This window comes from Lepus europaeus, chromosome 18 (genome assembly GCF_033115175.1).
Source record: "Lepus europaeus isolate LE1 chromosome 18, mLepTim1.pri, whole genome shotgun sequence".
Classification (NCBI taxonomy): domain Eukaryota; kingdom Metazoa; phylum Chordata; class Mammalia; order Lagomorpha; family Leporidae; genus Lepus; species Lepus europaeus.
This window is the reverse complement of record NC_084844.1, coordinates 64,640,291-64,784,469: the sequence shown is the minus strand read 5'-3', so window position 1 is coordinate 64,784,469 and position 144,179 is coordinate 64,640,291. Positions and strand designations below refer to the sequence as shown.

Here is a 144,179-nt window from a genome sequence, read left to right as displayed (position 1 = left end):
TTTTAAGATTTATTTATTTATTTATTTATTTATTTCAAAGTCAGAGCTACACAGAGAGATAAGGAGAGGGAGAGAGAGAGAGAGAGAGAGAGAGAGAGAGAGAGGATTTCCATCTGCATCTGCTGGTCCATTCCCCAACTAGCCTGAAGCTGCACTGATCTGAAACCAGGAGCCAGGAACCTCCTCCAGGTCTCTCACGTGGGTGCAGGGACCCAAGCACCTGGGCCATGCTTCACTACTCTCCCAGGCCACAGCACAGAGCTGGATCAGAAGTGGAGCAGCCAGGACTGGAACCAGCACCCACATGGAATGCTAGCACTAGAGGCAAAGGCCTTACTCACTAAACCACAGTGCCAGCCCCTCCCATAAATTCTTGATTCAGTCTTTGGTTGCTGGGCATTTAGGTTGATTCCAGGTCTTAGTTATTGTGAAGTGAGATGCAATAAACATGGGGGTGCAGATAGCTCTTTTGTTTACTGATTTCATTTCTCTTGGGTAAATTTCCAGGAGTGGGATGGCTGGGTCAATATGGTATGTTTATAGTCAGATTTTTGAGGTATCTCCACATTGTCTTCCATAGTGACTTTACCAGTTTACATTCCCATCAAAGGTGAATTAAGGTACCTTTTTCCTCACATCCCCAACAACATCTGTTTTTAGTTGATTTCTGTATGTAAGTAAGCCATTCTAACCAGGGTGAAGTGAAACCTCATTGTGGTTTTAGTTGCATTTCCCTGATGGCTAGTGATCCTGAACATTTTTTTCCTGTGTCTGTTGGCCATTTGGATTTCTTCTTTTGAAAAATGTCTGTTTAAGTCCTTGGCCCATCTCTTAACTGGCTTGTTTGTTTTGTTGTTGTAGAGTTTCTTGATCTCTTTGGTTAAATTTATTCCAAAGTATTTGATTATTTTAGCTGTTATGAATGGAATTGATCTTAGAAGTTCTTTCTCAGCCAAGATATTGTCTGTGTATATAAAAGCTATTGATTTTTGTGTGCTGATTTTATATCCTGCTACTTTACCAACCTCTTCTATGAGTTCCAATACTCTCTTAGGGAAGTCTTTTGGATCCCCTATATATAGAAACATGCCATCTGCTAACAAGGATAGTTTGACTTCCTCCTTCCCAATTTGTAACACTTTGATTTCTTGCCTAATGCCTCTAGCTAAAACTTCCAGGACTATATTGAACAGCAATGGTGAGAGTGGGCATCCCTGTCTGGTACCAGAACTCAGAGGAAATGCTTCCCACTTTAGAAAACACTTTTCAAAAGTGAACACACCCTGGATTGCAGAAACAAATCACTTAACCTGGTAGAGAGTGCATCCCAGGGTGGTATGTTGGGGAATTTCTTTCCTTTACTGTACCTGTTGCTCTCTGAAAACTGACAATGTGAGGCTTTCTTATAAATATGGAGAAAACTGTCATTGAGTGCAGATAAAAAGATGAAAATCCAACAAGTGCTATTAACCTGGGAAGACTGAACATGAGACAATCATAGGTTCAAATCATGTTCTAAAATTGTGGTCCTCCTAGTAGACAGGCATATGTCCCTCTCTACCTGCAAGTAATGATCCAATAAAATCTTACCATCTTCAATGCTTGAAAACTAGTCCAGAAATATGAAACAGTTTTTAAAAAATAGAGAAAAGCAATAGGGGCAAACAGATACTGGAAAGGACTCACCATTTTAGTACAGCAAGACAGTGGATGAATATTTTACTACAGATTTGACCGTTATTTAAAATCTTACAATTTTCTCCCTTTTTGATTCTATCAGTTAGTATTAGCAGACACTAGTCTTCTTTGTGTGATCCCTTTGACTCTTAGACCTATCAGTGTGATCAATTGTGAACTGAAATTGATCACTTGGACTAGTGAGATGGCATTGGTACATGCCACCTTGATGGGATTGTATTGGAATCCCCTGGCACATTTCTAACTCCACCATTTGCGGCAAGTCTGATTGAGCATGTCCCAAATTGTACATCTCCTCTGTCTCTTATTCCCACTCTTATATTTAACAGGGATCACTTTTCAGTTAAAATTTAAACACCTAAAAATAATTGTGTGTTAATTACAGAGTTCAACCAATAGAACTAGAACAAAACAAAAAAATACTAAAATGGGTAAAGTATTACATTGTACATCTAGAGTCAGGACAAGAGCTGATCAAGTCACTGTTTCTCATAGTGTCCATTTCATATCAACAGGTTTCACCTGAGAAGACTGGTTAATAGTGGGAGAGGGACATAGAGAGACATCTATTCATTATGTCACTCACTAAATGCTAGCAACAGTTTGGGCTGGACTAGGCTAAAGCCAGAAGTCTCAATTCCATCTGGTTTTTCCAGTATGTGACAGGGGCCTAGGCTTGAACCATCATTTGTTGCCTTACATGGTCCATTTGCAGAAAGCTCTCTTGGAAGAAGAATAGTTAGGACTCAAAACTGGAAGTGTTATGGGATGCAGGCATCCCAAGCATTGGCTTAGTACATGTTACCTTACAACCCAGTCTGTCACATTTCAGAGGACATTTAAGGTAGTAAAAAAAAAAACATTGAACATTGGGAAGCCTATTGATTTAGTTTTATTACCTTAATGTATGGAAGATAAAATCAGAAATGAATATCTTTTACTGATATGTTAAAATTTCATGTCACTGGATTAACATATATATTCATTGCCTTTACATGAACATTTCAGAAGAAATATTTAGATGTGATTCATGGATATGGCTTTTTTTTCTCATTTCAGTTGCCCTGAAAAGAAATGACTTTATTGAGACCAAAAAGAAGACTCAAGACATAAATTTGAAGGAAGATGCAATCACAAACAATAACACATCAACTCACAAGAGAGTTGAATTAAGAAAAGCACTTAATTTAAGCTCAAGCTGTATTCCAAAACTGAATATCAAAAAAAGAAATTGTTCAGAAATGAAACCTAATGCATGCAAACTATTCCACAATGTGCATATCAGTAGTGAACCTGATGAAATGCACTTTGCATAAATTCTTACCTCTTATGTCAACAATCACACAACAGAGAAACCCTATGAATATATTGAGTATGACAAACCTTTCATTTACAAATCAGACTGTAGATCAAATTAAAAAAAAACAGACAGGGAAAAACTCTATTGTGTAAACCTCATGGGAAATTTTTCAGTGTAGTTCCTACCATAACATCCATCACAGAATTCACATGGGAGCAAACCCTCATGTGTGCAATGAGTCACTTAGCAGAAGCCAGACTTCATTAGAAATGAACAATTCACATGAGACAAAAACAACATGAATCTAATGAGTGTGAAAAAGACTTTTTCCATATGTCAGTTCTCAAATCAGAAAATTCACACAAGGGAGAAACCTTCTGGATGTAATGAGTATATAAAAACATTTAGGCAGGGCTGGCACACTAGGTTAATCCTCCGCCTACAGCACTGGCATCCCATGTAGGCACTGGTTCTAGTCCCGGTTGCTCCTCTTCCAGTCCAGCTCTCTGCTGTGGCCTGGGAAAACAGTGAAGGATGACCCAAGTGCTTGGGCCCCTGCACCACATGGGAGACCAGGAGGAAGCACCTGGCTCCTGGCTTCAGATCACCATAGCTCTGGCCATTTGGGGTGTGAACCAAAGGAAGGAAGATCTTTCTCTGTCTCTCTCTCTCTCTCTCTCTCTCTCTCACTGTCTGTAACTTTACCTGTCAAAAAATAAATAAATAAAAATCTTTTTTAAAAAAAAAGCCTTTTGTCATAGGTCAATCCTCATTACTATCAGAGAATTCAATGAGGGGAACATTATTAATGTAATGAAGAAAACTGAATACAGTTTTCTGAAATCCAAGCCTCAAGAGGCATAGAATACACAGAAGGGAAACTTTTGAATGTAATGAATGTAAAAAAAAATCTTTACCAGAAGTTAAACCTCAACAGATAACAGAGAAGTCACACAAAGTGGAAAAAAGCCCAATCTTATAATAAATATGAAAAATATTTTTGCCTTGTCAATCTTCAGCATACATTAAGCAATTCAGAGATGAGAAAGCATGCATGTATATGATGACCATAAGTCACCTCACTATGTGAGAAATCACACAGTTGAAAAAACACTCTGTATGCAATGGAGGTAGAAAAGCCTTTACTAAAAGGCAAACTGCCACAATTGTCAGAAAAATTTCAGAGAGTAAACACTGAAAATGTAATACATATGGGAAAGTCCCTTTCTGGAATCATGACTCAGCAGGGATTAAGGAATTCATATGGCAGAGTAAAGTGTGTGACACACGCTGCTATATGTTCTTCAAAATCTGCTTTTCTCTTTGACATACAATCTGCATTTTTAGCTTCCCATTATTTTGAGTGTGATAATGTAAATGAACTACACTTTCACAAATTTTCTTAACAAATGTTCAGTCTAAACACTTATTTGAAATATCACCTTCTTTGATTGCCAACTTATTTGGTGGAGTGGTTTTCTTTTCTGTTCATGATTCCTTTCTCACATTATTCTAGTAGAAACCAGTGGTGTGGCTACAGTTATATCACCTGACTCATGTTGCAACTATAACACTTTACCTATACCCCTGGATTTTTCTTATTTTGAAAGACAAAGTTAGAGAGAATAGTAGAGATAAACAGAGAAAGATTTTCTATCTGCTAGTTCACTCCCTAAATGGCCGCAAAAGCCACAGCTGAGCCAATCTGAACCCAGAAACCAGGAGCTTCTTCAAGGTTTCCCACATGGGTGCAAGTGCCCAAGGACTTCAGCCATCCTCTTTTGCTTTCGCAGGCCATAGAAGAGACCTGGATCAGAAGTGGAGTAGGTGCAGGTGCAGGGCCCAAGGACTTGGGACATCCTCCACTGCCTTCCTGGGCTGCAGCAGAGAGCTGGACTGAAAGAGGAGCAAGCAGGACAGAATCCAGTGCCCCAACAAGGACTAGAACCCAGGATACTGGTGCCACAGGCAGAAGATTAGTCTAGTGAGCCATAGCGCTGGCCTTGGTAGCTTCTTAAACACCAGGTCAAGCAATCGTCTCTGATTCTCAGTTGAAATCTGTTGTGGTCAGATAAAATACCTCATATTCAGACCTTTTATAATCCAGTAAATTATATTCTCTCTAAAATATATGTATTTGTGAAAAGTGCATATTGTCTTGTTCGGTGTTGTGATATTTATGTTTAACTTTACTCTTATAATGTTCATATATTTCTCCTTTTTTCCATAGCTGTTCTATACCTTTTTAAATGTGAGATATTGAAATCACCAAATGCCGTTCTTTAAAAGCCTACTTGCTTCTTTGTCATGTTATCCTATGATGCTTAGTATTTTTGTTATATGTACTCTGTTAAATATATAATTTTAGCTCACAAGTACGATCCTCAGAAAAAGAATAAAACCAAGTTTCTTGATATTTTAATTGCTTTATTTCATTTCTTATGACTTGTCCCTGATTTGCAACTGTGATCACAGCAGGATAACTTTCTTCATATTTCCAGTGTATATTTGAATTATAATTCCAATTTTTATCCCATTATGCTGTTCCAAATCTACTTCCACAAGCCTAAGTATTTGTTAGAAAACTACCCCAAGCTTAGTGCCATCATCTCTCCCATTTTTTGGGGGGCTACCATAGAAAAATACTACATATTTTTAAAGCTTTTATTTAATGAATGCAAATTCATAGGTATAACTTTAGGAATATAGTTATTCTTCCCATAACCACCCTCCCAACCCCACTCCTATCCTACCTCCTACTCCATCTCACATTCCATTCTTCATTAAGATTCATTTTTAATGAACTTCATATATAGAAGACCAATTCTATTCTAAGTAAAGATTTCAACAATTTGCACCCCCTGCACACACACAATGTATAAAGTACTGTTTGAGAACAAGTTTTGCAGTTAATTCTGATAGTACAACTCATTAAGGACAGAAGTCCTACATGGGGAGTAAGTGCACAATGACTTCTGCTGTTAATTTAAGAATTAACACTCTTATACTCTTATGATGTCAGGGATCACCCAAGGCTCTTGCCATCAGCTGCATTTACTTCCAGGTCTATATTGAATAGCAACGATGAGATTGCACATCCCTGTGTGGCACCGGATCTCAGTGGGAATACTTCCAACTTTTACCCATTCAATATGATGCTGGCCATGGGTTTGAATTAATTATCTTGATTGTTTTGAGGAATGTTCCTTCTCTACCCAATTTGCTTAGAGTTTTCATCATGAAAAGGTGTTGTATTTTATCAAATGCTTTCTCTGCAACTATTGAAATAATCATATGGTTTTTATTTAGCAGTTTGTTAATGTGATGTAGTACATTGATTGATTGGTGAATGATGTACCATCTCTGCATACTAGATATAAATCCTACTTGGTCTTGGTAGATAATCTTTCTGATATGTTGTTTGATTCAGTTGGCTAGTGTTTTGTTGAAGATTTTTGCATCTAGGTTCATCAAGGAAATTGGTCTCTAATTCTTTCTCTATTGCATCTTTTCCAAGTTTAGGAATTAAGGTGATGCTGGCTTCATAGAAAGAATTTGGGATTATTTCCTCCCTTTCACTTGTTTTGAATAACTTAAGAATTGGAGTTAGTTCTTCTTTAAATGTCTGGTAGAACCCTGACACCATCCCAGGCTCTATCCCCTACTGCCATTGCTGGAAGCCAGGTGGCCACATGCTCAACCACCAGCCCCACCCCATCCTAATGGGATTCACTACTCCTACTTCCCTGCCCACCCCCAACAAAGTTTTAAAAGGACCTGTTCCTGAACTCATGACTCTCTTTCTCTCCATCTCCTGATCTCTCTCCCTCTGTCTCTCTCTGTGTGTCTCTTGATCTCTCTCTGGATCTGTCTCTTATATTCTCCTTCTCTTTCTCCCTCTTAGCTCCTTCTCTCTCATCTGTCTGGTTTCCCCTAATAAACTCTTTCCCTTAAGAAATAAGTAAATAAATACATGTCTGGTATAATTCAGCAGTGAATCCATCCAGTCCTGAGCTTTTCTTTGTTGGGAGGATCTGTATTACTGATTTAATTTCTTTCTTGGTTACGGGTCTATTTAGGTTTTCTATGTCTTCATGGTTCAATTTAGGTAGGTTGTATGTGTCCAGGAATCTACCCATTTCTTCTGGGTTTCCCAGTTTGTTGGCATACAGCTCTTTGCAGTAGTTTCTGATGACTCTTTATTTCTGTGGTGTCTGTTGTTACATTCCCTTTTTCATCACTACGTTTATTGATTTTGGTCTTTTCTTTCCTTTTTTGTTTAATTCAGCCAGTGGTGTGTCAATTTTGTTTATTTTTTCAAAAAACCAGCTTTTCGGGGGCGGAGCCAAGATGGCGGATAGTGAGGACGTGCGCCATTAGTCTGCGAAAATAAAGTTTCATAAAAGTGTAATTACTGGCCGGCGCCGTGGCTCAACAGGCTAATCCTCCGCCTTGCGGCGCCGGCACACCGGGTTCTAGTCCCGGTTGGGGCACCGATCCTGTCCCGGTTGCCCCTCTTCCAGGCCAGCTCTCTGCTGTGGCTAGGGAGTGCAGTGGAGGATGGCCCAAGTCCTTGGGTTCTGCACCCCATGGGAGACCAGGAGAAGCACCTGGCTCCTGCCATCGGAACAGCGCGGTGCGCCGGCCGCAGCGCGCTACCGCGGCGGCCATTGGAGGGTGAACCAACGGCAAAGGAAGACCTTTCTCTCTGTCTCTCTCTCTCACTGTCCACTCTGCCTGTCAAAAAAAAAATAATAAAAAAAAAAAGTGTAATTACTGTGGCCTTGGGAAAAGACTCAAGAAAAAGACTGCAGAGGAAACGCTTCCGGATCTAGTGGATGTGACACAGAGAGCTCACGGTGTGGAAACCCAGCCGCGGGAGCCGAGCCGCAGAGTCTCGCCAGCGCGGGAACCGAGAGGTAAGACAAAAGCCTCAGAAACTCTCCTCCTCCCGCCTCCGCCTGCAGCTCTGCCGCGGCGGCGGTGGCGGCAGCAGCGGCGGAGTCCCGAGTACCTCTTTCCGCGGTCCCAATCCCGGGGAGCGCGTGCGGACACTACAGCGACGCCGGCGGCGGCGGCGGCGTCCCGAGCGCCTCTCATCGCGATCCCAGTCCTGGAAAGTGCGCGCAATCCCTACAGCGGCGGCGGCGGCGGCGGCGGCGGCGTGCCGAGCGCCCCTCACCGAGATCCCAGCCCCGGGGACCGCGCGCAGGTACTACAGCGGCAGCGGCGGCGGCGGCAGCGTCCCGAGCACCTCCCTCCACGGTCCCAGTCCCGGGGAGGGCGCGCAGACACCACACCAGCAGCGGCGGCGGCGGCGGCGGTGATCCTGTGGCCCGGCTTGCCCTAGGCGACAGCGCCTAGAGAGGACACAGAGGACCTACAAAGAGCCCACCGCGTGGAAAACCAACTTCGGGAGACGAGCCGCAAAATCTACCCGGCGCAGAAACCAACGGGAGCCATTCAGAACTACTTCCCAACTGAGTCAAAAAAAAAAAAAAAAATAGAGAGAGAGAGAGATCCAGCAAGGAGCAAAGAGAGTCACTTTTTGCAAAGCCTCAAACCTGAAGAATCAAACAGAACTCACTGGCCACACCCACCACAGCCCCTAAGGATCCACCAAAACAGACAGCCCACCTAGAGGCATAGTATAACGAGAAAAAAACACCACAGCAAAAAAAAAAAAAAAAAAAAAAACAAACCATAAATTGTCTCCAACATGCCAAACAACAAACGTAGAAGCAGAGTTAACAAGAGCAAGGAAGACACTATGATGCCTCCAAATGAACAAGACACGCCAATGCAAGATTATGAAGATGATGAGATTGAAGAAATGCAAGAAGCGGATCTCAAAAAATGGCTAAGAACATTAAGAAGTTCTCAAAAACAAATTCTTGAACTACAGAAATCCTTCATGGACAAGACAGAAAATCTCTCCCGCGAAAATGAAATATTAAGGAGGAATCAAAATGAAATGAAACAACTAGTAGAACAGGAAATTAAGATAGTGACAAAAAACCTCAATGAAATGAAGAACTCAATAGATCAAATGACAAACACATTAGAGAGCCTTAAAAACAGAATGGATGAAGCAGAAGAGAGAATATCGGAATTAGAAGACAGAGAACAGGAAAGGAAACAATCAAATCAAAGAAAAGAAGAAGAAATCAGAAATCTAAAAAATACTGTCAGGAATCTACAGGATACTCTCAAAAAACCCAACATTCGGCTTCTAGGAGTACCTGAAGGCATGGAGAGAGAGAAAGGATTAGAAGGCCTTTTTAGTGAGATACTAGCAGAAAATTTCCCAGGTTTGGAGAAAGACAGAAACATCCAAATACAGGAAGCTCATAGAACCCCTAATAAACATGACCAAAAGAGATCCTCACCACGACACGTCGTAATCAAACTCACCACAGTGAAACACAAAGAAAAGATCCTAAAATGTGCAAGAGAGAAACGTCAGATTACTCTCAGAGGATCTCCAATTAGACTCACAGCTGACTTCTCTGCAGAAACCCTACAAGCTAGGAGAGAATGGCGAGATATAGCCCAGGTACTAAGAGAGAAAAACTGCCAGCCCAGAATACTATATCCTGCAAAGCTCTCATTTATGAATGAAGGTGAAATAAAGACCTTTCACAGCAAACAGACATTGAAAGAATTTGTCGCCACTCGTCCAGCCCTGCAAAAGATGCTTAAAGATGTGTTACATACAGAAACACAGAAACACGGTCACCAATATGAAAGAAGGTAAAGGTAGGAAACCTCACACCAAAAGATCACAGGGATCTCAAACCACATATTAGAAAGTATCTTTGGCTAATGGCAGGGCAAAGTTACTCCTTCTCAATAGTCTCATTGAATGTTAATGGCTTGAACTGTCCAGTCAAAAGACACCGATTGGCTGATTGGGTTAAGGAACAAAACCCATCCTTTTGCTGCTTACAAGAAACTCATCTATCCAACAATGATCCATACAGGCTAAGAGTGAAAGGTTGGAAAAAGATATACCACGCCAACAGAAATGAAAAGAGAGCGGGCGTAGCCATCTTAATATCGGACAACATAAACTTTACCACAAAAACTGTTAGGAGAGACAAAGAGGGGCACTATATAATGATTAAGGGATCCATTCAACAGAAAGATATAACGATTATCAATGTATACGCACCTAATTACAGGTCACCAGCTTATTTAAAAGACTTGTTAAGGGACTTAAAGGGAGACTTAGACTCCAATACAATAGTACTGGGGGATTTCAATACTCCACTCTCAGAGATAGACAGATCAACAGAACAGAAGATCAACAAGGATACAGTAGATTTAAATGACACTATAGCCCAAATGGATCTAACAGATATCTACAGAACATTTCATCCTACATCTAAGGACTTTACATTCTTCTCAGCAGTACATGGAACCTTCTCTAGGATTGACCACATACTAGGCCATAAAGCAAGTCTCAGCAAATTCAAAAGAATTAGAATCATACCATGCAGCTTCTCAGAACACAAAGGAATGAAATTGGAAATTGGCAACTCAGGAATCCCTAGAGCACGTGCAAACACATGGAGATTGGAAAACATGCTCATGAATGAACAATGGGTCATAGAAGAAATTAAAAGAGAAATCAAAAATTTTCTGGAAGTAAATGAGGATAACAGCACAACATACCAAAACCTATGGGATACAACAAAAGCAGTGTTAAGAGGAAAGTTTATATCAATAGGTGCCTACATCAAGAAATTGGAAAGGCACCAAATAGATGAGCTTTCAAGTCATCTCAAGGATCTAGAAAATCTGCAGCAAACCAAACCCAAACCCAGTAGGAGAAGAGAAATAATTAAAATCAGAGAAGAAATAAACAGGATTGAATCCAAAAAAAATTACAAAAAATCAGCCAAACGAGGAGCTGGTTTTTTGAAAAAATAAACAAAATTGACACCCCATTGGCCCAACTCACTAAAAAAAGAAGAGAAAAGACCCAAATCAATAGGATCAGAGATGAAAACGGAAACGTAACAACAGACGCCGCACAAATAAAAAGAATCATCAGAAATTACTACAAGGATTTGTATGCCAGCAAACAGGGAAATCTATCAGAAATGGACAGATTCTTGGACACATACAACCTCCCTAAATTGAGCCAGGAAGACATAGAAAACCTAAACAGACCAATAACTGACACAGAAATTGAAACAGTAATAAAGGCCCTTCCAACAAAGAAAAGCCCAGGGCCAGATGGATTCACTGCTGAGTTCTACCAGACATTTAGAGAAGAACTAACTCCAATTCTTCTCAAACTATTCAGAGCAATCGAAAAAGAGGGAGTCCTCCCAAATTCTTTCTATGAAGCCACCATCACCCTAATTCCTAAGCCAGAAAGAGATGCAACATTGAAAGAGAATTACAGACCAATATCCCTGATGAACATAGATGCAAAAATCCTCAATAAAATTCTGGCCAATAGAATGCAACAACACATCAGAAAGATCATCCACCCAGACCAAGTGGGATTCATCCCCGGTATGCAGGGATGGTTCAACATTCGCAAAACAATCAACGTAATACACTACATTAACAGACTGCAGAAGAAAAACCATATGATTCCCTCAATAGACGCAGAGAAAGCATTTGATAAAATACAACACCCTTTCATGATGAAAACTCTAAGCAAACTGGGTATGGAAGGAACATTCCTCAATACAATCAAAGCAATATATGAAAAACCCACGGCCAACATCCTATTGAATGGGGAAAAGTTGGAAGCATTTCCACTGAAATCTGGTACCAGACAGGGATGCCCTCTCTCACCACTGCTATTCAATATAGTTCTGGAAGTTTTGGCCAGAGCCATTAGGCAAGAAAAAGAAATTAAAGGGATACAAATCGGGAAGGACGAACTCAAACTATCCCTCTTTGCAGATGATATGATTCTTTATTTAGGGGACCCAAAGAACTCTACTAAGAGACTGCTGGAACTCATCGAAGAGTTTGGCAAAGTAGCAGGATATAAAATCAATGCACAAAAATCAACAGCCTTTGTATACACAGGCAATGCCACAGCTGAAGAAGAACTTCTGAAATCAATCCCATTCACAATAGCTACAAAAACAATCAAATACCTTGGAATAAACTTAACCAAGGACTTTAAAGATCTCTACAATGAAAAATACAAAACCTTACAGAAAGAAATAGAAGAGGATACCAAAAAATGGAGAAATCTTCCATGCTCATGGATTGGAAGAATCAATATCATCAAAATGTCTATTCTCCCAAAAGCAATTTATACATTCAATGCAATACCCATCAAGATCCCGAAGACATTCTTCTCAGATCTGGAAAAAATGATACTGAAATTCATATGGAGACACAGAAGTCCTCGAATAGCCAAAGCAATCCTGTACAACAAAAACAAAGCCAGAGGCATCACAATACCTGATTTCAGGACATACTACAGGGCAGTTGTTATCAAAACAGCATGGTACTGGTGCAGAAACAGATGGATAGACCAATGGAACAGAATAGAAACACCAGAAATCAATCCAAACATCTACAGCCAACTTATATTTGATCAAGGATCCAAAACTAATCCCTGGAATAAGGACAGTCTATTCAATAAATGGTGCTGGGAAAATTGGATTTCCACGTGCAGAAGCTTGAAGCAAGACCCATACCTATCACCTTACACAAAAATTCACTCAACATGGATTAAAGACTTAAATCTATGACCCGAAACCATCAAATTATTAGAGAGCATTGGAGAAACCCTGCAAGATATAGGCACAGGCAAAGACTTTCTGGAAAATACTCCAACAGCACAGGCAGTCAAAACCAAAATTAACATTTGGGATTGCATCAAATTGAGAAGTTTCTGCACTTCAAAAGAAACAGTCAGGAAAGTGAAGAGGCAACCAACAGAATGGGAAAAAATATTCGCAAACTATACTACGGATAAAGGGTTGATAACCAGAATCTACAAAGAAATCAAGAAAATCCACAACAACAAAACAAACAACCCACTTAAGAGATGGGCCAAGGACCTCAATAGACATTTTTCGAAAGAGGAAATCCAAATGGCCAACAGACACATGAAAAAATGTTCAAGATCACTAGCAATCAGAGAAATGCAAATCAAAACCACAATGAGGTTCCATCTCACCCCGGCGAGAATGGCTCACATTCAGAAATCTACCAACAGCAGATGCTGGAGAGGATGTGGGGAAAAAGGGACACTAACCCACTGTTGGTGGGAATGCAAACTGGTTAAGCCACTATGGAAGTCAGTCTGGAGATTCCTCAGAAACCTGAACATAACCCTACCATACAACCCAGCCATCCCACTCCTTGGAATTTACCCAACGGAAATTAATTTGGCAAATAAAAAAGCCATCTGCACACTAATGTTTATTGCAGCTCAATTCACAATAGCAAAGACCTGGAATCAACCTAAATGTCCAACAACAGTAGACTGGATAAAGAAATTATGGGACATGTACTCCATAGAATACTATACAGCAGTAAGAAACAACGAAACCCAGTCATTTGCAACAAGATGGAGCAATCTGGAAGACATCATGCTGAGTGAATTAAGCCAGTCCCAAAGAGACAAATATCATATGTTTTCCCTGATCGGTGACAACTGAGCGCCAAAGGGGAAACCTGTTAAGTGAAATGGACACTATAAGCAACAATGAACTGATCAGCTCCTGTCCTGACTTTAGATGTACAATGTAATACTTTATCCTTTTTAGTATTTGTTGTTGTTGTTGTTGTTCTAGTACTATTGGTTGAACTCAGTAATTAACGCACAGTTATCCTTAGGAGTTTAAATTTTAACAGAAAAGTGATCCCTGTTAAATCTAAGAGTGGAAAAAGAGAGGGGGAGATGAACAATTTGGAACATGCTCAATCGGACTGGCCGCAAATGGTGTAGTCAGAAAGGTGCCAGGGGATTCCCACACAATCCCACCCAGGTGGCATATACCAATGCCATCGCACTAGTCCAAGTGATCAATATCAGCTCACAATTGATAGCTCTGATAGGTCTAAGAGTCAAAGAGATCACACAAACAAGACAAGTAACTGCTAATACTAACTGATAGAATCAAAAAGGGAGAGAAAGATCCAACATGGGAAGCGGGATACACAGCAGACTCATAGAATGGCAGATGTCCTAAACAACACTCTGGCCTCAGAATCAGCCCTCAAGGCATTCGGATCTGGCGGAAGAACCCATGAGAGTATAGCAGGCATGGAAAGCCAAGATATCATGGGAAAAAAAAAAGACCTAAATGAAAGTTCTCTGTAAGTGAGATCCCAGTGGAAAGAACGGGGCCATCAAAGAAGGAGGTACCCTTCTCCGAAGGGAGGAGGGAACCTCCACTTTGACTATGACCCTATCGGAATAAGATCAAAGTCAGCGAACCCTAAAGGCTTCCATAGCCCTGGCAACTCATGACTAGAGCCTAGGGAGATTACTGACGCCATGAACAGGAGTGTCAAATTGTTAAGTCAGCAACAGGAGTCACTGTGTACTTACATCCCATGTGGGATCTTTCCTTAATGTGTTGTCTAATGTGCAGTGATGCTATAACTAGTACTGAAACAGTATTTTTACACTTTGTGTTTCTGTGTGGGTACAAACTGATGAGGTCTTTACTAATTATATACTGAGTCGATCTTCTGTATATAAAGATAATTGGAAATGAAAAAAAAAAACCTGGTGTTAAAATGGAAAAAAAAACAGCTTTTCATTTTTCTGATCTTTTATATTGTTTTTTTGTTTCAATTTTGTTAATTTCTTCTCTAATTTTATTTATTTCTTTTCTTCTACTAGTCTTGGGTTTGGTTTGCTGCTGTTTTTCTAGATCCTTGAGGTGCATAGAAAGATCATTTATTTGGTGCATTCCAGTTTCTTGATGTAGGCACCAATTGCTATAAACTTTTCTCTTAACACTGCTTTTGCTATATCACTCATTTTGGTAAGTTGTATTGTCATCTTCATTTGTTTCCATTAATTTTTAGATATCTATTTTGATTTCTTCTATGACCCATTGTTCACTCAAAAGCATGTCTTTCATTATCCATGCATTTCCATATGATGTAAAAATTCTTGAGTTGTTGATTTCCAGCTTTGTTGCATTGTGGTCTGAGAAGATGCATAGTATGATTTTGATATTTTTAAATTTGCTGAGACTCACTTTATGGCCTAACATATGGTCAATCCTAGAGAGAGTTCCATGCACTGAAGAGAAAAATGTGTACTCTCTGGCTGTAGGGTGGAAGGCTCTGTAGATATCTGCCAGGTGTATTTGGTCTATGGTGTCAATTAACTCTGTTGTTTCCTTGTTGATTTTCTGGTTCATCTGTCCATTGTTGAAAGTGGGGTATTGAAGTCCCCAAATACTATTGTATTTGAGTCTATAACTCCCTTTAAATCTCTTAACAATTCTTTTAAATAGCCAAGTGCCCTCTATTTAGGTACATATGCATTTATAATAGTCACATCATCCTGTTGAGTTGATCCTTTGATCATTATGTAGTGTCCTTCTTTGTCTCTTTTCATAGTTTTTGTGTTAAAGTCTATTTGGTCTGATATCAGGATGGCCACACCACCTTTTTTTTTTTTTGGTGTCTGTTAGCATGGATTAACTTCTTCCATCCTTTCACTTTTAGTCTGTGTGCATCTTTGTTGGTAAGGTGTGTTTCTTGTAGGCAGCAAATAGATGGGTTTTGTTTTTTAATCCATTCAGTCAGTCTGTGTTTTTTAACGGGGGAGTTAGGCCATTTACATTCAGTGTGACTATTGTTAAGTACTGTCCTTGCCCTGCCATGTTTCCTTAAATAGTCCTGTTTATGTATTTTGGATTTCATTTGTACTTTTGTTGGGTCATTTCCTGCATTCATCTTTTGTAGTGATATTCCTGTTTCTGTGTGTATCCTTGAGCATCTTTTGTAGGGCTGTGAGAGTAGTTACAAATTCTTTCAATTTCTGCTTGTTGTGGAAGATCCTTATTTCTCCTTCATTCATAAATGAGAGTTTTGCAGGGTACAGGGTAAAGTATTCTGGGTTAACAGTTTTTTCTCTTAGGACTTGGAATATGTTTCACCATTGTCTCCTTGCCTGGTTTGCTGCAGGTGGAGGGGTGGTGCCCATATCCTCACTTGACCTCTCCACTGCACATTTGCTGCACCTCTGCCACTTCTTCCTCTTTGCTCCCTTAGTGTAGACCTGAGCAGTTTCTGGCGGACTCCTGGGCTTCTCTTCATGAACTTCCCATGACTCTGTCACCAGCTTGTTTCCCTTCTGCTTACTATCTATTTTGTCCTGTGCATCTAGGAACATCCTGTTGCTATACCACCAAGTTGGCCCCTCTCCCTGACACATCAAAAAATACCATATTATGATGGTTAAAGGAAGTAAACTAGTTTTCATAGTTCTGAAAGCTGGGAAATTCCATGTCAAGGTCCTTGGTTATTTGTTTTCTGGCAAGGGCTCTGTTTTGCAGATTTTTGCCTTATTGTGTCTTTTAGGCTCAACTTCCTCATTCTCTGTCCAGATAAGACTTCTCACCAGGGCCCATGTTGCTCTTTGATGAGAAATTAAACCTTTCAGAGTCAGGCATCAAGTCTATTGCTACCAAGATTAATTATTACTATGAGAAGGATGAACTTTGTTGATAATTACATGAAACTCATATTTACCAACATACTATTCAACCTAGTTAAACATGTTGAGAAGTCAGCTCTTGTTCCCTAATATAAAGCTAACCACAGGAGGCTACTTCCTTCCCAGAGCCCCTTGTCTCCTCAGATCAGGAAGCCTCAGTCTTTGCTGTTAGGAGGAAGGGCTGGCTCCTACTTGAATGGCCACTGACTCACCCTGCATATCCATGGCATCTGCCCCTTTGACATCCACTTTCTAGTCACTCTGCAGTGGACACAGCTGATTAACTCACCACTGTCTTGCAGTGCAGTATGGTCCCTAGTTTCCTTTTATGTTCCCAATTCCTAGCTATTCTACTGTGGGCTCAGCTCTTGTACCAAGGTTATCCCCTCACTGTCTTGTGTGCTCAGCTCTCTGATGTCCTGTGACATGCCCAGTTTCCAGCCATGCAATGGTACACCCAGCTCCCAGTCATTCCTTGGCAGATACAGCTCCTGTAACAAGTTCAGTGCCTGGAGCACCTGATCCTCTGCCAATGTGATGGAGATGGTGATGGTGGTGTATGGCAAGTAAGGGGACTTCTGAGACCATGCAATTCTGATGTGCAGCATGTGCTGCAGAAAGAGGATTTCTGAGGCAAACAGCTGATCTTGATGGTGCAGTGCCTTAGGATGAAGTACTCTAATGTGAGTACGTCAGATCCAACAAAGTAAGGTCAACCTTGAACATCTGAGAGGCCCTGAGCACTGGCTGCTCCATATGCTAAGAGCTCAGCTCCATCTGTGGTGAATAAACTGCTGGACTCTGGAGGTAGCCCCTACCATGTCATCTAGCCACAGAGGTGCAGTCTATTCATGGAGAAACACTCATGCTGTGACACAGCCCTATCCCAGGTGGGTCTAGTGAATCCCTTTTTAAGTAAGGCTGTCCCTGCCTCCCCCAGCAAGTTTATAGATGGGTGGGTCACCTACACAGATTCTGTCCTGGTGTTATTATTTAGAATGCATCCCATATACTGATGAAAGAACAAAGCTCTCATGTGCATCTTTTTAAGTAAAAGAATGAAAACTATGTAGTGGCCCCCAGCTGAGGGTCCAAATTGCCTTCCCCAACCTTGGTTTGTGAATATAATATGAATGTGAGGAATCAAGTTTCTCATCCTCCCCTTCTTCACAGCACACACCTCTAATACACTGCCATTTTCTGCTTGTTTCTTATCTTTACGCAGGTGAGATTCAGGCACTTTCTTCTTTCATTTTATGTGATGTTGAATTCATTGCTACATGGCAATCTGTGGCACATTCATTTTTACATTTTGAGTACTCTTAAGATGATACCCACTGGACTACATAACTGTATCATGTCACTTGAAATAGCCTAAGAATAGAGGTGATGAGCCTCAGGCCATCCCATGCCCCTGGAATATGTCATGTCAATGTGTTTCCAAACTAGCTGGATCCAATTGAATCTGCCTTCAGTGAAGAGCATTTCTATGCTTGTACCCATGCCACCACCTGCTATGGTGAGATTTACTTGCTGCTCCCAGAATGTGACTGCATCTCCCTAATTACTAATGGACTGATTACTGCTTACATATTGAATTACCTTTTATTTGGAGAATTTAGGCTATTTACATTCAAGGTTACCTTGATAAGTAATGACTTGATCATGTCATTTTCTATAAATATTCCTATTGCTTGCTTTGAATTCCTTAGCATTTTTACTAGGAGATTTTCTGTTTTCACATTTTTTTTTCATAATGATGACTATCTTTCTGTGTTTCTGTGGGTAGCACATCCCAATTCATTGTTTGTAAGAGTGAATGAGTGGTAACAAATTCTCTCAATGTCTGTTATGAAGAGTCCTTATTTTACTTTCTTTTTTTTAACTTTTATTTAATGAATATAAATTTCCAGTGTACAGCTTATGGATTACAATGGCTTCCCCCTCCCATAACTTCCCTCCCACCCGCAACCCTCCCCTCTCCCACTCCCTCTCCCCTTCCATTCACATCAAGATTCATTTTCAATTCTCTAAATGAGAGCTTTGCAGGGTACAGTATTCTGGGATGATTTTTTTAAGACTTGGACTGTCCTTCCACTCTCTCCTAGTCTGTAGGGTTTCTTATGAGAAATCAGCCATGAGTCTAATTGAAGATATTCTGAAGGTAATTGTATTTCTCTTTGTGCACATTTTAGAATCTTTTCTTTATATACTTTTGGAAGTTTGATTACAATGTATTATGGTGAATATCTTTTCTGATCATAGGAGTTTTATGTGCTCCCTGTACTTGGATATCCTTTTTCTCTAAATTAGGAAAGTTTTCTGTTACTATTTCACTGTATAGGACCTCTAATCCATTCTCTTTCCACACTTTCAGAAAATCCTAAGACCCACATGTTGGGTTGTTTGATAGCATCCCATAAGTCTCCAACACTGTTTTCTTTTATTTTTCTAATTTCTTCTTTTTTTGTGTGATTTAGATATTTCCAAAATATTCATCTTCTAGCTCAGATATTCTTTCATCTGCCTCCCTAAAACCATCATTAAGGCATTCCACTGTATTTTTATTTGACATATTGAATTCTTCATCTCTAATATTTCAGATTCTTATCCAAAATCTGCATCTCATGGGAAAATGTTTCATTTATGTCATGTATGGATTTCTTTAACTCATGAATTTCATTGCTTGTGAGTAATTCCATTATCATTCTTTTGAATTCCTTTCTAGGAATTCACCAAACTTTCATCGTCACATTCTAATATTGAACTGTGGTTGTGTTTCTTTCAGGAAGTCACACTGTCTTCCTTGTTCTTGCTTATTGGATTTCTCATTTGTTTTTTAGGTATGCATAGAAACACTTGTTGGTTTTCTCTATTGTTGGGTTTTATCTTTTACCTATGGCCCTGTGGCTTAATACAGTGCTCCCTCAGTGAATACGTAGAAGCATATGCTGGGTGGGGCCAAGGAGCTCCTCTCAGTGCTCTAGTGTGTGAAAGTCCACGGTGACACGCATGTTGGGCTTGGTAGATCTCCTCTATTGTCAGCAGCAGGGAGAATATGACCATGCTTCTTGGTGCAATCACACCCTCACCTTTTCTGTTCCAAGGTGATCAATGCCTGAGTTTAGCCCACAGTGTGCACAACCCTCACCTTCCCTGGTGCATGAACCACACAAAGAATCTGTGCAGATTCATAGATTCACTGTGATCACAGAATCCTTGGCAATGGCCCAGCCTAGGCAGAGGGCTCTGAGCCTCTGACATCAGACATGTGATTTCCCAGAGACCCAACTACACCATATCATGCAATCAGAATTCCCACAGGCACAGTGTGCAAGGCTCCTACAGTCACAGGGTGCATAGGATCCCTTATCCACCCCACAAGCCTGTCTTGTCCTTGGAGAGAGCAGTCATCCAGATCCAGCTGCCTGTGGGTGCTGCACCTTGGAAGTTTGAGCTCTGGAGATTGTGATAGATTGAGAAGATGGGGACACCTCACAGTCCTAAGTGGGTTCCCAGGCCCCTGTCAGTCCTCCCAGCCAGATTCAAAGTCAGTGGAAAAGGTAGATTTCTCCTGGTAAAATCTCCTGGTCATACATACTAGAGTGCCACAGCTTCTACTGTTGTCAACATGGTGCCATCTCTGCCAGTTGCCAGGTGCCTTTTTTTGGGTGATGGGGAGAAATAAATGTGCCTTTCCTTCACTGGATTGGGTTGGTACCCTGCCGCCTAACTAGGTCTCCAGGCCAGACTCAAAGTCAGTGTAGTCCTCAAGGTTCTCACTCATGCAGTATCACCAATGGCATGGGCTGCCACAGTCTGCCCTCAGCTTGCACTCCAAAGATGATGTATCCCCCAGCCCCTAGCTACAGGAGTTTTGTGTGATGTTCCTGCTATTTGAAAGCATATGGCTTAGGTAAACCTATCTAATAATTACAAAAATGTAAATGTGTCTTTTGTCTTTGTGTCTTTTGCCTATGAGATATTGTTACATGATAGATGAAGACCCAAAAAATGTGGCCATGCCTTCAAGAGTTGATTACATTTTTGCAAGACAGTTTAGATATTAAAATTCTTCCTTTTCTTTTTCTTGGGGGGAGGGGGCAGAGAGGAAAGCCCAGCAGCTTCTGAGCTTTCAGCTGTCCTGCGCCAATTTTTTTATTTAAAAAAAATTCTTATTTATCAGGAAGGTAGAAGGAGTGGAGAAGATCTTCTACCTCCTGGTCCATTCCTCAAATGCTCACAACAGCTGGGGCTGGAGCTGGGCTGGGGCAAAGGCAGGAGCCAGGAACTCAATCCAGGTCTCCTTTGTGGTGGTTAGGATCCCAAGTACTTGAGCCATCACCTTCTTTCTCTTTCCCAAAGTGCACACTGGCAGGAAGCTGTAATTGGAAGCAGAACCAGGACTCAGGTACACTGACATGGGTTGTGGGCATCCCAAGTGACATTTCAACTGCTGTGCCAAATATCCAGCCTTCCTCTCATTTCTTTAAGTGCATAGGATACAAGGCAGAAGAACCTTGGTTCCAGCAGCTAGGAGCCTTGTTCTGGAGTTACAAGGCTCTATTCAAATCCTCCCCCTGCTTCACTGGGTTTTTCAATTTCTTTGAGATCACCAGCAGCCATATAGGGGTAATACTGCTGTGTAGTAGACTTGCTTTCAGGATTAAATTACATAACACAAGTAAGCCATTTAGTACAGGGCTCCATTATCAAGTGCTAGGTAATTTCCAGCTATTTATTATCACCACTGTTATTATCCCAGCACTTGAGTCTCTGTTTTTCAATAAAAATGAATTCCTTGAGAGTAGTGATACCCTTTATCTACATTAAAAATATTTATTACAGCTTCATACACAGGATTAAAAATGCAGCAAATAATACAGTTGCTAAGTTAAAATGGAAGTGGACTGATGAGTCTTAAGTTCTGGCCATGTACCTTGCAAAAGATCATATTCCTCAGTTTTGATTTGTCAGTTAATGCCAATTCTGATATTTCTTTCAACCAAGATATAGGAAGATGATCGGCTACTGCAAGAACATGACAAACAAAATCTACCTTTTGAAATCCTAAAAAGAATGAAAGCAAGCATCATATTACTTTATAACATTATACCCAGTAAAAAAAGGTCACGGTAAAGACAATATAACAGAGATTTATGATTATATTCTAAAAGCTGGCATGGCAACTTTGATAAGTAGTAATTACATGAAAACATTTCTACCTCTTAGGTAAAAAGCTGAAAAAAAAAACCCTGAAATGCTGTGGCTCACACTGAAACTATGAAATGTCAACACTATTGGTAATCACATTAGTCTGGAAGGCTACTACAGTGACTGATTTGTTTATAATTTCCCATTATTAGAGGAACACATTTCAAACTAGAATGAAAAGTCAAGTATCAGCATACATACACAGACACACACACACAGACACACACACACAATATGTATATTTGGGGGAAGGCTTTAGGCTTTCTCAAAATTCTTACATGATTTTTTATTTAAAATCAATATTACTGGTTCTAAGTATTATTAATAGCCTAAAAATATGTTCCAGATCCAAACTCAAAATAACATAAATAGATAGGAAAATAATAAAAACAATAAAAGGCAGAAAAAAGGGATAATAGCTTAAGATGAAACAAAAAATGAAGTAGAAAATTATTTTTTAAATGAAAGAGTGAGGGATAACTGGAAATTACCATGATTATCTGAAAAATCCTTTCCTCTACAAAAGCAATATGAAGTATGTCAAAACTATCCATATATATGTCTATAGAAATATGGGAATTACTTAAAAACTTGCAATAACCAAAAGAACACTTAAAAGTGGCATCTGAGGGGCTGGCTCCATGGCTCACTTGGTTAATTCCTCCATCTGTGGCACTGGCATCCCATATGGGTGCCGGGTTCTAGTCCCAGTTGTTCCTCTTCCAGTCCAGCTCACTGCTGTGGCCCAGGAGGGCAGTGCTTGGGTGCCTGCACCCATGTGGGAGACCAGGAAGAAACTCCTGGCTTTGGATTGGCATAGCTCTGGCTGTAGTGGCCATTTGGGGGGTGAACCAATGGAAGGAAGACCTTTCTCTCTGTCTCTTTCTCTCATTGTCTAACTCTGTCAAATAAATAAAAAAATAAAAGAAAAATATGGCATCTGAATTTTGGTAAAAGTGACATTTGGGACACTGAATACTTTTGTATTCAGATCTTCCTCCCTCTTTCAATAAGATTGAACTTCCCTAAAGCAAACATCCAAAACCCCAAACCTCCAATGTCCAAACCTTTCTCAGTGCTCATCATAAAAGAAAAATTCCATACCTGACATCATATGAGCTGCTATGGTCAAATAGCAAACACATTAAAAATTATATAAAATTATGTGCAGTCCACGTTTAAATGAGTTTCAAGATTAGACTTGAGTCCTATCTCCATTATTTCTCACTATGAAATCTATAAATATTACAAAACCAAAAAAAATCTAGTTCAAATCTTTTCATATCTAGATTGAAAATCAACAAGCCCCAGACTAACAGAAAAAATGAGCAGCGGAGCAGTCACTAGAGAAGACAACATTAAGAAATGGCTGCCTTTTCTTAACCAGAATGATTTTTCTCTGGAACTCCCACTAGGACAGCCTGTCTTAATTTGAACTAACTCATGGCTAACTTGGAAAGAACAGGTTTCTTCCCCTCTGAGAAACTTTATTGAAAATAAGAAGTAGTGGTAGTTGAACACTGAGGATACTGGAGGTTATGAAAACAATTGGAGCAAATAGTAGGTGAAAAATAATTTAACAGAAAAGCTGGAAATGGGATGTTATGGATTGAAGTTTTGTTTCCACCTCAAAATTCACATGCTGAAGCCTTTATCTCAAGTGTGGCTATATTTGGAGTTGGGACCTCTAAGGAAGTAATTAAATGCTTCACCTTACCACAGTTAGAATGGCTGTCATCCAAAAATCAAAAAAAACCAATAGATCAGGAGGAGGATGTGAGGAAAAATGTACCCTACTACACTGTTGATGGAAGAGAGCATGGATATTCCTTAGAGATTTGAAAATAGTTCTATTGCATAATGCAGCCATCCCACTCCTGGAATTTACCCAAAGTAACTAAAATGAGCATATGGAAAATGTATTTGTATCCCCATGTTTATCACAGATCAACTTACATTATCTAAGATATTGAACTAACCAGGATGTCAATCAACTGATGAATGGATAAAGAAAATATAGCATACATACACAATGGAATACTATTCAGCCAGAAAAATGAAAACTTTTCTTTTGCAACAAAAGGATGCAAAAAGAAATGATTATACTTAGTGAAACAAGCCAGTCTCATAAAGAAAAGTGTCATATGTTTCCTCTGATATGTGGCAGTTTACATAGAAAACAAAAATCATAAGAATGAAATGGACATCTTGTGATATGAACATTGTTTTAGCACTTATTTATACTCCTTGGGAATTGTGGCCTTTCTACTTTTTATTTGTTAAATGTTATGGTTTGTAATGAAATAAGCATATGCTTACAGAGTGGATTGCAATTTTTATCTTTGCAAAAATTAAAGAAAAGAGGAAGGAAAGAAAGAGGGGTATTGAGGAAGGAAGAGTCACAGGGAAGGAAATATAGTCACAGGGAAGGAAGTATAGTTATCTTCCTAGAATTGTACCAGTAAAATACATGAAATCCTTCCTCATTATATTAAAAAAATCAAATGTAAACTTTTATATTTTTTATTTTTAACATAAACATTTTATTTAAAGCCATGCATTTCATAAATACAAACTAAGGCTGGCGCCATGGCTTAACAGGCTAATCCTCCACCTTGCGGCACCGGCACACCGGGTTCTAGTCCTGGTTGGGGTGCCGGATTCTATCCTGGTTACCGCTCTTCCAGGTCAGCTCTCTGCTATGTCCCGGGAAGGCAGTGGAGGATGGTCCAAGTGCTTGGGCCCTGCACCTGCATGGGAGAACAGGAGAAGCACCTGTCTCCTAGCTTCAGATCAGTGAGATGCACCAGCCGCAGCAGCCATTGGAGGGTGAACCAATGGCAAAAAGGAAGACCTTTCTGTCTCTCTCTCTGTCTCTCTCTCTGTCTCTGTCTCTCTCTCTCTCTCTCTCTCACTGTCCACTCTGCCTGTCAAAATAATGTCAAACTAAGCAAAATAATGATTTCCCCCCACCCTCCCTCGTACCCCAATTTGTACCCTTCTTCTTCCTCTCTTGGCTATTCCATTCCTAAAAAATAAGATACTTTTTAAAAAAGCTGAAATAAAAGACTAAATGAGTCATATGAGTGGGTCATAATCCATGCAAATTAGTGACCTTTTAAAAGAAACAGAACAGAGTTTACTTGCTCTGTTTCCATGCATTCATGGAAGAAATTTCATGTGAGGACACAACAAAAAAGACCTATGTGCAAGCCAGTAAAAACCCCTCACCAGAATCTGACTCTTCTAGAAAATTATGTGAGCTATATGGCCACTGGGACCATGAGAAAATAGACTTATGTTATCTAATCCACTTACTCTATGGTAATTTTTGGCAACCTGCAAAGACCTTATGAATGTCTTCAGAGGACTCTGAAACGTTCTAATGCATTCCTGTGAATCTAGCCACACATAGCTGGAGGGCTATGCACAGACCCAGGACAGACTTTAGGAGACCTCAACTCTTACTTCTGCCTTCTGTTCAGGCTCTGCATGTTGGAAATAAAATCTAATGCAGAGTTGTAAACTTACTGACTGAGCAAGGATAGTGTGTCCCCCCACCACCATGCAGAAAACCTCTGGGCAAAATCTAGGCAATTCTCTGCTTCCAGACACTGCAGGAAATTACTTTTTATTGTTATCTCACCACTAAATTAACCAAGAAGAAAGTTTAGTGGTCACACATAACAAGATCACAGAATTAGTTCAAGAAAGTCATTATCCAAACAATAACAAGAACATACCCTAGTGATGGGGTAGAATCTGACTTCCCATTTGGCATTATATCATTTATTGTCCAATTCTGAACAGAAGTATTATAAAAGATGCAGAAATGTAATGAAATATGTAAGTGTGGCCCTGACACATGAAAAAGGCAGTCAATAGAAACAATTCCCGAGGAAATCAAAATGCTAAGCTTGTTAGAGAAATATTTTAATTCAATTATTTAAAACATATACAAATAAATAAAGAAAACCATTTCTGAAAATAAAAATAGAGTGTGATGTTAATACTTCATGCTATACACAATGTCAATGAAGAGATGCAAACTAAAGGACAATTGAAATTACATAATCTAAGAGACAGGACATAGGGATAAAGAAAAATGAAAAAAATATATGAGATTTGTGGAACAGTAAGCATACTATGATACAATGTGAATTCCAGAAGCAGCAAAAAAAGAAGTAGAATGTCTGAAGGACTAATAGCTGAAAATTTCTGGACTTTGATGAAAAACATAAATCTAAACACCCAGGATCAAATAAACCTCCAAGTGATATAGTCAGGGAAATACTCTAGACAAATTATAATCCAACTGCTAAAATGTATAGAAAAAAGTAGAATCTTGAAAGCAGCAAGAAACTAATCACATGAAAGTGATCCTAAGTAAAAGCAAGAGCTGCTTTTTCATCCCAAATCATGGAGGCCAGAAAGCAATGAGATGCATATTCATAACAGTGAAAGAAGAAGATATTCAAACAAGAATTCTATATAAAAATTATACTATAAGAATTCAGAAATTTTGGTTGGCGCCGAAGCTCACTAGGCTAATCCTCCACCTGCAGCACCAGCACTCCAGGTTCTAGTCCTGGTTGCTACTCTTCCGGTCCAGCTCTCTGCTGTGGCCTGGGAAGGCAGTGGAGAATGGCCCAAGTGCTTGGGCCCTGCACCTGCATGGGAGACCAGGAGGAAGCACCTGGCTCCTGGCTTAGGATCGGTACAGCGCGCTGGCCATAGTGGCCATTTGGGGGGTGAACCAACAGAAGGAAGACTTTTCTCTCTGTCTCTCTCATTGTCTAACTCTGTCTGTAAAAAAAAAAGAATTCAGAAATTTAGATATGACTGGATTTGACAAAATTGAAGGAATTTTCCCTTAATAAAATGGTCATACATGAAATACTAAAAGAAATACTTTAGGGTACAGTGAAAGAGCACTTGAAGGAACTAAAATCCACACAAAGAAGAACAGAACAAAATTAAACATCACTACAAGGATGGACAAACAGTATTAATGTACTTTTAGTGAAACTCTTTTTTCCAGCAGCATAACGAATAACATATCTGTGTTGAACACTTGAAAAATAAATGATACTTTGCATATTCTTCTAAAGTAGGTGAGGAACACTTCCACTCAGAGAAGCCAATATTGTCTTCATACTGACCTCAACCAAGTACATCAAGAAAAAGTAAGGCATTATCCCTTATATTTAGAGATAAAATCATCAATAAAAATGCTAGCAAACTGAATCCAGTCACAAAGAAAAAGGAAATATATGTATGTATATATATATACACATATCTATCTATATTTATAGATATCTATATCTATATATATGTCTATACACCTATATCTATATCTATAGATATAGATATATCCAAGTGGAATATCCTTGGAACTAAAGGATGATTCAACATAAGAAATTCTACCAATGTAATATGCAAAAATATTGAATAAAAATTAATCTCAAAAGACATAAAAACAGCTTTCTGCTCTAGTCTAGAATATAGTTTAAAAAAAGTGGAGAGTGCGATCTCATGGAAGAGTTAGGGAAAATGGCAGAAGAATAAATAAATAAATCTTTGAAAATTATGCTATAAAACTATATAGTGAAAATGATATGACATTGATATAAAAGCAAAAACAAATAGAGCAAAATGTAAAATAGAAATCCTACAAGCAGACCTAACAGGCTACAATAAGCTGCTCTATAATAAAGTGCTAAGAATTCTAGTTGAAGAAAAAATAAAAGTCTTTTAAAATGGTGTTCGAAAATTGCATATCATTGGAATGGAGTGAACCTGAGAGCTTCATTTTATATTCAAAGAATTCCAATAAATATTTTTTGTAGTAGAGGATAGGAAAGAAACATAAGACCAAAATGAATGAATACAAAGATGGTTGACAGGCAAGAAAATTAAAATGTTGAAAAATATAAAAGATCTGTAAGAAATAGATACCAGCATAAACTAACAATCAGAGCAACATTAATGTTAAAGTATAAAATCCCTGAGCTTATCATTTAATAAATATGTAAAGTATATCATTACTATATTTTATTTTTAATAACTAATTTAACATATGTAGTAATTATAAAGAGAATTATGGTTTGGAAAAAAAGTAGAGAAACACACTGAAAATACAAAGAAACAACAGACAAGAAATCTATAAAATCAAATAAAAACAGGGGGCAAAAGGAATTAAAATAAACCAAGATATAAAAATAAATAGGCTTATAATCATGAATGTAGTAAGCCATGCATTAGGAAAATGCAATTTTCATGGGTTTGGGTATGGTGATACAGCTTCCTGTATCAGATGGTTTGGTTTGGTCAAGATCCACCATTCTTCTGATTCAGTTTCCTGCAACTGCACAGGAAAGGCAGCAGACAGTGCTCAAATTCTTGGGTTTCTACAACCCACTCAGGAGAACTGAATGGAGTTTCCTGCTCCTGGCTTCAACCTGGCACATCCCAGGCTATCGTAGGCATGTCAGGGGGTGAAGCAGCAGACATGTCTCTTCTTGACTCTCCCTCTCTGTCATTTTGCCTTTAAAAAAAAAGATAAGTAGGCCAGCACTGCAGCTCACTAGGCTAATCCTCCACCTGTGGCACCAGCACCCCAGGTTCTAGTACCAGTTGGGGTGCTGGTTTTGTTCTGGTTGCTCCTCTTCCAGTCCAGCTCTCTGCTGTGGCCCAGGAAGGCAGTGGAGGATGGCCCAAGTGTTTGGGCTCTGCACCCGCATGGGAGACCAGGAGAAAGCACCTGGCTCCTCGCAGCATGCTGGCTGTAGCAGCCATTTGGGAAGTGAACCAATGGAAGGAAGACCTTTCTGTCTCTTTCTCTCACTGTCTAACTCTGCCTGTAAAACAAAAATAAGTAATCCTCAGATATATTTAAATCTAAATATAGTTATGCCAATTCCATAAGAGATCAAAATAATCACATTTTGAAAGATTAAATGTACCCATTTTAATTTTTAAAACTCATTTATTGAAAATATATGAACAAAATTTCTGCCATCATTCTGTTACCAAAAAATGGTTTCAAAAAGACATCTATATCCAATTCTTGTGTAATCAATTAAAAATTCTAAGTATCTAAAATTAAATATTTTAGCAACTAAATTGTATTGATTTAATCAAATCTGAATCCATACTAGGAAGAAAGGAAACATACTTTACTTCTATCAGCAGCCATACTGGATTGGTATTAGGTCAAAGTTCCCAAAGAGGGGTGGGACAACTCCCTGGACAGAGGATGCCACAGATTGTGTGCATTCTGGGAACCATAGGCCCCTCCCTTTGTGGTCTGCTCCAGAAATAGCAGGTGATGGGATCAGAGTCAGACCCCATGATGCTCTCCATGGCTCATGGAGGAGCCTGGATCCTGAGTGGTCTTGGAGGCCTGAGGGAAGTGAGGGCATCTCTGGGGCCTGGGACTCAGGAAAAGGACCCTGCAACTAGGCCAGGTGTGGGGATCTCTGTTTACTGCCACAAAAGGCACTGCCCCTGCGCCCCATTCCTTACTCCCCACTCCAGGTGCTCCTCCACCTTTCTCCCTGGGATGTCTTGGCAGGGTTTTCCCCAGACAACAGCAGCCTGTCTGCTCCTCCTTGGGCTCCTGCAGCTTTTCCATCAGAAAACCATTCAGTGACACCTTGTTGGTCATGAGCCACATTACACCCTGGGTGGTGAAGGCCCCCACACGGGGGTGATCCTTAGCTTGGGAAATGAAGAGAGTAGCCCACACCTTTGCTTGGGACGGGGAAAAGGAAAACAGGACAACATGCACGAGTGTGAATGCTTTCTCCTTGAGTCCTTGGCTGATGGAGGGAAGGACACTCAGGAGCCCCATTGCTGGTGGTGCTGCACTCAGACTGGCAGCCCTCAGCCTGCAGAGCCTGGCACATTCACCACCATTATTTGCCTGGAAGAGGGGCCCAGAGCTCTGGTTCTGGAACTCTGACCACGTGTGTGGAGCTCTCTGACCAGTGGCTCCTTCTGCTGCCCTGTTGCCCATGTCTAGCACATAATCAGCAGGGTGTAGCACCACTGCTTCTTCCCTGCCTCTCCTGTAGTCATGGCACCCAGGGCCTGCCTGCCTAGTTCCACTGTAGCATGGGCAGCTTGGGTAGTGTGGCCAGCAGTGCTCAGAAGTTCCTCTCCTTGCCCTCTACCCAGCTCCAGGGCTTGAGTCAGAGTGCATTTGTGTCTCTGGTCAGGTTTGTGGTTTCTGGCCACTGCCTGTGGATCTTGACAGCAAAGCCATGATTAGAGGTGGATCTGCAAAGTGGCTCTGAGATTTCATGTTCTGGGTGGTGCTGGGTGCACAGAGGCCCTCTCCTCTTGGCCACATCAAAGTGAAGCCCAATGCAGGGTTGGGCTTCAGTGGTGCATTGGCTTTGGGAGGTGGGTTGGCCTGGGGAACACAGGACATGCCCTGGACTGTCAGCCACCTTGTGGGCCAGCCACCTCAGAGGCTGGAGCTGAGGCACCAAAGTCAGCAGTGTGGTCCAGGCTCTGAGATTAGATCCGACAACTCTCAGGGCTGCTGTGGTATCTGGGCCTCCCAGCAGGTCCCTGCAGCTGGGGGATGCCTCATCTTGCCAGACCCTGCCTACAGATTTCTCTATGTGCCGAAGTCTGTGTTGCAAGACAGGCTCCCGATGCCTCCCTGCTCCATGCCTGGCCATTTTCTTGAATGGATTTACTGATGTGTAAATGGCTGTTTAATTTTCTGGTTTTGCGTTGATCTGAAACCATGTGCTATGGAATTACAGGGATTTATTATACTTGCCCAGAGTAACTGAAATGCAGATTGTAAAAATTCACCCAAATATTTATTTTAAACACACAATTCAAGATTTTAGATGGTTTCATTTTTAGATGTTTAAGAATAATTTTGGTAGCAACTTTGTTTTGACAAAAATACACTTTGAAATTTCCATCCTACATAAATTGATATAATATAAAATGGGTGTTGTGGCTGATGTTCTCATTTGTTTGCTGCTGACATTGTAAGTTCATGAAAACTGAGCCTTTCGAGTGGTAAAACCCACCAGATTCTGTTAGAGATGGAACTCACTTGTGCTTTTCATTCCTTTCCAGCAGATGTCTCCCAGACTTGTTTCCATTACAGAAAAGATTCCTTTCAGGCTTCATTTTATGTTTTCAAGTTAGGATGCAGCTTTTGCTTTACAAATACATTGCTCCTGGGAAGGGCCAATAAAGGGAGGAATGGATAAATACTGAGATCCCTTTCCATGCCAGCTTAATAAAATAGAAATAAACTGAAAATCAATGCCAGTAAGAAATTTTTTCCCAATGCAATGCAGTTTTTATATATATTACATAAATATATATGCATATATATGGTATATTTTATTTATACACATATATTTACACACATAAATTTATATACATGAATTATATTTTATATATTATATATATATTATATATAATAAAAGAACAAGCAGTTGGCAGAAGCAAGTACAGTGCTGATCTCAAGTGATGGGTTCAGAGTGCTAACTTGTGCTTTATATCTCAACATATCAATTGTACCCTTTTGTATGCATCAAATGTTACATAAGAATGTAAAATTAAAGCAACAAGAGAACAGTTAGTTCATGTGTTTGGTGTTTACAGAACAGGAATAAATATAAGAGAAGTAAGCATTGCTAATACGGAGCAGTACAAATTTATTATTTATGAATGGTTCAAAGAATTATAAAGCCCACTATTAATAGAATAACCACACATGTGAATTATCACTTAGCAACATGGAGTGAAATGGAAGTTACATATTTATATTAAAATACACATTCAAACACTTAATAGTCTCTCTCAAGTGCTCACCATACACTGCTTCAAAAGCAGGAGCCATGAAGCTGTACTATTTTGAATACACATAACACACATAAATATCTCAAGCATAAAAACTGTACCTAGTTTGCCATAATAAATTTTCTTTCTCCAAATATTTAGGTTTGAACTCAAGCAAAGCAAATATTGAACACCAATGATTTCATACTATGAAAATAAAAACAGGTTAACAACAGTTGTAAAAATCCTGAAAAATGTGGAGTTTATGGAATGAAAAATTCATTTCATAAAAAAGGTCATAGCAGATCTATTTCATTATGGCTCTCAAGATTTAAGAATTAAAATTTGCTACATGCAAGCTTCAAGTTGAGCCAGAACAAACATGTGAAAACATCTGAAGACATTTGAAGTTCACAAATTAAAGAGATTTAAATTGTTTAAAAAAAAAACGTAAAGTAGAGGTCAAGTTAGTGGCATAGCAAAGCCACCATCTACGATATCTGCAATGCATATGGGTGCCAGTTTGTGTCCTGGCTGCCCTGGTTCTTTTTTTCTACATATTTTTAAAGATTTATTTATTTAAGAGGCAGAGTTACAGAGAGAGAGGTCTTTTGTCCACTGGTTCATTCCCCAAATGGCCACAATCATCAGAATTGGGATGATCCCAAGCTAGGATCTGAGATCTTCCTCTGGGTCTCCCAAGTGTGTGCAGGGGCCCAAGCACATGGGCCATCTTTCATTGTTTTTTCTGGTCATCAACAGAGAACTTGATAGGAAGTGAAGTAGCCAGGAATTGAACTGGTGCCCATATAAGATGCCAGTCCTGCAGGCAGAGACATAACCTCCTATGCCATATACCCTGCCCCCTGACTACTTCACTTCTGATTCAGCTCCTTGATAATGGCTAAGGAAAACGGTAAAAGATGATTCCAGTGATTGGGCCCCTGCCACCCATGTGGCAGCCACTCATTCTGAAGGAGATCTTGGCTCCTGGCTTCAGCCAGGCCCAGCTCTAACCAGTGCAGCCATCAGAGGAGTGAAAAAGTGGTTGGAAGCTCTCTCTCTCTGTCTCTCCCTCTCTCTCTCTCTCTGTATCTTTCAAATAAACAAATAAACTTTAATAAAAACATACAGATGAGCAAAAATTAGTTATGAATCAGTTATCATTTTTATATTGATAATGATATTGGTCATAATGGCCATGCTTTATTGAAAAACAATAACTGGGTTGACAAACATGAAGAAGTTTATTCTCATACACTGTTGGTGCATTAGTAAGATATGCTCAAATTTGAAATATATCATCCTTTTTACCTTGTAACTATTTCCCTCAAATTTGATCCTAAAGAAAATAAGAAATATTATGCATTAATATTCACATCTACGTTAAAGCCATTTATAATGTATTATATATAACATAATGGGACAATATATGTAATATAAAAAGCCTACATTGCTTAAAATATTTCATACATATATTTCATGTGTAACTAAGAACATTAAGGACACTGCAAAATCATAAAGTTGGAGGTAGTCTAATAGCCAATCAATAAAATAATGCAGTATGCATTCATTTTCAAAATGAGGATAGATCTATAGTATACTGATTATTACACCATTACCGCATATTTAAAGCCTTTGGTTTGATGACACATCCTAATAAATTTAGTTAATAGTTGAGATATCTGTTGATGTGCAAAGAAAAGCCCCATGCTATTCTGGCTTTCTGATCTGTTTGTAAAAAGTGACTAATCATGAGATTTTTGGGTTTGCCTCCCAGTGCATTAATGCTCAAATGATAGACGCTCAAATTATTGTGATTATTGTTGAGCGATTGCATACAATGTTACATAGTCTGTAACATTTCTGAATGATGGATAAAACCTTTTAAAACATATCAAAGGATCTTTGATCTTCTAAGTCTAGTTCTGGCAAACCTTTTTGTAAAGAGCCAGAAAGTAAATCCCTTATGCTTTATGAACCATAATATCTCTGTTGTTGCCTAAAATATGTATAGGCTGTAAGTAAATAGATGTGGTTGTATTCCAACAAAAATTTACTTACAAAAGCAGTGAGGAGCTGGATTTGGCCCACAGGGGTTATTAATGCAGTTAATCTTCCTGTTCAGAATACCGTGCATGCATTCCATTACCCATTTTAAAGACAACAATGTGTGCAACACAGCATTTTTCAAGAGAGAGTTGAAATAAAACTTCAAAACTTTAATTATAAAATAGGTTACTTTTTACATTTTCCTCTTATTTTATAAACAATTCAAAATTTGTTATGATTAAGAACTTTTATCTTTGACTAACATAGAATTATATGATCTGTACCAAGCCTTTGAGATTTTTCAATCTTTCTGTGGTATTAGAAGTCTAAACAAAATGATAACTAGTACACATAATACATATATGGGAGTTGTCAAGAGGTCCTTTTTTTCTCTAACCCTAGAAATGTATCATTTAGTGCCTTGGTCTGCCTTTTAGTGCTACATATTCATTTCACAGTTTAAAGACTGTGAACTGTTGCAAATATAATTCATAATTATTATTTAAGGATTAGAAAACACAGATGAAGGAAAATTTGATCATGTATGACTATGTCACTCAGCAATAATACCTTTACTCACTGCCTTAAATATCACCTCACTTTACTCCTTAATGCATTCCAGTAATTTCCAATCCCAGGATCCTGTCAAAGCTTGTTCTCTCCAGGTTAACACTTATTTCTATAAAGTTAGAGGTCATTTCTTCAATGTCATTTTATGTAACCTGTCAGTAGTATTGTTCTGAACACAACATTCTTCTCCAAAATAGTTTCCTCTTTTGTTTTTCAAAATATCTTTCTGTCTAGGGGGTGATTTTATTTCCCTTGTCAAATATTAGTTGGTTGCCAATATGTGAGTTCATTTCTGGGGTTTCTATTCTGTCTCAATGGTCAACATGTCTATTTTTGTTCCAGATCAGGCTGTTTTAATAATAACAACCCTCTATTATGCCTTGAAATCTGGTATTGTGATGCCTCAAGCTTCATTTTTATTTATGATTGCTTTAAGCATTTGGGGTCTTCTATTTTTCCATATGAATTTTAGGATCATGTTTTCTATAATTGTGAAGAATGTCCTTGGTGTCTTGATTGGGATTGCTTTGAATCTATCAATTATTTGGGGTAGTATGATATTTTGATGATATTAATTTTTCCAATCTATGAACATGTGAGATTTTCCTGATTTTTGTGTCTTTTATTTCTTTTTCTTTTTTTAAGAATATATTTATTTATTTGGGATGTAGATTTACAAATAATGAGAGGGTGAGACAGAGAGAGGTCTTCCATCTGCTGGTTCAGTCTCCAAATGGCCACAACAGTCAGAGCTGTGCTGATCTGAAGCCAGGAGCCAGAGCTTCTTCCAGGTCTACCACGTCAGTGCAGGGGCCCAAACATTTGGGCCATCTTCTACTGCTTTACTAGGTCATAGCAAAAGGTTGGATTGGAAGTAGAGCAGCCGGGACTAGAATGGGAACCCATAAGGGTTGCCAGCACTACAGGTAGAGGATTAACCTACCGCATGATAGCACCGGCTCTGTCTTTCATTTCTTTAATTAAGGTTTTGTAATTTTCATTGTAAAATCTTTCACATTCTTGGTTAAATTTATCTGCATGTATTTTATTTTTTTAGTTATTGTGAATGGGCCTGAACTCACAAGTTCTTTCTCATCCAGAGCATTGTTGGTGTATAACAACAATGTCAATTTTTGTTGATTTTATATCCTGCAAATTTTCTTAACTTTATTATGAGTTCTGATGGTCTTTTTAAAAATATGTATCTACTTATTTGAAAAGCAGAGTTACAGAGAGGCAAAGGCCGGGGGGGGGGGAGTGTTTTCCATCCACTGGTTCCTTCCCCCAGATTGCTGCAACAGCCAGAACTGCACTGATCCTGTAGCCAGAGATTCTTCCGGGCCTTCCATATGGGTACAGGGGCCCAAAGACTTGGGCTGTCTTCTACTGCTTTTCCAGGTGATAGTAGAGACCTGGATTGGAAGTGGAACAGCCAAGACTTGAACTGGAGCCCATCTGGGATGCCAGCACTGTGGGTAGTGGCTTTACCTGCTACACCACACTGCCAGCCCTTCTAATAGTCTTTTGGTTTCTCTATATAAAGAATTATATCAACTGCAAACAGGAATTATTGTACTTCCTCCTTATCACTTTGATTTTTTTTCTTGCCTAATGTCTCTGACTAAAACTTCCAGAAGTATATTGAAAATAATGGTGAAAATGGCTCCAGATTTAGTGGAATTTCTCCCAGCCTTTCCCCATTCAATATGATGCTGCCTGTGGTTTAGTCATATATTGCTTTGATTGTGTCAAGGTGTGTTTCTTTTATACCCAATTTTTAAAGATTTTTATCATGAAAGGATGTCATATTTTGTCAAATGTTTATCTGCATCTATTGAGATAATCATATGGCTTTATATTTCATTTTGTTGATTTTAAATAACACATTAATTGATTTACATATGTAAATCTGCATCCCTGGAATAAATTCTACCTTGGGTAGATAATCTTGTTGATGTATTGCTGGACTCTATTTGATACTCTTTTTTTTTTTTTTTGAGAGGCAGAGTGGATAGTGAGAGAGAGACAGAGAGAAAGGTCTTCCTTTTTGCCATTGGTTCACCCTCCAATGGCCGCTGCAGCTGGCACATTGCACTGATCTGAAGCCAGGAGCCAGGTGCTTCTCCTGGTCTCCAATGTGGGTGCAGGGCCCAAGGACTTGGGCCATCCTCCGCTGCCTTCCCGGGCCATAGCTGAGAGCTGGCCTGGAAGAGGGGCAACCGGGATAGAATCCGGCACCCCAACCGGGACTAGAACCCTGTGTGCCGGCACCGCAAGGTGGAGGATTAGCCTGTTGAGCCACAGCACTGGCCTATTTGATACTATTTTATTGAGAATTTTTGCATCAGGATCCACTAGGTATATTGGTGTATAGTTCTTTTTTATTGCATCTATCTGCTTTTGTAATTAAGGTAATGCTGGTCTCAAAGAATGGATTTGGATTGATTCTATCCCTTTCAATTGTTTTGAATAAGGGAGGGGATTGGTCCTTCCTTTAAAGTTTGGTAGAATTCAGTCTCTTCAGAGCTGGCACTGTGTGTGGCATAGAAGGTTATGCCTCCACTTGCAGTTTATGCATCCCATATGGATGCCGCTTCAAGCCCCAGCTGTTTCACTGCCAATCCTTTGTGCTAATGCACGTTAGGCACTTGCACCCATGTGGAAGACCCAGAAGAGCCTCCAGGCTCCTGGCTTTGATCTGTCCCAGCCCTGGCAGTTGCAGCCAAGCAATTTGGGGAGAGAATCAGTAGATCTCTCTCTGTCTCTGTCTCTGTCTCTCTCTCTCTCTCTCTCTTTCTGTCTCTCTCTTTTTCTCTCTGTATCTCTGCCTTTTAAATAAATAAATAAGAAAGTAAGTAAATAATATTTTAAAAATGAATTCAGCCTCTTCTACAAGGGTATTTGGGAAGCTGGATTTTCACATGCTGAAGTTTGAAACCAGTTTGATTTAACTCACAATGGATCAAGCATCTAAACCTGATACCCAAAACATCACATTACTAGAGAAAAACATAGAGGAAAGTCTATAACACATCGGCCTAGGCAAAGAATTCTAGGGTAAGAGCCCAGAAACAAATGAAATTATATCACGCGAGAAGTTGCTGTACAACAAATGAAATAACAAAATGAAGAGGTAATCAACAGAATGGGAGAAAATATTTGCAAAATATGCATCCAATAATGGATTAATATCCAGAATACATAAGGAGCTCAAGAAATTTAACAACAAAACACACTCTAGCTAAAAAATGGACAAATTGCATGAACAAGCATTTTTCAAAGGAAGAAATAAAAATGGCCAACAGACATGAAAAAAATTTGGGATCACTAGTCATCAGGAAAATAAAAATCACAAAGACCGTGCGTGCTGGGGTAATTTATCCTTTTTGTTCAATTATAGATTATATTTTTGTCATATCTAGGAAATCTTTGCTTAACTTAAATTCACAAAAATCTTCTATGATTTTTTTCCTGCAAGTATTATAGTTTTCATACTGCAGTTAGATATGTCATGAATTTTTTATATTTTTGGTAGTGGAAATTTCTTTTGGAAATTAATATCATATTGTGCCAGCAGCATAATTGAAAAGACTATACTTTCTCCCCTGCATTGCAATTGTGACTCTGTAGAAAACCTGTTCACTGTGTTTTGATCTTTTATGGATCTTCTTTTGTGTTCCATTTTTCTGTCACACTTTAGATTAGTATAAATTTATAATCTCTCCAATTTTATTATATTTTTCAGAGTTACTTTCCCATGAGTGGATATCAGCATGTTATTTTAAAAAATAATCAGATTGCTTGCTGGGAAAGGGATTGAGATTTTGTTGAGTCTATAAAGTAATGTTAAGATAAATCCTGAGTTTTTTGATTAAAATGTCTCTTCCCACTTAGAGATATTTAATTTCATATGAATATTAAGTTGTTTTTGTAGGTCTGTCAATATTTCATCAGATGCATATTTTATATTTTAAATGACATAGTGGTGATTCTAAAATTTTGATTTCTATTGCTGGTATATAGAAAATGTATTTTATTTTTCTGTATTGATTTTGTATCTTCTAGTTTTACTAAACTCACTTGTTGCTCATTACAATTTTGGCTTATGCATCAGAATTTTTGTATAGACCAAAGGTTGTCAGTTGTTTCCTCTCTTAAACTACTGTCTTACTAATGATAGCAAATGTTTCTGATTTGTAACAATACAATTTTTGTGACAACTTTTTATCACTTTAGTATTAAAGCATCCATAAATAAGTAAATTAATGAGCATATCTGTGTTCCAATAAAACTTTATTACTAAAGCCTAAAGCTGGCCTACATGTGAGAGTTTGAAGATGGAGAATTTGCACCCCTATTATGCGGTCATAATGTGAATAGAGATCCTCACTTCTTCCTTTCAACTTGACTGCTTTTATTTATTTTTATTGCCTCAGCCTACTGACTAGAATCTTAACTACAATGTTGAATAACAGTAGTGAAAACAAATTATTATCTTGTTTCTGATATGAAAGATAAAGTATTTTAATTTCTGTCATTAATTATGTTTTCTGGAGTTTGTTATCCATGCTCTTTCTTATGCTGATGAAGTCATTGTATTTTAAGTTTCCTGAGATTTGTGAAGTCAGGAAAGATTGTTAAGTTTGCCAAAGGCCTCTATCCACTGAGGAGTTATAGGGACTGGACACCCCTACCCAGCCATGGATAGACTAGGAAAGCTGCCTCAGGCCTTGGGAAGGGCAGAAAACAGTGACAGGAACTCAGATTCCATCTTGAGACTTACCTTTACTCTGACTGAAGTTACCCCATCTCACAGACACTCACCTGCATGTTCAGGCCATGAAACAGGATGAGGTATTTAATGCTGATGGCCCACATGAGCCAAGTCCCACCTACCTTAGCCACAGAAAATTTTTTCACCAAAAAGCTTGTGTGTTCAGAACCTTAAACAAAGACCCCCTGCCTAGCAACCATATGACACAATGTGGGCCAAAGATGTTCTGCCCTTTGGAATACAGGCCAAGGGTCCAGCCAAATGTAGACCCAAGTAGAGGGTGCAGTCCTAAAACAGGAGCCTATACCTGTCCCCCACAAAAAAACAAAACAAAACAAAGCATCCCATGGATAATGGTAAAGGCTAAAACTGAATACTCAAAAAACAGGCTCACTCCTCTGATAATGGACTCCCAGCTTTGAGCCCCTCCTCTCTCTCGGGAGTCTGTACTCCTTTCCACACAATAAATTCACTTTTGCTTTGCACACTCTTGGATGCAGCCCTTTATTTCTATACTGAGAGAGAGTCCTGGACCAGGGTGTCCGGCATCCCCAATAGGAGTGAAATAACAGTAACCCTGCAGTTTTTCTCTTTCATATTATTAATACCATAATAAAATTAATCATTGTGTTAGTGTTAAACGAGCCCTGTATTCCTGGAATGTATCCCATTTGTTTAGTCATTTATTTAGCTTATTTATTGAATTTGATGTCCTAAATTCTTTTTCTTCATATTATCCTTTATTGATCAAAAATTCCAAACAAAGGTAGCCTCTCCCTAAAACTGACCCCCTCTGCTGCCTTGGCACCTGCCCTTACCCCTGTCACAGCTACCAGGGCGCAGAGCAGAAACTGTCCCAGGGCCCTGAAGCCCTATGTGTTCGTTAAGTAGCAGCTTAACAATTTTGCTGAACAAGTAGGTGGTGCTCCCAGGGCTGCCTGCCACAAGCCAGCATCTCCCAAGATTATCTTCAAAATCCAGAAAATGGGCACTCGCTCAGGTCTGGCAAAGGGCGAGGACTCTCCTCCTCCGAGACAAGTGTGGCATCTGGGTCTGCACGCCAGCAGCTGCCCCACTGCCCCGGGAGCACGCGTGGGCTGCTCCCCACCCCGAGCTCGAACTGCACCTCTGCCCTTCACCCCATCTTCAGAGACCACACACACATATCCACACAAGGCTATTGGGGCAACTTTAATAAGGCAGGGAACTTGCTTTGCGGCATCAAAGGTCAAAGAGGAAGGGCATCATATCTGGTTGGCTCATGCACTGGCTGGATACTTTCCAGCTGGGTGGCAGCCAGGGCGCGGGCCTCCTCGGCAAAGCGGTGGCGTCCCTCCTCAGTCAACTTCCAGAGGCAGGAGCAGGGCCAGGCGCTGACCTCAGCCTGCTTACTGACCGGCATTTTCTCAAAGCTGTCTCGGAAACACAGATTGTGGCGGATGGTGTTCTTCCAGCCTTCCGGAGCCGTTCGGAAAAACGGAAAGTGTTGTCAAGTGAAACTGTAGATCTGCTGCACGTTGAGGCCACGAGGGGAACTGTTTCTTAACGCCACGGCAATTAGGTGGAAGTAATTGAGAGGGGGCCGGGGCCAGAGCCTCCCCTCCTGGCCGCTGGGTTGCTGAAGCCTCCGGCTCTGGAGGGGGGCCCTTTTGTAAGGGGACAGGAGAGCCACACAGGAGCTGTCATCCTTGTCCTCGGCCTCCTCCTCTTCCGTGAGCTCCCAGCTGCTGGGGGAAGACGAAAAGTGCTTTGGCGACGGAGACTACTTGGGGGAGGAAGGCGACAGTGCCCGGCCCCCGCAGCCTCTGGGCAGCTGGCATCTTCCTGATGGCAGGGCAGTCGAGGGTGAGGGACCGCGCCCGCCAGTTCCTTCTTCTCTCTAGCCCCTTGGGCTTCCAGCTTTCCCGGTGGGTACACGATGTTGGGGTTCACCCACATCCACAGGTTGGGCTCAAACTCTGGACCATCTCTGTCAGCACGGGACTTCTTCTCCAAAGGTAACCTTGGTGGTTCGACTATTTGAAGCCTGTACCTGGCAAGGTTCAGCTCGACCACAGGCAGGTGCGATGTGAAGGCCAGAAAGGCCTTGTTCCCCATGTCCCAGTCCAGCAGTCCCAGGACCTGGCCACGGAGGCTGGCCCAGACGTCGAGCTGCTGGAGTTTGAGGTCCACCTTTAGGAGAGCGCGGCGTGCCCAGCCGCGGACAGAGGGAGCCAAGAGAGACTGATGTCCTAAATTTTTAATACATTTTTTTTTGACAGGCAGAGTGGACAGTGAGAGAGAGACAGAGAGAAAGGTCTTCCTTTTGCCGTTGGTTCACCCTCCAATGGCCGCCGCGGTAGTGCGCTGCGGCCGGCGCACCGCGCTGTTCCGATGGCAGGAGCCAGGTGCTTATCCTGGTCTCCCCTGGGGTGCAGAGCCCAAACACTTGGGCCATCCTCCACTGCACTCCCTGGCCACAGCAGAGAGCTGGCCTGGAAGAGGGGCAACTGGGACAGGATCGGTGCCCCGACCGGGACTAGAACCCGGTGTGCCGGCGCCGCAAGGCGGAGGATTAGCCTGTTGAGCCACGGCGCCGGCCATTTTTAATACATTTTATCTTTAGCGATATCTCAGGTTCATATTAAAATTAAGATGAAGGTAAAGAGATTTTCCAAAAATATCTGCTGCCACAGTGGCATAGTCACTACTATTATTAATATGAACCTCACCAGTGTAGTATAGTTGTTATGATTACATTTGCTACATCATTAACACCTCAAATCCATAATTGACACTAGGATTTTGTATTGAAAACTTTATGAATTCATGCAAAGTTATAATAATGTATGCCCACCATTTTACTATACAGCATTTCATTACTCTAAAATTTTATCTGCCTAGTCACCCATTTCTTCCCTCTACAATCCTGTCAACAACTAATCTTTTTACTAGATTCATAATTGTGCCATTCTGAAATGTCACATAGTGATGAGCACGTATAATTGTTCACGTCAACTTCTTTTACTTGGTAATACACCAAAGATTCCTCTGTGTGTTTTCATGATTTGTTAGCTCATTTCCTTTTAGCAATAAACTATTTTCTGAATGATACAACACAGTTCACTCATATATTCACCTATATGAGAATATCTTAATTATTTCAAAATTTGGTTGGATTTTTACATTATTGCTCATGAGGAAATTTGATTTTTTTCAATCACTGTGTTTGTTTTTCAGGATAATATTCATTATAGGAGTAGTTCAGATGTATTCCTCCTCATCTTTTGAAAAGCATGCAGAATTATATAATTTCTTTCTAAAATATTGGAAGAATGCATCAGTGTAGATATCTGGGCCAGGTGATGCTTTCTAGGAAGATTTGTAACTCTGTATTTTACTTTAGAGATATTTGTTAATACAGGTGGTGAAGTTCTTCTTGACTGAGTTTATCTTTCAAGGAACTTGTCTACTTTATTTATGTTAGCATGGTTCTTCATGAAAATCTGTATTCATATATCAAGAATTTGTACTAATATCACATTCTTTTCTTCATTCATAATTTGTGCATTTTCACTTTTTCTTGATCAACCTGAGTGGATAGATGTTTATCACCTTCACTATTTCCACACATGGTTTTGTTACAGTGGCTTTTCCCATTTTTTTCCCAGTTTTACTGACATTTTTCTTCTGTCATAATGAAGTTGGTCATGAAAGCAGGCTGGTGTGCAGGCGTTGAGAGAGACAAGCACATTTAGGTTGCTTGGCTCAGGGTCAGTGGTGCGGCTTTTTGACCTTCATGACCTTGAGGCCATGCTCACTGCCATGTCCTGCACTGTGCAGTGCTGTGGGTCATGCTTGGTGCTGAGATTAATTCTAGGCAGCCAAGGGGTGAGCTGAGTTATGTGTGGGCTGAGGCCTCAAGCCAGCAAGGTTCAGGAGATCACACGTGGGTAATCTTCTGATAGCAACAAGAGGTACACCAGAGGTGCACTCACTTGCCTTGGTGGACATGGTCCTTCAGGGAGCCACTTGGCCCTCACAGCCATGGGTCCCTGTACCCAGCAGTGACTCCAGCCCCAGGCTCCACCTCTTTCCCTGTGGGGCTGGCCTTGTTCTCCTCAGCAGTACTGGTGACCCTGCTCCTGGAACAGAGATTGGGGAGCTGTGCCAGGGTTGAGGTGGCTAAGGCCAGAGGTGCCTTGGGGTCCCTGAGGGAGGTGCTGCAGCTCCTGGGGCTAAATTTTACTGATTGTATCTTGGTTGCTGTAGTTAATTGGAATGGCTATAGGAAGTTATCATAGCCTTTGCAGCTTATAAACCAAAGAAATCACCACGGATCTTAAAGTAAGAGTCTCAGGATGCAGCCCTGACAGGGTTGAGGGTCTCTTGAGTATTTGCTTCCTGGTTCCTAGATGGCTTTTCCCAGAATTCTCAGGTGGATAAAGGGTAAAGATTCTCACTGTGTCTGTTTTATAAGCCTCTGATCCCGCCTGAGCACCTTACAGCTTTATCAGGCAGTAACACCATCCATGATTATGTTTCAGCATTTAAATGGTACATTCAGATCACAGCAGATACTTATTTTCACTCTCTATGTGGTGCTGTGACTTTAAGTTGCTCCTCTTTTTCTAGTGTCTTTAGTTGTTGGAAATCAAGTTCATTGATTTCAGACTAATATCAGGGGCTTCAAAATTTTTCATTGTGTTTTTTCTTTAAAAAAGCTTCTGAACCCCTTTCTACAGACATTTATCACTAAAATTTTTCATTAATGTGCCCTGATAGCTACATTAAACAAGTTCTCTTATGTTGTATTCAATTCAGTTAAATACTTTCTCTCTGCTTGCTCTTGGACTCAGTTTATTGCCATGTGTGCTACTTACTTTCCAAATATTTGAATATTTTCCTGATTCCTGTTTGTGTTATTTCTTTCTGATTTGATTGGTTTGTATTCATAGAGCATAACATATCATTTGATTTTATCCTTTTATTAGTGTATGTTTTATACTCTATGACATCTACTTTGCTAAGTGTTCTATGGTTACTTGAGAGTAGTGTTTTGAATTGGATATTCTTACTGAATTTCTTGTTTCTTGTTCTGTCATTTGCTGAATGACAAGTACTGGAATCTCAAATGATGTTTCTAAATTTTTAAACTATCTTATTGTATAGCATGCATTTGACTTTATTAGATGCATAAATCTTTAGAATCATATCTTCTTGGGTAATTGAACTCATAATTTTGAAATGAATTTTTAATTGCTTATGGGAGTATGGCTATGAAATTAACCTTGGTAAGGCTTGTGTTCCTCACTTTTCAGTTTTTAAGTGTTATTGTACTTACATATTATTGTAGTTCACCTTATCTGTCATCAAACTGGTTTAATTTCACAGTTTATTATTCGATTCTGCTTTATTTTAGAATAAATTATTTTATGATTTAGTTGTATATATATTTCAGGAGGAATTATTAACTGCAACTCTTTGTTTTGCTATGATACAGCTGCTTTACCAATGATAGTATATGATTTTAATTCATTAGAGTCCATCTGGAAGTAACTATACTACATTATATGTGATACAATAAAAATACAATATACTTTAAGTCTAGGAAAAATTGCCATTTTTCCTTCATAACTTTCCTATGTCTCCATTTGGCGGGCTATCTGTTATTCACTTGAAGTGTTATCAAAGATCGACACGGTCACAAACTTATGCATTTTTTGTGATATATAATCTACACTAATGTCTATCTAGTACAGTGACAATTTCTGACACTTTAATTTATGTATTTATGAGTGTTAAGATAGTTTTAAAAAATATCTTCCACACTTCTACTTATCATTTTTGAGATTTACTTTTTGATCAGTTAAGCACCTTAAATACAGCTTGATCTTTTCTAGTCTTGCTTTCATGATTTGTTGTGTGCATCAGAACCATGCTCAGCCTATGTCTAAATTCCTAGTCCTAAGGCAAAAACTTTTCTCATTACTCTAATCATTGTCCCATGACTTGGGAGTTTTTCAGTCTGGCTGCTGAGAATGGATGTTTAATCTCAGCTCTCTATGGGCACAAGGAAGAATTTCCTCTAATCTTTATAGATGTCACACCCACAGTCTTAATTTTTTTTTTGGTGGGCATGCACTGTTTATTACTTCACCAAACATCCAAACAAGGCCCTCCAAATGTCTCCAGTGTTCTTTCTCATTACTCTGTTCCTCTCCAGATTTCCCTATGACAGCTCACTGACATGATGTTCCAGAATACCCAGCTTCATCACATCAATGCAGGGAGTCGGTACACTCTACCTCAGTTCCCTCTCCCTGTGACAGGCCATGGGATCTCTCTGCTAGGAGCTGCAGAATTTGAGAGTTTACTTTATTTTTCTTTTATCTTTCATATATTGTGTTCTTTGCCGCAGGCCTTTTAGTATGAAAATCGGTGATAAATGCTGGTTTTCTCTTTAGTGTCTGATTGTCTCATGTAAGGATTTTAAGAACAATTTTTACTTCATCTTGGCTACAAATAAATTTAAGCTGAGCTTCAGCATGTGGTATACACTGGTTGGAATACTCTTCATTCTTTTCTTAACTGCTATGTTTTAATCCTTTATGTCTCAGTGTACTCATGTTATTGTCAAGAAAATGTTCCTTAGACCCAGTGTGGATTGAATTTTATTATGTGATCATTAAATTGTTATCTTACTAAATCCATCTAAATTCAGAGTTTAATTTTATTTTAATTTCCTCTCCACTAGACTCTAATCCAAATAAGAACAGAAAATTTGTTTTACTTGCAGAGCCTAGTACAATAATGTCTTACACAGTGTGGGTTTTCAATATGTATTTGTACACTGCATGAATTAGTGGGAAAAAGAACATGTTTATATAAAATATTCATATATATTTCTCTCACTTTATTCTTCATATTATTTCAGAATATTGAAAATCCAGGCTGCATTTTTTCATATGCAATATTATTATAACTTTCTTAAAAATTGCTATAGAGTGCTTACTGAGAAACTTAAATTTATGAAAAATTAGAGAAATACAAAAATCTCTACAATAAGATAAATGAAATTACTTAGACCATCAATAGTTAGGTGGGATCAAGAATGCTATATTTTGAGGTATTATCTCTTTACATTTCCTAAAATATCCTGGAACAGAGTGACAGAAATGTAGACACACACACACACAGAGAGAGAGAGACAGAGAGAAAGAGAGAGAGAGAGGGAGAGAGAGAGCACTTATCCACTGATAAACTCCCCTAAATATCTGATGCCTACAAAATGTTGGGGAAAAGCAGTAGGAGATGGCCTAAGGGTATGGACCCCTGCCACCAATGTGGGAGATCCAGGTGAAACTCCTGGCTTCATCCCAGCCCAGTCCTGGCCACTGCTGCCATTTGCAAAGTAAATCAGCAGATAGAAGATCTCTCTCTCTCTCTTTCTGTATCTCCCTCTCTCTCTCTGTAACTGCCTTTCAAATTCATAAGAAAATCTTTTAAAAAATACAGTGTAACTAGATTTTCCTCCTTCAGTGTAATTCTGAAACAAAATGGACTTATAAATTACATTTAAGCAAAGTGAGAAATATGGCCCTTTTGATGGCACCAAAACAAAGAAGCTCCTGCCTTTCCCTAAATGGATGTTAAGACAAGTGTTTAGAAGAACAAGAAAACAGCACTGAAAGGTATCCACAGCCACCCGTGATGGAGAGACAAGGAGAGAGGGAGAGAGAAGGGGAGAGAGAGGGGGAGAGAGAGAGAGAGGGAGGGAGGAAGGGAGAAAGAGCAGAGAAGGAGAAATAGTAGTAGTGGTGGTGGTGGTGGTGGTGGTAGAAGTAGAAGAGGACAAAGAGGAAGTGGAGGAAAAGGGAGAGGAGGAAAAGAAAAAAAGTAGGGAGAGAAGAAGGAAGGAAGGGATGAAGAAAAACAAACAAAACAGTGTAACTCCAGAGGAAGCTCAAAGATCCCTGAAAGTGCACCTCCAGGAGAAACAAGTTTGATCAGCATGCCTACATTCCCCCTGACAACAGAGCCTGCCATGAGGAAGACAGAAGGCCACACACAGTTATGTTTGTCGAGATGTCAAGGCCAGCTATCACCAGATCAGACAAGCTGTGAAGCAACTCTGACTTAGAGGTGTCCAAGGTGAATATCCTGATCAGGCTGATGGAGAGAAGAAAGCATGTAATCAAATGGCTCTGGATTATGATTCTCGGATGTTGACGGCAAAATTGGGATCATCTAAACTTGGTCCAGAGGACTAATTGGAAATACCCAATTTCATCATTAACCAAAAGCAATAAAAATACAGCAAAGAGTAAGTTTGAGAATGTCTTCTAGATCATGGTAAAGGATTTATATTTAGTTCTGAGATAATGTTTTTTTTTTGGCCAGGCAGAGTAGATAGTGAGAGAGAGAGACAAAGAGAAAGGTCTTCCTTTTTTCTGTTGGTTCACGCTCCAATGGCCACTGCAGCTGGTGCATCTCGCTGATCTGAAGCTGGGAGCCAGGTGCTTCTCCTGGTCTCCCATGTGGGTGCAGGGCCCAAGGACTTGGGCCATCCTCCACTGCCTTCCCGGGCCATAGCAGAGCGCTGGCCTGGAAGAGGGGCAACTGGGATAGAATCCGGCACCCCGACCGGGACTAGAACCCGGTGTGCAGGCGCCGCAAGGTGGAGGATTAGCCTGTTAAGCCACGGCACTGGCCCAATCAGAAGATTCTGTAAGTAGAATGACAGGTTTTAATTTCATCTGAAAGTAAATTACTCTATTTTCTATAATGATAATAAAACCAGATAGAGATAATTGAAAGACAGAAAACTATGCAATTGAAGTAAAGACAATAACCAATAATAAAAAAGGTGATTACACAGACCAGAGTGTTAGGAAAGGAGAGGGTCAAAAATTGTCATATATGGGAAGTATTTCAAAGACAGCAACAAGGAGGCATTATGTATTAATTAGTTTATGTGAAAGGAAGAGAGAGAAGGTGGTTGATGAGTTGATGAGGATTGCTACGATTGTTTTGAAATGAACAATTGAAAATTGAAATTCTCAGCTATTGAGATGAATGTCAGATTAGAGAATGTTCTTATTAAACATTGAAATGGGTTATTGTACAGCAGATTAATAGAGGTGAGTAAAAAGAAGAGGTCCAGATAAATATATAAATTTAGGATTTATTGGTACATAGCTAATTTTTGTTTAATTTTATTATTTTAAGTATTTATTTATATATTCACTTATTTGAAATGTAGAGTGACAGAGAAAGACAGAAAATGAGTGAGTGAGAGAGAGCTCTTTTTTTAAAAAAAAGATTTATTTATTTATTTATTTGAAAGTCAGAGTTACCCAGAGAGAGAGGAGATAGAGACAGAGAGATAAAGAGGTTTTCCATCTGCTGGTTCACTCCCCAATTGGCTGCAATGGCCAGAGCAGTGCTGATCTGAAGCCAGGAACAAGGAGATTCTTCCGGTCTCCCAAATGGGTGCAGGGGTCCAAGGACTTGGGCCATCTTCTACTGCTTTCCCTGGTCATAGCAGAGAGCTGGATCAGAAGTGGAGCAGCTGGGACTTGAACCAGTGCCCATATGGCAAGCCAGCACTGCAGGCAGCAGCTTTACCTGCTACACCATAGTGCTGGCCCTTAGAAAGGTCTTTATTCAGCTGATTTACTCCCCAAATAGCCATAAGAGTTAGGTCTGGGCTAGGCTGAAGCCAGGAGCCAGGAATTCCATTGTCCCACATGCTTAGTGGGGGCCCAAGCATTTGGGCCATTTTCCATTGTCTACACAGGTGCATTAGAAGGGAGATGTATTTGAAGCAGAGCAGCAGGGATTCAGATCAGCACTCCAACATAGGCTGATGGCATTGCCAGTAGCAGCTTACCATATTGTGTCACAACACAACACTGGCTCCTATTTTCATTATTGAAAAAAAAAATAAGCTTAAATAAAAATTGCAAGTATGTATCAGATATCACATTTATTTCAACATATGCATATATTATTTACTGTCCAATCAGGGTAAATGTATCTGTCTTTTTAAGCATTGTCATTTACTTATGATAGAAACATTTAAAATAATTTCTTATAGTGTTTTTATAGAAAAACGTACAGTATATAATCATTACCTATGGTGACCTTGCTGTGCAATAGAATACCAGAACTTATTCATCCTATCTCTGTCATTGCATCCATTAAATAACCTTTCCTCACCCATAGATATTATTTTAAAAATGTGTTTGTTTGAAAGAGACATAAAGAGAGCACATGAGAGAGTGTGTTTATCTCTTGGTTCACTCACAAATGCCCACAATAGCATTGTTAGGCCAGGAAAAAGTCAGAAATCAAGAGCTTCTGCCTGGGCTGGACGTGCAGTGGGAGGGGGCTCAGGGCACGAGTGCCCAACTTTCCACAGAGGCTGGTCCTGCAGGGAAACAGGATGGAGCCTGGGGCACAGGTGCCAGCACTGAGCCCCTTCCCAGAGAGGAGCCCGCCTGTGAGATGGCCGGTCACACACAGCACCCCCGCGGGGCCGGCCGTGGGCTGCAGCCCTTGGCCTCAGGAGGGGCGTCCTGCCTCACTGCATCCCCTGAGGCCACACTCTCCTATCAAGAGCTCCTGTTCCACCCAGCAGGGGTCAGTCTTGCCACCACCACCAGCAGGAGGAGGCTGTCCACCATCAGGGCATCCGGGCAGTCTTCAGCTCTCTCGTGCCCTGGGGAGGAACCGCACACATCAGCCCCAGAGCCTCATCAGCAACAAGGAGTGGGCTGGGGACCACTGGACTGCCTGGGATTCCTGACCCAGCCCCAAGGAAGAGACGAGACCCCCAGGCCCGGGCTGCTGCGATGGAGCCAGTGAGGCAGTGGGAGATCCACCTGCTGCAGGACAGTGAGGAGGCCATGCAGCACGAGCTGGCTGTCCAGGAGAAGTGAGTGCCTGGCCCCAGGCTGGGGGTGGGGCCCCACTCGGCTGTGCCCTCCTTGGCCTGGCCCCAGGCCCACACCCCCTCACCAGTGAGGTGTGGGAGGTGAGGCAGGGCCCTGTGTGTCGTCCTGTGCTCCAGGACGAGGCTGCAGGCCTGGATGGGGCCTGGTGCTCACCTCGGGGATGTCTCTGCCGTCACAGCCCAGGTTTCCTTCCCTGAAGACAGATGCGACCCCTGCAGGAGGGCGGCCAGCTGTCTGGCTCCCAGGGTCCTCTGAGAGGGCGGGGAGCTGGAGCCATGGGCTGCTCTGGGCTCCGTTCCTTCAAACCCTCAGATCCTCGGGACCAGAGGGGAGGCTGTTGCAGTGAAGAAACACAAACCCCAGGGCACCGGAGCTGACCGGGCCTGGGACAGACGAGGCACCCTGGGCTTTGTGCTGAGGGAGGGGCGTGCAGGGCCCAGCTGCTGTGCCCAGCGTGGACTAGGAGCTGGGCTTGGCTCCGTGACGGATGTGAGGAAGAGGAGACGGCCCCCTGGAGCCCCAGAGTCGCCTCCCACTTGTTCTTGTGAGGATCCACGATTCCCCTGCTCACCAAAAGGGCTGCCATTTGCTTTCTGTGGATGAGAGAGAGAGGTTCCAGGCCGGGCTGCCTGCTTCCTGCAACCCCGCTCCGTGTGTCTGCACGTGGGCTGGCTCCTCTGGGGCACAGGGTCAAGGCCGATGGCATAGTGGAGTCATAGGGCAACCCCACGGGAAACCTCAGCCTGGACTGAGAAACAGGCACCAAATCCCTCTGCGCAGGTCCCAGCCCAAGAGCCCCTCTCTGGGGAAACTCCCACCCCCTCCACACAGTGCCAGCTAGGGGCAGTGGCGAGCGAGGCCGCACCCCTAGGGCTGAGTCCCTCTCTGATTGGCGGCTCCAGAGGCCATGGATGTCCCTCCAGTGCCTGGGCTGTCTGCTGTGTCGTGGGAACCCTCACAGCTCCAAGTTCTCCCTGCACAACTGTTCACTTTCTTCTCTTTTGTAACAGTTATGAATTGTCAAGTTACACAACTGATGTATTAAAATGGTAAATTTGCTTTTCAAATGAGATTTAAAGTATAAAGTAGCAGAAAAACTGTAAGTGCACAACAGAGGTGCAGACGTCAAAGTAATTCTTCCCAATCCTTATTAAAAATAAAACTTCTCATGAGAACTGTTTCCAAAAAAAAAAAAAGTCAGAAATCAAAAATTCCATCAAGGTTCCCACATGTGTAGCAGGAGCCCAAATACTGGGTTGTTACCTGCAACTTCACAGGCACAAAGCCAGAAAGCTGAGTCAAACGTGTGAAATAGCCTGAATTTAAACCAGGCACTTCAATATTGGGTGCAGGCATCCCAAGTGATGGCATAATCCACTTTACCACAATGTCTACCCTTATAGATGACATATAAAACCATGAGAATTGAAGATAGTATTCATGCACTGAATTAAGTACAAAGAAAAAAATGAAAATAAATGCAGGAATATTTCAAGGGAAACAGAAATTAGAAGATGAGATTGGAGATAACTAAAGATAGAGAAAAATTAAGTAAATATGGATATTCCAGATGTTAGGTTTAGAGTATATTTGGGGGAGGCTATAATTATTAGCTCATTTCACTGCTAGTAACAGGCTGAAAAAGGAGAGCTGATAATTGCCAATTTGACTCTGCAATGGTTATGTAGATCATTGGTGACCTGGAATAGAACAATTTTGGTAGGATGACTGAGAAGCACATGATGTGAGTACATGCAAAGAAAGTGGTGAGAGGGAAAATCAAATCCAGCAAGTTAAAACATTTCCAGCTACTCTGTTGTTAAGGAATTAGAGAAATGCGATTAGTAAAAGAAGGTGTTAATGAATGTTGTGGACAAATTTTTAAAGAGACCCTCATGACACACAGTTCCTGGTATTTATGCCACTATATAAACCTCTCCTAATGCTTGTGAATTGATTCAAACTTATAGTTATGATAAAAGTGAAGGGTTGTCGCTCACCTTATTACCTAATATTATAAAAGATTCTATTGCTTACAGATTCTTTTTAAAGTTACCTAAATACCCGAGTAGGCTTTTAAACAGGCTGATCCAAGGTGAGCACTTAGATGAGAACCCTGCCATGGCTAGCTTCTTGATTGCTGCTTTGCAAATGGCCAGCTCCCTCATACCCTGATCTGCTGACACAAAGAGTTTGTGAAATAACAAATTTATAAAACGTAAGCTTCTGAGTTTGTGATAATTTGTGTATTTCATAGAAAAATGAAAAAATAAGGTTGAGAGTTTTTTCATTTTCCCTTTTAGCATGAGATGAATTACTAGAAAATCACATCTATCAAAATAACAATATTATTATGAAAGAAAGGAAATCCAGGAGTATAGTGAAAAGTCAGAACAACTGCAAAAATCTACTGTTAATCTATAGAAACTAGGAGAGGAAATCAGAGTATATATTTTGATATTTTGTTATGTGATGACAGGAGTGTGAATTTTTCCTTATACATAATTTTCTTTTCTTTTCTTTTTTTTTTTTTTTTTTTTTTTGGTCAGTGTCTCCATGAAGTCTCATGTTTTCTCAAAGCATCATATAGGTGCAATGGATGCCTCATCTATTCTGTCCCCATATGTTGTGCCTCCAAAATTCACATGGCCCTTTATTCTATGCCCTTTATACTTTCTATCCCAAGTCATCCAACTGCCTGGATCCTCCTGCTAAACAGCATTAAAAAAACAGTAAAAATGCTCTGAAATAGCAGACATGATAGAGAAAAATATTGAACTTCTTCAAGTAGAACACCAGAGGACAGGAAAAGGAGTCTAGGACTTTTCAGGTATGATGAGATGCTATTGAAGAGTTTTGAATATCTTTTTTTGAATATCAGGATACGTTTATATTAAATAATGTCAGGCTGCTTGCTATTATTGAACAGGATAGATGTGTTGGACAACAATTCTACTGATTATGGTCTTTATGGCCTCTGTATTTTCTTGGAATAACAGAGAAATTAAGCACCCATAATGTATAAAAGAGTAGATAATGTCCAAAAATATAGGAACATGGGAGAACTGAGTGTATTGAGGACAAATAGACAAAAACCTGAAACTTTGAGGCAAGACAAATAATAAAAAAATCTGGGTTTGCATCTGACTTTATTTTGATTTTGAAGAAGGAAAAGGAGGAGAAAGTTATGAAAATTTCTGATAAAGCAGTAAAGAATATATTAAGTATGAGTGGTTGTAACTGATCATAATATAATGAAGAAAAATTAATTAATGAAATATCTGCACATGCTAAAGTATAAATTATATAGAATAAAGAACAGCATTGACAAGAATAGATAGAATTAGTATCAAAATGGCATGTATTGGCTGTTTTTTATTATATTCTGTAAGACTAAAAGGTGACATTATTGCTGTACATTTCATGACTTTTAAAGGCATTAATTACTGTGCTGGCTAGTTTTTCATAAGGAGATGCACCTTACTAATTAATGTTTTTCAGCAAATATAGTATCGAAATTTAAGCTTTTAAAAAATGTGACAGCATAGGAAAGAAGATAGAATCCTTGTTTTGGCTATGACATGTATGAGCTTAAAAATTGACATTCCATGGGGCCAGTGCTGTGGTGCAGTGGGTTAATGCCCTGGCCTGAAGCACTAGCACCCCATATGGGTGCAGGTTCTAGTCCCAGCTGCTCCTTTTCCAATCCAGCTCTCTACTATGGCCAGGGAAAGTGGTGGAAGATGGCCCAAATCCTTGGGCAGCTGCACCTGTGTGGGAGACCCAGAAGAAGCTCCTGGCTGCTGGCATCAGATCAGTACAGCTCCAGCCATTGCAGCCAATTGGAGTGTGAACCAGTGGATGAAAGACCTCTCTCTTTCTCTCTGTCTCTCTCTCTCTGCCTCTCCTTGCTCTGTAACTCCTTCAAATAAATAAATTATCTTTTTAAAAAATTGACATTCTTGATTTTCTGAGAAGAGAGATTTGGAATAAATTGAAAACCAACAACTTTTCTCATAACCATCAGAGAACAGAGATCACAGGACAAATGTGCTTCTCGAAATCTAAAGAGACAGAGCATACTGAAAACAACCACTGAGATCAGTTTATCTGTGGAAGAAGATACTGGAGGTTTACACTGATAAGGACACGTTATGACAATTTTGGTGAATTGATGGAAGCTAAGTGTAGATTGGCTTGAGACTGAAAACTCCTTTGAGCCACAGTCTTGGGGTACTCCCCATTTTTGTGAATTTCAGTTCCAGGAACCACATCAGTTTCTCACAGTAAAGAGATGGGAAAGGTCTTATTCAAGCAGCAGGAAGGGGGAAACAACCATTTTGAAATATGCTACAAAGTTTCTTCATGACAAGCTCCTCCTTCCCAAGAGAAAATAAGTTTATCAGGACCTCACGAACCTGGAGGATGGCAATGAATTAATTCCAAATCGCTTTAGTCTTATTGTGTCACCCATAAAGATAAACAAAAAAATCCAACAATTGCAAAGATCAAATCCCCAGAATTCAATAACATCATGGAAAACTTTGCTCAGCCATATTTTATGTCACATCAACAGGACTCCTCTGGTAGAGCAATAATGAGTAAAAATGAAAAGAACTATGAAACAGAGACAGTATTTAAGAAAAAATTCTTGGGATGAAAAAAAAGGATTAATCAGAAAAAAGACTAATGAAATCAATGAATAATATAAAGTAGAACAAACAAATTTACACATTAGTTCCACATATTAAAAAAATACTATAAGTCATATTAAAAGCCAAGAGAAATCTTAGTTTAAAAAGATAAAGTAAGAAATAGGACGAGATCTAGACAGGATATGTTTTTGGAAATTATTAGATAAGAAATATGTAATAAATAAAACTACATGTTAAGGACTGAAATGAAAACATGTTTGCAAATGCAAAGACAGTGGGGTAACGTAAGCAGAGACATGATGATGTTAACAAAGAATCAGCAGAAAATACTGGACATCTAAATCACTGTACACAAATTTTTAAAAAATGCCTTGTTTTAGGCTTATAAGTAGACTGCACTCAGTCAAGTGGTGAAAAATATCAGTGAGTTTGAGACATGCCAACAGAAATATCCAAAAGACTGAAAATGGGTGAAGTTTTCCCAAATTAAAGACAGATTCTGAACTATGGATCCAGGAAGCTTACAGAACACCAATCAGGATAAAAGGTCTGCAAATTGACACAAGGTGAAATCATATTACACTGTAGAAAACCCTAAATAAAGTGAAAATCTTTAAATAAATTGGAAGAAATGATTACATTAACCTTAAAGGAGGCCGGGGGGAACGGAATGTATTGGATTTCTCTTCAGAAGCCATGTAAGCAAGGAGTGAAATATTTAAACTATTGAAAGAAAAAGACTTAGAAATTTATGGATAATGAAATTATTCTTCAGAAAGTAGAAAAAAAGACATTATATGGCAAGAAAGTAGAGGAGGTTTATCATTAAATAAGTTATCCATAGAAAAGAAAAATAGTATAGGCATAAAACAAAGATTTACATAAATGAACAGTCAAGGAGGAAATGAATGAAAGTAAAAACAAATTTTTATTTCTTCTATCCTTAATTGACCTAAATGATAACACTTCAAATTATAATAGAAGAAACAGGTGATTTTAGTATATACATAAATGAAATGAATGACATTAATATTCTCAGAGAAATGAGAGATGATAATATTGATAATATCTTGATATGTGGCATTTAGACTATCCAGGATATAGCATAGTGTTATTTAAAAGTGCACTTAGACTAGGCATTTTTGCATATCAAAAATTCTAGGGCAATCCCTAAAAATAATTTTTAAAGAAGTGTATTTGTTAAAATAGAAGAAAGAAAATATACTCACAAAATAAACAAAACCTGAGAAAGCAGAAATGAGATAAAGACAGAAAAGGGAAACAGCGAACAATAATAATGAATAGAAAAGAATCACAAACAGACAGGAATTAAACAATGCCAATAATCACTATAAATGTGACTATTCTATCAGCTTAAAGACATGGACAACCACAGGATAAGGAGACAGAAAAACAAGGTCCTCCTACATGTTGTCTCTAACAAAAGCCCTTTAAATATAAGGACACAGATGAAGAGAAAGAGCACAATAACACTAACCTAAAAACCACAACACTGGAATATCTATGCTAATTTCAAACAAAGGATATTTCAAGGCCAGGTAAATTATCAGATATGTTAAATAATGATAAAGGGGTTATGTCCTATAAGACAAAAGTCTCTTTAGTATGTTGGTAGCTTATATCAGAGCATCAAAATACATGAGGCCAAAACTGAGAGAACTGCAAGGAAGAATAGACATCATATTATATTTGGAGACTTCCAAACATGTATTTTAGTAATTTATAGATCCCGCAGGTTCAAACTCAGAAAGTATATTTGAAATGAACAGGATAATTAATCAAAAAGATTGAATTGACATTCATATAATATTTCATCCACCGACAGCAGAACATTCATTCTCAACTTCACATGAATAATGGAAAAAGATAAACCAAATTTTGGTGAATAAAATATACCTTAATAAATTAATGAGACAGAAATTATTCAGTTTACAGTTGATGGTGATTTAAACTTGTAATCAACATTTGAAATACAGTCTGAAAAATCTCAGTATATGTGGAGATTAACAACACATTTCTAAATAATACTTCTACATGGGTTAAAAAGTATTAGGGACAGGCCAGCACTGTGGCATAATGGATAAAAACCACCACCTGCAACACTGGCATCCCATTTATGTGCCAGTTTAACTCCTGGCTACTTCACTTCCGATCCAGATTCCTGCTAATGTGCCTTGGAAATGAGCAAAAAATAGCCCAGTCCTTGGGCCCCTCCACCCACATGGGAATCCCAAATGAAGCCCCCAGCTCCTGGCCCAGTTCTGGCCATTGCAGCCATTAACGGATTGAACCAGAGGATGGATGGTCTCTCTCGCTCTCTTTCTCTCCCTGTCTCCCTCTCTCTCTGCCTCTCCCTCTCTATAACTCTTTTTTTTTTATTTTTGACAGGCAGAGTGGACAGTGAGAGAGAGAGACAGAGAGAAAGGTCTTCCTTTGCTGTTGGTTCACCCTCCAATGGCCACCGTGGCTGGCGCACTGCACTGATCCAAAGGCAGGAGCCAGGTACTTATCCAAGGACTTGGGCCATCCTCCACTACACTCCCGGGCCATAGCAGAGAACTGGCCTGGAAGAGGAACAACCGGGACTCTATAACTTTCAAATAAAAATTAAAAAAAAAAAAGAATTAAGGAAACAAAAAAGCAGTCACAAAAGTAACAAATATAATAAAATACTCAGTAATATTATTAACCAAATAGGTGAAACATTTTTATACTGACAATTTCAAAATATTAATGATAAAATTAGATACACAAATAGGAGATCATCCTCTGATCATGATTTGGAAGAATTATTATTATTAAAAGCAAAATGCCATATAAACTGATCTATGCAATCCCTACAAGATTCATATCCTTTATATAAATACAGAAAACAATTCTAAAATTCGTATGGAACCACAATATGATATAATAAGCACACAAACTTGAGTAAACACTGGAGGGAGATATAATTCTTCTTGATTTAAAAATGAATTACAAGGGTGGGCACTTGATGTAGTGGGGTAAGCCTGTGGTGCCAACACCTGATCTCATCCCTGCTGATCCTCTTCAAATCCAGCTCTGTGCTGTTGCCTCAGAAAGCAGTGGAAGATGGCCCAAGTGCTTGGGGCCCTGCACCCACATGGGAGACTCAAAAAAATGGAATGTCTCCTGGCTGTGGATCAACACATGTATGGCCATTATGGCCACAGTGCCAGCCCCAGGACTAAGGTTTAAACAGCAGTTTTCCACCCACCCCTCCCCTACTCCTGTTCATTCTGCAAGTGCCAGAGGGAACTTCAGATTCAACATTGTGCACACAAGCCAGATCTGGCAATAGGAGGTCATGTGATCCAGGCAGACTCCAGAGGTAAGCAGAGCAGTTGGGGTCTGAGCAGGGATGCTATCTGCTTCTGTCTGTCCCCTGGGGGGCTGTGACTGCACAGAGCTGGGAGCACAGGGATGGGGGTACCAGCCAGAGGAAGCTACAGGGACAGGATGTGTCTGGGACACTGGCTGAGAGGCTACAGGCAACTTTCACCAAAACAGAGTTGGGTGGGGGCTGGATGCCATTCTGTGTTTCCACATGGATCTGGGTATGAGCTTCTCCCATCTACACCACAGCCTCTGGCCCAGAGCTGGCTTGGGGCCCCAGGCTTTTGGGAGGGGCATTCAGCTTTGTGAGGCAGCGTCCTTCCCTGACCCCTCTGGTGAGACCCTGGCTGCAGTGAGGTCAGAAAATCAAGGCAGGCCTCTCTCAATGATCTGATTTTCCAGCTGTCTGAACGACAGGTCCTGGCCCCGGATAACTGCACAGCCCTCATTTCTCCCACTTCTCAGAAGCTTCCTTGGATGTTCTGACACACCCTGTTAAGGCAGCTCGTGTGGATTCTGGCTAAGCCTGACCTTCCTCTGAACCAGCTTGCCCGAAAAAGCCCCACCCAGCCTCATTTGGGCCCAAGTGGCTTTCTCTGAAGAGCCCTGCTCTCACAACAGGAATTGCTGGCTGTCCTGGCAGTAAACAGGAAACATCATTCTGTTGGGGAAAAATAACCCTCTCAGCACAAACATAGCAATAAATAAGTGGCTAGCTTATATCCCGTGCTAAACTGACCCGAGGCTGACTCTGCCATGTCTGAGCAGAGCCTCAGGGGTGGACTGGCCAGGACCCTCCAGTGAGTGTCCCTGGTGTTTGGGAGGCAGGAGCATCCCAGTGGGGAAGGAGAAGAGGGCAGAGGACACCTGTGTGGTCACATGGCAGGGGAAGGAGGAGATGCAGTGAAGTTTCTGGTTACAGCCAGAGTGGTGTCAGACACTGGGCCACCTCACTAAATGTGATGAAATGCAGCTTTCCACTCACATCAGGACCTGGGTCTCTGTGTCCAGCAGGTACAGTCCCATGAGTCCCCCTCAGATGGTTGCAGTGGAGGCCAGCAGGATGGGGAAGCCTTGGTGATGCCCTCTAGGAGCTGGAGACCAAGTTCCCTGGCACAGCTGCCCCCTTGCAGAGTGTGTTCAGGGAGACGAAGCCTGTTGCCCTGCAAGGAAAGAGACACGGACAAGGTTGAGAGGACACGACCAGCAGGGTCAGTCATGGTCACTGTCACTGACCCTCACATAGGTCTTGTTGCACACACGGTTTTTCATAACACATTTCCATGGATGGTTTGAAGTCCTCTAAGCTTGGATTTCAAACATTTTCTGTGCCCAGGTAAACCCATCTTTTGATTCCATTTTCTATAGACTTGCTGCCATCTCCTCGGGTATCACTGCAGCAAACAGCAATGGCTGTCAGAAAAGATGGCAGGGAAGCCAGGCTGCCAGAACCGCTCCCTCATCCTCTGCTGTTTTTCTCACTACCTCTGCCAGTTCATGTTCTGCCCAAAGCTTCAGATCTATCATGACTGGAGAAGAAAGGGAATTTTAGGAGTAAAAAGTCTTGGGGCTAGTGTTGTAGACAGTGGGTTGAGCCACCACCTGAAACACTGGTATCCCATATGGGAGTGCCAGTTGGAGTCCAGGCCGCTGTACTGCTGAGCCAGTTCCCAGCTTGTGCACATGGGAAGGCAGTAGAAGATGGCCCAAGTATTTAGGCCCCGGGAACTGACATAGGAGACCCAGATGGAGTTCCAGGTTCCTGGCTTCCTTTGGCCTAGCCATTTGGAGAGTGAATCGTGGATGGAAGAGCTCTTTCTCTCTGTTACTCTGCCTTTCAAACAAATAAAACAGAATCTTAAAGAAAAAATAAGAATCCTTTGGCACACTGATGTTGGAAGAAAGGGATCTTTCTTGAAGTTGGCGAACCCTAAAGGCTTCCATAGCCTTGGCAACTCATGACTAGAGCCTAGGGAGATTCCATAATCAAGAGTGTCAAATTGTTAAATCAACAATAAGAGTCACTGTGTACTTATGTCTCATGTGGGATCTGTCCTTAATGTGTTGTCCAATGTGAAGTAATGCTATAACTAGTACTGAAACAGTATTTTTACATGTTGTGTTTCTGTGTGGGTTCAAACTGATGAAATCTTTATTTTGTATATACTGAATCGATCTTCTGTATATAAAGATAATTGAAAATGAAAAAAAAAACTTGGTTTTAAATTGGAAATTGCATAGAATCAATTTTTAAAATAATCAATTTTTAAAAAAATATCATGTAGGATCTCTGTCCTTAATGTATAGTACATTGTGATTTAATGCTATAACTTGTACACCTACAGTATTTTTCACTTTGTGTTGCTATGTGGGGGCAAACTGTTGAAATCTTTATTTAATATATACTAAACTGATCTTCTGTATATAAAGAGAATTGAAAATGAATCTTGATGTGAATGGAACGGGAGAGGGAGCAGGAGAGGGGAGGGTTGTGGGTGGGAGGGAAGTTATGGGGTGGGGGGAAGCCATCGTAATCCATAAGCTGTACTTTGGGAATTTATATTCATTAAATAAAAGTTTAAAAAAAAGAAATGGATCTTTCAATTAAAACTAATTGTAACTGACCTAGAATCTCCTCTCAGGACAGAAGCAGGCATGGAGCAGGGCTCAGGCTGGAGAGGCTGGTCAGTCCCTGCTCAGATGCAGGTGTTGGGCCACCTCCCTCTGACTGAGGGAATTAGGACACCTCCCTCTGACCTAGGTCAGGGAGGGGGGAATGTGGAGTAGCTTCCTATCCTGGTCTCCTTACACGAGTGACCTGTGATTTTCCATTGTCAGTTTCCACAATTTCAGAAACATCCATGCATAAAAGGAGACTTAACTTTCACCCACAGTTAAAAAAAAAGATGTACAATGGTGACAATAATGTTAAAGCTTCTCTTGCTTTATTCCTCTTATTAGAGGAATTGATGTGCTAGGCTTCAAGTAATTAGGGCCCATGAAATTTTTTGAGAAACTGGCAGGCATGGAGTCTCAGCTCTCATCTCCAGGGGGCCCTGCCTTCCTCAAATGTTTTCAGCAGCAGGGACTGAGCACTGGGCAGAGATTCCCCACTGAGTTCTGGTGCCAGGTCTCAGCCTCCCCCCCACCCAGAGCTCCCTGTCACGGTGAGGGGCATGGAGCCCAAGAACACCTTACAGGGAGACCAGACTGGGGCCTCTGTGCTGGAATGACAGTGAGACAGCCTTCGCTTATGGCAAAGGAAAGGGAAGGAAAGCTCATCCAGTCTTCAGCGGATGTGGATTGCGTGATTTTATCGATGATTTTGAGTCAGTAAAGTAAGCTTTGTGTGTGAGAGCACACAGACCACCACACCCATGGAGTGTGAGATCCCCTAATTCAATTCCAGTCACAGGGTGTCCATGTGTTAAAGGCACAATGAGCACAGGTAACCTGTGGACACCTAAATCCCAAGCAGAAAGTGTCTTGCATGCTGCACCAGGGAGTATTTGGTTCTCGTCTGTCTTTGATCTGTAAATGCACTGGTGTCCTGAGACCTCCTCCACACTGCCTATGCTGTCCCCAGCTGCCTTGCCCACAGGAGTCATCCCCGTATTCAGTGATGTCTGCTGTCTGCTGCGGTCATCACTCAGCCTCCCCCCACCACATATACACACACACACACACACAACACAGGGAAGGACACAGTCTCCTCTAATGACATGATCTTGTTCAAGTGTGGCTGCTGGCCTGGACCACACCCAAAGCAGGACAGGGAGCCATGCTGTCCTCTGACTGAGACACCTGCAGAGAACAGGGAGTCTGTGGAGTGGTGAGGCTGCCACAATTGGGCATGGTGCAGAGGGAAATGGACGCTCCGAATGGAGGAAATTTGAGCTCCATGGGGTGAGCTGGCCACATGGAGAGCCCTGGAACAGCAGCCCCTCTGGCTGCTTCCATAGGAACTGCTGGAGGCTATGTTTCACTCCTGAAGGAGCTCATGTAGAATGGCAGCATCACCAGCAATGTGCACCTGACACCCTGGGCTCAACAGACTCAACAGGCTTCATTATGTTGTTCTTTGAAATTAACAAACTTCCCCAGCAACTTCCAGAGGCTTAAAAATTGAGTAAAAAGGGGTGTTTGCACCTGCCCAGTTTCCCAGTTGTCTTGATTAAGAGTGTACGCTTGTTGCTGCTGCTGCTGCTAAGCCAGCACCCAGACCTGATAATGGCCATCTCCATGGTCCATCTGCACATCCTGCTTGGTGCTGCATGCCCTATCAGCTTTGAAAAGCAAGCAGCAACAGGTGTACTCATACAGGACCACAGAAGAGGATGGCATCACTGATCTGGGCACCCCCTGGGCTCTGCCAGTGCAACCCTGGAAACTCCTGGTCTTTTCCAGTCTCCATGACTTCACCTGTTCCACATGTGCTATGGTGGACATTATGTAGAGGGTACCCTTACACACCAGCTTCTCTCACCTTTTAAAAATTAGACTCTAGGGTTTGGCACTAGGCCTGAGGTGCCAGCATCCTGTATGGGTACAAGTTCGAGTCCCAGCTGCTCCAATTCCAACCCAGCTCCCTGCTGATGGCCTGGTAAAGCAGTAGAAGATGGCCCAAGTGCTTGGGCTCCTGCACCCACATAGGAGTCCTGGAAGAAGCTCCTGGTTCCTGGCTTTGAATCAGCTCAACCCAGCCATTGCGGTCATTTGGGGAGTAAACCTGTGGATGGAAGACCTTTATCTCTGTCACTCCCTCTCATGGTCTGCAACTCTACCTCTCAAATAAATAAATAAAATCTTTCAAAAAAAGAAAATTTACAGAATTTTCATCCAGTTGATGAAGACACAATGAAAAAGTTAACCATATTGGGCTTTTGTTCTCTGTACTAAGATTGGCTTACACTACAACATCATTGATGTATACATGACATAGAAATAAAAGATAAACAATGGAGGGCTGGCACTGTGGCATAGCAGGTAAAGCTGCATTCTGCAATGGCTGTGGCTGGGCCAGGCAAGCTTCTTGAAGGTCTGCTACTTGGGTGGCAGTGGCCCAAGGACTTGGGCCATCAGCTGCCTTCTCAGGCACATTATCAAGGAGTGGATCAGAAGTGAAGCAGCCAGGTCATGAATCGGCACTCATTAGGGATGTTCACACTTCAAGTGGCAGTGAAACCTTTTATGCCACAGCACTGGTCCTGGTTTTCTTTATTTAGAATTGTTTAATTTTATAATTATTTTATCAATCGTTTCTTTTTTCAATTTTTGATATATATTGTTCTCATTTTCAATTCATTTTTATCTAGTATGTATTCCCATTTAGTTTCATAAAATTTAACATGAGAATGATTTAGCAGTGTGCATTGTTTCTGTAACTTTTAAATTTTCATGAAACTTTAAGAAATTATAAGAATAGTATCAAGTGTTCTTGGTTACCCATTACCTAGATTTACAAGTTAATCCCTGAAATTGCTTGTTCTCTCTACAGGCGCATCACACACAAACACACACTATACTTGTTTTATCTCTATTGTTTGGAAGTGAATTGCAAAGTTTTTGCCACTTTCCCCTTCAACTGTTCACTATATAATATTTTCTAAGAATGAGAGTATTCTCAATTCATAATACAGTAATTAAGAAACTATAACAGTTTGATAATAGTGTTACTTATCCCCAAACTCTATATCTGAGTTTTCCACTCATTCCAGTAATGTCCTTTACAGCAGTTTACTCTCTTCTATGTACCACTCCTGTTCCCATTTAGCATCACACATTGAATTTAGTTACCAAGAATTGTTGTCTTTCTTTTTATTTCATTAACTGGATAAGCCAGTTAACTTGGATTTGCCTTATGATTCTCCACACCACATTCAGGTTGTGATTTTGTGTCAGAACTACCCCATAAGTGATATTGTGTCCTTCTCAGCACATTGGATCAGGAGATACATGATGTTGACTTGCTCTTTCTTTGGAGATGTTAATTTCATAATTTCTTAAGGTGATACCTATCATGTTTCTCTACTGTGGAATTGGTAGTTGTCTATTTGTAATAAATAGTGGTGAAATACTTTGAAACTGTAATTAAATTATTAGGAAAATTTCAGCCATCCATTTTAGTATTTATTGATAATTATTGTCTGGCTCTGTTATTACTAGCATGTTTTCTAACTGGCTGTTTTTACAGTTCCCATTATTTTGTTAGTATTAATTGGTTGTTATTATAATTTATTTTTTTAAAGATTGATTTACCTTATCTAAAAGTAAGTGGAGTCTTCCAACTGCTGCTTCACTCTTCAAATGGCCACAAAAGCCAGGGCTGAGTGAGGCCATAACCAGAAGCCAGGAGCTTCATCTGGGTCTGTCACATGAGTGCAGAGGCCCATGTAGATGGCCATTCCACTGCATTCCCAGGCACACCATTAGGGAGCTTGATTAGAAGTGGAGCAGCCAAGATTTCCATCTGTATTCATATGGGATGCTGCATTGCAGGCAGCAGTTTAACCTGATAACAGTGGTAGTCTTACTTTAATAAAAGTGTTCCCTTCTCCTCCAACTATTTATTCACTTTTATAACAATAGAAGCTAATAGCATTTTATTTTACTCAACAAATTAAAATGTGCTACTATTTAAATACTTGACTCCTGTATTTGACCATTGGTAGCCATTCAAGCTGGTTTCTGTATCCTTTTGAATTCTCTCCATTAATCTAATCATTTCCGTATTTATGGCATGATTAAATGTTCCAATGTCATTTCTAAATACTAGTCTCTTTCTTCAGTCTGGAAGAAATCATTGCACTATAAACCTGTTTCCTTGCAATGGAGAATCCAGAAAATAAGATGTAGGTGAAAGGATTACAGCATTTATTTTAGTCTAAATCATATTTAATCTTAATCCTATAATTCCTTCAATTCTAGAATATATAAGCATGTAGATTTAGGATGCAACATAAAACAGTGACGAGAGGTCACAGTTATATGAAGAGTGACACTGGAGCAAACACATGGGGTTTCCGGCACAGGAAAGAAGATATATGAAGCCTGGTATGGTTGCAGGCTCATGGGGATGGAGACACTGGGGCAGACAGGGTCTAAACTTACAGGGTTTGCAAATATATGAGAAAATTAAGGGGATATGGATACAGTGCTTAGAGAAAATTCAAATCCTTAAGTGAATATGTTAGGACACTGAAATCTCAGCTACCTTCTCAAGAATTAAAGAGGAAAAATGCTGAAAGAATATTTAAATAAAGGCAGGACACAGATGCAACAGACATCAATGAAATGTTTCTAGTCACAAAAGTACTCCAGAAACATGTAAGGAAAACCATATTTTAAAAGTTAAGAAAACTATTAAGCCAATAACCAATTTCAGGAAATTAACACAGGGCCATTCTTTATAGAACATACAGAACTTAGCAAGACACTAAGAGGATATTGTTAAATTCTTAGAAGTAAAAATTTTACTCCAGAGTTCAAAATCTGTTACATTTTGAAAATCAGTCTCCCAAATCACAAATATAGCATGAAACAGAAAAACTTCTACATACTTAAATAAGATGATCAAATTTTTGAAAAGCCAACCAACCAAAAGTCCCACAAGTAAAATTTTGGGCCCAAACATATGGAATATTCTAAACCTTTAAGAAAGAAAAAAAATTAAATTTCCCAAATTCTTTCCAAGTAGAAAAAAACAGAGAATATATTTGAATTACTTTTGGGAAGTCAGTGTTTTATATATATATAATGCCAACAACATCAGGTTATGAAATTAATGAGCTTCTGTTTCATAAACAGGTGATATCTTGAGCAAAAAATTATATGAATTCAACCATATAGAACAATATTGTAGGTCAATAACAAGTGAGACACATTAAAAAGTAAAGGGCATTCAACACTGTCAAACAAACCTTGTAAATCATCCAGGTAGGTTGAAAATGTGAGATAATTACATGATCATTTAGATTAAGTGTTAAAGCATTTAACAAAATTCAGTATCCAGATGGAAAAAAAAAATCAACTTCTGGCAAAACTTCAAAAAAGAGAGACTTCCTGTATGAGATCAAGATAGTCTAAAATGGACCTACAGCAAACTACTTAACACAAGATCAGTGAAAGCTTTTCCCCTGGGAACAGACCTAGCCATGCCTGCCTTCTCCCCCATCTCTCTTAACAGGGAAATCCAACAACAAAAAAGAGCAAGCACCAACCCTAAATAAACCAGGAACTCTGTCAATGTACCCAGATGACACCATTACATACAACAATACAATGTCATCCCAAACTACATACAACTGACAAGTGAGGGTATTGAGATGACTGGGTAAAATGTCATGACCGGGGCATCGCATGTGGGCGCCGGTTCGAGTCCCAGCTGCTCCACTCTGACCCAGCTCTCTGCTGTGGCCTGGGAAAGCAGTGGAGGATGGCCCAAGTCCTTGGGCCCCTGCTCCTGCGTGGGAGACCTGGAAGAAGCTCCTGGCTTCTGGCTTCAGATTGGTGCAGCTCTGACCTTTGTGGCCATCTGGAGTGTGAACCAGCGGACGGAAGACCGTTCTCTTTTTCCCTATCTCTCTCTCTCTGTAACTCTGCCTTTCAAATAATAAGCCTTTTTTAAATATTATTAACAGCAAGAAACACATAGGAAATATTAAAAAGACAAAAGACAGACTAGAAAACACGTTATCTACAAGAGAAATGGACCAAGAGGATTAACCACGCAATATCTTTAAACACTGTTCAAAGGAACATCACAGAAACTTCCCAAAGGGGAAATCGTTCGGGATATGAAGAAACACAGGATCAGAAGTCGATGAGTTAGCAGTGACTCACCTTGAGCAGCTTCTGCAGCTCAGGAACTCTGCAAGTCCTGAGAGCCCTGAGGCCACAGTGACCCCGCCTGGAAATCAGGCACCCAAACCCGTCCAGCACTCCGGTTGCTTGGCAACAACCTCCCCACGCCCACTGAGCCAGCGAGCGTGCTGATTGGCTATGGTCTTTGTGACGCCCCTCATGCCCGTTGGCTTTGCAGCTGTCCAATCAGGGGCCCCTCGGTGAGGGTGGTGGAGCACTTCATCATCTCGCGAGATCCCTGTGTCCTAGTGATGTCCAGACTACAGTGGGAAGAGCGTCCCCGCGGTGGCTCGGCCTTCTCTGCTCTGAGAAGAGGAAGCCGGAGGCTTCGTGAGCATGAAGTGGTGAGTGTGTGGGGCCAGGTTTCCCAGAAGGGGCGGTGGGCGGATGGATCCTGTCAGAACCAGCTACAGAGGGACCTGGACTTCCCCCCAGTGAGCTCTTCCATCCGCGGACCCCACCGCTGAGGGCTGGGCCGGCTCTGGACACGGGCGACAGGCCCCATACCTGCACCAGCGGCCTTGGCTCCCTCCAGAGCCTCCTCTCCGTCTGTGTGCGCGCAGTCCGCCTCCCCCCAGGTCGTGTGGAGAAAAACAATGAAAAGAAACACGATCATTATTCCAGTCAAGTCTTTCTGATTTAGAAAATATTTTGGGGCTGGTGCTGTGGTGCAGCGGGTCAAAGCCCTGGCCTGAAGCGCTGGCATCCCATATGGGTGCCAGTTCTAATCCCGGCTGCTCCTCTTCCAATCCAGCTCTCTGCTATGGCCTGAGATAGCAGTAGTAGATGGCGCAAGTCCTTGGGCCCCTGCACCCATGTGGGAGACCCGCAGGAAGCTCTTTGCTCCTGGCTTCGGATCAGCGCAGCTCTGGCTGTTGCAGTCATCTGGGAGTGAACCAGTGAATGGAAGACCTCTTTCTCTGTCTGTACCTTCTCTGTAACTCTTTCAAATAAATAAAATAAACATTTTAGGAGTCACTGTGTACTTATGTCTCATGTGGGATCCGTCCTTAATTTGTTGTCCAATGTGAAGTGATGCTATAACTAGTACTAAAACAGTATTTTTACACTTTGTGTGTCTGTGTGGGTGCAAACTGATGAAATCTTTACTTATCATATACTGAATCGATCTTCTGTATATAAAGATAATTGAAAATGAAAAAAAAAACTTGGTGTTAAATTGGAAATTGTATACAAAATTAATCAATTTTTAAAAAATATCATGTAGGATCTCTGTCTTTAATGTGCTGTACACTGTTATTTCATGGTATAACTTGTACTCCAACAGTATTTTTTCACTTTGTGTTGCTATGTGGGGGCAAACTGTTGAAATCTTTACTTAATATATACTAAACTGATCTTCTGTATATAAAGAGAATTGAAAATGAATCTTGATGTGAATGGAACGGGAGAGGGACCGGGAAAGGGGAGGGTTGTGGGTGGGAGGGAAGTTATGGGGAGTGGAAGCCATTGTAATCCATAAGCTGTACTTTGGAAATTTATATTTATTAAATAAAAGTTAAAAAAAAGATAGTATGTTGTTGATGCTAATTTGGCAACATTTCCCATGCACCAGACTGTAAACACAATTTGCATGGAATTGAGCAAAAATAACCCAGGCGCTGAGGGCTCTAGGTATAGACTTATAAAACAAAATCTTGAAATCTGGGGCCTCTTTTTTTGACAAAAGAATAGGAAACAAATGCTGTCAGTTGTGTCTGGGGAAGACAAGTACTTTGAGGGGAAGTAAATGATGGCTTCTGTGCTTATAAGGAAGGTGGGGGTGTCAGAAATATGGCATTGATCACATATTTCCCTTTCTAAAACATCTTCCCTATAGGTCCAGAAACTGCTCAGGTGTGGATGTAGGTGGTTGAGCAACAGACATTCCTGCCTTCTTGATTCTTCACGAAGAAACAGGTACAGTTCATCTTCATGTTTGCATTGGTAAAGAGTTTCAGGGTATACAGTGCAAGATCTTGATTTTGAATGTGTTTTCTGTGTTTCTGTATGCATGCAAAAAGTTTTCGAAGTTCTCTTTTTTTCTGGTGTTAACATTTCAGCCATTTGAAATAGGTTTGCTGTTATTTCTACACAAAAACTTCATTGCCAACTGTAATGCATTCAGAACACTTTCCCCAGGCCTTTCGTTTACTGCTAACATCTTGGGTCTTGTAAAACCTTTTGGGTTCTAGACTCTGGATGTATAAATTCTGTTCTCCCTGAGCTGTTCTTTGTGAAATTCCAATCTTATATTGCTAATGCTTGCATGTTACTGTAAGACTCCATTTACCTGGGCCACAATAACAAATGAGAAACAGAATGTTAGAGCTGTGACAAGGGAATGAGATATATTCTTTTGATCAGGGGGCCCTTGCATAGGATTGTATACTTAGACGTCTGAGTAACTTTACAAGCTTGGATTTATTGGACACTTTTTTGTGAGTACTTTGTTGTTATTCCTACTAAGGTTTTGATTAATGCTTAGATAACTTGCTGGCAATGCATGTTGTAGGGAAAATTGCATCTCCCAAAGGAGAGCACCTACTCACCACATTGCTAATTAGTCTTCACCTGATGAGCCATTAATCATGGAAAGGGGCAAGGAGCAACTTCGATAACTTCAGAGCAAACTCTAGAAGACAATCAGATATGTTCTAATTGCACTCAGCTTCCTCTCCCATGGGTTGAATGGAGGACATGGGAGAGGGAAATGCACCTTCCTCTACAACACCCAGACTGGACTCTCACTCCTTCACTGGAGCTGTGATTCCCAAGCTTCCTACAAATACAGACACTATTTCTTTCTCCTTTCCCTCTCTCCCTTCCATTCTCATTCTAACAAAAGCAGACATGATTTTACTGGAAACATTGATCTATCCTTAAACTTTTCATTATAAAAAATGAATTGACTGAACCCATTCAATCATATCTTATTCATACTTAGATTGGATTACCATATAACTATGCATACAACAACAAACCTAAATTATCAGTCTACCATCTTCTCTATTTCATGTTACATGGATTTGGCCTTTTATGAAAAAGTTATTTTTATGTTTCCAAGCCATATGATCATAAAAGTTAGCTGCCTTACCTCTCCAAGGAAGATGAGCACATTTAGATTAAGCTGTTTTGCATATTTTTTAGGCTGTTTGTTATTTTGTCTGAGCATCCTTCTGGTTTATTGGAACCTCAACTACTTGCCAAGACATGTTCTTTGTATCAGAACACAAAAGAATAAGGTTGAGAAACATTTTCTCAGGTAGTGACAAGAACATCACAGTACTGTGACCTATAAGACTTGTTACAGAAAAGTCAAATTTATAAACAAATGTTGAGTTTAGAAAGGAATGCCTGAAGCAACTAGCTAAATGCAGCTCTCAAACACATAAGCAGGGCTGCTACATAGAGTGGTTTAAGGACTTGTCAAGGGTCACACAGCTGATAACTGGTACAGGAGGAATTCAAGCTCCATTCCTCCTGATCCTGATAAACTAGTTTTTTTTTTTTTTTTTTTTTTTTTTTTTTAAGATTTATTTCATTTGTTTCAAAGGCAGAGGCAGAGAGAGAGGTATTACATTTAATGGTTCACTCCTCACATGGCCACAATGTCCAGAGCTTCATCTAGGTCTCCCACATTGGTGCAGGGACCCAAGGACTTGGGCTGTCTTCTACTGCTTTCTCAGGCCATAGCAGAGAGCTGGATTGGAAGTGGAGTAGACAGGACTCAAACTGCTGTTCTTATGGGACGCCGGCACTGCAGGCGGTGGTTTTACCCACTATGCCTGAAACTAGTTCTTTAACTACAAGGATAGTAATTTCAAAGATTTGCTGAGTGCTTCCTGTGAACCAGGTGCAGCTTCATAGGCAGTGACTTGGCAACCATGGCTTCATAGTGAAAGTACCCAGATTTTGTGTGTCTATACAGTATGTTAGCTCAGTTACAGCATAAATGGATGCTTGATGAGCCTAAAGGACATAATGACAGAGGACTGGGGACTGAGTGTTGGGCTGAGTGGAGATTTTTAAAGAGAACACCTGCCCTGTATGGATACTACCTCCATTCCACATCACTGGGCTCATCCTCTGCAGGGGCAGCAGAAGCTAGATACTTCCTCCCCATCTCCCATAACAGATTCCTTGATTTTTTTCTGTTGGGCACATCTGCTGCCATGATGTGTGACTCCCAGGAAATGTATTTTAAAAATTTTATTTATTTGAGAGGCAAAGAGAAGGAGACAGGTAGACATGGAGAAAGCTCCCATCTGCTGGTTCACTTTTCAAGTGTCTACAAGGGCTGGGACGGGACTAGTCCTAAATCAGGAGCAAATAACCCAATCCATTTCTCCCATGGGGATGAAAGGGACCCAATGACTTGAGTCATCACTGGTAACTCCCTGGGTGAACCTTACCAGGAAGGTGGAATTGGCAGCTGCAGCCAGGAGTCAAAGCTAGCCACTCTGATATGGGAAAGGGGCATCTTATCTGCGAGGTGAAATGCCTGACCCAAGGAAATATTCTATTGTCCTTCTGGATGGGATGGAGAGCAGGTGACTGGAGCTGCAGGAACCATTTGGTCCCATGAGGGAACCTTATGGATGAGGCAACAAGGCAAAGGAGCCCCTCCTGGAATGAATATCTTTGAATCCTTATATGTGAGAGAAGTGTTAAGCTACAGGTGGTTTTATTTTTTAGACATTATTTATTTAAAAGGCAGAGTTACAGAGAAAGAAAAGTCAGAGAGAGGTATCCTCCATCTGCTGGTTCACTCCTCAAATAGCTGCAGCCACGAGGACTTAGGCTGAAACTGTGAGCTAGCAGCTTCATCCAGGCCTCCCACCTGGGTGCAGGGACCTGAGTACTTGGATTATGCACTGCTTTCCCAGGTGTATTAGCAGGGAGCTCCAGCAGAAGTGGAGCAGCCAAGACTAGAACTGTCACCCTATGGGATGCCTATCATAGGCTATGATTTAACCCACTATACCACAATGCTGGCCCCTAAGGTACACTTTTAAATATTTACTTTGTGTGCTACTCATAGCTGGAATAAACTCTAAAACACATGAGTCATTTTATTCCTTTGATACCAACAATAACCCTCTAAACAAGCACTGTGATACTCTCCATGGGCAGGTGAGAAAGTGGAGCCCATAGAATCTAAATACCTTTCTCAGGGCCACACAGCTGAGTGGGAAAACTGAGGTTCCTGCACCCCTTTTTAGGCACTACAGTACCTTCCTCAAATGTAAGATGAATCAAACAGAGGAAATCCTGGTGGCTTTGTCCTCAGTTAGGACACCTTGTACTAAGACAAAATTATGAGTCCAACTCTTTAGTGGCCTCTTAGGTGACCGTGGATAGTTTAGTTCAAAATCCTTCTCACAAACATCTTGTAGAGAGTACATGGTGTTTTCACTGGGATGTTTTTGAGTTCAGGTCACTAAAAGCCCATCTCCAACCAGCTTGAACAATGAGGAGAGTCAGACACAGTGGTCCTGGGCTCGACAAATTCCATGGCTGGAGATGTCAGTGAGAACATGGGCTCCTTTCACCTCTGCTCTGTGATTCACAGCACTATCATTATCTGAAGTTGATTCTCTTTGTGGCAAAAGGAATTAGGCTTGGAGCAAGCAATTGAGATTATCCATACTCTTATTTATGGGTAATAGAAAGAGAATGGAATCCCTTGTCTTTCTTTAAAAACTGAGGTGGGGGGTGAGTGCTTGGCCCAGTGGTTAAGACGGCTCTTGAGAAACTTTCATCCCAAATTAAAGTGCCTGGCACAAGTCTTGGCACACTTGCAATTCCAACTTCCTGCTAATGTGCAACCTGGGAGGCAGCAGATGTGGGGAGACCAGATTGAGTTCTCTGATCGCAGCCTCAGTGTGGCCCAAACCTAAAGATTTCAGGCCTTTGGAGAGTGAAATGGCAGATAGAAGGTCTCTTTCTGTGTCTCAAATAAATTAGCATATAAATATGTAAATAAATACATAATATCAAAGTAGAGGGTGTTATGGTACAGTGGGTTAAGCTGCCACTTGGGATGCCCATGGCCCATATTGGAGGACCTGAAATCAGGTCCCACCTCTGCTTCCAGTTGAGCTTCTTGCTAACGCACCTGGGAAGCAATGGTGATAACCTAAGTATGTGAGCTCCTGACACCCGTGTCAGGGAACAGGATGGAATTCCTAGCTTCAGCCTAGCCCAGCCCTGGCTTTGCAGACATTTGGGGAATGAGCCAGTGATTGGAAGTCCTCTCTAATACATAAATCTTTTAAAACTGTAGGTTGAATTTTCTTGCCAATCACCTCCTGTCCAATAGCAAAGGTTGGAGGTATCATCTGAAGTGGGACATTAATAGACAAATGGCCATCAAGGCCAGGGGAGTGGGTGCAGACAGGACTGTAATGTTTTAAGAGGAATGCTCCCTCTGGACCAACTACTCAGAGATCTTCCCTGCAACCTTCCCTCCCTGCCCCAAGACACTGCTTTCAGAGCTGTCTGTGGCCACAGAGAAGAGGTGGTCTGGAGAGTGGTCACTGAGGAGAGAGGAAGGGCGGGGAACCCCAGGGTCCCCTTTCTCCTGGTCTGGAGCCCCTTCCCTACATTACAGCTCTGCAGCAGAGCATGCCTGTCACCTCCCTCAGCCTGTGACACAATCTATTAGCATTTCCCATGGTTATGTTAGACTTGGGGACCACAGTGTGCTGTCCACTATGTCAACTTGAACTTCTAGGTTGGGGCTGGCACTGTGGGGTCATGGATAAAGCCACTGCCTGCAGTGCCAGCATCACATATGGGTGGCAGTTCTAGTCCTGGCTGTTCCACTTCTGATCCAGCTCTCTGCTGTGGCCTGGGAAAGCAGTAGAAGATGGCCCAAGTCCTTGGGCCCCTGCACCTGTGTGGGAAAACCCAGAGGAAGCTTCTGGCTCCTGGCTTTGGATTGGCACAGCTCCAGCCATTGCAACCAACTGGGGAGTGAAACAGCAGATGGAAGGCCTCTCCCTCTCTCCCTCTCCCTCTTTCTGCCTTTCCTTCTCTCTGTGTGTAACTCTTTAAAAGAAATAAATAAATCTTAAAAAAAATAACTCCTAGGTTTTCCATGAAAGTGACATCTGAGTGTATCTCTCCCAGGCAGCAAGGTTGGGAAGAGCTTGTCAGCTACAAAGACTAGGGAGGTGAGACCAGAGAGCTGCTAGCTGGTGAGAGCCTTATGACCTGACCTGTGTTTGGGAGGGGGGTGTAGCCTGTCCCCATTCCCTCCATCTGAGTGGGAACTGTTCCCCCAGCACAGTTCTAGAGGAAGTTGCTGTGTTTAGCTCCTGGCCCAATCACTGTTGTCTGGAAGGATTCACCAATTAAGCCTCTGCAGTGTATGTGTGTTGGGGGGGATGGTAAGGGTTTTGCTGTCCCCATTAAAATGCAGTAGTGGGGAAACTGTCCCCAGGCACTGCCAGGTGAGCTCCATACCTGCTCTGCCCTCTCTTCTGGAGATTCAGCCTCCCAAGATGCACCACTTCCATAGGCCCCTCCAACTCTTCCTTTCTGTGGGGAGAGGGTGGGTGGCAGAAGGCTGCAGGCTCTGCCTGTTGCTAAGGGGAAGTAATGGCAGAGGACCAAAAGGACCATTCCCAGGAACACCAGGGTTCTGTGCCTGTTCCTATTACTATGCTACTCAGGCAGTTTTTCTCTGTTTCCATTTGTGCACCATGTGTCTATCATCTAAAGACTGGGAGTCCTGCATCAGCTGCATAACACTTTGCCCAGGGCTCACTGGTTCAGGTGTTCTGCATTCCCCCGCAGCCTCCATGCTGCCCCAGGGAGTCCTACACATGTTATTTTGATAAGTACATCTCTAAAGCCATTTAAAATAATTTCTGTGTTTAGAAATGAAACAAGGTCATCATTACTGGCTGACTAGATGCCTGTCTAAATGACTAACTGTACCTTGACTTAATTACTGATCTCCCAGTTAGAAGTTAATACATAATTAGTTTAAGTTTTTTTTTTTTTTTTAAGGATTTATTTTATTTGAAAGGCAGAGTTACAGAGAAGCAGAGAGAAAAAGACAGAGGTCTTCTGTCCACTAGCTCATTTCCTAAATGGTCACAATGGTCAGAGCTGGGCTGATCCAAAGCTAGGAGCCAGGAGATTTTTCCAGGTCTCCCATTTGGGTGCAGGTGCCCAAAGACTTGGACCATCTTCTACTGCCTTCCTAGGCCTCAGTAGAGAGCTGGATTGGAAGCAGAGCAGCCAGGCCTCAAACCAGTGCTTATATGGGATGCTGGCACTGCTGGCCTTACTTACCCTCTAGGCCACAGCACCAGCCCCAATATGTAATTTTTAAACCAAAACTATCTATTAAACTCTAACACGCCACTGCCTGCATTCTACATAAAAGCCTCTTAAGTGACCTTTCCAAACCACTACTTCTTTACCAAGGCATCCCTGATACCAGCACTTCTTGCACCTGAATCAGCATTTGCTGAACAAGTAACCATGCACTTGGATTGCAAGAGGTCTTTTAAGTGCACAAGGATGTTTTTTAAAGATTTATTTATTTGAAAGTCACAGTTACAAAGAGATTTCCATTTGCTGATTCAGTCCCCAAATGGCCAGGCTGGAGCCAGGAGCTTCTTCTGAGTTTCCCACATGGTATAGGGGCCCAAGCGCTTGGACTGTCTTCCACTGCTTTCCCAGGCACATTAACAGGGAGCTGGATCAGAAGTGGATCCAGGACTCAAACTGCTACCCATATAGGATGCTGGCACTGCAAAAGGTGGCTTAACCCTCAAGAATTTATTTTGAATGACCATCTTTGTGACACAGCAGGGTAAGCTGCCACATGTGAGGCCAGCATCCCATATTTGAGTGCGAGTTACAGTCCTGGATGTTTTGCTTCCTACTGATGCTCCTGGCAGAAGAGCCCCTACCACCCCTGTGGGAGACTCATATGGATTTCTAGTTCCCATCTTCAGCCTGGGCCAGTCCTGGCTCTTGTGGTCATTTTGGGAGAGAACCAGAAAATGAAAGATCTGTATCTCCCCTTTTCACCCCCTGTAACTGTCTTTTGTAAAAATAAGCAAATAGTTAATTTTCCACCTGCAGTGTTGGCATCCCATATGGGTGCCAGTTCTAGTCCCGTCTGCCCCTCTTCCAATCCAGCTCTCTTCTACGGCCTGGGAAAGCAGTAGAAAATGGTCCAAGTACTTGGGCGCCAGCACCCACATGGAAAACTGGGAAGAAGCACCTGGCTCCTGGCTTCAATTTGGCACAGCTACAGCCGTTGCGGCCATCTGGGGAGTGAAACAGCAGAAGGAAGACCTTTCTCTCTGTCTCTCCCTCTCACTCTGTAACTCTACCTCTCAAATAAATAAAAAATTAAATATATTTTCTTTAAAAATTATTTTGAAATCATGTACCATTTTTTATAATAGGCATTTTCCATGAACTTTTTGAAGACCATTCACATGCATAGATTTCAAAATTTGTTGAATAAGCTAATCTTTTAATTTCATTTTCCACAAACTTTTTGAAACGCTCTCATATTTGCTTTTATTTCTATTTTTCTATACACAGTACATATATTTGATTTGAGGTCTTGCAAAACATGGATTACAATTCCTTCCTCATGCTATCATTCTAGTTTTTGTTTCCTCTTTTCTGTACTTGTAATCTGTCTTGCAGTTTCTTCTAATCTCTGTCTATCCTATGTGATCAGATCAGACTCCTTGGAGAACAGTTTTCATCTTGGTACTCTCTTGTACAAAAGTGGTTAAAAAAAAAAACACATCCTCACACTTAAGAATGATATATGCCTCCTAATAGTGGTTTAACCTGCTGACCACGATGCTCATCCCTGACATTTTATTTGATGTTTCCCTGGCATTTTGAATTTTTTTACCTAATTTTTTTACCTAATTTCATTTGTTGGAGCCAGTGTTGTGATGCATTAGGATAATCCATTGCCCGTGATGCTACTTCCCATCCAGCTCTCTGCAGTGCATCTGAGAAGCAGCAGACAACCCAAATTCTTGAGTCCCTGCCACCATGAGGGAGACTTGGATGGAGTTCCAGATCGGAGCTTTGATCTGACCCAGTCCCAGCCATTGTGACCATTTGGTGAGTGAATCTGCAGATGGGAGATCTCTCCCTCCCCCATCCCTGTCTCACCTTCTTTATAACTCTGTCTTCCAAATAAATAAACAAATCTTTTTAACATATTTGTTTTTCAACCTTTTTTCTCCCTACCTTCTAGCATACTCCCTTGGTGCTGCTGCTCTCTGTGGACTCGCCCTCCTCAGCCTCTGACTAGAGCACAGCCACCTCTCCAGTGCTGACATCCTCTGACACATGTTTCACTCTGCTGTTCTCCCTAAACTGCAGACTCTGCTTGGGCAACCCAACTAACTCTCATGCATAGACACACACACCTGAGGACTCCAGAGCCTTTGATTTCAGGTCCAAATTAACTTTCATTTTCAGATGACTGGTGAAAAAACAAGTCTGGAAGCCAGGGTGTAGCCTTGTGGTTTAGATACCTGTGTCCCATTTTGGAGTTTCTGGGTTTGATTCCCAGTTCCAGCCCCTGACTCCAACTCCCTGGAAATGCAAACCCTGAGAGCTAGCAAGTGATGGCTCAGATGATGGGGTTCCCTGCTCCTGGGCCAGCCCGGGCCACTGTGGACATTTGAGCAGTGAACTAGAGGGTGAATACCACTTCTCTGTCTACTTGTTTGTCTCTTTGCATCTCCAATTAAAAAAACAAAACAAAAAAGTATGTCTATATCTTTTATTAAAATAAATTCCTCAATGGCTAAAAATAGTTTCATTTTTAAAGTTAGCAAAAAATAATGCTTCTTGGTTGTAAATGATATTAGAATAATTTACAACTGTAAATCAGACTTCCATAGTGGATAAGGAAGAGAAAGATGAGAGCAATAATTTTTACTTCTGGCTTTGGTGCTTCTTTGTCATGTAACCTTGGAAAATTCATTTAAACTCAAGGAGCCCAAGATGAGTGTCTTTAAAATTGCAGGCTCATCTAGTTGAGGCAAGTGGCATAAAGCTGAGACCCTTCCTTGTTTCTGTACCAAAAGAGCTAAGTGACATTAGCAACTTATTTTACCCCTCTAGTTCTTCCTCCGCTGTGAAATAAGATTGTCTTTATATTTAAAGGATTTATTCTACACAGTACTAGGTTGTGGTAAGGTTTGCATGACTGTCAGGTCTTCTACAACTCTACTGTATTATTAGCAGTTGGCACTGAAGACGAAATGCTAAACAACATAGAACTGCTAGGACTGGGGCCCACACTGTGGCACAGTAGTTAACGCCCTGGCCTGAAGTGCCAGCATCCCATATGAGTGCCGGTTCAAGACCTGGCTGCTCCACTTCCAATCCAGCTCTCAGCTACGGCCTGGGAAAGCAGTAGAAGATGGTCCAAGTCCTTGGGCCCTGCACCTGCATGGGAGACCAGGAGGAAACACCCAGCTCCTGGCTTTGGATTGGTATAGTGCTGGCCATAGCGGCCATTTGGGGGTGAACCAATGGAAGGAAGATCTTTCTCTTTGTCTCTCTCACTGTCTACCTCTCCCTGTCAAAAAAAAAAAAAGAATCAATATAGTTATTAAAATTTTTAATTATAATCACTGAGTATTGGTAATTACTTTTTAAAAAGATTTTATTTATTTATTTGGCAGGTAGAGTTAGAGAAAGGTCTTCCTTCCATTGGTTCACTCCCCAAATGGCCACAATGGCTGGAGCTGCACTGATCCAAAGCCAGAAGCCAGGTGCTTCTTCCCAGTCTCCCATGTGGATGCAGGGGCCCAAGCACTTGGGCCATCCTCCACTGCCCTCCTAGGCCACAGCAGAGAGCTGGACCAGAAGAGGAGCAACCAGGACTAGAACCTGGCACCCATATGGGATGCCAGCACTGCAGGTAGAGGATTAACCTGTGCACTGCAGCCCCCACCTCAGTAGTGTAATTACTGATAGTATACTCCTAGTATTGTATATTTTAGTTTACACAATACTTAGATTAGATAAAAATATAGGTAGTGATAGTTATTGCTTCTCTTACTGGATTGGATCATAGCACATGTCAAACTTTATTTTTTTAAAGGCTTATTTTTGAAGGAGTTACAGTCACATCAAGAGATATTCCATCTGCTGGTTTACTCCCAAGTGCCTGCAAAAAGCTAGAGCTGGGCTGATCCAAAGCCAGGAGCTTCTTTCAGGTCTCCCACATGGATTCAGGAGCCAAGTATTTGGGCCATCTTCTGCTGCTTTCCAAGGCACATTAGCAGGGAGCTAGATTAGAAGTGGAGCAGCTAGGACATGCACCAGTGCCCATATGGGATGCCATCACTGCAGGTGGTGACTTTACCCAATATGCCATGGTACCAGCTTCAGCCTTTTCAATTTAATAACTAGAGATTATGCACTGTTCAACATCCTGGCTTTGGCTTGGCCCAGCCTCCACTGTTGTGGACATTTGGGGAGTGAGCCAGAGGTTGAAAGATCTCTCTTCTTCTGCCTCTCCCTCTCTAACTCTGCCTTTCAAATAAATGAGTCTTTGAAATATATACATATATGGGTCCCACACTGTAGCACAGTGGGTAAAGCCACGGCCATATAGGCACTGATTCAAGTCCTGGCTGATCCACTTCAATCCAGCTCCCTGCTAATGTGCCTGGGAAAGCATCAGAGGACTGCCCAAGTGCTTGAGCCCCTGCATTCCTGTGGGAGACCTGAAAGAAGCTCCTGGCTCCTGGCTTTGGATCGGCTCAGCTCAGGCCATTGTGATCATTTGGGGAGTGAACCAGTAGATGGAAGGTCTGTCTCTACACCCTCTCTGTTACTCTGCCTTTCAAATAAATGTTATAAATATGAGGGAGAAAAGTGCACTTCTGTTGCCTTCCTCATTACCTAAAGTAACATAATCAAAATCTGTTAGGCAAGTGAAGGCAAATGAATAAGGGAAATTCTGAGATCTGTGTTGACCACGAAGAGAACAGTTTCCATGTATGTCTTCTGGAAGCCCATGTGAGTTGGAACCAAAGAAAAGAGGACAAAAAAGGGGGAGGCCCATATTCCCCATTTGTCTTCTTCCTTCATTGGTGCAGTGGAGAGTTGAGTAATGTAACATTGGTGTTTGTCTCCATACAGTTCACTTCTATTTAGTTGTTTCTTAATCCTCAAAAAGGGATTTAGGTCAATGTTCTATTCTCATCAAAGACCCTGATGTTTAATAAGATTCTGTTAGTAATTTTTACCCTGGGTAAAATTTTTACCCTGGGTGGGTCTAAGGATGTGCTGTGACTTAGGTTTAGAAAAGAGCATCTTCCTTGCCACCCTCATCTCAGCTCTGGGGCTGTCAGTTCTCCCTGCACAGACACGGTAATGCACACTTCTTCTCTACTACAAAGATCTTCCCCTTATGTTGGTCATAATTCTAGTTATCAACATCAAATCAGCTCACACCTGGACTGTAAGTATTCAATGACATTATTTATCGAAATAAATGTATTCAAATATTCAAAGACCACTTCAAAGCTTAACTGCCTTCAAGAGTTTTTGGCACTTGTAATAGACACTGTGGTTTTCTACACACAAGCACTCACTATTTTATATACCGTTTAACAATTCAAACGTCGTTTCAGGTTCAGCAATACACAAGAATAGCATGCATGAGATGGAGTCACAAGAACTTTAGTACTCTTCTACATAGTCAACATGTTACATTAGTTGGGACTCAAAACCACTATGTGGTAACATAAACTGATTTAGTGAAAGATATACAGCTAGGTAGTTAAGGCCACAGAATCCCAGACCTATTGATTTTAAATGAGTTTAGATCAACAGCATTCCATTGCATTATCTTCTATCTCACAGTCCTGCTTTTCCAATAAGACCCACCCCACTCACATCACATATTTCCTGCCTGTGTCTGTACAGTGGTGGAAGCTGTTCTGATACAAGCATCTCCTGGACAGTCACCAGCTTCCTGACTCACTACCTAGCTTGGAATCAATAGTTCTGAGGGAACTGAATTGAATGGCAGTCTCTTTGGCAGTCACAGACTTCTGCCTTAGGAAACAGAACATGTCCTCTACTCTGGGGCTCCCTTTTTCTCATCAACCATGGTGTCTGTGGTGATCTCTGGTTTTTCACTCAAGCCCTAGTAGAACTCTGATTCCAAAAAACAGGGATAAGTGTTCTACCTGGGGCTGGTGCTGTGGCATAGCAAGTTACACTGATGCCTGCAGCACTAGCATCCCATATGGATGCCAGTTTGAGTCCCAGCTACTGCAGTTCTTACCCACTCCCTGCTGGGAAAAGCAGCATAAGATGGCCCAAGTGCTTGGTCCTCTGCCCCTACATGGGAGACCTGGAGGAAGCTCCTGGCTTCAGCCTGACCCAGCCCTGACCACTGTGGCCATTTAGGGAGTGAACTAGCAGATGGAAGACCTCTCTCTGCAACTCTGCCTTTCAAATAAGTAAAACATCATGTTGTACACCCTTTTCCAGGCAGTTGTACAGCTGGGGGTTGTAGCTTCTTGTATATTTTGGATAATAAGAGTTTTGGTTTGAAAGCAAGCTCATCTGAAACAAAGATCACTCATTATCCTTCATTAGAGAAGGGAGCTCTGCTCTTTGAAAGTGAAAATCAGAAGCTGTAACATGTGATGAGCTCCACCTGCCAGGTCTGGGGATACTTAGTTGAAAGCCAGGACACCAGGAAAGGAAGCTTTTCAGATTCCCTGGCCCTTGCTTTAGTCTTATATCTTTACTTCCTTTGTTGCTTCTTGGTGCCAAGGGTGTACACTTTATGCTGAAATGAGGAATTTGGTCTTACCTCTTTGGGGGTTTTTTCTATGAAGACTGTATATATTTACCGTGGTTTTAAGGATAGCTTCTGGGGTGGGTGGATTTTTCAGAAGTTTTCACAAGCCAGCCAAAAGCCTATATTTTCTTCACAGAATTCAGTTTTTAAAAAAGGCTTCAATACAGCCAGACCATCTGTAGGGAGGGAAAAGTAGAAAAAAAAAGCATGTGAAATATGAAGAACCGAATGATCAAATAATCCCTTGTGCTTTTCTAGTAATAGGATTAGCTATTTTCTAGTTTTTACTCAATCCTGTAGTCCTGAGGATTTAGCTCTTTAAAGACAAAGATGCCAGTAGGCAAAATACTTAAGTTGGTGCCATACTACTAAAACATAAATACTTCAGTTTGTTTTTAATGCCAAAATGTATTTGTAGGAGAGGCACAAATCGTCAGGGAACTAAGTCTCTTGCAAACACTGCCTGCAATGAAAAGCATCCTCAGCCTCCACCAAGAGCACTGCCATTGCAGAGCTGAAGGGTGATTTATCTCCCCCACCTGAAGTGAATATGCTGAGAAATAAAGGGAGATAAACAGGCCTTCTAGGTTAAGTCTCATTCCCCTTGGTGAGCTGCTCGTGTGTGTTTGAGGACACAACATTTCTGCACTCTTGAGGTACTTGCAATAGATTAAATTCAAGACTAATTCACATTTGCAGGCCAGCAGCTCCTGGAATGCTTCTGACCACAGCAGTGCTTCCTTCGGGGAAGGTCTGCAAGAGCAGTTCTGTAGTGAGTTGTGCTCAGAGCAGTTCCCCTCCCAGCTCAGCAGTGAGCTGTTCAGATTGCAAACACAGGAATCTCAACTTACTTGATGAAAGTTTGCTACGTGCTTTTCTTGCCAACTGTGGCCTTCCCAGGAGTGGTGGAGTTTTGAGGTAGCTCAATCGTGTCTTCCAATCTTTTACTCTTAAAAAAAAAGTACATTTCACTAAATGACCATCCTTGAGTACACTACTGACCTGAATGCATTTTTACCAAATAAAGTCGTCCAATAGCTACAAACAAACCAAAAGCCAAGAGCAGGCTTACCAACCTAATATTAAACTCAGCACCGAATTACTGAGCAGTTTCATGTGTTCCTCATAAAGTAAGTGCTGCTGTGAGGACTAAAGATAGGACTGCCCAAATTTTAATTTTCAATACACTGCACAGCTAATAAAGCAGATGCTGTCTCTGGCCCACAAAAGGGGACAGTTTCCCTGCAAGGTTAACCGCAATCGGGAGACATTTCACACCTGATGGAACCCGCAGCGGGACTACCTTGAGCCAGCTCCTCTGCTTCCCTTTCCACCTTCGGTCCTGGACGGGCCAGAGACCACGCACAGGAGGTGCCACCGGCTCACCCGTGCCCCCCTGTAACCCACAACGCTCCTGGGAGGCAGATGCCACAGAATAGTGATTTGTTCCATGGTTGTCACTGCGTGAGATCAGCCCATCATGAGAAAACGTCCGAAATTGAGCTCAATGGCCAAGAACGTAACACCACCCACGTCACCCGCACACACCGCAACTACCAGCTGCCCGCCAATGACCTTTATAGCCGGCCAGGCATGGGGCAAGTCTGGCAGCGCCGGTCCTGTCCCAGGACAGGGAGGATTGGTCCGAGGCCCCTGGCCGGGCGGAGCCTGAGCCGCCCTGCAGCAGATTCTGGAAGCAAGGGAGCTGCTGATAGCTGAGGCCAGGCTCAGAGTGCACTCAGGGAGACGCCACGCCCGGCAGGGGCGCTGGGGCCCTGGACTTTCCCAGGCTGCAGTCCTGGGGCGGAGGCTGGCTTAGCCCTTCTTCCCCAGCCCTGCCCTCAAGTGGAGCAGGGTTCCCATGGGGGCAGCTTCCTTCACGGGAGGGCCTCGATTCAGGGTGCTGGCCTGCAGCCTTCCGGGAGGGAGTAGGAGACAGCGACTTTGTCAGGAGGCGACACCCGAGCTGGGCCTGCTTTTTGGGACAGCTCTGGATGCATGTCCGTGTGTGCCTGGACCTGCGGGGCTGCCTCTCGCCTCCTGGAGGATCTGGGAGCCGGGTGTCCTGGTGGCGGGGGCGGGAGGGCGATGAACTGAGCTCACCCTGGGTGCACCAGGCTCTTTGGAGCCTTTGAGAGTCGAGGTCACCTCCTGAGTCACTCCTGGTCCGTTTGGGATTTGCCAGAACCCTGAATTAGGGGTGTGGTGGAGGTGGTAGTGGTTGACTTCAATGCACTTTATTTGCGAATTCTTCAAACACAGTTTCTCCCTACTCTTGCAGGCTTTCAGGTGATTGACGAGGACAGAGTCCCTAAGCTGCGAAGAGACTGAATTTTGGAAACTACGTCCAGAACTCCACAGTGTGTATTTAGGTGCTCTTCCCTCAGGCCTGCAGGCGGACAGCAAGAGCAACAGTAAGATATTAATTACTGTAGATACTCCCCGTTCTTTACAGTAGACCTGCCAAAAGAGAATGGGGGATGTGTGCTTGAACAGTGGAACCAGTCAGCATGCTAGGGTGAGCTGCCCAAGCGCTTGTACCCCTGCACCCACATGGGAGACCCAGAGGAAGCTCCTGATTTCCTGGCTTCAGATCGGCCCAATCTCTGGCCATTGCAGCCATTTAGGGAATGAACCAGCAGATGGAAGACCCCTTTTCTCTCTCTGCCTCTCTCTTTGTAACTCTACCTCTCAAATAAATAAATAAAATCTTTTAAAAAATGTAATTGAATGTTAAGTGATGTGAGGATAGGGCAATACAGAGATTCCCAAATTTTAGTTTAATACTTTTGACAAATACTCCCCAGTTACTTAAAGGAAGAGCAACTCCTTGTGTGCCTGCTGCAACCTTGCCACCATTTGAAGGGGAAGAGCTCATTGCCTGCCCTGAGGGGCAGTGCTGCATCCCCCTCAGGTGTGTTCACATGACTGTTGGACTGTCACTTCCCTAATGAGAGGATTAGAGCTGGCAGAGGGCCCAAGACAATTCTTTATATTTATTTCCTACAGTCAGATTCTTTATACCTATTTAAGTGCTATAGTAGTTACTATGCATAACCAGAGCAGCCATTCTCCCAGCCTCTTATTTGTGACAAGTTCAATAGTTTGTAGTGATTCCCCCCACCATGGAAATCAGTTTGTATTTATTTCTGTGAAGGATATCAAAACCAGGGTGCACTGTCCTCAAGGGACTTATGGATCTACAAATCTTCAAAATGGGTTTATAAATAATAAAATAGCAAAAAATTTGAGGACAGTTTTTACAGCATCAATCTTCAATTGTTAAACAAAGATATTTTTGTGTAAACAGAACAAAATTATATGGACATTCACAGTTACATTTTTTTTTTGACAGGCAGAGTTAGTGAGAGAGGGAGAGACAGAGAAAGGTCTTCCCTCTATTGGTTCACCCCCAAATGGCTGCTATGGCTGGCACCTGTGCCGATCCGAAGCCAGGAGCCAGGTACTTCCTCCTGGTCTCCCATGCAGGTGCAGGGCCCAAGCACCTGGGCCATCATCCACTGCCTTCCTGGACCACAGCAGAGAGCTGAACTGGAAAAGGAGCAACCGGGATGGAATCGGTGCCCCAACTGGTACTAGAACCCAGTGTGCCAGCACCGCAGGCAGAGGATTAGCCTAGTGAGCCACAGCACTGACCACATTCACAGTTACATTAACAACAAAGATGTATGGGATTTGCTCACCCTGTCACCATCCGCCTACTTGTTGGCCCCCGAGGACTGCTGAGGCTCTCTTCTGTACTGGGAGATAGCATTCCAGAGTCTGCCGCTATGAAAGCAACAAGAGAGGTGTCAGGAACCTTTTAGCAAAAGTGACTTCAAAAAGTTTGTGGAAAAATAAAAAAATGTAGGGGCATCTGTTCATAGTGGGTCAGGCTTGTGCACCTGGGAGGCAGCAGATGATGGCTTAAAGGCTTGGAGTTCCTGGCTGGGCCAGCCCCAGCTGTTATGGACATCTGGAAAATAAAGCAGTGGATGGAGGATCTCAGTTGCTGTCTTTCAAGTTTTTTTTTAAGGTGTTAAGTTCAAAAATAACTAAATAAATTGTGAGAGCTACACATAATTCATACTATGTATATTCCATATGCATGGCTTTCAGTTTCTTTGTACCTTTTTTTTTAAGATGGCAGAGAGAGGTAGGGAGATAGATCTTCTATCTGATGGCTCACTCGCCAGGTGCATGCAATAGCTGGGGCAGCTGGTCCAGGTAGAAGTCATGAGCCAAGAATGCCCTCTGAGTCTCCCACATGGGTGGCAGGGGCCCAAGCACATAAGTCAACATCTGCTGCATTAGCAGAAAGCTGAAGCAGAGCAACCAGGACTGAACTGGAGCTCCCCTATGGGATGTCCACATCGCAAAAAGTGGCTAAACCTGCTGCTTGACAATGCTGGCCCTTACACCTATCTTTGAATTCCGTGTTCCACAAACTCTTTGTATAATAGAAATGTTCTCTGCATGTTTGGAGGTGGCTCTTGGGTGCCAGTGGTGGAGGAAGTGGTCTACAGGGAGGTAGCACAGTGCTGCAGGAGAACAAGGGTGCAGGTACTGCCTGCTGGCATCTCATGCTTTGCCCCCTTAGAGCAAGGTGTGGATGGCAGGAGGCTGAACCATTTACCTTCCTGCTTCAGACTTTGCCCATCTGTCCTGCAATTCCAGCCACATCTTGGCAATCCTGGCAAAATGCCTGACTGGTGGGGAGGTGGAGAAGCTCATCTGACCAAGCTCCAGCAAAGGGAATTAATTTAGAAAGTTATCAGTGTGCTTTCTACTGCTTTAAGGCATATTCACATGGACAAAGTAACATTCTATTGTACAAACCATTCTGAGGCTCTTAGCAGAGTAAAAATATCTTAGATCCTCATCAGTGAAATCTTTAGGAATGTCAGAAAGCCTGTAACCTTCTTCAGTGACCTGAACCAGACGAGATCTGTAAGGGCAGAACTGCTCAGCAGCCACACTGCAGGGATAGGTATCTTTCCGATGATATCTTCATCTGCTCCTTGTGGTTGAAGCCATTGTATGAGCTCTTGATCTGCTTTCTGCCCTGGGAGGTCCTAGGGTGCTCTATATCATCTGTAAAGATTCAAAATTTTTTGTATATTAATGTCTAATCATAAAATTTCCAAAGTGACAAGCTGGATGTAATAAACTATGCCAGACTGCAAAAAAAATACAAACATGGTATATTGTCTATAAAGTACAGAGGTAAATCTGTATTATAGAGATACACATCTCTACACATATCTCTATTTCTTTCACCTCTGAAAGTCTACATTAAGCTCTCGATGGAATGATTAATTAGGAATAGATTTCATATACTTAATTTTGTAATCAGTGAACTAGAAATAATTATTGTAGTATTGAGGATTGTACTGACTAAAACAGTATGTTTATTCCATGTTAAATACCATCATCGTATCTTTGGATTCCTTTTGTCCTACTACTTAGATATTCACAGGAGAGGGGAGGTGGGAGGAAAACCCAAGATCCATCAGGGTGGAAGGGGAATATCAGAGGCTGTGGTTCTATTGTACTGCAGCATTTGTTCTGGAAGAACACATTAATGGACCCAGATTTTTCTAAGGTAACTGAGTGCCTATTTTCTCCTGTACACTTGTCTGTAGTATTACATTTTCATTTATGTAAAAGTTTATTTTCTTCAAATAAAATATTAATTTGGATGAAAATGAAGATATTAAGGAATTCTCAGAATGGGTCTGTGGCAGCCCTCCTTGGCTTTGTTTTTAGGCACTTATATCAGAAAAGAAAAGATAGAAAAGTACATTTTGGGTTCTTTTCCTCTCTACCATGACAGTCTTTGGTTAAGATTTGTCATTTTGTCATATTTGATTCTCTAGACTCCCTGAAAAATGCCCTACTTCATTAGATGGAGTCCTTGTCTCACCATGGCATTGAAAAGTTTAAAATGTTCCAGCTTTGCATTTAGCTAGGTCATGGACACATGCCATGGCACTTGCCAGCCAAGTGTATCAGGGACATCATCTCAATCGGACTTACTCGCATTAAAAAAAAGGAGCTGCAGATCCTTCCAGTGAAAGTGGAGAGGAGCAGGAGCTGCAGAACATTGCCAGGAGTGGCTGTGCCGTGGGATGTCATGTGGTGGCTGGTGTCTGGGGTACTGGTTCTGCAGAAGACAGGGTTTATGGGGGCCAGTGCTGTGGCGTAGCGGGTAAGGCTGCTGCCTGCAGTGCCAGCATCCCATATGGGCACCAGTTCGAGCCCCGGCTGCTCCACTTCTGATTCAGCTGTGCTATGATCTGAGAAAGCAGTAGAAGATGGCCCAAGTCCTTGGACCCCTGAACCCATGTGGGAGACCTGAAAGAAGCTCCTGGCTCCTGGCTTTGGTTCAGCTCAGCTCCAGCCATTGTGGCCAATTGGAGTAAAGCAGCAGATGGAAGATCTTTCTCTCTCTCTCTCTCTGCCTCTCCTCTCTCTGTGCCTCTCCTCTCTCTGTGCAACTCTGACTTTCAAATAAATAAATAAATCTTTTAAAAAAAGAGTTTATGCTTACTGGTAGTGGTCATGGAAAATATATGGGATATTTTGCAGCAAGATTTGGGATTAATTTTCCAAACCCTGAACCTCCTAGAGATTAGAATACATTTCTAATGCATAACTTCCTCTTATGCTTAATTAGGTTTTTGTTTTGAATTGTTTTTGATGAAACAGCAAGGAATTCTGAGTTATAGACTTCCTATTTCAGAGACAGGAAAACATTAATGCCTGCATTATAATTAAATAATGCCTATCACCCTTTCTTAAGCAACAAATGATCATAGATTCTCTCTTTGCTAATAATTAATGAGCATGGAGATTCTTTCCACTGTAACCACTCTCCCACCTACACTCCCTCCCCTCTTCCTCCTTCCTCTCCTATTGACATGGAATGCCTTACATAGCTAGGGTGAACATTTAACCCGCTTGGCCCTAGATGTTTATACACTTCAACTCTGTGTCATTATTAATATGCCCTTTTTATGACCAAGCTTATGTCAGAACAACAAATTATATATTCACCTAATACTGACAGTCATCAAATCAAATTTTATTTTCTTCTCTATTAGGCAGTTCTTGAGGGGCAGAAATATTTATTTTGTATATCATTTATTCATTCAACTAAAAGACTGACTGTCAAGATGCTGAGTTTTAGTGTCAAAGCAAGTGTTTCTAGACCCCATGAAGTTTACAGTCTGGCAAGAAAGAGCAATCTACCCAAAGAATATTGTCTTTCATAGTGAATGGTGGTGTGAAGTCAGTGGATAAAGATTTAAGCATTCTTAATCCAGCACCAACTCTAATCCCATGATCTCTAATTGAGAGAAGTAATCAGAGATATAGAACCCCATGTTACCCAGTTATCTCTTTGAATTTCTGCTTAAAAATAAAACATATCAAACAACACACAAATACCTAGCACTGCAAATTTACATACTATCTTGATATTAAAAATAAGAAAAAATTACCATGAAATAATAGAAACTTTGAATCTCCTTTGTTTTCTTTTTTATTTATTTTTTGACAGGCAGAGTGGACAGTGAGAGAGAGAGAGACAGAGAGAAAGGTCTTCCTTTTTGCCGTTGGTTCACGCTCCAATGGCCGCCGCGGCCGGCGCACTGCGCCGATCAGATGGCAGGAGCCAGGTGCCTATCCTGGTCTCCCATGGGGTGCAGGGCCCAAGGACCTGGGCCATCCTCCACTGCACTCCCTGGCCACAGCAGAGAGCTGGCCTGGAAGAGGGGCAACCGGGACAGAATCCGGCGTCCCGACCGGGACTAGAACCTGGTGTGCTAGCGCCGCAATGAGGAGGATTAGCCTGTTGAGCCACGGCGCTGGCCAAATCTCCTTTGTTTTCTAGACAAGTTATAATCCTCTGTGGTTCTTTACAGTTTAAATTATTTTTGTAGGTACTCTTTGTATCTCTCACATTTTTTCCCTATGAGAAATCAGATTTTAAAAACTGAGACCCAAGACAAAAGAAAGATTTTTAAAACTAGTATTATATGTTGATTAGCTCTTTAAAAAAGATTTATTTATTTATTTGAAAGTCGGAGTTACACAGAGTAGAAGGGGAGAGAGAGAGAGAGAGACATCTTCCATCTTTTGGTTCACTCAACAATTAGTCACAATGGCTGGAGCTGTACTGATCTGATGCCAGCAGCCAGGAGCTTCTTCTGGGTCTCCCACACAGGTGCAGCTGCCCAAGGATTTGGGCCATCTTCCACCACTTTCCCTGGCCATAGTAGAGAGCTGGATTGAAAGCAGAGTAGCCGGGACTCAACCTCCACCCATATGGAATGTCAATGCTGGTGGCAGCTTTACCTGCTATGCCACAGCGCTGGCCCCTTGATTGGCCTTTAACTTAGACTTTTTAATGATATTAAAAAACACCATGTTTTTCCAAGCTCTTTCCATTCAGTTTCTCCTTTGTAAACTCCAGATAATACTGTCCCCAGAATTAATTGAAGGTATATAAATGATATAAGGCATTTAACCCCTTAACCTGTCTTCTTGAATATTCAGCTATGTTAGCTCTGTGTCCATTCCTCTGTTTGTCTCCGTACTAGATGAATAAAAAGACAGTGTAAAATGATTTGAAAAGAACTATAAGGGGTCAGTGCTGTGGCACTGCTGCCAATTGGGGAGTGAACTAGCCGACGGAAAACCTCTCTCTCTCTCGCTGCCTCTCCTCTGTAACTCTGGCTTCCAAATAAATAAATAAATCTTAAAAGAACTGTAAACACAAATAAAAATTGTATTCTCAAAACTGGATGTTAAACCATGCCTTCTACACCTCTCTTAAAAGTTACATTCTACCATAGTCATTTATGATTTCTAGGGCCAAAGCAGTAAATAAGATTTTTCTGGAAGAGACAGAGGTTATGAGGGAGCCAGGATTTGGGGTCAGTAGCAGCAGTGGGTGTCACTCTTTAAGATTTTGATTCAGGAAAGGAAGAACAGCAACTGATCCTTGAGATGTTGGGGTGGGAAGGAAAGGAAGGAGGGACTTAACAAAAGCAAATGCCCTCTGGTTGTGGGCACCCACCCCAGCCTGCACCCCTTGGGGAGGGCCAGCTGGTGTCTGTAGGGATGCTGTGGCCTGGACTCCATTTCCCAGAGTCCCCAGGAGCTCCGATGTAATCTGCCTTCCGAATGCCTGTGGGCATGCGCGTGCTAGTGCCCGCCCAAGGGTTGGACCAGAGGGAGTTCATTCCCTGGTGGAGGTCTGCCCTGGGGGCTGTGTTACTCCTCCTGCATTTACTGCATCTCCTGCTCTGCACGTGCGATCCCAGGCAGTTTCCGAGTGCTCACCCAGAGCCTGCCTCCTGCTGCTGCTTCCCTCTTCATTGTCCGCCTGTGGGTCCCTCGTGCCAGGGACTCTTTCTGCCCCACTCTCCCCGCTTCGCTCCCCGTGGTTCCGGAAGAAAGGGTACCTACTCCTGGGACTTTCTGAAGCAGGTTTGGGGTACAGGAATGGGCAGGGAGGCGTGTGGGACAAGGGTGGGTGCCAGGGTGGCTGGAGGCCCCCAGTGAGGCTCACTTACTTCTCAGCGATCATGGCAGCTTTCCCGAGGTCAAGGGCTGGGACCCGGGCTGTTCTGTCTCCCACCTAGGCTTCCCAGGCTCCCAGCGCCTGGCCTGTCCCTAATGTGCTTTATTTAGTGGTTACAGGAGAGGGCAGCGTTCTGGGAAACTGCACACGCAGGGCAGCTGAGAGCACAGGGAAGGAAGGCGGGGAGACTCCTGCTCTCCAGTTAAATAAGCCGGGTTTCCACCGTGGGTGGTCTCAGAATGCAGTCTGGCAGGGCCTCCTGCTGTTTCCTGGGCTGGTTCCTGCAGGGTGGGGCTGGATGGTCTTCAGCAGAGAGCCTGGGGCAGCAGAGGGGTGGGAAGGAGGATCTGACTAGGATCTGCCCCACTGTTCTCATCCTGCACCTCATCTTCCTGGTGGGGTCCCCACGGACACACCTGCTGGGTGTGGCCCTGAGTGTTCAGCTTTTTCCCAGAGGGAGCAGTGTGAAGCCTGTGTAGCAGCTTTGTGCATTGATCCCTTTCCCATATTTGATTATCAGATTTTTCCAATCTGGAATTTGAAGCTGTTACAGAAACCTGGGGTGGGAAAACTCCCTTCTTTCAAACAGGCAGAGAGACAGGGGAGGATCCAAGGAGTTTATATTAATGGCCCTAGGCTCAGCTGGAATGATTTCCTGAGAATTGAGCATTAAATTCAAGTTTCTTAGAATATGTATAGGATCACCAGCATCATACCTCAGCTGTTATAGTACTGGTGGGTTTAAATGCAGCCTACATGACTTAGGACCACATTTCCAACTATCGGTGGGTCCAGTATGTTTGTAAAAGAGATGGCAGGGACAGATTTACGAGGACAGATTTATGACTGGAGTTTTCAGAAGCAGAACTTAGGGCATCTTCACTCCCTAGACAAGATATCAGTGGGCAGCTGCTTCACTCATTAATTGTGAGCATCCACTTTTCAAGGTTTGTGTTGGATGGGGTCCATTTCTCTTTCTTTGTCTCAGGTTGTAGCTGTATTTCTTCTACAAGGCCATGGAATCATAGCTGATGATTTATTTGGCTGCTTTTCATTTTCTGTCTTCAGCTATTTCTTCTCCGGTTAGCAAGGTTGTCAACTGTTTTTACCTGCCGCTGATCCCTTTGCAAAGTGAAATGTGAACTAAAATTAATGCAAGTCTACTGTGTTGTCAATAACTGGAGTTTTTTTTTTTTTTTTTAAGATTTATTTATTGGCCGGCGCCACATCTCAATAGGCTAATCCTCCACCTGTGGTGCCAACACACCTGGTTCTAGCCCCGGTCGGGGTGCCAAATTCTGTCCCGGTTGCCCCTCTCCAGGCCAGCTCTTTGCTATGGCCTGGGCATGCAGTGGAGGATGTCCCAAGTGCTTGGGCCTTGCACCCACATGGGAAAGCAGGAGAAGCACCTGGCTCCTGGTTTCAGATCAGTGCAGTGTGCTGGCTGCAGCATGCTGGCCACGGCAGCCATTGGAAGGTGAACCAATGGCAAAGGGAGACCTTTCTCTCTGTCTCTCTCTCACTATCCACTCTGCCTGTCAAAAAAAAAAAAAAGATTTATTTATTCATTTGAAACTCAGAGATACAAAGAGAGAGGCAGGCAGAGAGAGAGAGAGAGAGAGAGAGATATCTTCCATCCAATGGTTCACTCCCCAATTGGCAGCAGCAGCTGGAGCTGTGCTGATCTGAAGCCAGTAGCCAGGAGCTTCTTCTGCATTGAAGCTGTTTGTTAAAATAATTATTTGTTTATTTGAAAGGCAGAGTTACAGAGTGGCATAAGCAGAGATAGATGGCCTAAGCTGTTTTGATACAAAACCAGGAGCCAGGAGCTTTGTCCAGGTCTCCTAGGTGGGTGCAGGAGATGAGGGATTTGGGCCATCTTCTACTGTTTTCCCAGGCCACAGCAGAGAGCTGGATGGGAAGTGGAGCAGCCAGGATCCCAACTGGCACCCATATGGGATGCTGACACTGCAGGAAGTAGCTTAACCCACTATGCAACAGTGCTGCCCAATAACTGGAGCTCTTTTAATCTGAGTTTGCATAAAGTGGAGAATTACAGCATCATAAATACAGATAAGTAACAGTTTTTCTCTGCCTAGTACTTTACAGTTACCCAGTGATCCACTGAGACTCTTATATTCCACACTGTGTAATTAAGAAGGGCACTTATTTGTCTTATTTTGGGTTCTGTGTTTAAACCCGTGACATTTTTGACATGGGAGGAAATTAGTTCTACATTTTCATAGAGACTGGTCTGTGGAAGCATCTATAGAAGTTATAACTGTGAGAGTGGTAAGAAAGAAGAGGGGAAGAAATAAGTGCCCCTTGCCCCCCACAGAGATGTGCACATAGTGGAGTAGAAGATGTGCCCTGGAAAACTATGGCTGACTTTCTGTGACAAACTGTGTTTGAGTGCTTCACATGTTCTGATAGAAAGGTGTTGCCACCAGGTTACTACTATATTTATTTAGTTAGTTAGTTTTTAAAGATTATTTATTTGGAAATCAGAGTTACACAGGCAGAGAAGGAGAGGCAGAGAGAGGAAGAAAGAGAGGTCTTCCATTGGGTTCATTCCCTCAATGGCTTCATCATTGTGAACCTTGCTCAGTTCCTGGCCTATACCTTTCCTTTAACCTAGTACTTTGCCATGTAGTAGCCCATGCAAACTGCAGACTGCATAAATGAATGAATACTTTGATGGTTGTGATTTCTTAGAGGAATATCATAAGGGACAGAAGGAATAAAAACAAAAAAAAAGTATCCTCAGTTTATAGAAGGTATACTATTTTTGCAAGCGACAGAGAGAGGAAGAAGAAGGAAAGTGGAGAGACTGGAAAGTTGTGGCAAATATAGTAGGCACTGGTCAAATTTAACAGGCCCATTAGAAAACATTAAGGTTTCCTTACTTCCATGTAGACTCTGCCCTCTAGAGGTGAACAGGGTCCTCTAAAGCTACTTGTTGCACAAATGAAAACCCAAGCATTGTGTTCTCCCACATATGGAGTCTGCTATTGGTTTTGATTTACGTTTCCCTAATGGTGAGTGATATTGGGCATGTTCATATATGTCTTGACCATTTAGATTTCTTCTTCTGAGAAACATCTATCAATGCCCATTTCTTTTTTTTTTTTTTTCTGACAGGCAGCGTGGACAGTGAGAGAGAGAGACAAAGGTCTTCCTTGTGCCGTTGGTTCACCCTCCAATGGCCGCCACGGCCGGTGCACTGTGGCTGGTGCACCACGCTGTTCCAAAGGCAGGAGCCAGGTGCTTCTCCTGGTCTCCCATGGGGTGCAGGGCCCAAGCACTTGGGCCATCCTCCACTGCACTCCCGGGCCATAGCAGAGAGCTGGCCTGGAAGAGGGGCAGCCGGGGCAGAATCTGGTGCCCCAACTGGGACTAGAACCCAGTGTGCCGGCACCGCAAGGCAGAGGATTAGCTTGTTGAGCCACGGCACTGGCCTTGCCCATTTCTTAACTGTACATTTTGCTTCTTGTTTAGAGTTTTTCCAGTTCTATATATGTATGTTCTGGCTATCAATCTTTTGTCATATGTAGAGTTTTCAATGTTTTCTGCCATTCTGTTTGTTAATCTTCACTCTGATGATTACTTTGTTGTGAAGATGTATCTTAATTTGATACACTCAAATTCATATGTTTTATTTTTGTTACTTGTGCTTTTGGAATCTTACCCAAAACTGTTCTCTAGCTAATGTTTCATAGTTTCCTCTATCTTTACTTAGTTTTTGGTTTTGTATTTAGATTTTTAATTCATCTTGAGTTACTTTTACATAGTGTATGAGGTGTTGGGGTATATTTTCAGGCTTCTACATATGGATAATCACTTTCCTCTAGACCATTTGCTAAAAGGAATCTTCTTTCTCCTGTTTGTTTTAGTTTCTTTGTTAAATATGAGTTGCCTGTAGAAAAGTCGGTTTATTTCAGCTGCCTATTCTTTTCCATTGAACTATGTGTCTGCTTTTCCAACAGTGCTAACACTGCCTCTATTTTTTTAGTTTTTTTTTTTTTTTGAAAGGCCAGACACTTCTTCCAAGTCTTTCATGTGGGTGCTAGCACCCAGGAACATGGGCCATCTTCCACCGATTTCCCAGGTGCATTAGTAGGCAGCTGGATTGAAGTAGAGTAGCTGGTCTCATAGCAGCAACATATGGGATGCAAGGTCAAGGCTCTAACCCATTGCACCACAGCACCAGCCCTTTATTTATTTATTTCTGCAGTGATCTTTCATTATTCACTTTTTCTACTGCCCTGCAACTTGATTCATTCTTGTTTTTCTCTGGGTACTGGAGGATGGTAGTAAGTTGCTTCTGGGATATCTTTTTTTGTGTTTGTAGATAGTTGGTCATCTATAGTCCTAGTTTTAATTTTTATATTTCTCTGCCAATCATGAGAACCTTCTAGATGACTGCATGAAATGTTGGCAGAAATGAGGATGTATTAATTTGCTAAGAAAATACCACAGAGAATATGATTTAAATCATGGGATTTTACTTCTCAGAGTTGTGGAGGTTGAAAATATAAGATCAAAGTCCTAAAAGGCTCAATTTTTCCAGAAGCCTTTCTCCCAATGAGACAGACACATATATCATTTGACCTGCTTAAAAGCACTTTCTTCAGGTAGAGTCATGTTGGTGGTTAGCACTTCAGTTTTTGAGCTTTAGGGAGGCACATTTCAGTCCATAACATCAAAAGGGGCCCTGTGGTCTGCTTCAATGACAGTCATTTCTAGGGAGGACAGAAAGTTTGAAATCAGTGTTAGGATTTCTCACAGTATTACTGTCAGTGCTATCTCCATACAATGTGCATTCATGTACACACAAACAAAAATACCTGTACATATAAACGCATTCTACAGTGGAAATGTCTGTTGGTTGTGTACAGGTAACATCAATATAATAATCCATAAGATGGCCTGTAAGCAGACATTAAAAAGAGGATTAGAAAGAAGGACAACAAAATCTGCAGTTACCTATATTTATGTATATATGTATGATATTCAATATTTATAGTTGCTAAAAGATGAATGCTGATGTGTGAGAAATAAAAGCTAAACCTTACCTTACAATATTGCAGCCTATTCTACATCAAAGGTGTCTTCCTAAAACCAATCACTGGGCCCACTCTGTGGCATAGTAGGTTAAGCTTCCACCTGCAGTACCAGCATCCCATATGGGCACTAGTTTGAGTCCCTGCTTCTGCACTTCCAATCCAGCTCTTTGCTAATGGCCTAGGAAAGCAGTGGAATATGATATCAATGCTTGGGCCCCTGCACTCATGTGGGAGACCTGGAGGAAGCTGCTGATTCCTGGCTTCTGGCACCTGGCTTCAGATTGGCCCAGCTCCAGCCCTTCTGGCCATTTGGGGGTGAACCAGTGGATAGAAGATCTCTCTTTCACTTCCTCTCTATATATGTAACTCTGCCTCACAATAAATAAATACATTTTTTAAAAACCTTTCACATTTTACATTTCTTAATTTTTAAAGATTTATTTATTTGAAAGTCAGAGTTACAAAGAAGGAGGAGAGCCAGAGAGAGAGGTCTTCCATCTTATGTTTACTCCCTAATTGGTTGCAACTGCTGGAGCTGTGCTGTTCTGAAGGCAGGAACAAGGAGCTAGTTCTGGATCTCCCACATGGGTGCAGGGGCACAAGGACTTGGGCCATCTTCTACTACTTTCCTAGGCCATAGCAGAGAGCAGGATCAGAAGTGGAGTAGCTGGGTATTGAATTGGCCCCCATATGGGATACTGGCACTTCAGGCCATGGTGTTAACCTGCTCCACCACAGCACCAGTCCATCATTTAAAATTTCTGATACTCTAAAGTAGCACAGGACTACATTACATATAAGAAAGATGCATTCAAATATTATAAATCTAGTGCATTTTAGCAGACATTTTAACAAATACTTCTGCTTTTCTCAGCATTATGTATTAAATTAATGACATAATGAGTCATTGTCAGGTTTTTAGCTCTTTGACAGCCACTTATAATACTTAACAGCTTTTTCAAATTTATTGCTAGTGTATTTTTTTCAACACATGCACTGGATTTTACCAGTTTAGTGAACATGGCGTTGCCTATTCTAGGATTTGCATTTTATGCATTTTCATGGCTCACATAATCAACATCTGCAAAGCCTCTAAAAGACATAAATAATAACATGAATCAGGTTTTTTTTTTAAAAAAAGATTTATTTATTTGAAAGTCAGAGTTGCACAAATAGAGGAGAGGTACAGAGAGACAGAGACAGAGAGGTCTTCCATCTGCTGATTGTGGCCCAGTTGGCCACAATGGCTGGTCTGCATCAATCCAAAGCCAGGACCCAGGAGCTTCTTCTGGGTCTCCCATGTGTGTGCTGGGCCCCAAGGACTTGAGACATCTTCTACTGCTTTTGCAGGCAATTGCAGAGAGCTGGTTCAGAAATGGAGCAGCCAGGACTTGAACAGGCACCCATATGGGTTGCCAGCACTGTAGGCAGCAGCTTTACCTGCTATGCCACAGCACCAGCCCCACATTACATCTTTTTAAGATGATATGGATTTAAGTTCATGAGAAATTATTAGCATAGTGGGAACTGATAGATATGGATGATTCAGGATGGGCTTGTTAGGGATGGTAATGTTAATTTTCTTATAAAATAAAAATAAAATATGATCAGACATAAATGAAGACTAAATTTTATTAGTGGTGATCCAGAAAACACTGATCTCAGGTCTTTTTCTTCTAGTGTTAAGTTTATGTTTTAAAACTCATATTAAGTGAACAAGTTTCATGTAATTTATATATACAGATTTAAGAGCAAACTGATACATCCTACCCTATCTTCCCTTTGTCTCATACTTCCAACTCCCTCCTTCTTGTTTTATTTTCTTTCAACTTTTACAACTCCATGCTTTGATTTTATTTTAGAATCACAAGCTTTAACCCTCTACAAAATAAAGAATTCAAGTAGTAGCAGAAATATCGATGAGTATATTTTCTATACTCTATCAAAGAGTACAGAAAAGTGCTGTGAACAATAATCAAATCTCAAAATGTCAATTTAACTCATGCTACATTTTGTTGTCTATATATTAATTACCATCAATCAGAGAAAACATATGGTATTTGTCTTGTGGGGACTGGCTTTTTTCACAAAGCATAATTGTTTCCAGTTGCATCCATTTGGTTACAAAAGATAGGATTTCATTCTCAATTATGGCTGAATAGTATTTTAGACTGTATATATAGCTCATATTCTTTTCCAGTCACCAGTTGATGGACATCTGGGTTGATTCCATGTTAACTATTGTGAATTGGGCTGTTATAAACATGAGGGTACAGATAACTCGTGCATATGCATATTCTATTTCATTTCATTTGGATAAATTCCCAGGAGTGGGATGGCAGGATCATATGGTATATCTGTTTTCAGATGTCTGAGGAACTTTTATACTGCCTTCCATAATGGCTGTACTAGCTTCATTCCCACCAACAGTGGGTTAGGGTACCTTTTTCTCTACCTCTCCACCAGCCTTTACTTTTTGTTGACTTTTTCAAAAGAATTCTTTATTTGAAAGGTGGAGTTACAGAGAGGGAGAGGCAGAGGCATAGAGACATAGATATTTTATCTGCTAGTTTATTCTCCATATGACCCAACAGGTGGTGCTGGTCCAATCTGAAGCCAGAGTTAGAAGCATCTCCCTGGTCACCCAAGTGGGTGCAGGGGCCCAGGTACTTGGGCCATCTTCTGCTGCCTTCCCAAGCACATTAGCAGGGAGCTGGATCAGAAGTGGAGCAGCCTGAACTCAAAATCGCAATCATGTGGGGTTCTAGCACTGCAGGCAGCAGCTTAACCTGCTACACAAAACCTCCATCTCCTGACTTTCGGTTTCTGTATGAGAGCCATTCTAACTGGGTGAGGCAAAAGGTCATTGTGGCTTTTATTTGCAGTTCTCTGATGGCTATTGTTCCTGAGCATGTTTTCATGTGTCTGCTTGCTAATTGAAATCCATCCTTGGAAAAATGCCGATTTATATCCTGTGCCCATTTCTTGACTGGATTGTTTGTTTTTTGTTGTTGAGTTTTTTGAGCTCTTTCTAGATTCTGGATATTTTACTTTTTCAGTTGCCTAGTTTGCAAATATTTTCTTCCATTCTGTCAGGTGCTTCATCTTGTTGAATGTTTACTTTGTAGTTCAGAAGGTTCTTAGCTTGATGTAATCCCATTTGAGTATTTATACCTTCATTGATTGTGCTTCTTGGAGCCTTTTCTAAGAAGGCCTTGCCGATGCCAGTATCTTGCAGAGTTTCTCTGATGTTTCCCTCTAGGAATTTGATGGTATCACATCATAGATTTAGATCATCGATCCATTTGTACTGTATTTTTGTATAAGTTGTAAGGTAGAGATCTTGTTTCATTTTTCTGCATGAGAAGGTCAAATTTTCCCAGCACCATTTTTGAAGACTGTTCTTTGTCCAGGGATTTCTTTTAGATCATTTGTCACAAATTAGTTGGTTGTAGATTTGTGGATTAATTTTTGGGGATTCTACTCCACTTCATTCATCCACATGACTTTTTGGTGCCAGTACCAGGCTGTTTTGATTATAACTGTCTTGTAATAGGTCTTGAATTTTGGTATTATGAGGCTTCCAACTTTGTTTTTGTTGTTTAAGATTCCTTTAACTATTTGGGGTCTCTTGCATTTCCATGCAAATTTTAACATTATTTTCTCTAGATCTCAGAAGGATGTTGTTGGTATTTTGATTGGGATCATATTGAATCTGTGATTGCTTTTGGGGGGCTAGTGCTGTGGTATACTAGATTGAGCCTCTGCCACCCACACTGGCATATCACATGGGCATCAGTTTGTATCCTGGGTGCTGCTCTAATGATCCAGCTCTCTGCGAATGGGCAGGGAAGTCAGTGGAAAATGGTTCAAGTACTTTGGCCCCTACACTCATGTGGGAAACCCTGGAGAAACTCCTGGCTCCTTGCTTCAGATCAGCCCAGCTCCAGGCATTGTGGTCATTTGGACTCAATTACGTATTTCTTTTATGAGGATTTTTGCATCTATATTCATCACAGATATGTTTCTTTCTTTTTTAAAATTTTTTAACTCTACTTACAGGTAGAGTTACAGAAAGTGAAAAAGAAACAGGGAGAAAGATCCTCTCTTCACTGCCTCACTCACCAAATGGCCGCAATGGCCGGATCTGTTCTGACCTGAAGTCAGGAGCCAGATGCCTCTTCCTGGTCTCTCATGCAGGTGTAGGGGCCCAGGCACTTGGGCCATCCTCCACTGCCCTCCCAGGCCAGAGCAGAGAGCTGGACTGGAAGAGGAGCAACTGGGACCAGAACCAGCACCCACATGGGATGCCAGATCTGCAGGTGGAGGATCAACCCAGTGTGCCATGGCACCGGCCCTCATCAGGGATATTTTTCTATAGTTTTCTTTTTCCACTGTGTCTTTTTCTAGTTTAAGAATCAAGGTGATGCAGGCTTAATAGAAGGAGTCTGAGAGGATTGTCTCTCTTTCAATTGTTTTGAATAGTTTGAGAAGAAATGGAATTAGTTCTTCTTTAAAAGTCCGGAAGAATTCAATAATGAGGCTGTCTGATCCTGGACTTTTCTTTGTTGGGAGGGTCTTTATTACTCATCCAATTTCTGTCTTGGTTTTTGATTTATTTAGCTTTTCTATGTGTCTTTATGACTAAATTTTGGTATATTGTGTATGTCCAGGAATCTGTTCATTTTTTTTCCTCTAGGTTTTCCAATTTGTTAGCCATCACAACAGATGCCCACATCCTATATTGCAGTGCTAATCTGAGTTTTGGTTATCCCACTTCCAAATCTGTTTCATGTTAATATCCCCAGGAAGCAATGGATGATGGCTCAAATTCTTTGATTCCTGTCATCTAATTTGGAGAACTGTAACCTAAATGGGGACTTGAGAACCTGGTCTTGCATAGTTGTTGTAGCCATGTAGAAAGTGAACCAGCAGATGGGAGATCTCTATGTTTCTCTTTCCCTCTTTGTCTCTGTGTCTCTGCCTTTTTTTATCATATTAAAATATTTAATTATTTATTTGAAAGAGTTACAGAGAGAGGGAGAGACAGAAATCTTCCATCACCTGATTCATTTTTGAGATGACTTCAATAGCCAGAGTGTGGCCAGGTTGAAGCCAGGAGCTTCTCCTCCAATGTGTGTGGCAGCAGCCCGGCACTTGGCCCATCTTCCACTGTTTTTTCAGTCCATTGGCAGGGAGCTGGATCAGAATTGGAATAGCTGATACTTGAACTGGTGCACATACAGGATTGCCAGTGTAACATATAGCAGTTTTGTCCACTGCACTACTCCACCAGCTCCTCTTTCTGCCTTTTGAATAAATAAATCTTTTGAAAAAGAACTTCGGGTAGTAAAAGTCATCATGACTGAGCAATGGCAAATTGATTGAAGTGATCTACTTTTTAAAAGATTTATTTATATATTTGAAAGGCAGCACTACAAAGAGAGAGTGGGAGAGATTGATCTTCCTCCTCAAATGACTGCAATGACTGTGGCTAGGCCAGACTGATGTCAGGAGCCAGGGGCTTCTTTCAGTCTCTTACACGGGTACAGGAGCCCCAATATTTGAGTCATCCTGTGCTGCTTTTCCAGACACATTAGCAGGGAACTGGATCAGTTTGGAGCATTAATGTCTATGATACTCTCCTTGCAGTTAAAGAATTTGGAATCCATTTCGATTATGGGTGGGCCAAGTACAACAGCTTCCAGTTGTCCAAGGTTTGGACTAGATGGGTTCTGAGAAATTTTGTTAAAATAGTTATTAATCATAACTCTCAGTTTAAGCTTTTCTTACCAAATTTTCATGTTTGCTGATGTTAACATCTATGGGAAAATTGGGTCTCTGGATTGCAACCAATGAAAGCATCCAGACTAACAGTAAATAAGGTCAATAGTCAGCAGAATGGTGTCCAGCTGAACTTAAATAGCTTTTCTTGTTTGGTAGAGGGGTAACCTCCTGCATTATACTGACATACTGACATAGAGAGTAGATATTGGAGCCTGTCCCTTTTGCCAAATGGAGAATGCCATGTTTTGGTTCATTTTATATATATATATATATATATATATATATATATATATATACACACACACATAGACATATATACATATACACACATATATATATACACACACACACATACATACACACAGATTTTATTTATTTATTTGACAGGTGTAGTTACAGATAGTGAGAGAAAGAGACAGAGAGAAAGGTCTTCCATATGCTCGTTTACTCCCCTAATGACTGCAATGGCTAGAGTTGGGCTAATCCAAGCTAGGAGCTTCCAGGTCTCCCACATTTTTGCAGGGACCGAAGCACTTGGACCATCTTCTACTGCTTTCCCAGGCTATTGCAGAGAGCTGCATGGGAAGAGGAGAAATGGGGACTAGAACTGGTGCACATATTGGGTGCTGGCACTGCAGGTAAAGGATTACACCACTGCACCACAGTGCTGGCCCCAGTCTATCCTTAATTAAGGACACCTCAGTAACCATACTCAGGTTTTACTGTCCTATATTCATGGCCAAAGTCCTAGCAGACAACATAGTTTGGAGAATCGTAAACACAAGTTGTGTAGGAGACTTCATTTCTCATACAGCACAGTTAATAACAAGGTTCCAAGAGGGGAAATTACTTGCATCATAGTCTTTGACAACTAATGGACATCACAGGTGATCTAGAGAATTTAGGTTTGTGAGCCCCTAGAGTGAAAAAGTCACTGAGAACATAAGAACAGTGCCTAGAGTTTATTTTGATGGATTTTAGCCCCTTTCATTGGAGGGAGGCCCAAAGAAGCTGGACTGATTTGTATACCTCAGAAGTGTCTTTTCAAGGTGAAGGCAAACTGAGACTGAGGGGCTTTTGGAAAAACTTTGAACAAAACACATTTGCCATACTTGGTTAAGACACAGCATTTATCTATTGAGATGCATCAGATGTGTTAACATTAGGTATAAGGTACAGTGGACATGGTGGATGGCATATAGCAATATGATTTTAGTAATCTATCATGAGGTGCTTTTTTTTTACTGGATTTAGCAGGTATAATTGGGCTACCTAATGGGGTATAGCTTGAATAATCACCTTTCTGTTAAATAAATCTGAGGTAGTAAATGTTAGTATAGGAAGACATTGAGTTTTCTTTTATTGGGCCTTCTTGGTTATTTTAATCTGGGAACTGCAAATTCTCATTTTCTCTAGCCAAGTTGTAACTTAAAAACTTTATTTTATTACACATCATGTTGGACTAACTTTGCCACTTCTGGGATTTTTTTTAGTACATCTGACAACTGGAAATTTAGACAATAGTATAGTACCAAGTAAAGTACTTATTTTTCTTCTGATACATATTTTGAAATTCTTCTAAAATTCCTATTGAGTACTCTTGTTAAATTTAGTTGCACCCCTGGTTAAGACTTATTGGAGCCACTCTACTGATTACATCTATGAAACTTTGTTAATAAATGCATATAGAACCTGGGAAAGTTGATTTATATCTTATGCTGTAGAGACATAAGACAGAACATCTTTTTTTATCTTTTTCAATTATATAATTTAAAAATGAATTTTAGATTTTCAATAGGATCAAATTGTGTACTTTTCAGAAATGTATACATGCAGACAACTATAATTTATGCATTTTACATTTTCCTTCTTTAGATTTTTAAAAAGCTTTACTGAGATTGCTGCTGTGATATAGCAGGTCAAGCCCAGCTCTGGCCATTGTGGCCAGTTGGGAGTGAACCAGTGGGTGGAAGGCATCTCTGTCACTGCTTCTCCTTATCTATAACTCTTACTCTCAGATAAATAAAGAAATCCTGTAAATATTTAAAAATAAAAAATAAGGAAGACTGACCTCCCTCGAGTTGCAGAATAAAGTCACTGAAAGGTAATTACCAGCTCAGAGATGATACAGGAATTTGAACAGCACAGTTCAGACATTATATCTAGTAAAAATTGACCAATAGCTGTGGGCCAAAAGTCAGTGCCCAATGACACTACCACTCAAATCATAATTTCATGTCCATTCTCACTTATACAGGAAAAGGAGTAAAAACAGGAAGTCCATGGCATCCTTTTATCTGTCTCTGGGCCTAATTTGTGGGAGAAACCACAAATTAAGTTCAGATCTCAAAAAAATAAAGTTTTGTTAAATACTTAACTAAATGGAGTGATTCATAGATGAATTTCAGGAACTTTTGGGTAAAGAATTACCAGGTAGTGCAATTTCAATTATTCATGAAGATTTTAGAAGGCACTCACCCCAATTTCCAGCCATTTTAATACACTGAATAGATTCAAATAATTTTCCTCACTGCAAAATATGATGCATTGATGGGTGAAAAAATGTTTTAGTAGGTAAGATCAAGCATCATTTTAAAAGATTAAAAATGGGTTGTTGAGGAACATTACTTTCTTCGAATATTTTAAGTTAAAAAAATTCTTGGAGTCTTTTCCTGAGTATCTGTAAGAAGTATATATTTAGGGGGCTGGTGCTTTGGTGCAGCAGGTAAAAGCCCTGGCCTGCAGTGCTGGCATCCCATATCGGCCCTGATTCCAATCCCAGCTGCTCCACTTCTGAACCAGCTCTCTGGTATGGCCTGGGAAAGCAGTGGAAGATGGCTCATGTCCATGGGCCCCTGCAGCTGCACAGGAGACCAAGTAGAAGTTTCCATTCCTGGCTTTGGATAGCTCAGCTCTGGTTGTTGCAGCCATTTGGGGGGTGAATTAGCAGGTGGAAGACCTCTCTCTCTTGCTCTACCTCTCTCTGTATCTCTGTCTTTCAAATAGATAAAATAAGTCATAAAAAATATGTGAGGTTTTTAGAACCATATTTTAATTCTGAGATTTAAAAATAACAATAAATTTAATGACAATTGCCAAGAATTCTTTCCATATTTGAATTTCTCCACTTATACTATGTTTCTTTCAGATGTAAATATGTCAAACCAAGAATTACTGAGGAATTGGATAATTATGTGGGTATCTCATGTGGTCAGGAAAGTTCTGGTATATCCCCTCTGTGTCCCAGGAGGCTGATTTTCCAGCCGATATATGGATCATCTTCATTTCTTCCTAATGCAGGCATGCATTGGTATCTGGGAATCTAGTGTCATCTGCCCATGATGTCAGCAGGTCAGGACCATAGGAAATCTCCTCTGGCCTCCTTCTCAGCATGTGCCATTCCAACCACTCCCACCATCTTCACAGAATTCTTGACCCCTGGGGCTTTCCTCATATGCTCAAGAGCTGTGTGGTTGGTTTCTGTGTCTGTGGGTGTTAGTGTGAGGGTGAAAGGAACCTTGGAGAGCAGGACAGGTGTCTGTCTCTTGGTGGCATAGGTGACAGCCATAGATCTGAGGTGTTAAGTCAGGTATTCAGGTGCACCCTGTGGATCTGGGCTGGTCGAGGAAGAGACACCAGTGGCACAGCCTCAGTTCTGGAGCTGGAGAAAGGGTGAATTTTTATTAACATATTTTAGAAAGTTGAAATTTTAAGGAATTTTTTGTCAGAAAATGCTGCACTGAAAGAAGACTGGAGAAAAGGTGAATAAGGTTGAGATTTTAAGGATTTTTTTAGTCAGAAATTGGTGCACTGAAAGAAGACCAATGTGTCTCCAGGTGTACAGAAGACAGTTCTAAAAATTCTGTAGGAAGTCTGTCTCATCCAAGACGGCAATGGGATGGAGCTAGGGGTTCAGGCCATTTGGGATGAAATGTGTGTGCATGAATGTTTATTGCACCTCTGTCACTATTTACCTATCTGTAAGATTAGTGCTACTAGTGAAATGTCCCTGCATTCCCTGAGAAATCCTCGTGAGGTGTGTGCAGGCTGACTTACACTATGTGGCAATTGCAATTTTGGGGTTTCATGGTATATCATCTTCTAGTAAAATTTCTGTTTTCCTGCATTGTGTAGCCTGCCTTGCACTACTCTTTCAAGGTTACAGAACTTTATACAAGACCTAGTTTGCAAAAATGTGGAAGTTTGGATACTCTGTGACAATCCCGTTTGCAGAGAGAGAGATGTCTTCCATTTGCTGATTTACTCTCCAACTGGCCACAATGGCCAGAGCTGCACCAATCCAAAGCCAGGATCCAAGAGCTTCTTCCAGGTCTCCCAAGCAGGTGCAGAGGCCAAAGGACTTGGGCCAACTTCTACTGTTTACACAGGCCATAGCAGAGAACTGGAACTGAAGTAGAACAGCTGGGATTTGAACTTGCACCCATATGGGATACAGGCAGCTGCTTTACCTTTTAAGCCACAGTGCCAGTCCCCAAAATAACTTTCATTAGTGTAAATTTTACTGAACATAGTTTATTTGAACAATAACTAAGTTTTATTGTTTTTTGTTGTTACATTGTCATTTAATAAAATTTTGGCAATGCTTTCATTAAAGCAATGATAACTTCTGGTTAATCTCTGCCACTTAATAGAGGTGGGGGCACTTGCCTATATATTTCCATGTTTAAACGTTTATTCCTCCATGGTGAAGTTGACATTTTCTCTATTTATATATTCAAGATTCTTTATTCATTTTACCATTCCTTTTTCTACAGTGCTATGTAGAAGGAAAGATGAGAAATTTTCTTTTAAATCCTTGCATTCACGTTTTCTTCCAGGTATGGTTCAGGGCAGCTCCTGATATTTCAAAAAGCAAAGAAAATTAATACATCACCTGCAAATTGTGTACTTTTTAAAACATATTTATTTTATACATTTGAAAGATAGAGTCACAGAGAGTGATAGAGAAAGAGAGCAAGAGAGAGACAGAGAGAATCTTTTATCTGCTGGTTCATTCCCCAAAAGGCCACAATGGTCAGAGCTGAGACAATCTAAACCCAAGAGGCAGGAGATTCTTCTGTGTTTCCCACATAGTTGCAGGGGTCCATGCACTTGAATCATCCTCCAGTACTTTCCCAGTCATATTAGCAGGAGCTGTATCTGAGGTAGAGAAGCTGGGACTCAAACTGGCACTCACATGGGATGCTGGCTCTGCGGGCTGGGGCTTTAACCCACTGGGCGATCACACTGGCCCCTGTAAGTGGTTTTTTTATTCCCCAACTTGCTGTCAGTTTTCTTTTTAGATTAATAATAATTTATTAATGGAAATGGATAAAGGAAGATGAATTTTATTCTCAGGGAATATATAAAAACAAGATGAATGGTGAATATGTCATGGCTATGAAGCATTGCAGTTATCCAAGATAAGGCAGTTTTGTCGCTCACCTTTCTGTTGCCATAGCAAAATATATATTTGTTATATGATTTCAGCTGAAGCTTCAAGGACAATATTCTAAATTTTGGGGTCATGATGTCCAATAGAGTCTTTAGTGTTATACAGATGATGTAGTGGGCAGTGTTTTAGTGCCACCCTGGAAGTAAACACTTAACATTCTGCAAGGGAAAGAGTTACCTAGGGCTAAAACACAAATCAGTTGCATTTATTTTTAATTGTTAGAGCAATGCATTCCTTAATAGTTTGAGGAGATGAACTTGATCCTGAGCTAGGACGATGTCGGGAAAATAATCTACTGCAGGTTCTTTTATGTTTTAAGATTTTTTAAAAAGATTTATTTATTTATTTATTTGAAAATCAGAGTTACGCAGAGAGAGGAGAGGCAGAGAGAAAGAGGGAGAAGAGAGATCTTTCATTCAACAGTTCACTCTCCAATTGGTTGCAATGGCTGGGCTGCACTGATCTAAAGCCAGGAGCCAGGAGCCAGGAGCTTCTTCTGGGTCTCCCACATGGGTTCAAGGGCCCAAGGATTTGGGCCTTCTTCTACTGCTTTCCCAGGTCATAGCAGAGAGCTGGATCAGAAGTAGAGCAGCTGGGTCTCAAAACGGTGCTCATATGGGATGCCGGTTTTTTAAGCCAGGGCATTAACCTACTGTGCCACAGTGCCAGCCCCAAGATTTATTTATTAACTTATTTGAAAGGCAGAGTAATAGAGATAGGGAGATATGGGTAGTGAGAAAGAGATATCTTCCATCTACTGGTTCATTCAACAAATGGACACAATGGTTGCCAGGCCAAAGCCAGGAGTCTGGAACTCTATCTGGGTCTCCCATAACCATGGAAGTGGCCCAAATACTCAGGCCATCTTTCACTGCTCTTTAAGGTACTTTAGCAGGGAACTCAATTGGAAGTGGAGCACCAAGGACTCAAATTGTTTGTTCACATGGGATGCCTGAATTGCAGGTGGAGACTTACCTGCTGCACCACAATGCTGGTGCCTACTGCAGGTTCTCAAACAAATCTCTCTGTATTCCCCTCAGTCACAAATGCAGATTATACTGCAGAATTTCTCAGGTTCTGTTCTTGGGTAAATAACTCCACTGCTTTTATTTAATTTGTTATAATGTTATTTCAGTTCTTTAAATGTTTATGAATAGAATAATTATAGAAAAAGCCAAAGCTGCTTTCTATTCTTTCTTGAATCTCCTCCCTTATTTTCAAATATTTATGAGCTTGGTAGAGAAAGAAGTTGATGGTGTGAGAGAAAGCTAGAGAGCTCCCATGTACTTCTTCACTGCCTAAGTAACCATATCAAGCAGGGGTGGGGCACAACTGAAGCCAAGAGTCAGGAATGGAATCTAGGCCTGCTTCTTGGTTGGCATCACCATTGCTTCCCCTGTTCTGCATTAGCCGGGAGCTGGAAACCAGAGCTGGCACTGAAATCCAACTTTGGAAATTTGATGTAGAGAGAATATCTGAGCTGGCATCATAAACACTAAGTTAAAGTCCTACTGTCTCTTTTAAAATATTTTTTTCTCTGCCATAATTGCATTGACTGTGTATAGTGTTTTCCTGGAAATTCTTCACTGTTCAATCCCTTCATAACTTCCCTGATGGTTTCTTGTCTTTTTCCCTGAATACTTCTACATTCTTCTGAACATTGCTCATTCCAGAGTGACTTTTGTCCCCCTTTCAGCCTACTGTGCAAATACCCTTGACATAGTCTGGCCTTTGTGAACAGAAATTCCTGTTTCCCTCCAGCTTGGGCATTTTTCACAGCCTTTATACCATAGGTTTGATCCCCTGCTGAATGCTTCTGTGAGGCTGTCCAAATGCTCAACCAATCTAAAATGAAATGGCATTCTTGCTTCTTCTTCCTCCATACCCATGTAGAAGATATACAACTGCCATTGATTGTTATGTGACAGAGTTGACATGTTGACCAGGAGTGTTTTATCACAGGTGATGATAGCATTTGAAGACCTGGCTGTGTTCTTTACTTGGGAGGAATGGCAGAACATGAACCAAGCTCAGAAAATCCTGTACAGGGATGTGATGCTGGAGACCTACAGCAACCTGTTCTCCCTGGGTAAGTGTCACACTTCACATGCCCAATGGTAACATTTTCTCACTATTTGACAAAGAAGTAAGCACTATTCATAAAGTTTAATGAGGGACAGGTATAGAATTTGAGTCCATGAAGAATCTGAATATCTACCACCTGGGAAGGATTTCAAATTGGAACATTTGTTGCATAGCTTCTGGACCAAGCTGTACTTCTTTAATTAACCCAAGATAATGATTTCACAAAGTCTACATTGTTTCCATTAATAGGGTACTGCATGACCAAACCTGACTTGATCTTCAAGTTGGAGCAAGGAGCAGAGCCCTGGATGGGGGAAGAATGCCTACATCAGAGCCTTCCAGGTCAGTCTGCACATAACAGGCAGGGAGGCCAAAGTAGAAGCAGTGCAGCAGATGTTGAGTGGTGTTCTTTCCATGATTTTTTCCCAAGTCTTACTCCTGAAGACAGCTGGTCTTGTGATTCAGACACAGACATTCTACAGTATCTATGGAGATCAGTATCTCTGGTAAAGGCAAAGGAAATGAAGTTTTATGTGAAAATGAACAACTGATGAAAAACCTCCAGAAACTCAAATTATCATAGAGGAGTGTTTATAGAAAGAAACAAGAGGAGGTAACCAGGGCTGATGTCTACACAATGAGTTAGAAATCAATTTTCAATAATTGAGCAGACTCTGGATTGCAGAAACAAATTATTTAAACTGGTGGGAATGTATAGCCAAGGTGGTATATTGGGACTTTCTGTAACTGTTGTAGTTCAAAGAAGCTGAGGATGTCAGGTTTCCTTAGAAATATGGGGAAACTGTAAGAGTGCATATAAAACAGAGAATTTCATTAGAAAAATTTCACAAATGCTGTTTCCCTGGGAAGACAGAACATGAGACAACCACATATTCAAATCTTGTCCCATGAATGTGATCCTTCTTAGAGTATAGACACATTTCACTCTTTACCTTCAAGGAAATGATCTAGTAAAACGTCCCTATATTTATGGTTGAAATATCACAGAAGTACAAAACCCACAATTTTTCTAAAATTTAAAAAGGGGCTCGCGCTGTGGCTCACTTGGATAATCCTCCCCCTGCAGTGCCGGCATCCCATATGGGCCTTGGGTTCTAGTCCCAGTTGCACCTCTTCCAGTCCAGCTCCCTGCTGTGGCCCAGGAGGGCAGTGGAGGATGGCCCAAATGCTTGGGCCCCTGCACCTACAAAGGAGATAAGGAGGAAGCAACTGGCTCCTGGCTTTGGATTGGCATAGTTCCAACTGTATTTGCCATTTGAGGGGTGAGCCAATGGAAGGAAGATCTTTGTCTCTGTCTCTGTCTAACTCTGACAAATAAATAAATAAATAAAAATACATTTAAAAATGGACAGGGAAAAATTGGTTTCTAGATTACAGATGAATATATTTATTGAATATTAGTCCATTCTGTGAAGTCTTATTCATTTTTGTGAAAGTAGAAAGTGAGAGAGAAACAGTGAGAAATATATTTTCTATTAACTCTCTCCCCAAATACTAGCAACAGTTATGACTAATCTGAAGCCAGAAGCCTGGAATTTCACCTACTCATCTCTATCACAGGGTCCCAAGCACATAAACCATTATCTGCTGCTTTCCAGTATCTATTATCCCAGAGCTGTATTGGAAGCAGAGTAGTCTCAGCTTAAACTGGCACTGTTTTGAGATACAGGCATCTCAAGCAGTGACTTAAGAGATCTTACCACAAAAACCACTCAATCATACTTGAAAAAAATTCTGTTAGTAAACAGGATCATGGATGAACATTGGAAAATCTATGGATACAATTTAATATATTAATGTATTATGGAGAAAACATGTATATTCATAAATATGTATCTTCTAATCATTTTGTTAAAATTTTATGATGGAACGAGCATACGAGCCTGAGCCATTCTCCTTCATTGCGCAAAGGATATAAACTTTGGAATGTATTCCTTGCCCTTGAAACTCAATTGGGTCTCACAGCCTATTGTCTTCATACCCCACCCTGCATTATTTTCCAGGTTCCCAAGGCCCCCCACCCAGTTCCTGGAATTCCCCTCCACTGCTGCCCACTACCCCCATGCCCAGCCTTAGCCCTCCTTAAAAAGGTCTAGCCCCTGGGAGTTGGGGCCTTCTGCCACCTGCTCCATCTTGTACACACAGCCAGTTAGTCACCCACCTCTGTGGATTAATTTTCTCTGAATAAATTCTGTCTGGCTGTAAATTGATATACTGTCTCCTCTATTCTACAACTCTTTTCCTAACATTTTGGTGCCCTGTGTGAGGAGGCACCAATGCAGAACTTTTCCTAACATCTTATCCCTCTTAAATACAAGTAACTTCATTCCTTTTGCATGAGTATGCTAGGAGAAACAATTATATTTGATTCAGTGACATTTTTTTTCTCACTTCAGTTGCCATGAAACTGGATGAACTGATTAAGACCAACCAGAAAAGTCTGGAGAAAAATCTGAATCAGGATGTTATGAAAAATAATAAGACATTAACTTCCAAGGGAGTTGAATTCAGAAAAACACTTAATTTAAGTATAAGCCATATGCCAAAACTGAGTATCAAAAAGAGAAACTATTCAGGAATAAAACCTGAAGAATGCAGTGTATGTCACAATGTGTATCCCCATTGTGGGCCTGATCAACTACAAGCTGGAGAGAAATTTGATGCTACTACGGTACCTGGGAACACTCTCCAGTTCTGTGAGCCTCTTAATCAACAGCACAAAATTCAGACCATGGAGCAGGCACTTGAACAAATTGGACAAGGGAAAGTCTTCAAAAGGAAGAATATATTCTATGAATCTGAGAAGCTTTTTATGGTAGAAACCTGTAATAAGCCAACTGCCACTATTGGCAAGACAACTGAAATACTACAAGATTTCCATAAAAAGTCTAACCTCAGTATACATCAACAAAGTCCCAAAAGAGAGAACGTTTATAAGTATATTGGGCCTGTGGAACCTGTCATTTACCAATCACATTTTAGAATGAATCATAGACCAAATATAGAGAAGGAATCCTATGCATGTAAAACTTGTGGGAAGTCATTCAGTAATAAATTCTGCCATCCCCTCCATCACAGCACTCATATAGTGGAAAACCCTCATGTGTGTAATGATTGTGGAGAAACCACTCACCAGAAGTCAGGTGTCATTAGACATCAGAGAATTCACACAGGGTTGAAATCTTATAAATGTAATGACTTTGGGAAGTTCTTTGACCAGAAGAAACACCTCATACATCATCAGAGAATTCACACAGGGGAGAAGCCTTATGAATGCAATGACTGTGGAAAAGCCTTTGGCCGGAAGTCACACCTCATAAATCATCAGAGAATTCACACAGGGGATAAGCCTTATGAATGCAGTGACTGTGGAAAAGCCTTTGGCCGGAAGCCACACCTTATAAATCAGCAGAGAATTCACACAGGGGATAAGCCTTATGAATGCAATGACTGTGGAAAAGCCTTTGGCCAGGAGTCACACCTCATAAATCATCAGAGAATTCACACAGGGGATAAGCCTTATGAATGCAATGACTGTGGAAAAGCCTTTGGCCAGAAGTCAAACCTCAGAAAGCATCAGAGAATTCATACAGGTGATAGGCCTTATGAATGCAGTGACTGCCAAAAAGCTTTTGGCCAGAAGTCAAACCTCAGAAATCATCAGAGAATTCACACAGGGGAGAAACCTTATGAATGCAATGACTGTGGAAAAACCTTTGGCCAGAAGTCAAACCTCAGAAAGCATCAGAGAATTCACACAGGGGATAAGCCTTATGAATGTGGTGACTGCGGAAAAACCTTTGGCCACAAGTCACACCTCGTAAATCATCAGAGAATTCACACAGGGGAGAAACCTTATGAATGCAATGACTGTGGAAAAGCCTTTGGCCGGAAGTCATACCTCATAAATCATCAGAGAATTCACACAGGGGATAAGTGTTATGAATGCAATGGCTGTGGGAAAACCTTTGCCCAGAAGCCACACCTCATAAATCATCAGAGAATTCACACAGGGGATAAACCTTATGAATGCAATGACTGTGGAAAAGCCTTTGCCCAGAAATCAACACTCACAAATCAGCAGAGAAGTCACACAGGGGAGAAACCTTATGAATGCAGTGACTGTGGAAAAACCTTTGGCCAGAAGTCAAACCTCATAAATCATCAGAGAATTCACACAGGGGATAAGCCTTATGAATGCAGTGACTGCGGAAAAGCCTTTGGCCAGAAGTCATCCCTCATAAATCATCAGAGAATTCACACAGGGGAGAAACCTTATGAATGCAATGACTGTGGAAATGCCTTTAGCCAGAAATCAACACTCACAAATCATCAGAGAATTCACACAGGGGAGAAGCCTTATGAATGCAATGACTGTGGAAAAACCTTTGGCCAGAAGTCAAACCTCATAAATCATCAGAGAAGTCACAGAGGGGATAAGCCTTATGAATGCAATGACTGTGGAAAAGCCTTTGGCCACAAGTCACACCTCAGAAAGCATCAGAGAATTCACACAGGGGATAAGCCTTATGAATGCAATGACTGTGGAAAAGCCTTTGGCCAGAAGTCACAACTCAAAATGCATCAGAGAATTCACACCATGGAAAAGCTTATAAATGAAATGACTGTGGAAAAGCCTTTGGTCCCATCCTTGCATACCGAGGATAAATCCCACTTGGTCTGGGTGGATGATCTTTCTGATGCATTGTTAGATTAAATTGGCCAGAATTTTGTTGCGGACCTTTGCATGTATGTTCATCAGGGAAATTGGTCTATAATTACTTTCTCTGTTGTAGTTTTTTCAGGTTTAGGAATGAAGGTGATGCTGGCTTCATAGAAAGAATTTGGGAGAATCACCTCTCTCTCAATTGTTTTGAATAACTTGAGAAGAATTGAAGTTAGTTCTTCTTTAAATGTCTGTCAGAATTCAACAGTGAAGCCATCCAATCCTGAGATTTTCTTTGTGGCAAGGGTCTTTATTACTGATATCATTTCCATCTGGTTGTGGGTGTGTTTAGTTTTCTTATATCTGTGTTGCTCAATTTACGTAGGTTTTATGGATGTCAGGATGGTGGAAAGCCTTTTTGCTGTAATTCATAACTCATAAGATATCAGAGAATTCACACAGGGAATTTTCTATATGACCTTTTTGTACAAGTTATATCTCATGAAATATTAGAGAATTCACCAAGGGGAGAAATGCATGAATGTAATAAATGTGAATAAGCCTTTGTGGTGCAAATCAGACCTCATCAAACATAAAAGAATTCTCATGGGGAGAAATTTTATGAATGTAATGACTCAGAGCCTTTTACCATAATTCAGCCCTCACTGTACATCATCAAATTCATATAGGGAAAAACCCCTTTGAAAGTAAAATCCCTTTAATTAGAAGCCATACCTCATAAGACAACAGGGAATTCACATGGGAGAGAAACATTATGGGTGTAATGAGTGTTGGAAAGCTCTGCCCAAATCTCTCCTTATATCAGAATGCACAACATATATATCTAATGAATGAAATAAATGTGAGAAAGCCATTTCACATAAGTAATGCCTCATAATCCATCATGGAGCTTGAACAAGGGAGAGACCTTAACAATATAATGAAGGTGGAAGAGCTTTTCCCCAAAATTCATGTACGTATTGTGATAAAACCTTTTGCTGGAAATCACATCCTATCTAACAGACTCATGTAATGGAGAAAGCTTATAAATATTATTAGTGTGAAAAGATTGTCAGAAGTCAATGGTACATCAGAGAATTGACACAGGTGGTTTCTTAGGAGTATAATGATTGTGTAAAAACATTTTCTTTATTTCAGGCTTGTATAGATATAGAATTCACAAAAGGTAATATTCTTTGCATGCTGTGAATTTGATAAAACTGTTAGCCAGAAATTAGACATCAACAGACTTCAGAGGATTCATAAGGAACAAAATTCCATGCAATGACTTTGGAAAAAGTATTTCTGCTGTAAATCAGTCTTTAATTCCCATGAACAGACTCACAAATTAGAAAACATGCATGCATAGAAAAGTTTTGTACCATAAATTATCTCTAGATGATAAACTAATAATTCACACAAAAGAAAAATCATGAGTGTAATGGAATTGGGAAACCCTTTGCTGTAAGGCAGATTTCCAGGAAGCTTAGCAAGATTACAGAAAAGTCTCTGAAAATGTAACATGTCTGAAAGAATTGTTAGCATCACAAAGTGGAGGATAGCTCAAGTACATGTGTTTTTGTGACCTGGCATCCAAATTGGTATCTCTTTCTCTTTGATGAATTCCTTGTTTATTTATTGAACAGATTTAGAGACAAAGTATTCCTGTCCATTGATTTACTATCATATGCCCACAATTGCCATGGTAAGGTCTATGGCAAAATCTGAGTGCTGAGGGCTGTGAATCTGATTCATCACTGATAATGCTGAAGACATTGGTTCCTGGTTTTTACACCGCTATGCATGGAAATGTTTTTCTAATTTCTTTTTCAAAGAGTTCATTGTTAATATAAAGAAATGCTTCTGATTTTTAAAATTTTATTTAAATAATTTGTGATCAGTGTGTACTAGTCAGACATTATTACAGGGTGTAGTGCAGTATTTGTACACATTTACACAGTAGAAACTGATCAAGCTAAGCAACTACAGTTTTATCAATTTGTTTAAAGATTTATTTATTTGAAAGACAGAGTTACAGAGAGAAGTAGCAGCAGAGAGAGGGAGAGGTCTTCCTCTGCTGGTTCACTCCCCAGATGTCTGCAATGGCTGGAGCTGTGCCAATCTGATGCCAGGAACCAGGAGCTTCTTCCAGATCTCCCACTTGGGTTCAGAGATCCAAGGACTTGGGCCATCTTCTACTGCTTTCCCAGGCCATAGCAGAGAGTTGGATTGGAAGAGGAGCAGCCTGGACTAGAACTGGTGCCCACGTGGGATGCTGGTGCTTCAGGCCAGGGTGTTAGCCCACTGTGCCACAATGCTGGCCCCCAAGAAACTACAGTTTAATTCTCCATGATTTGAGACTACCAGCTCCTCTCTTCCAGTTCTTTACACAGAACCTAATATGGTTGAATGTAGTCATCTCATTATATTATGGAACACCAGAAGTTCCTTCTGCCTCTTTGTATTTTGTTACCTATTATCCAATCCCCTTCTATCCCTAGCTGCTTCCCTTCTCAGCCTCTAATAATCACAGTTCTGTGTTCAGATCCATTATTTTCTTTCACTTCCACATGTGACAAGGACTATGTGACATTTATGTTCCTGTTTCTGGCTTATTTCAATTAATTTAATAATATTTTGTTCTTTTTTGTATCTAAATGATGTTCCCCTGTCCATTTTTTTCATTGATGGACAGCTAGATTGGTTTCAAATCATGGCTGCAGTGAACTGTGTTATGGGAAAATTGCTGTATCTTTGATATGCTCTTCTCATTTCCTTCTAATAAAATTTCCTTCTTATATATAGCCAAGAGCAAGATAACTGTCAAACAGTACGTCAATTTTTATCTTTATTTTAAATTTTTGTTATTTATTTGAAAGAGTTACAGACAAAGGTAGAGACACAGAGAGGTCCTCCATTAGCTGGTTCACTCTACAGATGACTACAAAGGCTGGAGCTGTGCCATTCTGAAGCCTGGAAACAGGAGCTTCCTCTGGGTCTCCCACGTGGGTGGATGGGCCCAAGGACTTGGGCCATCTTCTTCTGCTATCCTAGGACATAGCAGAGAGCTGGATTGGAAGAAGAGCAGCTGGAACTAGAACTGGCACCCAAATGGGATGCTGGCCCTTCAGGCCAGGGTTTTAACCCACTGCACCACAGTGCTGGCCCAAATTTTTATCTTTTTTAAGGAGTGACCATACTGTTCTCCATAACAACTGTACTAATTTGTGTTTTCACTGACCATATATGAAGGTTTTCTTTTCCCATATGCTCTCTAGCATTTGTTATTTTTTATCATTTTGGCATAAAGATGATATAATCTTGTTCATGTTTTTGTGTATTTTGAAATCAGTTATTTTGTTTATTAAATATTTGTTTATTTGAAAGGTGGATTTAGAGAGAGAGAGGGATAGACAGAGATAGCTTTCATCTGCTGGCTCACACCCCAGAGAGTTTCAGTAGTTGAGCCTGGGGCATGCTGAAGTCAAGAGCTTCATCCAAGTCTCCCACGTGAGTGGCAGGGACCCAAGTCCTTCGTCCATCTTCTGCTGGTTTCCCAGGTGCTTTAGCAGTGAGCTAAATTGGAAGTGGAGAATCCTAAACTCAAAGTGAAACTCACATGATATGCTGGCCTCACAGATTGCAGCTTACCCCACTTAGCCACAATGTCAGCCTCTCTATCAATTTACTTCCTCAAAAATAGGTCAGTAATGTTGGCATCTATCTCATTTTGTTTTCTCTCTGTTATTATTCAACTTATTGATGTCTTATTTTTGTTCCCATTATTCCTCTCAATTGCTCTACCCATGGTCAGTAGCAGCTGCTGTGTTGCTTAAATGCAGTGTATGCTTTAGATTCCTCATTTACTGAGTGCATGTCATTCTCATAGCACTTCCCTGAAGTTCTACTATGTCCCAAATCCTCTTCTAGGCACAGAATTCAGACCACTTTTCTGTTAGGCCTAGATCTTGCCTTTAACATACTACTTGGAATTTAGTAGCTCATGAAATCTGCAGACTGCATAAATGAATGAATATTTTGAGGGCTGTGATTTTGTGGGAGAACTTCATAAGAGACCGAAGGAATAAAATAAATCAAAAGTATCCATAGTATATAAAATGTATACTAATTTACAAGTCACAGAGAAGAGGAAGAAGAAGGAAAGTAGTGAGACTAGAAAGTTTGTGGCAAGACTAACAGGCACTGGTTGAGAACTTAATCAGCCCATTAGGAAAGCAGTAAGGTTTCTCTATCTCCCTGTAGACTCAGCTCTCCAGAGGTGAACAGGGTCCTCTAAAACCCACTTGCTGCACACACAAAAACCTGAGCGTTGTATTCTCCCACAGATGTTGGAGACTGATATTGTGTTCTGATTTATATTTACATAATGGCCAGTGACATTGGGCATAGTCACATGTTTTGACCATTTACATTTCTTCTGAGAAATGTCTATTCAGATCCTTGCCTGTTTCTTCACTGTAGTTTTTGGAGTTTTTCCAATATATATATATATATATAAGTTCTGGAAATCTGTAAACATTCAGAGTTTAAATTTTTCCTGCCATTCTGTTCACTGTATCTACACTCTGATGTTTACTTTGTTTTGAAGAAGTATCTTAGTTTGATATACTCAAATGTCTGTTTATTTTTGTTACTATTGCTATTGGAATCTTACCCAAAACTATTGTCTGTTGACAATATTTAGAGTTTCCCTATGTTTACTTAGGTTTTGGTCTTATGATTAGATTTTTAGTTCACTGTGCGTTCACTTTCACATAGTGTGGAGTCACATAGTTGGAGTCTATTTTCAGGCTTCTACATATGGATAATCAGGTTCCTCTGCACCACTTGTGAAAGAGATTCTTCTTTCTCCAGTTCATTTTAGTTCCTTTGTTAAATATGAGTTGCCAGTAGAAATTTGGGTTATTTCTGTGCTACCTATTCTTTTCCATTGAACTATGTGTCTGTTATTATGTCAGTGCTAACACTTCTTTTTGTTTTTTACAGTTTATTTATTTATTTGAAAGGCAGAGTTACAGAGAGGTAGAGGCAGAGAGAGAGAGGTCTTCCACCCACTGGTTTACTCCCCAAATGGCCACAATGGCCGGAGCTGTGTTGATCTGAATCCAAGTGTTAGGAGCTTCTTCCAGGTCTCTATGCAGGTTCAGGGGCCCAAAGACTTTGGCCATTTTCTACTTTTTTCTCAGGCTATAACAGAGAGGGGTATAAGAAGTGGAGCAGCTGGAAAACATACTGGCATCCGTATGAGATGGTGGCACTGCAGACGGTGACTTTACCTGCTTTGTCATAGTGCTGACCCCTGTAATATGTCTTAAAATATGGTATGATGTCTCCAGCTTTTTTTGTTTTATAATATTGCTTTAGATGTTAAGCATCTCTCATGTTTCTATATGAATTTTAGCATCATTTTTTTTAGCTCTGAGAGGAATATCGTTGGTATGTTGATTGGGATTGCATTGAATCTGTAAATTGCTTTTGGTAGTATGGACATTTTGATATTATTCTTCCCATTCACAAACATAAGTTTTCTGTGAGGCTGTCAAAAAGCCTTGACAAAAATTGGACTTTATTACACAAAAATTGATCACTTTTTGTGATCATTTAAATCCATATTTTTGCACTAATATTTGATAAATAATGAGACTGAGCATTTTAGTAGGAGAAATTAAAAATATTTATTTTACCAATTTCTTCAAATATTGTTTAGATTTGATATTCAAATATTGTTTATAGCCATTGTCTGTAGTCCCTCTAAATTAGGATCTTTTTGCTTTTTGCCTGTTAAGCTTGTCCCTTGATTCAAGAACCCTTTTTAATGTAATGTAAACTTAAAATTGTCGGAGGCCACCCAACAAACCACACAGAGACACGCACACTCAGTCAATTCATCACCACGTTTATTGCCTCATCGTGTTCCAGGCCAAAGTAGGGAGCCTGGCGATGAGGGACTGGAGGCAGTCTCCCTGGGGAAACCCTTCAGTCTCCAGCCACGAGCACCAAGAAACACAAGGATATATACCCCAGGCCCCATACAGATAACATTCTTTGTGTACAATCATGCATAGCACAGGAATAGAGCAAGATTACAAGGTAGCAAAAATCAGGGTACAAGCTCTGCTGATAGAGCAAAGAACATCATACACCTTCATTAGAAGTCACATCCTGCCTGCAGGAATGTGTCTTGTGCCTTCAGAACAATAAGCACAGGAAACAGGATTAGATAAGGGACAGCCTCAGCCTGCTGCATCTCATGTCAGGCCAGGGCACTAGCCCCGACATCTCCCCCTTCTTGTTTGTACAAGAATGGCCTGGTGTTTATGTTAACCGGTGTCTACACTGTCCAGAGGGCCGCAGGGGAGGATCCATCCCCTACAAGTCCCTCACATTAAACGCTGAATGGTGTGGACTCATGCCTGTCTTAGGTGCCCTGCAGCGCTTACTCTGCTTACCCATCATCAAGGATACAGGAAGCATGTCCTATCCTCTGTCTTAGGTCGCTAGAGAAGCCTGCGAGTGCTTACCCGTCATTGACTACCGGTCCACCCTAAGAACAGTGTAGGAGCAAGCGGTCAATGAGGCAGTTAGGAAGAGAGAGACTGAGGCTTCCACAGCATATCACATACCACAGCCCCCTGTTTTAGAGAGTGTCCTTGAAGGTATGTACTGTCCTTTTGATAGTCTCTCTGTTTGCGCACATTGGAACGGTGAGAACGTTTGGTTGTTTTACTTCACATCAGTCTACAGGCAGGTCTAGGCAGGCAGGCAGGCAGAAGACAGAGGCTGTGGGGGCCGGCTCCCCACAGCTCCCCCTTTTATTACTTTAGGACCAGCACCTGTCTTAGGCACCCCTGAGCGGAGTGGCAGCTTACCCGTCTTTGCCAGAGGGTCGACTTGTATGAGTAGTTTCAGCCCTCCGCTGTCTTAGGTTGCATGCCATCTCTCAAGGCACTTACCCATCTCTGGCTACTGGTCCAAGAAACCAAGCAACACCTGCTGTATTGCAGGGGATGGGGGTTTTGTCACGATGACTTCAAATGGGGACCAAATATCTGTGTCCAGTTGTGTTAAGAACCCAAATCTCTTGCCGTAGTTCACGCAGCAAACGAGTGAAATTACTATCCCAGGTATGGTTCAAGGTGGCACCTAAAGAGCGAGACAAATTAGCAAGACGAGTATAGTTATGCCAGGGAAACGGAGTAACGCAAAGTGACAGATTGAACCAAGCAGGGGGTTCCCCACATCCCCGTCTAAGATTCAGTTCTTCCTGGAGAACGTCGACCCGTTGGTTTAGTAATAAGATTCCTGAATGGATATGCTGATCCACTGCCACTCAGAGTGTTCTTGTTTGATCATTCTTCTGGAGCATGGGAATAGGTGACCTTTTTTTTTTTTCAGGAGTTTCACAAACCAAGACTGACCTTGACTTGTCTATGACTTGTTTATGGGCTGCCTACATCTCCCCCTTTTTTATTTAATTGAGAATGGCCTCTGTCTTAGGTTGCCCTCAGTCATCTCTGTCCTTACCCGTCATCGGTAACTCTGGCAGCTTGGCCTAGAGCCCTGTCTTAGGTTGGTACAGGATGCTGAGTGTCTTACCCGTCTCTGAGTACCATTCCAGCCCAACATTAGGTGAGAGATGAAACATACAGCCAAATATTAATTATTTGTGATTACAAATAATGATGAATGTCAGTTCATACAGACTGTAGCAAAGTCAGCATAAAATGCAGAACACATGGAAAACATCCCATACCAAGTAGGAAAAGCAGTAGTGGTCCAGTCAACATTAGTAACCAATGAATCCATTGAAACCCCCCAAATGTTAGGGGGTTAGTAATAAACATATGTTGCATTTCATTTTTAAGTTTATCAACAACAGACTCTATATATGGCACATTGTTAGTAATGTTAAAACAATATTTTCCTGTTACAGATTTACAACTTATATGATCTTTTAACATCAAGTAATTGTTAGCTGCATGGTTTAAAAGTACTCCTGAGTGAACTTGATCCAATTCTTCGGCTATATTGGACAGTCCAGTAGCAGTAAGATTAATTGTTTTGGTCACTAAACATGTAAGCCTTCGCAGTCCACGGTGATTTCCAAAGGCCAGTCCAGGAACACTTACTACTGGTACAGCCATGGCCAGGGCAGTGTCCTCTCCTATTAGGATGACGTTGCCATTACAGTCTTTAGGTGAAGCATGCTGCCAATGCGCTCTATCCACCGCTGTAAATACAGATGTCAGCATCGGGGCCACACAGTCCAGGGAGCAATTGCGGAAGTTATCAGAGGCTAACGATGTGAAGGCATATTCGCTACATAAAAAAAACCATCCCTTAGGAGTCCATGTCCCATACCAGTATTGGATTAGGTGTATTTTATTGATTGGTGATAGGATTTCTTTATTTTACCGATTGTAAAACCTTAATAACTTGTGGAGGCTGTGCACTCCGTAACTTGTCATTCCAATTTTCACTCAATCCTGAGCAGAGAGCCCATTCCTTTGCCAAAGAGGTGAACTGAGGGTCTTTCCAGCCAGGAACATCACAGGTTACACATGCAACTTTAGTTTTTCTTTTAAAGAAAGGCATTGCTTTGTATACTTGCAGATCCTGTCGACTACACCAATTTGTAACAGTAAATTATTTTTTAGCTGTCTGCTGTGTACAGACTTAGTTACTTTTAGTTTAATCTGCAAGAAATACGCTGCAAGCCTTATAGTGCACACTAAAATTATTTAGAGGAAAGATGGTAAAGGAGTATAGATTAACAGAATGTTGCAATAAACATGGCTCCATTGCTTTAATAATACTATAGCAAGACGGTCCACTGATTCCTGTTGGGAGGGCCTGAGACTGGCCCCACTTCCAGTTTTTTGAACTCTGTTTTTTAATGAATTACCTTCTTTATCAGTTTTGGAGTGACATTCATTGGCCCAATGCCTTCCCCTTTAGCACTGGGGGAAAATGCCAGGAGGAGCCCTATTTTGATTTTTGACTTTTGGACAATTTTTGTACATGTCCCTGCTGCCCACATTTATAGCACCCTTATTTATTGGGCATAGCCCTCCTTGATAATTTTTGTAATGACAAACCATGTAGAGTGGCCGGTCCTGAATGTCCTGTTTTTAAGTGAATTTATTTTGTTAATTTTTCATCAAAGGAACTGTCACAGAACACCTCAGTCATAGTAGCCAATTGATTCATGTTTACATTGTACTTACGTTTAGTAGAATTTATAGTGTTGTGGGCATCACTAGGCAATCTTTACAAAGCACCGGAAAAGAATCCATACTGAGAATCAGACATTATTAGTAATCATTACAGGCATGTTTAACATTTAGCTTGACTGTGTGTTCCCCTGGGATGAAGCAGCAGTAGAGGCTTGTTCTGGCTCCCTCTTAAAGCCTCCAAGGACAAGGGTGGCTTATTGCCAAGATTTTAGGCAAGCAGTGCGTCCCGTCCCGGATCTTGGCCAGAGAGCCAAGACACGAAGCATACCCACCTGTTTATCAGAAACATTCCTTTATCCTCCTCCCCGGGAACTGGCCAGGCTCCCAAGGAGCAGGAGAAGGTCATTCGGCAACAAAGTTACTTGTCCACCAGAGCTGAACCTAGATACAAGCCTCTTTATTCCAAAAATTTGTCCTTACATTTGGCCCTAGGGCTGCATTGAGAGGTAGACATAATTAACACATTATAAGAATATAATACAAATTTCTCATACAAGTATATATCCAGCAATCAAACACAATAATACTCAATGTGTTTTAAGGGTAAATTGAAACATAACTGAGGGAGAATAGCTTCTTGGGCACCCATGTCAGGGACATAAAAAACAGTACCATTCCAATACAACAACTCAAGCTGCTGCAGACAGCCTGAGAACTGGCTAGACAATTTCATGGCATGGAGATCTGAGGCATTGTTACTTGTTAAACAGACATGTTGAGGTGTACAGTCCAATTAACAAATGTGCTAACATTTTGCAGTACTCTGAAATTAGTGATTTGGGTTTTATGAAATATTTGTAACATCTCCTTTTGATAAAACAAAATTTTCAGCGGATGGAACACGGTGGGTAACCATTTAGCCATAATGATAGTAGCCTCTTACTAACTGTAATTGTTACATTTTTGTAGGTTTGTGCAATCTTAACTATTTGGGGCATATTTTCATTTACTTTTTTTTTTTTAAAGCCAACCACGCATAATCTGCCCAAGCATTCCTATCAATAACAAGGGTAGAGTTAGTACATAATACAAAAATAGAATGGGTAGTCCGGACACTTTGACACGTTTAAATGCGCATATTCCATAGTTATGGCTTAGAGGGGCTCCTGAGAAATTTTTTGTCTTTTAAGTCCTACACGTGCCAATTGCTCCCTCCTTTCTCCTGCAACCGGCATCCCGGCGCTTTTTAACAAGGCCTTTATATCCTTGTCACATTTAGATGTGACTGTATATTCCCCATGGGCAATAGGAGAGGCTCCCCGGGCAAGCCCTAGTCTGCCACGCCCTACTCGTGCTTATGTGCCTCCCTTGTAATCCCTACGGCCTGCTACCGCCGCAGCCTTCCCTCTTACAGAGGCTTACCTGTGGATGAGATGAATCCGAGTCACGGCACCAGCTGTCGGAGGCCACCCGACAAACCACACGGAGACACGCAGCACTCAGTCAATTCATCACCACGTTTATTGCCTCGTCGCGTTCCAAGCCAAAGTAGGGGGCCCAGCGATGAGGGACTGGAGGCAGTCTCCCTGGGGAAACACTTCAGTCTCCAGCCCCGAGCACCAAGAAACACAAGGATATATACCCCAGGCCCCATACAGATAACATTCATTGTGTACAATCATGCATAGTACAGGAATGAAACAAGTATACAAGGTAGCAAAGATCAGGGTACAAGCTCTGCTGATAGAGCAAAGAACATCATACACCTTCATCAGAAGTCACATCCTGCCTGCAGGAGTGTGGGATGAAAAATCTTGTGCCTGCAGCCTTTAGGACAATAAGCACAGGAAACAGGATTAGATAAGGGACAGCCTCAGCCTGCTGCATCTCATGTCGGGCCAGGGCCACTAGCCCCGACAGGGGAAGTTAGGGCTGAAAAATAACCAACATTGCAATTAGGTAAGTGGCATTTGAAGGAGTGATAGTTTTAACATTTTAAAAAAAACTCAGCACTTTGGGTTTTTGAGATAATTTTTAAATTTATAAAAGTTGAGTAAATTTCATGTATTTCACATATGCAGATTTAGGTGCATTGTGATACTTCCTACTCTACCCTCCCTTACCATTCCTTTCTTACACTTTTTAAAATTTTTTTTAATTCTTTTTTTTTGACAGGCAGAGTGGATAGTGAGAGAGAGAGAGAGGTCTTCCTATTTGCCGTTGGTTCACCCTCCAATGGCTGCTGCAGCCGGCGCATCTCGTTGATCTAAAGCCAGGAGCCAGGTGCTTCTCCTGGTCTCCCGTGCGGGTGCAGGGCCCAAGAACTTGGGCCATCCTCCACTGCCTTCCTGGGCCATAGCAGAGAGCTGGCCTGGAAGAGGGGCAACCGGGATAGAATCCGGCGCCCCAACCAGGACTAGAACCTGGTGTGCCAGCACCGCAAGGCAGAGGATTAGCCTGTTAAGCCACAGCCCTGGCCTTCTTTTAATTTTTACAATGACTTAATTTCAGTTTATTTTATAATCATAAGCTTAACCCCCCACTAACACAAGTAGTAACAAGTCACATGTAACAAGCAGTAAGAAGGAGAAACAAACAAAACACTGTTCTTCAAAGGTAGAGACCAAAGCTGTAAACAATAATCAAACCACAAAATGTCCATTTCACTCATATACAATAAATTTTTATACTCTATTATTTACCACAGATCATGGAAAACATTTTTCTCATTGGGACTGGTTTATTTCACTAGGTATAATTGATTCCAGTTGCATCCATTTTGTTGCAAACAACAAAATTTCATTGTTTTTTATTGCTAAGTAGCATTCCATAGTGTATATGTACCACATTTTCTTTATCTAAACATTGGTTGATGGGCATCTGGGTTGATTCTGTATCTTAGCTACTGCAAATTGGGCTGCAGTAAACATAGGGGTACAGGTAAACTCTCTCATATGCTGATTTCATTTTTTGGGTAAATTCCCAGAAGGGTGATGGCTGGGTCATATGGTAGATTTGTTTTCAGATTTCTTGGGTATCTTAATACTGTCTTCCACAATGGCTGTACCAGTTTACATTCCCAGCTTTCCCTGACATCATCACTGACATTTGTGGTTTATTGATTTTAGCATATTAGCTATTCTAACTGTGATGAGGGAAAACCTCATTGTGGTTTTTGTTCTAATTTCCTTGATGGCTAATTATCCTGGGTATCTTTCAGGTGTCTGTTGGCCATTTGAATTTCATCCTTTAAAAAATGCCTGATTGAGTTATTTACCCATTTCTTAACAGGATTGTTCATTTTCTTTTGATGAGTTTCTTGAGCTCTTTGTAGGTTCTGGATATTAATCTCTTATCAGTTGCATAGTTTGCAATATTTTCTCCTGTTCTATCAGTTGCTTCTTCACTTTGCTGTGTTTCCTTTGCAGTACAAAAGATTCTTAGCTTGATGTAATCCTATTTGTTTATTTTTGCTTTTATTGCCTGTGCTTCTGGGTCTTCTCGAAGAAGTCTTTGCCTATGCCAAAATGTCCCCAATGTTCCCTAGTAATTTGCTGGTATCAGATCATAGATTTAGATCCCTGATCCATTTGAGTTGATTTTTGTATAACCTATAAGATAGAGGTCTTGTTTCATACTTCTTCATGTGGAGATTCAGTCATCTTGCAACACTTTGTTGAAGAGACCGGCCTGGGGGCTGGCACTGTGGTGTAGCGGGTAAAGCCAATGCCTGTGTAGCAGGTAAAGCTGACACCTGCAGTGCCAACATCCCATATGGGCTCCAGTTCATATCCCAGCTGTTCCACTTCTGATCCAGCTCTCTGCTATGGCCTGGGAGAGCAGTGGAGGATGGCCCAAGCCTTTGGGTCCCTGCACCCTTGTGGGAGACCTGGAGGAAACTCCTGGCTCCTACCTTCAGATCGGCGCAGCTCTGGCCACTGCAGCCAATTGGGGAGTAAACCAGCAGTTGGAAGACCTCTCTCTCTCTCTCTCTCTCTCTCTCTCTCTCTCTCTCTCTGCCTCTCCTTCTCTTGTTTGTAATGCTGAATTTCAAATAAATAAATCTATTTTAGAAGAGAGAGAGACTGGCCTTTCTTCAAGGATCAATTTTAGTTCCTTTGTCAAAGATTAGTTGGCTATAGAGGTGTGGATTAATTTCTGGGGCTTCTATTCTGTTCCCTTGGTTATATGTCTATTTTTGTGCCTGTACCAGGCTTGTTTTGAACATAAGTGCCTTGTAAGATAACTTAAAGTCTGGTATTGTGATACCTCTGGCTTTTTTCTTGTTTACAATTGCTTTAGCTATCTGGGGTCTCTTGTACTTTCATACAAATTTTAGCATTGTTTCCTGTAGATCTGAGAAGAATGTCATTGGTACTTTGATTTTGACCACTTTGTTTTTTGTTTTTTTTTTTTTTGCTTGTTTGTTTTTAAGGTGTCTTTGAATGTGTAAATTGTGATGGATAGTATGGGCATTTTGATTATGTTAATTCTTCCAATCTACAAGTGTGGAAGGTTCTTCCAATTTTTTGTGTCTTCTTTGACTTCTTGTTTTAATATATTGTAATTTTCATTGTAGAGAACTTTGACATCCTTGGTTAAATTTACTCTAAGGTATTGAAATATTTTGTAGCTATTGTGAATGATACTGGCATTTTTCTGTGTATACAAAGGGTATTGATATTTGTTTGTTGATTTCATATCCTGCAACTTTACCAAACTCTCTTAAGAGTTTCAGCAGTCTTTTTTTTAAAGATTTATTTATTTACTTTAAAGTCAGAATACACACAGAGAGAAGGAGAGGCAGAGAGAGAGAGAGAGAAAGAGAGGGATAGTGAGAGAGAGAGAGAGAGAGAGAGAGAGAGAGAGAGAGAGAGGTCTTCCATCTGATAGTTCACTCCCCAGATGGCTGCAATAGCTGGAGCTGTACCAATCTGAAGCCAGGAGCCAGGAGTTTCTTCCAGGTCTCCCACATGTGTGTAGGGGCCCAAGAGCTTGGGTCATCTGCTGCTGCTTTCCCAGGCCATAGCAGAGACCTGGATCAGAAGTGGAGCAGCTGGGACTAGAACCAGCACCATATGGGATGCCAGCACTGCAGGCGGTGGCTTTACTTGCTATGCCACAGCACCAGCCCTGAGTTTCAGCAGTCTCTTAGTGGCATCTTGTGTTTTCCCTACATATATGATCATGTCATCTGCAAACAGGGATAATTTGACTTTCTCCGTTCCAATTTGTATCACATTGATTTCTTTTTCTCGCTTAATGGCTCTGACTAAAACATCTAGAATGCTATTGAATAGCAATGGTGAGAGTGGGCATCCTTGTCTGGTTCTGTACCTTAGTAGAAATGCTTCTAGCTTTTCCTCACTTAATATGATACTTGTTGTGAGTTAGTCATGTATTTCCTTGACTGTGTTAAGGAACGTTCAAGAACAAATAATAGGTGAAAACCATGCTGATTATATCATTGACCAGATTTCTTGGATACCAAATAAATACCCACATCACAGCAGGAAATGGTAGTACCTTAAACTTCTAATATTTCACTCCTCAGAAAACACTACATCCTGTCATGTATTTGATAACACAGCTTCAATGAATGACAGCCCATCACATAGAACCCCGGTTATCCTGTAAGATTATATTGACTAGTAATGGCATAGATCTTGGCTTGTGTAGATATATTTTGTGATGTGCAGCAGTGACTAAATTTCCTAATGATGCCTTTCCCGAAATGTATTCTCATTGTGATGTGATACATGACCATTATATGTAAGCCATTTACTGGGGGAATAATTCAGGAAAATTTGAATAATGTATTTACATTTATTTGGTTTGAAAGAGAGAGAGACACATGGAGAGAAAGATATAGAAAGAGAAATAGGGAGATACAGTGACAGAGGGAGCTGTCCCTATGCTGCTTCACTCCCCAAATGATGGCAACAGACTCAGTAATCAAAAATCACAGCCCTGGACTCAATCCAGGCTCCCATGTAGGTAGTAGTCCCAAAGTGCAGCCAAGACTTGCAAGCAGGCATTTAGATATGAACATGAGTGTCCCAAGCAGCATCTTACCTACTACACCAAATATCCACTGCCAAGCCAAACTTTTTTAAAAGGCCATATGAGGAACTCTAATAATTCAATAATCCTAAAACAATAAGTCCTTTGATAAATAAAACATTTATCCTTTAATGAAATGGTCCCACATACATAAAATGTGTCCCATAATTATGTAAACTGACAAAAATAAGGATGCTTTCTCTCTCTCTGTCATTCTCTCTGTGGCACACTGTCTTTCAAGTAAATAAATAAACTAATACACTTTTAAAAAGACCATGGAAAGGGAATGTAGCAAAATTGCATATCCTGTGTTAATGTGAGATATATTAATAAAATTATAAGAAATTATCCAAAAGAAATTAACATAATTGCATGAAGGAGAGAATCTGTATAGGGACAAAATCAAATAAAAGCATTATTTTGTGTTTTCCATGTCAAAATCCTATGGCCATTTTTCAATGACTTTTATATCCTTTACATTTCCAAATATTTCAAATTAGAGAGAGAGAGAATGAATCTTCCATGTGCTGGTCCACTTCTGAAATGGCTACAACACTTGGGGTGAGGTGGACTGAAGCCAGGAATCTAGAATTGAATTTAGGTTTCCCGTGTGGGTGCAGGGACCACATACCTGCTGCCTCCCAGGATATGTGTAATCGAAAGCAGAATTGGAAATGGAACCTGGGCTCAAACCCAGGTACTCTGGGATGTGGTCAACCCAAGCATTGGTGGGATGTAACATGGGGTCAGGGGTGGCGGGTTCTGCAGTGGGATGTCAGATGTGGCAAGGGCAGGGTAGGGAAGGCTGTAACAGTATTTCAGATGGTGCAGGGACCTCTTAGATTCCAAAGAGAGAGAGATGCACAGAATATAACTCTCATACTAACTCCACACTCTGTATTCAGGGAAGGTCCATGGTCTGGCTTTCTGGCTTGGTGTTTTTCTTACTGGCTCCATAATGACCATGTGGCTACGCCTGGCCATGACAGGTCCCCTATCACACTGTCACCAGGTCTTGTGCCTGCTCCAGTCACCACCACTTGCCAAGGCTGGAGGAATGCTTTCAGGAACATATCTGCTTTGTGAACCTGCAAGTTCTATACCATGTGGGCAGCTGCTGCTGCCCACGTCCTGGGCCTCAGCACAAGTCATTGTCATATTTTACATAAGATCATATCAGGGAAGCCTTCATCACCAACTCCCACCCTGCCCTCCACAACCTGACCTTGCTTGGACATCTGCTGCCACAGGCCTGTTGGGCCTGACAGCTGCACATGGGTGGGGTGGGAGGAAGGGAGTGACTTCTAATGAGCCCAGCTGGCTGGACACTCCATTTCAACTACCAAGCCTGCATCACCATGGGTTTGGCAAGCTGCTTTTTAGTAAATTATTTATTTTTGGAAATGAACCAGTTCAGTTGACCGATCCTCTGAGAAACTCAGCCAGGTGGGCTCAGCCAGCAACGCCTTCTTGCCTTAGACTCAGGGGCTTGGTGGTGAGGGGTGGCCCTGATGAGTATTCAGGGAAGGTCAGGGGCAAGCCCTGGGGGACCCCTCTCAACCAACCTTCCCTCACACTTGAGGGTAAACCCTCCCCAACTGTCTGAAGGCCTCCACCCACAGGCCGTGCTTTTGCTGTTATGTTGTCTCTGAGTCCCTGTAGGTCCCTCTCCCACTCCACACCAAGATGTGGCCTGGAGAGTACACCATGGGTCACTTGGGGGTAGACACAAACATCCACGTCTGTCAGAACATGCCCCATCCTCTTTCCTCACACTAATATTAGGCCCCTGTTTCCCCCCATCAGCATGGCTGCTACAGTCCCTATGGCCATGATGACATTTTGCTCCCTCTCCATCCTTGGAAGGGACCAGGCAGCGACTTCTCCCTCCAAGTATAGGAATAATAGAAAGATAAAATAAACATAGAGGAGGCCGGCGCCGCGGCTCAGTAGGCTAATCCTCCGCCTTGCGGCGCCGGCACACCGGGTTCTAGTCCCGGTCGGGGCACCGGTCCTGTCCCGGTTGCCCCTCTTCCAGGCCAGCTCTCTGCTGTGGCCAGGGAGTGCAGTGGAGGATGGCCCAAGTCCTTGGGCCCTGCACCCCATGGGAGACCAGGAGAAGCACCTGGCTCCTGCCATCGGATCAGCGCGGTGCGCCGGCCGCAGCGCGCTACCGCGGCGGCCATTGGAGGGTGAACCAACGGCAAAAGGAAGACCTTTCTCTCTGTCTCTCTCTCACTGTCCACTCTGCCTGTCAAAAAAAAAAAAAAAAAAAAAAAAAAAAAAAAAAAAAAAAAAAAAAATAAACATAGAGGAAATGCATATTTCAAACAGTAAGTACAGTATTTAAATGTAGCACCATGTGACATTTGAAAAGGTTACAAAAGCACTTTTATAGAATTATAATCAATATATATCAGTTGGATACAATAACAAAATGGAGACCAGTAATTTTATTATTGTATTGTTGGTTCTGAAACAGACGTGAGGTGTAGATTCATTTATTTGATGGGTGAAATGTCTCTGAAAAAGTGGAGATTGAAGTGACATCATGAGCTACATTTAAGCATCAATGCATGCATAACTGAACAGCAAGGAAGATTGTTTTCCACTACATTGATGTCTTACAAAAATAAATAAAAGTGTTTGTAAATCATCAGATTAAAATTAGAACATCTTATCAACCCCATTACACCACACTCTTTGTCAACCTCCCATATTCACCATATCTGTATGTAGGAAAATGATTATTACCTAAATGTATGCACACTCTAAGATAATATTTTTTATTTTCAATGTCTATTTTGATCTGATTTATTTCAGTTTGTCTGTTTCCCCTCCTCCTCCCCTCCCCCTCCTCCTCCCCTCCCCCTCCTCCTCCCCTCCCCCTTCCTCCTCTCCTCTCCTCTCCTCTCCTCTTCTCTTCATTCTCTCTCTCTCTCTCTCTCCCCCCTCTCCCCTCTCCCCTCTCCCCTCCCCCCTCTCCCCTCTCCCCTCTTCCCTCTCCCCTTCTCTACCATTCTGCCTTTCCAAGAAATCATGGGATTGAGCTTCATTCAGATGTGGTGGAATATGCCAGGGAAAAATGGGAGAGCTTCATCAAACATAGTGATAGCTTTGATAAATATGAGTTGTGTGATCCTGCATTTGTGGTTGGTAATTGCCTCCAGAGAGCATCTGACAGTTATCAGTATGATCAAATTATTGTGTTGCTGGAGTCCAGAAAGACAATGAAAGCTATGTGAAAATTTTACTGAACATGGGAGGCCTACTAGTCATTCCTGTAGAAGATCAGTTAACACAGATTATGCAAACTGAACAAAACACTTGGAAAAGTAAAAATATCCTTGCTGTTTTATTTGCTCTACTTGTGCAGGCAAGAAAGAGTGACTACAGCAAACCTGATTCTGTGGGACTCCTCCCCACCCTGTGCTCTGAGGAACCTGCAGGACTTGTCCTGTATTTACATTCACTGCACTTAGAAATTTCATAAATAATGAGACGCAGGCCAAAGGGATTCCCCAAAAGGCTCCACCCAAAATGAAAAGAGAATGAAACAGAATTAACACATAGGTCTTTGTGAGTAATCAGCTTATTCCTTAGCCTCTAAACAGTGAGGATCACAAATAAGAGGAGGGGAAAGACCACAGCAAAGCCATGAAGCCAGAAGGGTCTCAGAATTTACTGAGAAAATCATGAAGCTGCCCCTCCCTGAGTCTTTAAAAGTTTGCTTGACATATTTTAGAGACAAATAACAGATTAAGAAGAAAGAATGCCAACTTATAATTCCTGTAGTCTTGAATACATAGCATTTTTTAGTTGAAAGAATTATTCCTTTAATCAGAATGGTAGGGGAAAAGTATAACCTGTTTCTGTCAGTAACGGAAATGATGTATTCAGTCATTTAAAAGGATCCTTTTATTAAAATCTATTTTTCTTTAATCTTGGGAAAATGCTGTTTTGTCTCAGAGTGATTTGAAAGTGGAATGCAACCAGTCAAGACATTGTGTCCTATAAATTGTTTTCTGACTCCTTACAGATTTGTAGTGGTAAATGTTAGACATAATTTTAGATAAGATTAAGACCATTGTTAAGCATATAAATTTGATTTGAATTGCAGTTATTTTATTTCCTCTATGAAAGTCCCTCATAAAGAAATAAAATGCTTTGTAGACCTATTTACCTTTTTTAAAAGATGTATTTATTTATTTATTTGAAAGTCAGAGTTACACAGAGAGAGGAGAGGCAGAGAGGGAGAGAGAGAGAGGTTCACTCCCCAATTGGTCACATTGGCCAGAGCTGCACCGATCCAAAGCCAGGAGCCAGAAGCTTCTTCTGAGTTTCCCACATGGCTGCAGGGGCCCAAGGCCTTGAGCCATCTTCTATTGCTTTCCCAGGCCATAGTAGAGAGCTGGATCAGAAGTGGAGCAGCCATGTTTTGAACTGGTGCCTATGTGGGATGCTGGCACTTCAGCCCATGGCATTAACCCACTGCACTACATCACTGGCCCCAAACTATTTACCTTCCTTTGTTGCAATCACTATTTCTGAGTTGCTGGAGACATATTCCAGGCAATATATGAGTGCAATAATAATGCAAAATAATAAGTAATTTAGCTTTTAATAAAACACAAATTTCATGAAATTTTACAGTCCTGCAACTTTTGCTTTTGAATCATTTGACCAAAGACCTGAGCAGGAGTGGGAGGGGATATCTGCTTCTCTGAGAGAGTTTTAATAGCACAGCAAGTGAATATTAGAAAGTATACATTTACTACAACTCTTAGTTTGTATGGACCCTTTACATTTTTAGTATTTAAAGTTAATGAGATCATCTTGACTCTCTCAAGATTTCAAGGTCTATTAAAGATTGTTTTTTCTATGGTTCACTGTATAAAGTATTTGGTTTAAGAGCTCCAGTGTTGTACGTGACTCTTAGCATAGACAGTGAGTGAGTGAGTGAAATAAACACGTGTGACTGCCACTTTCCTGGAAAGCTCTGAGTTTCAGGGCTACAGCAGGCGTGGGTAGCAGATGCACTTCAGTAAAAGGGACTTCCAGTTTATCTGAATATTTATCTTTGACAAAAGGGGAGTGCTGAGCTTACAGCTTTTGCTTTGTATCTTTCTAGTATAAGAAATAATCACAGAACTTGTATGTAGACAACTTCTGTTTTGAAAAGCCAGTTCAGAATCACAGTATAAATTTTGGGACCTACAACATGCTCACTTTTTAATGTGTTTTTTAGCAAAATTATAATGGTTTTACTTTTTTGCTTAATATCATGTACTTAATGTACTCATTATGTGAATTTTGTTATAGCTTATCAGTGATAAAACTGGCAGGAAATGTCATTATGACTTTGTTTCCCTAGGAAGGCATGTAAACAGTCATGCCTTGATAAAAAAGTATACACTGTAACCTGCCACTTAATGTTAATATGGATTACATATTTTCAAAGGGAAAATTATTATAATCATTATTCAGATATGCTTAAGGAAATCCAAGCATTGTATAGTAAATGGATTTTTATTTCTCTACTAAGTTACAAGTATTGATTCAAAAATCTCAGCTCTAACAATTCTACACATCTGAAAACAAGCAGTTTAAATAATGCAAGTATGACATCGCTCCAGACAATTGAGGATGCTTTAGCGACATGAAGGACAGTTTCAGGGAAAGTACTGCTTCCAGTGGCTGGGAATAGGCTGGGGGGTACCACTACATTTTACTGATTTGATTGTTAAGCTGCTACTAAGACATGCTTCATCAGGTTTCTGTCTAGAAAACAGCTTCATATCATTGTCATCTGTTGGAAATGGTCATTTGATTTGGAATCAAGTGCTTGTTTTAAAACTGATGAAATCTTTACTTAGTATATACTGAATCAATCTTCTGTATATAAAAATAATTGAAAATGAAAAAAAAACTGGTGTTAAATTGGAAATTGCATAGAAAATCAATTTTTAAAAAATATCATGTAGGATCTCTGTCTTTAATGTGCTGTACACTGTTATTTAATGCTATAACTAGTACTCCAACAGTATTTTTCACTTTGTGTTGCTATGTGGGGGCAAACTGTTGAAATATTTACTTAATATATACTAAATTGATCTTATGTATATAAAGAGAATTGAAAATGAATCTTGATGTGAATGGAAGGGGAGAGGGAGTGGGAAAGGGGAGGGTTGCGGGTGGGAGGGAAGTTATGGGGGGAAGCCATTGTAATGCATAAGCTGTACTTTGGAAATTTATATTCATTAAATAAAAGTTAAAAATAAATAAATACAATAAAATAAAAGTGTAGCTGTGAACATGTTTTTATCTGGAAATCCTGGGAAGAGTGGAAAGAAGGGACCCTCAAAAAAGAAAGTACCTTTCTTTGAAAGGAGGAGAGAACTTCCACTTTGGTTATGGCCCTGTCTAAATAATGTCAGCCTTGGCAGCCCATGACAAGAGCCTCAGGTGATCACTGACATCATAAATAAGAATGTCAATTGTTAAATCGAAACAGGAGTCACTGTGCATTTGCTCCCCATGTAGGACCTCTGTCTTTAATGAGTTGTACTATGAGAATTAACAGTAAAACTTGTCTTCAGATGGTGCTTTATATGTTGTGTGTGGGTGGCTGGGTGGGTGCAAGCTGTTGAAATATTTACTTAGTATAGAGTTGATCTTCTGCATAAAATAATTTAAAATGTGTCTTACTGAAGAATGGGATGGGAGAGGGAGTAGAAGGTGGGATGAGAGTGGAGGTGGAAGGGCCAATTTGAGGGAAAGAACTGCTATATTCCAAAAGCTGTACCTATGAAATTAAATTTATTAAATAAAAGCTTTATTAAAAAAAAGTTCAGTTTGAAAGGGAACTTCTGGAATGACAGAGGGAGGGCCTCTGTAAATAAACTTTTCCTAAAATAAAAAGAACTCCTGGGGAGACTTAGCCATCTTTTCTCACCCCCCGCTCCCTAATTTTATTGGAGCTGGTGTCCAGATATGTAAAAGTACATGTTCTTAAATAATGGCTTTACTATTTAGGAGAGCGTTTTTGCTAGGCATAGATTTGAAGACTGACTTTTTCATAATGTCTTTCATTCTCTCATCCTTGTTAGAGTGTACAGATTTTTCATGATCATTGAATACTTTTTGTCCTGGAAATGTATCTTTCATGTTTTTAAGTGCATTCATTTTACAGTTGTGATGTTATCATTGACTTTAAGATAGCAGTAGAAATAAAAAAAAATTTAAATAAAATTTATTTGCCAGGTAGAGTTATAGACAGTGAGAGAGAGAGAGAGAGACGGAGAGAAAGGTGTTCCTTCCATTGGTTCACTCCCCAAATGGCCGCTATGCCTGGCACTGCACCGATCCGAAGCCAGGAGCCAGGTGCTTTCCTCCTGGTCTCCCATGGGTGTGCAGGGGCCCAAGCACCTGGGCCATCCTCCACTGCCCTCCCAGGCCACAGCAGAGAGCTGGACTGGAGGAGGTGCAACCGGGACCAGAACCAGCCCCTAAATGGGATGCCGGCGCCGCAGGCTGAGGAATAACCAAGTAAGCCATGGTGCCAGCCCCAAATGAACAAATAATTTTAAAAAGAACATCCAATATTCCAGAAGGAAAAACTACTGTTTTATAATTTTGTGCAGGAATTAAGGCTGAAAGCAGTTTGAAAAATGATTTGTTTACTTTTGTCTGGAATAAAATTGCTGTAACTTTCCCAGTGCATTTCTGAATTATTTTATAAGCCTGAGTGCTCTATCAATATAATTAAAACAACACAGGAAGTCAGGCACAACCCAGGTGATCCTTACCATCATGGAGTCGAGGAAATGTTGATGGTGGCTTAGCTGCTGAGAGTTGGTTGGGCTTTATGAGTGGAATAGACAGTATATCATCAAAAATTGTGCATGTTGATGCTGTTATGCTCAAAGAAAAGAGTTTATCCAAAATTTTGTTATTTGAGAAATTATTCTCTTTTACGTTATGCCCATAACACAGATACAGGTGAGAAAAAAAAGGGGGGGGGCGCTAAATGTAGAGAACATTGTTGCATCAGTAACTCAAAGAATCGGCTGAGGTCAGTGAATGAACGTAGGCTTTACATTAACCCCAGCAATTCAACTTCCGGTCATAGCTAGCAATGCTCTGGAGTAGGTGCAGAGAAGCCATCCAAAAGGGTGTGGTGCCGGGGTGGTGAGGGCACCGGGGTCATAACCTCTGACCTTGCTCTGACCAATCAACAAGCTTCCCTCCCTGTGACCCCGGCAGCACTCCCGGGCCGCCCTCCTGTCCACGTCAGGATCCTCCCTCAGCTGCCTACTGCGGGAGCCCGGCCTGGCCGCTCACCCTGGCCGCAGTCATGGGCGCTGTCTGAAGGCCGCGTTGGCGCGGAATCCTGAGGTAAATCTGGAAGCGGGTGATGCGGGCCGAGGCAGAGGCTGGACCCCACCCTTTTATTTTTGTTACGGGGGTGGTGACGGCAGCACCGGGCGCTCTGCTTAGAGGGCCAGGCCACTCGCGTCACCACCGGGAGCCGGGTGAAGCGAGGGGGCACCCTGACCAGCAGTGTCCCGCACTCCCTCACACCTGCCGCCATTCCCCAACCCAGCCTCGTCAGCGCCGCCATTTTTTTCTCTACCGAGGCTGTTGGCTTCTCCACTTTGTCCTCCCAGGCCTCGCCAAAGCCTCTCTGTCGCTCCCGGGCAGAACCACAGTCTGTCTGAACAGGAGCTTGGAGATAAGTATTTGTGACTTCTAGTTAGAAGTCATTAAAAAAATAAATCTAAGTCAAACCAATGACTAGTTCTTTTCCTTGTCAATGGGAGTCACTTTTAGGTTGTTAGCAAATCAATAAAATTACATAATTGATTGCTTTCTACTAGTGTGCATTTTGAATGAAGAGTAGTTGTTTCAAAGCATTTGTTTGACCTCTGTTAGAGGGGATGGTTAAGTATAAATAATTTCTGGCACCTTGAATGATAAGAAGCAGTAGAAATATGAAAGAAACTTTAAAGCTAAAACCAGGAACATTTTTATGGGGATAATGGTGCCAGAAGTGAGTCCACTTCTAAGAAAAAAATGTATAAAAGCTTTATTATTTGATGAGATCCTTCGAGGTAGGCTGGACAAAGCTTTCTTTAAGGCAGTGCTGCTGTGATAGGATAGTGGACTGCATAAAAAAGTAGTCCAACTATACGCATTGGATTTCATCATTTAAGTGCAGTTTGCTGGAGTAAACACTGCCCAAGAAGGATAAGGTAGAATATAGCTCTTCCTGAGTTTGAGCTAATAATTGCCCAACACTCTAGGTGTTGCAGAATAAAGTAGTCATTCTATGCTGTCATCATTTCTTTGTATTGTGGCCTGGATCATTTGAGTACAGCTGGTGTACCCAACCCCAAAAATACAGAGTTCACTCCACACATGGCTTATCATAAACACACAATGTCTTCCATTCCACTTTCAGTGTCTGGGTCATATAGAAAGATTAGGTTATCACAGGTAATAAGATTCAAGATAACAAAATACCAAGGATAATTCATACTTAAAGGAGGATGTTGGTATACTGTTTTGCTTGGTAATGTGTTAAGTATAAATAGATTTTTGTTGGCTTTTATCTATTTAGAAATAAGAATTAGAATAATATGATGTATTAGCCCAGTGTGCCACAATGCTGCCCCGACTTGGGTGTTTTCTAAATAAATGACCAAGATGATTACAACAAGCCACTGTACTGATATAAATCTCAAAATGTAATTCAATAGAACTGATACAAAAGGCACAAAGAGTGATACCTTATTCATAAAGTTAGAGTCCACCAATAAGATAAAATTGTTGTTTTTATATACTTCTCAGCATTCTCATGATTCACAAGAACTAATTTGATGAATACAAATTGGTATTATATAAAAACAGTACTATGACAGATAAATTTAGCATGTGCTGACCACAAATGAACAGATCCAAACTGGTAAAACGGTTTATAAAATAAGATTCAACTAGTTCATCTTCAAGTACTAAGAAAACAATATATAGTTCCCTGAAACAAATTTTGTGTATCACTGATCAGCATGCAATATTGAAATTATAGAAAAAATGTAAAGCACATATATGATTGTACTTCAGATAGTTCATGGACGAATGGAATTAAAGATGTGTTTTGAAATACATAAATAAAATTTTTCACAGCATGAATATATCATGAAAATTTTCAAACATCTGTTGTATACATGGATTTCAAAATTCCATTTGCTGTTAAATTATTTGAAGTATGCTTATACAATATACCTTTATAGTTAACTTTTAAAATATATTTTATATTTTATACATTTGCCAAAGTGCTCCTCGGGGAAATTTATAATATCAAATGCATTATTGTGGCCGGTGCCGCGGCTCAATAGGCTAATCCTCCACCTTGCGGTGCCGGCACACCGGGTTCTAGTCCCGGTCGGGGCACCGATCCCGTCCCGGTTGCCCCTCTTCCAGACCAGCTCTCTGCTGTGGCCAGGGAGTGCAGTGGAGGATGGCCCAAGTGCTTGGGCCCTGCACCCCATGGGAGACCAGGATAAGCACCTGGCTCCTGCCATCGGATCAGTGCGGTGCGCCGGCCGCAGCGCGCCTACCACGGCGGCCATTGGAGGGTGAACCAACGGCAAAAAGGAAGACCTTTCTGTCTCTCTCTCACTGTCCACTCTGCCTGTCAAAAAAAAATGCATTATTGCAAGAAATTACAAAATAATGTAAATCGTCATAAAAGATATCAAAACAGTAAATTTTTTAAATGTGAGAAATTATGAATAAGTTCACAAACATAAAAGAAACAAAAATATATAATTAAACATATCTAAAATCAATAAACCACAATTAAAATTTAAAACATGTATCTTTGGTCCTGTGTCCCTCCTTATCCTTATTTATTTATATACTATTTCTCATTCCAATTATATTCACTTTCACAAACTTAGCTTTCACAATACAAATTCGTATTTCTAAAATTACTGTCATTAGAGTTGTTTTCCACCTGTAACTTTCACTGAAGGATTATCCCTGCCTTTTACAGATTCGAGAAGGTGGATACTAATCTTGGCTCATGATCATCATTGAGCTTCAAAGCCAGGAGAGGCATCATTCCAACTTCTGCTTCCTTCATCTTAGCTCCTTCTCTGGCTCCTCTCCCCTCTTCTCCATTATAAAGCTCTATGATTACATTGGAACCACCAAACAACCCAGAATAGACTTCCCTAATTAACATGTTTACCTTACATCCTCAAAGAGCCTTCAAAGCTTGAGGAATTAGAATCCAGTATATCAGGAATAGGGTTGAAGATAATAAAGGCCATATATAGCAAACCTGTGACTAACATATTGAATGGGGAAAAGGTGAAAGCTTCCTAAAATCTAGAGCTAGACAAGGATGTGCACTGTCAGTCTGCGTGGTACTGGAAGTGCTGGGTAGAGCTGTCAGACAAGAGATGGGACTGAGGGACATCCAAGCTGGAAAGAAGAAAGTTGGGACTTACACTGTGGAGCAATAGGTTGAGCTGCCATCTGTAGACCTGGAATCCAATATAGGCATTGGCTTGAATCCTGACAGTTCCACCTGTGATGCAGCTGCCTACTATTGGGACTAAGAATGCAATGGAACATGGACCAAGTGCTTGGGCCCCTGCACCCATGTGGGAAATAAAGATTAAACCCCTGGCTTCAGCCTGGCTCAGCCCTGGCCCATTGCAGCAACTGGGAGAGGGAACCAGAGGATGAAGATCTCTCTGTGTTTCTCCTTCTAACTCTTTGAAATAAATAAATAAATAGGTAAATAAATACATCTATTAAAAAAGAGAGTGTTCAAATTGCTACCCTTTGTAGACAATATGATATTACATCAGAAGAATCCACAATAGAGCTATTAGAATTACCAAATTCAGTGAATTTTTAGGACAAAGTCAGGAACTCTTATATTCCAATAGTGAATTGTTAGAAAAACAAACAAAATTGCATTGCATTTATAGAAGTTACACAAATGTAAAATACCTAGGAATCAACAAAGTGTATGACATGTATTTACAATGAAAACTATAAATAATTGAAATAGAAGAGGGCACCAAAAGACTTTGTATTCATGGATTAGAATTAACACAGTTAAGCCGGCGCCATGGCTCAACAGGCTAATCTTCTGCCTAGCAGCGCCAGCACACTGGGTTCTAGTCCCGGTCGGGGTGCTGGATTCTGTCCCAGTTGCCCCTCTTCCAGGCCAGCTCTCTGCTATCGCCCAGGAAGGCAGTGGAGGATGGCCCAAGTGCTTGGGCCCTGCACCTCATGGGAGACCAGAAGAAGCACCTGGCTCCTGCCCTCGATCAGCGCGGTGCACCGGCTGTGGCGGCCATGGGAGGGTGAACTGACGGCAAAGGAAGACCTTTCTCTCTGTTTCTCTCTCTCACTGTCCGCTCTGCCTGTGAAAAATTAAAAAAAAAAGAATTAACATAGTTAAAATGACCATGCTGTGCAAAACAATCTATGGATCCAATGTAATCTCCATTAAAATGCCAATGACATCCTTCTTAGAGATTTTTTTAAAAAATTCTAAAATATGGGGGCTGGCACTGTGGTGCAGTGCATTAAAGCCTTGACTGGCAGCACCAGCATCCCATGTGGGTGCCGGTTCTAGTCCTGGCTGCTCTATTTCCAACCCAGCTCCTTGCTAATGCATCTGGGAAAGCAGTGGAGCATGGCCCAAGTCCTTGGGCCCCTGCACTAATGTGGGAGAACTGGAAGAAGCTCCTGGCTCCTGACTCTGGAACAGTGCAGCTCTGGCAATTGTGGCCATCTGGGGAATGAACCAGCAGATGGATGACCTCTCTCTCTCTCTCTCTCTCTCTCTCTCTCTCTCTCTCTCTCTCTCTCTCTCCCCCTCCCTCCCACTCTCTGTAACTCTTTAAAATAAATAAAATAAATCTTTAAAAAATTCTTAGATATTATGAAAGCACAAAAGACTTCAGGCAGACACATCAATTTGAAAAAAGAATAGCTCTGAAAGCATCACACTACCTAACAAAAATATACTGCAAAGTTTAGTAACACAAACTACATGGAATTAGATAAAAGCAGATGCATGAAAAAGTGGAACAGAATAGAGAAAACAAACAAAAAAAAGAAAGTAAGTCTATGCATCTACCACAAGTTAACTTTTACATTATGTGCAAAGTACACATAATGTGGAAAATGCAAACTCTTAATAAATGGCGCTGAGAAAATGATATTGACATGCAGGAGAATGAAATCAGCCTCTTCTCAACATATACAAAAATTAAAGTGTTCCAGATAAGTATAAGATGTGAAATTACACACATACTAGAAGAAAACAAAATGAAGGGCAATGGATTAAGCAACTATTTGAGTTGTCCACAGCCTAGGCTTGTGATCCAACTTCCTTCTAATATTGCTGGTAAGTACTGGATGATCACACAAGTACTTGAGTCTGCCACCCATGTTGGAGGTCTGGATGGAGTTCCAGGCTCCTGATTTCAGCCTGCCCCCTGCTTTCAGTTCTCCTTTCAAATACTTAAATGTTATAAAGGTAAACCTTAGACTTTAGTCTAAGTAAGCATTTTTATAGTACCCCAAAAGGACAGACAACAAAAGCCAATACAGATAAATAAGCCTACACGAAACTAAATAAGCCTTTACACAGCAAATAAAACAGAGCCAAGAGACCACCTTCAGAATGGGAAGATGTATTTGCAAACCATGCATCTGATAAGGGGTTGTTATCCAAAGCATATAAGTAATTGAAACAAGTGAATTACAACATACAAAGTACAAGATGTAAAAATGATTTAAAAATATATATATACAGTTCTTAAGACACAGATGACCAAGAGGTACATGAAAAAAATGCCTGATATCACTATCATGGAAATACAAATGAAATCAACATGAGAAATTAAAAGATGTTGATTAGGATGTGGAGAAAAGGGAACCATTGCACCCTGTTGGTTGGAATATTAATTAGTATATCCATCATGGAAAACAGAACAGAGGCTACTGAAAAAATACAAATAAAAATACTGTTTTTAGGGATTTAGGAATACTGTGTATATATCCAAAAGAAGAGAAGTCATTATGTCAAACAGATTTCTGCACTTCAGGATTCACTGCACCCTTATTCAAAATAGCCAAGACATAATTAACCTAAGTATCCATCATTGGATGAATGGATAAAGAAAAATCCATATAAAATAAAACATATGGACTACTTTGAAGCCATGAAACTAATGAAATTCTGTCACTCACAGCAATGTTATTAGAGAATATTATGTTAATCCAGGCACAGAAAGACAGATACTATGGTATCTCACTCTTACATAGAATCTAAAAAAGTTGCTCTCATAGAGAAGTAGAGAGTAGAAGAGCAGTTACCACAAACTGGTAAGGGTAGTGGAAAAGGAGAAGAGTTTGAGACATTG

General features: G+C 41.2%; 1 protein-coding gene and 1 pseudogene across 4 annotated transcripts; one reads left to right on the top strand and one right to left on the bottom strand.

Moving 5' to 3' along the window:
• Positions 1–40,326: 40,326 nt before the first annotated feature.
• On the bottom strand, positions 40,327–41,202 carry LOC133776508 (forkhead box protein R1-like; annotated as a pseudogene).
• Positions 41,203–77,005: 35,803 nt separating this feature from the next.
• Positions 77,006–114,808, top strand: LOC133776989 (zinc finger protein 345-like). 4 transcript variants are annotated; one of them, XM_062216348.1, is made up of 5 exons: positions 77,006–77,062; positions 84,070–84,202; positions 109,651–109,777; positions 110,023–110,115; positions 112,191–114,808. In XM_062216348.1, exons 3-5 carry the CDS (start codon positions 109,654–109,656, stop codon positions 114,509–114,511), a joined length of 2,538 nt encoding a protein of 845 aa, XP_062072332.1. In that variant the 5' UTR covers positions 77,006–77,062; positions 84,070–84,202; positions 109,651–109,653; the 3' UTR covers positions 114,512–114,808. The 4 variants fall into 4 exon arrangements, with proteins under 4 accessions (XP_062072332.1, XP_062072333.1, XP_062072334.1 ...); XM_062216349.1 differs by lacking the exon at positions 77,006–77,062 and having other exon boundaries at positions 83,998–84,202; XM_062216350.1 differs by lacking the exon at positions 77,006–77,062 and having other exon boundaries at positions 83,998–84,202; positions 109,635–109,777.
• Positions 114,809–144,179: the final 29,371 nt, after the last annotated feature.

Bases quoted from the DNA above. Each gene is read 5' to 3' on its own strand.
- LOC133776989 (XM_062216347.1), top strand. From the start codon at position 109,624: ATGTTGACCAGGAGTGTTTTATCACAGGTGATGATAGCATTTGAAGAC. The intron at 109,778-110,022 runs GTAAGTGTCACA...TTCCATTAATAG, and splicing joins CAGCAACCTGTTCTCCCTGG to GGTACTGCATGACCAAACCT. The intron at 110,116-112,190 runs GTCAGTCTGCAC...TTCTCACTTCAG, and splicing joins CCTACATCAGAGCCTTCCAG to TTGCCATGAAACTGGATGAA.